The sequence below is a fragment of the Rhinoderma darwinii genome, chromosome 1 (assembly GCF_050947455.1).
Source record: "Rhinoderma darwinii isolate aRhiDar2 chromosome 1, aRhiDar2.hap1, whole genome shotgun sequence".
NCBI lineage: Eukaryota > Metazoa > Chordata > Amphibia > Anura > Rhinodermatidae > Rhinoderma > Rhinoderma darwinii.
In genome coordinates, this window is record NC_134687.1 from 30,266,641 (window position 1) to 30,401,565 (window position 134,925).

Here is a 134,925-nt window from a genome sequence, read left to right on the forward strand (position 1 = left end):
AATAAGAGAGTGGACCTGTCCCCATACTATGCTACTCTCATATAGGGCATCATAGTCTGAGGATAGAACCGCTTTCAGTTAAGACATTCACCAAACAGAAGTTGGGGACATTGGGTGGTATATATGACTGGAGAGCATCAAGTATGGAACTCATAAGTAAACTTGCCTAAAGCTGACCATAGACAGTACAGAAAAGTTCACCATATTTTCCAATTTGTATATGAGGGCAGGCCAACATTCACCCAACGCCTGCCATTGGGAATAAGAAGGATCAGCCAAGTTGGATTTTCATATACCTGATGCTTTGCTCTACTCAGAAATAAAGGTGCCCATACACTTTAGCCCTTTTTCGCTGCCAGCTATTCCTCCTGACTTCACCATTAACATTCACGCACGGCTCGGCTGAGCGTGCATTTTTATTTCAATAGGGAGAGGGGAATTCTTTAATTTAGAGGCTTATCTCCCACGAGAACAAAGGAACTGACGTTGAAGTTAAATTAAATCCGGATCCTTTTTTTTCTCCAACATCTACCATCTACCGGTCCCTCTGAGATCAACGGGTTATGCCAATTATCATCCAATGTGCATGGGCAGCTTAAATGCTGCCAGTGATGACTGGCAGCTGCTAATCCCCCGCTCCCTGTTGAAATAAATATGCCAACTTGAGCATGCAAGTTTCCGGGGGATTCAAAGGAAACAATTGTTGGCCAAGTGCTGTTTAATTTGTTTAGCTATAGTATTGTTAGATATAGCTATAGTGTTGGTAGATACAGCCAATTTTGGTGGGATCTTCAAACGATCTTATGTCCATTGGTCCAATGTAGACCACTGGAAATAAACACGAGATAAAAGTAAACTGAAATGGCTAATTTTGACCATTTTGGCAGTTCTTAGTTTAAAAAATGAAAGCGAATTATTGTCGCAATGGCGAACGACAGGCTTCTGTCTGCGGAAAATGTGATCAGCCAGGTTGTAAAGTTTGTGGTTGGTCGAAAATACATGTGTATGGCATAATCGGTTGAATCTGTCCCCGATAATTTGCCACTCCTTGCAGCTTAGTCTCTTTTGTTGCTGATGGGATCGATTGATCATTGTCTTATGTGTAAGGCCAGCTTTAGATCAACTATCTTATGACTATGGGTAACTTAAAGGTGTTCTCTCAGGATAGACATTGGTGGCACTTTTTAGGATATGCCACCAATGTCCTATTGGCAAGGACTTGACCTTTGTGACTCTCAGCGATCGCTAGAAAACTAGAAAAGTGCTTTGCTCCTTCCTCTCCTGTAGGCTCTTTCCGGCGTTCTTCGGAGGCCTATTATAGTCAATAGCTCACTATGCCGAGCGGAGCTGACAGGGGACTAAGTACTTTCCGAGCTTTTCTTGTTCTAGTGGTTGACAAAGATCGGACCCTGTCAATCGGACATTGTTGGTGGCACCATCTTAGCGATATGCCACCAATATCTTTAGAGTCACCACTTTAAGATGAAATTGATTACAAAAGTCATGCGATGTCTACAAGGGAAATAAATGCCCAAAATATGTTAGTGCCAACCTACCAGAAGTCTAGTCTTCACTGATTCTTACCCTGACGTCTTGATGATGGTTTTGCTGATGTTTCTGGTAGTGTGTACACTGGCGCTGTGTTGCAGCTGCTGCGCAGCGTGTGAGTCTGTCAGTATGCTCCGCGTACACATATTTTATTGTTAAGCACATTCATTGTCAGGATTCTGATTTCTGCCTCCTGTGGGACAGAAGAGGCTTCCGCAGTGTTTGGCACCTGTACACCAGATGTTCATGCAGATGGAACAGGAGAAATCATGAACTGTGCTCAACTTAGTCGTGTATCTACATTTACCTCTCCACAAATCAACACTATTCATGGACAATATGTATTTCTTACAGCTACGTCTGTCCTTGAGTACCGGAGAGGCTGAGCTTATAACTTGTGGACGCATTATGTGAACTCGTGATATACTGTATATGATAATGGCTGCAGAAAGGATCCCAGATTTAAGGGGGAGATTCTCTTTTCTTAATTAAAGTGCTCTGTAGTCCCATGTAGTTTTCAAAGGAATAATAAAAATGTAAGGGTTAATTCAAACGTAGCTTAAATACTGCGGAATTTCCGCAACAGATTTACTTGAGGAAAATACGCAGCATAATACAGTAGCAGCAGAGTGGATGAGATTTGAAGCAAATTTTATCCACACACTGCGTAAATGATAAATGAAAAAAAACGCTCAGAAATTGACCTGCGGTGCGTTTTTTAATCCGCAGCATTTGTATTTGCGTAATCGCTGCTTTTTTCTTCTGGTTTTACCCCGATGACTTCAATGGCAACAAAGCAGATCTTGCATTTATTTGCGCCGGAAAAGCTGTGATTCCGCCACCAAAAATGCAATTTTGTGCTTCTTCATCCAGGCCGGCCTCCTGAAATGATGTTTCATCCCATGTGACCGCTGCAGCCAATCACATGCAGCGGTGCAGCGGTGTCACATTGGATGAAACGTCATCCCAGGAGGCCAGGCTGACAGCTGGCAGAGGGATGCGTCGCCATGGCTACGTAAATATGAAACTTTTTTTTACATGCAGTTTTCCGCAACGGCCAAAAAACTGCACAATTTGGTGCGGTTTTTCAGCTGGAATTTCCTGCGGCGCCCTAGGCGGATACGCTGTGTGCTTTTATGCAGCATATCCGCCCTGTGTGAGCATTCCCTAACTAGTTATTCACATCTAAGAAATTGATGGCACAGCTACGGGATTCCCGGCAAGGCCTGCATCTAAAGGTCATTTACTTCTATGGGAGTTACAGAAACAGCCAAACGCAATGAACTTGGCTATTTACGTAACTCCCGGCCACCTCCCCATCTGGATGCAGCGGTCAAGCTCATCTGTTCAGCTGGAGCGGCGTATGATGTAGCAGACGAGCAGAGACGTCAGTAAAATCCAGAGGAGAGGGGACGGAGGGGCACTAAGGATGAAAGTGCAGGAAGCTTCCCGCTTCAGTGGGCACCTGGTCCTAATTGGCATATGAAATTAATCTCATTATTAACACTTTTGAAAGCTCCAACACCTGTAATAAAGGTATGTAGCCACTGCGTTACTCTACATGGGTCTAGTGGTGTAAGCGGCTTGGGAGGGGAGAAATCTGGTGACAGACGCCCTTTAATAGGAGTTTATATGTAATGTAAGGGTATGTTCATGGCAAACATTAAATTCAATGTGCCACATGCAATGCACGGATGCCAGCTGTCCTCCAGAATGACAGCTGCTCATAGACTCACACATGTCTGTTAACAGTCTGTAAAGTTGGGGAAATAAAGAGAAATGTTGCTTTACATGCTTTATTGTTATTTGGGCTCTTCATAAATAGTACGCAAGTATAATAGTGCACTGTACCTTTAAGATATGCTGTTGTCCGCTATTATCTGCTGGTTATGTGTCTTTTCTCCATTAGGTGGCACACAGTCAGTGGTCAGTCCGGCCACTGTGTATATTGCACTGTGTATAGTGTTGAGCTGATGTTATAACTATTTTTTTTGCAAGTCCGGCAAGGGATGGTTGATTTGATGGCTCTATCTAAATTGTAGGCACAATGGGTGTAAAAAAGGTTAAAATTTGTAGGTGGATTTTCTTCAGGTCAGGTGCTGTTAGGGGTATAAAAGATCACTCCCCTAAACGTTTGGTCTCTTTTTGCCTGGATCTGTGGAAAAAGAGTTGTGGGTACCGGTGTAATGGCTGATCCCTTTATGGAAATGTTCATGCAGAAGTTGAGGAGTGACGGAGTTGGCTGGCTTACCTCTGCCCTTGGGGCTGCTGGATCTGCCCATGTTGCGACTGGCATCCCGTCTGAGCCGCGTGGGCGGCCTGAATTGGCGGAAAAGGCTGTAGTCCAGATTGAGCCCCAGTCCCCATGGTTCCTGACGGTGCCTGGAGATTAGCACTATGACCATTTTCACCACTGCTGTAGCTAGAAGCGTAGCGGCGCCCCCCTCCAGGTCTGCTGCAGAGGCAACCAGCCTGGTTCTTCCTTCCCCTGCTGTAACTATCCAGCGAGCGCTAGTGTCCTTAGCCGGGCACCTACATGCCCAGCAGCACAGGGTTTCCCTTCCCCTGCTGTATGAGAGCCTCACATAGCATACAGCATGGAACAGCAAGCATCAAGTGGAAGTGAGTCCGGATCATCAGCTGGGCTTCTGCCTCCTAGGTCGGTAGACACGCCGCCCTCATCTCAGGTTTTGCCCTTCGAGATCTTTGGCTGTACCACAAGATGGTGAGTGCCATTTCACTGGGGCTTGGGGTGCGGGAAATTATGTTTTAGGAGTGTTAAAATCCTTCGTTGAAAAGCTCGCTCCTGTGGTTTCCTCTACCACCCACCCCCCACCGAGTGTCCCGGCAGGCGTTTATAAAGAGAGTTTTTTCTGCGGCGTTAGCCTACTAGGTGCTCACGTCAGCGAGGAAGTTAAACAAAAAATATGGCATAATGCTTACGTTGATATATGCTCATTAGTTTCCGTGGACAAGCCTTCAGTGGATAAGGAAAGGCGTATGGAACGGCCTTTAGACAAACGCCTAAAAGTAGTGAAAATCACGAGTAATTGGTTGCAAGCGTTTTCTGTGTTAGGTTGTATTATGGGGCAAAAACACTCCCAGAGGTGTTCTGAGTTGTTCATATATGTTTATGTAATTTATAATGCTTTCAAGACGCACAGAGGTTCTGCATGTTGGCGGTATGACGAAGAATTTAGTCGTCAGTTATCGCTCCAGCCATCTGTAGGTTGGGCGGTCAAAGCTACTGATGTCTGGATGAGGTTAATGATGTCGCAAAGGCTGCCCCCCTTTCAAGCATTTAAAAGACCAGGCACCTGATAGCTCTTCAATGAAGTTCACTGCAGGTTCTATGGTCTCTGCCGTTTCAAATATGAGTGTTCAACCTCAAGCCGCCCCCCCCCCCCTAAGCCCCAATGGCATACTGACTCCAAGGACTCCAGTGAGCGTTCCCTCCAGTTTTGTGTTCACTTTTGTTTTTTTCATCCCCTTTACGCTTAGTAGATCCCCCTTTATCTCCGCTAACCTCAAATCGGCTCGGGACAAGCCTCATGTAATGAGAGATAAGATTTGCAAGGAGGTTGGTTTGGGGAGGATGGCGGGGCGTTCCGTAAATGACGGTATTTCAAAGGAAGAATCAACTGTGTCTTATGTATCCTTCAACAGGGCGGTCGGGTTAGTCAGAGCCTGCAGCCCCGGGGCTTTGTTAGCTAAATCTGGCATAGAATCGGCCTTCCGCCTGTTGCCAGTTAACTCCGATTGTTTTCACTTATTGGGATGTAGGGTGGACAATTCTTATTATTTCGGTATGTGTCTGCCCATGGGCTGCTCTATATCTTGCCATTTCTTTGAGTTGTTCAGCTCTTTTTTGGAATGGGTGGTGCGATATGAGACTGGCTCCTCGGCTGCATTACATTACCTAGACAATTTCTTATTTGTTGGCCCGGCGAATGGCCCCAATGTGGTTTCTTTCTAAATACCTTCCGTTTCCTCATGAGTCGATTCGGGGTCCACTTATCGGAAGAGAAAACAGAGGCCCCGTCCACTTCGCTCTCCTTTTTGAGCATTGAACTGGACACGACGCTGATGGTTATTCGATTGCCCGCGGATAAGCTGTCAAAAATGTGCGACCTCGTGGATGGTTTTTGTACGGTTAAAAAGGTTACCCTCCGACAAATGCAATCACTGCTTGATTTGCTGGTCTTTTTGCCTGCCGCATCATGCCCATGGCGATGTTTTTTCTCGTCGCCTGTCTTTGGCCACCCGGGGGGTGAGATCCCCTTGGCACAGGATCTGTATAACCAATGCCTTAAGTTTGGATTTGCTGGTATGGAAACAATTTTTGTCCCAATATAATGGTCATATATGTGTAAAGGATCTGCCAGACACAGCTTCTGTGTCGACGCCTGTGGTTAATCAGTCTGCATCTGCTCCTAGGTCTGATAGAGTGACTCAATCTGCTACCACTCAGGCTGGTAGGCTGAGGAGTGAGAGAACCTATCACAGCCTGGCCAGACAGTTCTAGCTCCCGCCCTCGGTCTATGTATACCTTCATTTGCTTCTTGCCTTTGCCTGTGATTCTCTCTTGTTTCCTGGCTCTGCTGTTCCTGCTATTACTATTGACCTCTGCTTCATATTGACCCTGGCTTTACTTACTACACTCCTGCTCTGCGTTTGGTACCTCGTACAGTCCTGGTTTGACTCGGCTCGTTCACTACTCTTGTTGCTCACAGTGTTGCCTTAGGCAACTGCCCCATTTCCCTTAGCTTCTGTGTACCCTTGTCTGTTTGTCTGTCGTGCACATATTGAGCGTAGGGACCGTCGCCCAGTTGTACGACGTCGCCTAGGACGGGTCATGCAAGTAGGCAGGGACTGATTGGCGGGTAGATTAGGGCTCACCTGTCTGTCTCCCTACCCCGTCATTTCAATATGTTATCAGGATGTGGAAGTATCAAATGAGGACGTACGGATGCTGCCAGATCCACAGGTTTTGGTGCTATCCTGGGATGTCATTGGTGCGCCCACCCTTGGCCACCGGTTTGGGAGGCAAGTGGTCTGTGCAAGAACCTCACTTTGGTAGAGCTCTTCCCCATTGTAGTAGCGGTCGAGTTGTGGGGAACACAACTAGCTAATAAAAAGCCAAACCGAAAAAGCAACATGAATCTCTGTAACCCAATATAAAATAAATAAAGTACATATAAGGTTCAATGGGTTGATTCAAGGGTGTTAAACCCAAACAGCATCACAACTGAATATATGAGACCGAAAAAGGAATAAATGCTGTGAGACAAAAAGATAATGAAAAATATGTATTTTTCATTATCTTTTTGTCTCACAGCATTTATTCCTTTTTCGGTCTCATAGCTAATAAAAGGGTAGTCTTCTGGACAGATAATCTGAGTGTGGTTTTCAGTATTAATCATCTATCTTCTTCATCCTTTCCAGTTTTGAGCCTATTTTGTCATTTGGTCCTTCGTTGCTTGGACTTTAATATCTGGTTTAGAGCCCGTCATGTGCCTGGTGTTCGGAATACTGTCGCTGATGCCTTTTCTCGGTTTAAATTTCAGGTGTTTCGAGATCTCTTAGCGGGAGCAGACATGGAGGGCTATCCTGCCCAGATCGGCTATGGGAGCTGGTCATGGGCAACTAATGCCACTTGTAAGGAATTCAGTAGTCCCTTCTACTTGGACTTCGTATGGTAAGGCATGGGGAGAGTGGTTGGCCTGTGTGGGCTCTTGGAACATCTACGGTCCTCATGACAGTCACCTACAGGTGACGTTTGATTATTTGCAACTATTACACGACTTGGGTTGCGCGGTGTCGTTTGTATGGGCTTGCCTTTCATTTGCAACTGCGGGGATGGGAGGACATTAGTAAGCATTTCGTGATTAGACAAGAGTTAAAGGGTTGGAAGAAGGAGTATGTGCATTCAGAATGTAAAAGGCCCATTTCCATTTCTTTATTGACTAATTTGCTCGGCAGCCTGTCTTCTCTGTGTTCTTCCCTGTTTGAAGTGGCCTTGTTTGGGGCGGCGTTTGGTTTGGCATTTTTTAGAGCTCTTCGCGTTGGTGAATTGGTGTCTCCTTCCATGTCCAAACTGGCGGTTTGGGTCTGGGAGACGTAGTGGTAGGGGTTAGTTTTATCATCCTGCGTATTTCCCGTTCTAAGACGGACCAGTTGGGGAACTTGGTTATTGCTAAATTATTTGGTCAGTGGCCCTTGCACGGTAGGTTTGGTCACTTAGTTTTTTGCTACGTATTGGGGTGGATATCAATTTCTGTCTCATGCGGATGGCACCCACCTTACCAGATTTCAGTTCTCTGCAATGCTTTAGAAATGCCTAATGGCTGTTGGTGCCCCCCGGGTGATTACGGCACCCATTCTTTCTGTATATGTGTGGCCACGGAAGTGGCTAGGACTGGTCTTTCTGAAGGGAAGGTTATGCGGATTGGTCGGTGGCGCTCGCAATGTTATGCTGGTTACGTTCGCCCTGAATTCATGTTTTTCTTTCCTATTTTAGGTCGACCAACTGTGTGGCTAGTCGGTCACTCCTACGTCTTTTGAGCTGGCCAAAGAGCTGAATGTCGGCCTGGAGGGCGAAGTTTGGGCTTCTAGTCTGCTGACGTACTTTAGAGGGGCGTGTGGGGCCTGCGATGGTCCCAAGTGTTGTCTAAAATTGTTTCCATAAGTACGGATGTTCGGGTTCCTGTTGTGTTGGTGTATCATGTAGGAGGAAATGATTTGGGTTTCGTGAGAATGGCTAAATTGCTGACTTTGATGAAGACGGATGTGGAAAGAACGGGTGGTTCCTTCCCAGAAGTGATCATAATTTGGTCAGAAGTGATCCCGTGGGTGTTTTGGCGAGGGACACGGGTGCAGTAGAAAGAGCCTGGAGAGTAGTCAATACACAGATGGCTCGCTTTGTCAGGAATAGGGGTGGTGTAGTAATTCGCCATAGACAGTTGGAAGAGGACAATAGTCACTTTATGCGGCCGGATGGGGTTCATCTGAATGATACTGGCCTTGACATTTTTCAGGATTGCAGGATGGCATAGAACAGGCCTTGATCTTGGTTAATGGGGGTCGGAGTGGAGTGTAGGTTTACATGCCCTCCTTGTGGCGGTTCGTTATCACAATTAGTGGTAATTGGCTGACAGGCATCTTACGCTGCTGTGAAACCGGTTGAGCGTCACGACTCCGCGGTAAGTTGGTTCGTGGTTTTTACTACAAGAATATTTAAAAAAAGCTGTGGCCTAATTCCATCCACAAATAAGAATTCAGTTTTCATGTGTGTTATTTATTAGTATTAAGAGATGTAGCATAGTTAGAGTACTTATGGGTGAGAAAGGGCCTCTGCTCCCTGCAGTCTGAGAGAGAGGAAGCTGCGGACGAGTTACAGCTCTGACTGAGAAGGCTGTTGTCAGAGTTAGACATGTCAGCTATACTGGGTGGTACTCTGGCTGGGCCGCATCCGCAAGAAGGGAGCACTGCAAATTTCCCAGGGCAGAGAAACTGACAGAGGGTCTGAGACTGCAAGCTAGACAGTGATTGGAGTACAGAGAGAGAAGGACTGACAGGGTAGAGACTGTAACTGAGGAGCCTAGAAGAGACTGGTGAGAACAGGGCTATGCTGCATCCGTTGTTGGTCCTGAAGAGTGTGCAGTGAGTGCGGTGGCAGCCAACACTGTATGGAGAGCTAGCTAGGTGATTAGAGTGGGAACGTAAAGGAAATGTTCAGGTCAGTCAGACAGAGGTGTACCGGCAGTGGCCAACATAGTGCAAGACTGAGGGAAGTGACGACTCATATTAGGCTTATAGAGGCCTGTGAATCAGCAACCAGCAACCACATCCCAAGGGGCCCTCAGCCCAAAGTGAAGCAGCCAGCAGCCACCATTTGGTGGCCTATTAGGCCTGAAGTGCCAGACCAACCCAAATACTGGGGAGGAACCCATATATGCGACAAGTATACAGCAAGCCAGTGTCACGATGCGGGGTGTGGACCCACTGGGCCGTACCGCGTGGCGGGAAGGCATCTGGCCAAACAGGTAAGTACAGAGTTCAATTAGTTCAGTGAGGGTACCTGAGGCAATCGTAGGCAGTAGCGAGGCAGGCATGTCCAGGACCAGGCGGCGGGCAGTCGTCAGGTGAGGTGTAGCAGATCAAGTGTAGACTGTAGCACAGCACGGCAATAGCACAGCACGGCAATAGCACTAGGTAGCACGGAAACAGGATACGGGATACAGGAGCAAGGTACACTGGGAAACTGAAAGACACTGGGAGACCATAAGCACGACAAACAATGGGTAACGAACAACGCTCTGGCAAAGAGCAAGGAGACAGAGCCCTTTTTATAGCCCAGGACATCCTGGGCTAGATTGCAGAGTTCCTGCAAAAATGCTCGCACTGGCCCTTTAAGGCCGTGCACGCGCGGGCTTGTGCGCCCGCTGGAGACACTCAGAGTCCGGAAGTGAGTGCCGGCGCCTGACAGGAGGACGATGCTGCAACGAGGTAAGCTGTCCATGGCCACGGCCGTCGAGGTTAACGACCGAACGACGGACCGTGGCCATAGACGTTACAGTATCCCCCCTCTTACGACCCCTCTTCTTGGGACCAGAGCGGGAGAGAAACTTCCTCACGAGGACAGGAGCATCGATGTTCTCCTCTGGCTCCCAAGACCTCTCTTCTGGACCGTACCCCCTCCAATCCACTAAATAAAATGTCCTTCCTCCCACCTTTTTGGTAGCCAGAATCTCCTTTACTTCGAATGTCCCCGATGAGCCGCCCGGGCCCACTGTGGAGCTAGGAGTCCTGGAGTAACGGTTTAGGACCATGGGTTTCAGCAGGGAGACGTGAAAGGAGTTAGGAATCCTGAGGGTAGGGGGGAGCCACAGCTTGTAGGATACCGGGTTGATCTGTAGCAGGATTTCGAAGGGGCCAAGGAACCTAGGAGCAAATTTGCACGACGGCACCTTCAGCCGGATATTCCTGGAAGACAGCCAGACTTTAGTCCCTGGAAGGAACTGCGGAGGCGCCCGTCTTCTTGCATCTGCCTTTCTCTTCATGCGGTCCACCTCCAACAGGATAGAAGATCAAGTCTGTTGCCATATCTGTAGAAAGTCCCTGAAGGTTGAGTCGGCTGCAGGCACCTGGGACATTGTAGAAACAGGAAGAGGTATACGAGGATGTTGGCTGTAGATGATGAAGAATGGACTGGAAGTGGTCGACTCACTGGTGTGGTTGTTATAGGAGAACTCTGCCCACGGGAGCAACTGCACCCAATCATCATGGCGCCTGGAAACAAAGTGACGTAGATAGTTCTTCATAATCTGGTTAACTCTCTCGACTTGCCCATTGGACTGGGGATGATAGGCCGATGAGAAGTCCAATTTTACACCGAGGAGGCCGCAGAGTGCTCTCCAAAACTTTGAGGTGAACTGGACCCCTCGGTCCAAGACAATATGCAGTGGCAAGCCGTGCAGACGGAAGATGTGCTGTATGAAGAGGTCAGCCAATCGCGTACCAGACGGCAGGGCGGTCAAGGGAATGAAGTGAGCCATTTTGGAAAATCGATCTACTACCACCCAGATCACACTGCAACTCGCAGAAGAAGGAAGATCCGTGACAAAGTCCATAGCGACATGTTGCCACGGGGCAACGGGCACAGGCAGTGGTTGGAGCAGGCCAGCAGGTCTGGAGTGAGCAACTTTATTTGCTGCACATACTGTGCAAGAGGAGACAAAGTCCATAACATCTTTGGGTAGCGTGGGCCACCAGAACTGACGGGTGATTAGATCTTGGGTCTTACGAGCACCCGCGTGACCTGCCAGCTTAGAACTGTGACCCCAGCGAAGAATTCTTCCTCGGTCAGCCAGACGTACAAAAGTCCTACCCGGAGGAATTTCTCTAACTTGCAGGGGATTCACAGAGAAGATGCAGGATGGGTCAATAATATTCTGTGGAGATTCCATGGCGTCTTCGATTTCAAAAGATCTAGACAAGGCATCGGCCCTCACATTCTTGTCGGCGGGTCGGTAGTGGAGTTCGAACCGGAACCGAGCAAAGAACAACAACCACCTGGCTTGACGAGGATTCAACCGCTGGGCCGTCTGTAGGTAGGTCAAATTCTTGTGATCCGTGAAGATCAGGATAGGATGAACCGCGCCTTCCAGTAAATGTCTCCACTCCTGCAGAGCCAGCTTGATGGCTAGTAACTCCCGGTCCCCAATCGAGCAGTTGCGCTCTGCGGAAGAAAAAAGCTTGGAATAGTAGCCACATACCACAGCCTTGCCTTTCGATCTTTTCTGGAACAACAGTGCACCAGCACCCACCGAGGAAGCGTCCACCTCTAACGAAAACTGTAGGGATACATCCGGATGGTGCAGAATGGAAGCAGATGTGAAGGCTTTCTTTAAGGATTCAAATGCGACTTCAGCCTCCGGAGTCCACATCTTGGCATTCATACCCTTCTTAGTGAGGGTGGAGATAGGAGCTGTCAAAGATGAGAAGTTGGGGATGAAGAGTCGGTAGAAGTTGGCGAATCCTAGGAAGCGTTGTATGGCCCTTAAGCCTTGGGGGCGTGGCCACTCCAGGACAGCCTTTATCTTCTGGGGGTCCATCTTGAGGCCCTGATCTGAGATAATATAGCCCAGGAAGGATAGAGACTTCTTCTCAAAAACACACTTCTCTAACTTGGCGTAAAGGCGATTCTCTCTTAGACAGAGCAACACCTGGCGGACATGACTTTGATGAGTTACTGGATCTGGGGAAAAAATCAAAATGTCATCAAGATACACCACAACACAAACATAAATGTCATTGACAAATTTTTGAAATACTGCGGGGGCGTTACACAGGCCGAAGGGCATAACTAAGTATTCGTAGTGCCCATCACAAGTATTAAAGGCAGTCTTCCATTCGTCACCTCGACGAATCCGAATCAGATTAGAGGCCCCCCGCAGGTCCAGTTTATAAAAAAATTTCGCCCCCCGTATGCGATCAAACAGTTCAGAAATCAAAGGTTTAGGCCTCAGTAGTCAATGCAAGGTCGTAACAATCCTTCTTTCTTTTTAACAAAGAAGAACCCCGCTCCGGCCGGGGATGAGGATTTACGAATGAAACCCCTCTCCAGGTTTCCTTAATGTAGGCCGACATGGACTGGGTCTCTGGCAGGGAGAGAGGGTACACTCTACCATGAGGAGGAGACAATTCAGGAACCAGGTCGATCGGACAGTCATATGCCCAGTGTGGCGGCAAGGTCTCGGCCTCCTTTTTATTGAAGACATCGCCGAACATGGAGAAACAGGGAGGCAAACCTGTCAAAGACTGAAGAGGAGCAGGTTGTGGCGACTGGATATGACCCAGACAGCGATCAAGACACTTCGGACCCCACTGGAGAACCTCTCCAGAGTTTCAATCCAGGACTGGGGCGTGCAGACGAAGCCAAGGCAAACCCAGCAGCACAGGGTTGACGGCCTTGGACAGGACAAACAGGGAGATAAGTTCAGCATGAAGGGCTCCCACTTGGAGTCTCAATGGCTTGGTTACGGACACAACTGGGTCCGGCAATGGCAGTCCATCCACCGAGGCAACAATCAGCGGCCTTTCAAGCGAGATAGTAGGCAACTGTAGGAGAGCCACAAGATCCTGGCAGACGAAGTTGGCTGCAGAGCCAGAGTCCAGATATGCGGAGACCTGATGGGACCTCTCGCCAGCAATTATGGTTACGGGAATGAATAGTTTGGAAGAGAGTTCTTGATTCAATGTGTTGACGCCCAGGGTTGTCTCTCCAACCAAACCTAGGCGCTGGGGTTTTTTGGCTTGTGAAGGCACAGACGCACGACATGGCCAGCGAGGCCGCAAAATATAAGCAAAGTCCAGAGATGCGCCTGCGCTGTTTCTCCTGGACCGATAATTTTAGTTGGTCTACTTGCATCGGAAACCTCGGTCAAAGCAATAGAAGCAGGCAAGAGGGGTAGCTGAAAGTTGGGCACCAGTCTAGGGCGCCGATGCTTCTGATGAACCTCGTGAGATCTTTCCCTCAGAATCAATCGTCCAAGGTAGAAGGCAGGTCTCGAGCAGCCAGTTCATCCTTGATCTCGGACGACAGGCCATGCCAATAGGATGCCACGAAGGCCTCATTGTTCCAGGATAGCTCTCCTGCCAGAGTCCGGAACTGGATCGTATACTCGCCCACAGAGGTGTCCTCTTGGCGAAGGTTGAAGATGGCAGTGGCTGCCGATGAGACTCGCCCAGGCTCCTCAAAAACAGTTCGGAATATTCGCACAAACTCCTGGAAATCTCGGGTCGCGGATCCCTGACGTTCCCAGATAGGATTAGCCCATGCCAGGGCCTTGCCTGTCAGGAGGGAGATGATGAATGCGATCTTGGCTCCATCTGACGGAAATGCTCGAGAGTGCAGGGTAAAATGAATGTGGCATTGGTTCAGAAACCCCCGACAAGCACTGGCGTCTCCATCGAACCGAGAGGGCAATGGTAGCGAGAACCGAGGATCCGTACAGGAGCTGCCAGGAGGAGTAACAGGGGGATCGGCTTGAAGGACTTGCATAGAGGCAGGAAGAGAAGCAACTAGCATCCCTAGCTGCTGCGCCATAGAGTCCACTGCCATGAGGAGCTGATCCTGCCTAGCTCGGTGATCCAGCAGATTCGCCTGCATGGCTTGGGAGGGTGCCAAGCCCTTGAATTGACCAGCGGAGTCCATGGCCAGAGCGTACTGTCACGATGCGGGGTGTGGACCCACTGGGTCGTACCGCATAGCGGGAAGGCAGCTGGCCAAACAGGTAAGTACAGAGTTCAATTCGTTCAGCAAGGGTACCTGAGGCAATCGTAGTCAGTAGCGAGGCAGGCACGTCCAGGACCAGGCGGCGGGCAGTTGTCACGTGAGGCGTAGCAGATCAAGTGTAGACTGTAGCACATCACGGCAATAGCACAGCATGGCAATAGCACTAGGTAGCACGGAAACAGGATACGGGATACAGGAGCAAGGTACACTGGGAAACTGGAAGACACTGGGAGACCATAAGCACGACAAACAATGGGTAACGAACAACGCTCTGGCAAAGAGCAAGGAGACAGAGCCCTTTTTATAGCCCAGGGCATCCTGGGCTAGATTGCAGGGTTCCTGCAAAAATGCGCTCACTGGCCCCTTAAGGCCGTGCACGTGCAGGCGCGCACGCCGGAGACACTCAGAGTCCGGAAGTGAGTGCCGGCGCCTGACAGGAGGACGACGCTGCAATGAGGTAAGCTGTCCATGGCCACGGCCGTCGAGGTTAATGACCGAACGACGGACTGTGGCCATAGACATTACAGCCAGCCAACTTATGCCTGCCGGAACCATTGCATATAAAACTGTGGTGACTGAGAAGAATTGTGTGACGTTTAGCACGTTTTCACGTTTCTTGTCATCACTCCTGTCTTCAAATCATCTGTTCTGTGACACCACCTGCACTGGGCCCTACACAATTTGGGGCCCTGCAGACCTTAGAAACCTAATTTCGGAGTGAACACAGAAATCATACTGCCTCATAACATAGATCAGAGGGGTAACTTGAAGCTCTTGGGTCCCTATGCAAAATCTGTAAAAGTGCCCCCCACTACCATGTACTATTTAGAATACTGGTGTCTTTGTATTTGGCACCAGGGCCCCAGTCAACTGCTACGGCACATAGAATTCCTGCGAAACCCATAGTGTAGTCTGTGCACCCCCATCTTGGTCCGTGCACCTATCTCCATCATACTTCCCCTCCATATATACAGGTTACAGGACCTCTCAATTGCAAATGACAATAACGTTACGTTAGCCATAGTCTCTTTCCAGATGTAGGACCCCAGCACCTGCAGGGTTATTAAACCCCCAAAGCCAATAACTCATAAAACTAGTTCATTCAGGTTTAAATACACTCAGCCTTATATATTAATAGTGCAGCAGGAAGTTATTCATTATTACATTTCCTTCTTGTAATAAGTACTTGACTTCAGATACAAAAGTAACAAAGATAATATATAAATATATATATAAATGCTTTTGAATGAAAAGATCTACAACTTTCTACAAGCGTACAGTATTTATGGTGACGTTTTTTTGTTAGCAAAAATGCTGCAAAACTGACCGGACAAACGCTCACGGATGTTTGTGATTTTGGTTTAAGTGTTCGTTTTTGAGGCACGCTGATCGAAGCCTAGATCGAGTCTACCAAAAAAACGGCTGTCCAACAGGGTTTTAGCCTTGTCACACATGCTTAACAAATTCTGTGCCTACTCACTGAAGGGGAACCAGCACTTTTTGCACCCAATGTAAATTTGGGAATATGTGCCACCTACAGCTGGACGATTATGACCTAAATCAAAATCACGATTAACTGAACATGTAACCTCAATCACGATTAATAAGCAATTTTTAGACCACACCCCTTTTTGCATGACTCGCCCCCTATTTGCATGCCACGCCATTTAATTAGTATAGATCCCCTGAGCCTGCTGTATTCTACTGTATATAATATACTCCCTGACACTGCCCCTCACACAGTATAATGTCCTTATAACTGCCCTTACGCAGTATAATGCCCCCACGCAGTATAATGCCCCCATACAGCCCCAATAGAGCCTAATAAAATACATACTCACCTAACCCGTTCCAACCACGACCTGCAGGAGATCCCTTTGCTCCTCCAGTCTGTGTGGCTCGGCGCATATTTTCAGGTTCCGCTGCACTTCTGACATATACCGGCGTTTCAGGCATCATATTGGTCCACGTTGTCCTCAATGCCCACCCCATTTACTTCTTGTTTACATCTTGTTTAAGATGTAGATACCGTTGAAACCAGAAAGAAAATCGGAAAAAAACGAAATGCGCAAGATGACCTCGGTTATCTGTATTGAATTTCAGTTTTCTGTTCCAATTAATTGTTCCTTTTTCCAATTAATTGCCTAGCCCTAGTGCCACCCCAAACTGACGCCCCCCATAGTGTCAGCCACAGTGTCTCCAAAGAGTGTTAGTCAAAGTTTCTCAGTTAGAGTTGTAGCCATGGTGCCAAGTGGGTGAGTGCATGCAACCAAGTTGGTGAGTGCCCGCATAGGAGTGAAGTCCAATACATCGGAAAGAAAACCGCACACAGTCTCATTGTTCCAAATAACCTGGCTGATTTATTCACCACATGTGTAAACGCGATATTTCGGCTCAACCTAGAGCCTTTCTTTGAGTATTAGGCCTCATGCACATGGCACAGCCATGTGGTACCATACTACGAGCCATGAGCACTGTAATACGCCATACGATAGAACACAGCATAATTCTACAATTCTAGCAGAGCCTCATAGAAGTCTATTGGCGACATATAACGGAGATTTTATGGAGCCATTTTACGGTTGTATGCATGACCTCTTAAAGGGGAAAAATTACCTACTATAGATATATAAAAATATAACATGTCTAAGGCTCAGTTCACACTACTCTGTCCTCCGTCGGCAGTCCTTCCCTATTTAACGGGAAGAATAGCGCAGCATAGAGCACTATTGTTCCCGTCGCTACAAAATACATTATACCGAAACACAACAGACCCCATTATAAGTCAATGGCTGAAGACCAACATGCAAGGGGCCAAACATTCACATGTGGTACCCGATTCGCTGGTTGGGGAACACAAGTGTATGGGAACATTAATATTATTATTGCTATATTGATAATGACCCTCGAATCTAGTGAAGAATCTTTGTTGCGTAGACTCTGTTAGTAGATACTTCAATAATACAGGAAAGATACCACTGTCTCTTTAGACCTAATAAATTTTCTTCCAAGATCTTTGATCTCTCTTCCATCACTGAGCACATTAATGATTCTCAGTAAAGAAAAGGGTTCTTGAATGATCGCATCACTGTTCGTTGGTGGAGTTATCTCATATGGTACATTCCGTCAAGTGGTTTGACCCAGGAGAATAGACATGTTAATGAGAATGTATTATTAAACAGATGCCCTTCTTCAGATCTTCAGACTGACGTCTTTGTCAGGCTTCCAGTCATTCATTCTTCTTATTGTACACACAAGAAGCTGTTAAATACTTTTACGGTAGCTCGGTTCTTTCCGGGAACACCTATTGACTCCCTGTTTGGTGGCCCTCACTACAGACAATACATGAATTTAACAGTGCACGAAGATGTTAATAGAATATTTTCAGCATCACAAGTTCCGCAGAATGAATAATCCATATTGTTATAATGAACCTTGACAGGACAAAGCATCTGACAATTTTCTCATTTTCTTCACCGGGTTTGAAAGTTCAATAGAAGTTTAGTAAGTTGGATCTCAGCCAGAGCGGCCTTTGCCTGGTAAGGGGGGGGGGAGGGGAGCCTTTAATATTGAGGAGATAGATCAAACTTGGGTGTCTGCATTTATTTTTTTATCCGTTGCCTTCTTGGAAAGAGACAAAAGAAAACTTAAATGGTTTATTCTAAGACTTTTATCTACAATGTTGACATAGCAACATTTAAGAGGTACGGTATTATGAATGGGTAAAGGGCTGGACACTGGAATAATGGAGTTTTCATGAGATGTGGCCTGAGGCAGTCAGATTTTAAGCTGTTTTATGGGCAGACATATTGCCTGTGCAGCCTGTTTAGTTTCACAGGGACCCTAATGGGGAGAGGGGCCACCACAAATTTTAAAACAAGTGCACTGCTTCACCGATCCTTCCCTCTCACGCTCTCCATGGGTTTCTAATACATTACACAAGGCATAATCTCCATCAGCCAATGACAAAGCTTCTATGAAGAGAGAGAGTGCCTCTACCATAGACCACCAGGGATGTTAGCATGATCCCCTTAAATACAGTAGAGAAGCAAAAATTATTTCAGTTACTCCCTTCATCAATTTAGACCACCAGTAATGTTAGCACTGACCCCCTTCATTACCTTAGACCACCAGGGATGTTAGTAGTAATTAATTTACAACCCTAGCATCAAAGAGGTTATTATTAACACCCTTCCCTACCCTAGACCACCAGGGATGCTATCATTAACTCCCTTCACTACCTTAGACCACCAGGGATGCTAGCACTAACCCCTTCAATACCCTAGACCACTAACAATTTTAGCATTGAACCCTATAAGGTCACTTACCACCCAAAAAGAGCTTATCACAGGGACCAACCCCCCCCCCCTTAATTAGATTATATGGATAGGGGTGCCGACAAAGACAACCCTTCCAGACCTGCCAGTCCATCAGACAGAAACCAGTTGTAAGAGACCAGTACAGTCTCAAAACGCGTGGTCTACTTGAAAAAAAAACAGTATTGGCCTCCCATAGTGTTTCTCCTGACTGACAGACCAGTAGGTCTAGATCCAGTCTGAAGGTGTTGCCGCATAGGATATGATTGAGCCCTAGAGTCTCTCTCCTATTGACGTTAACTTCATGACACGTGTCAATGTCTTCTCCAGACAAGAAGTTAAAGTAACTTGTAACGGCCACGGTCGCAGACCGCCGCCTTCTCTTACCTCCTGACAGCCGCGACAGCGGACTTCTAACTTCTTGACGGCGTCTCCCTCCTCGGAGATGCCAGCACACGTGGTTGTACTGCTCTACAGTGTCCTCTAGGGTGCATGCGCGATCGTCCCAAGCCTTAAAGGACCAGCATGCGCACATGCAAAAAGTCACCTAATCAATCCCCAGATCACGCAGGACTATAAAAAGGGCCCTGTTGTTGTCTACTCATGTTTGTATTGTAAATGTTCCCTTAGTTGCATCCTGCTCCCAGTGTTCCCATATCCTGCTTCCTGTATCCTGTTGCTGTGTTTGTTCCTGAGCCTAAGCCTATTGTTTGAGTCGTGTGTGTCTCATCTACCACGTCTGGTATCATCTGTAACGTCTGGTATCCTCTGCCACGTCTGGTATCCTCTGCCACGTCTGGTGTCATCTGCCACATCTGGTGCCATCTGCCACGTCAAGCTTCATCTGTGCCATGAACCATCTGTGCCAAAGCGTCTACTACACCTTGTGTCTGTCTGGACTCTTACAGGTACTCTTGTGCTAAAGACTTTTACATAGACTGTTGTTTGGCCAGCTGTCACTCCGCAGAGTGGCCTAGTGGGTCCACATACCCCAGGACCATGACATAACTTATCTTTTAGCATTTATATAGGGGAATGTACGACCGCCTTCATTACCCATCTCAAGCAGAAATATGGTTGTTGTCACGATCTGTGTGTATGTGGACCCACTAGGTCGCACCGCCGTAGCGGAGTAGAAGCTGGCCAAAAAACAGTGTACCAAGTCTATACAAAGTCCAAGCGCAAGGGTACCTGCAATAGTCCAGACAGTAGCAGCGGCTTAGGCACGGATGGTACTTTCATGATAGGTGATGCAAAACGTAGCAGGAGGTACCAAGGATGACACCAGACGTAGTATAAGACAGCAGGCGTAGCAGACGGCACAACACGACTCCAACACTAGAGAGGGCACAGGAACAAATACAACACAGGATACAGGTAGGAGGGCACAGGAACACTAAGAACAGGACAAGACTAAGGGACCATTTGCAAGACTAACATAGGAATACAAACAACGCTCAGGCAAGGAGTGGAAGGGCAGGGCCCTTTTTATAGTCCAGGGTGATCTGGGAGTAATTAGTAAATTCTTTACATGTGTGCGTGCTGGCCCTTTAAGGCCGGAAATGAGCTTGCGCGTGCACCCTAGTGCAGGGCAGGACGGCCGGCATGTGCTGGCGTCTCCGGGGAGGGAGACGTCGGCAGGATGAGAGGGTTCTGCGGTCCGCGACAGTTACAGTCGTGAAGATCATTTAATAGGAATATCTGATTTTTTCAAAATAGCATGAGTTTGTTACCTTGATCTCATGATGGATTTGCTGGACAATGATAGACAACCATGGACTGGGCTCTCCATGGCGAATCTTAGGACATGAGTGGTGTTATTCTGAATGGGGAATTGGTCTTCACCTCTCACATACCAATCATTATCACCTTGAAGTTTACGGTGACTAGTTGTTATAACCTTGTGGTAACTGGCATTAGACCAAGAATTTAATACATGTGCTAGGTCAGTGTTTCCTAGACTGTTGGTCACGACACCCTGGGGGGTCATGAAAAGACATCCCAATCACAGGCGCAATTTAGTGATGGAAGAGCAGCTTTGGGGACAGCTATAGGGGGCAATATACTGTTTGGGGGCAGATATAGCAGATTATACTATGTGGGAGGAGCTATGGAGGCATTATACTGTGTGGGGGTAGCTAGGTGGTATTATACTATGTGGGGGGCACTACGGGGTCATTATGCTATGTGGGGTCATTATCCTGTGTGGGGAGGCAGCTTTAGAAATATCATACTGTGTGGGGAGGCGCCATAGGGGCATTATACTGTGTTTTTCACCTCCCTGTCCTAAACTCCTAGCTACACTTCTGTTGGCCGCTGATGGATGGGTCGGGTCGGACCTCAGTAACGCACAGCAGCAGGATACCTTGAGCAAAAAACTGAACAACTGCTATTTGATGCATGATTTACATCAAATTGAATTCAATGGGGAAATCCCGCAACATATAAGCAGCTTTTATGTAAAGACAATTGACTAGTGCGGAACGAATTTCCGCACCACAGGTCAATTTCTCAGCAGTATTTCCGCTCAGTATTTACGCAGCGTGTGGATGAAATTTGTTCAATCTCATCCACTTTGCTGCTACTGTATTTGCTGCGGATTTTCCGCAACTAATTCTGTTGCCGAAAATCCGCAGTATTTACGCAACGTGTGAACTGGCCCCTATAGTTGTTTTCGATGTTGCAGGGACTTATGGTTTGAATGGAGTTAAGTACCAGCATCTAGCCACGAATGATGTTGACACATGTCAGATGAAATTTCTTGTGTCATTGTTGCACAATATACTTCTATTTTGGTTGTTCTTTGGATGGTATTCTCTGGTTTTGAATACAATTATTGTTATTTTTGATGTTGCTGGGATTTATTTTTCTAATGGGGCTAAGTACGGTAGTGGGGGGTCCCAAACAAAAATCTTGGGCCAAAAGTGGGTCCCGGCCTCAGAAAGTTTGGGAACCACTGCTCTAGGTCATTCCTAGCATTATTCCCAATGGAAGAAATACAGTTAATGAGACGATGAATGAGAACTTCTAAATAATCTCTGAACAAGGCTGTACAACAATAAACACACACACAAACTGTTGCTGAACCACATCTCAAAATAATTACATGCGCAAACATCTTGTTATAATAGAGACATGAGTATAATGTAAATTAACAAAAATAAACATATAGATATGAAATAAATATTAGATAAGATAAATGATAGATAGATAGATAGATAGATAGATAGATAGATAGATAGATAGATAGATAGATAGATAGATAGATAGATAGATAGATAGATAGATAGATAGATAGATAGATAGATAGATATGAGAGAGAGAGATAGATATGAGATAGATAGATAGATAGATAGATAGATAGATAGATAGATAGATAGATAGATAGATAGATAGATAGATAGATAGATAGATAGGTAGGTAGATAGATAGATAGATAGATAGATAGATAGATAGATAGATAGATAGATAGATAGATAGATAGATAGATAGATAGATAGATAGATAGATAGATAGATAGATAGATAGATAGATAGATAGATATGAGAGAGAGAGATAGATATGAGATAGATAGATAGATAGATAGATAGATAGATAGATAGATAGATAGATAGATAGATAGATAGATAGATAGATAGATAGATAGATAGATAGATAGATAGATTTGAGATAGATAGATAGATAGATAGATAGATAGATAGATAGATAGATAGATAGATAGATAGATAGATAGATAGATAGATAGATAGATAGATAGATAGATAGGTAGGTAGGTAGGTAGATAGATAGATAGATAGATAGATAGATAGATAGATAGATAGATAGATAGATAGATAGATAGATAGATAGATAGATAGATAGATAGATAGATAGATAGATAGACTTTTTTGAAAAACTACTCTTTGATATATGGAAATGTCTAGAATTCATGTTTTCAATGACTTTTCTTCTACTTCTATTATGCTCCTTCAGTTTTCGTCTTCGGAGACCCTGATTACTCCTGTATAGCAGCAGGTAATGTACCCCGATGATTATTAAGCACGCATGATGTGAGTCCAGTTGATATTCATTGGCACACAGCATGAAAGCGTCCTAACAGATTGTATCTCCAGGACCTCGGATTGCATTAATAATTATTACGGGAATGTTATCACATCTCTTGTTTGTATATAGAATGGATTCAAGTTTTCATCTGACTTTGGCTGGTGCCATGAGACAAGGATATTGATAATGTCTTCATGCATCTGTCGTTATCGGAACTGCTCAGTTGTGGTTCCCAATGGTCAGTTATAATTATGTAAAGTCTGCAAATATTTCAGCTGGTCAAGGCAGTAAAGACAACACCAAATAATCATCACCCAGTAGTTAACACTATGGCCTCGTAATCCGGAGACCATGGGTTTGAATCTGACCAGGGCAACTGAGACGTTATCCCCTTGCTTGAATTGGTGGCCTCCAGACAGAGGTGTTACTTAAAGCTCCTGGGCTCCAATTCAAAATCTATTGGCCAGTATTGGCGCTTATTTATTTAAGTTGTGTCTTTAATACTGTTTTGCCCCAGGGGCGGTGTTCCAGAAGAAGACATGTTGTGTTGTGCTGCTGTTTATTTGCACTGTAAAGTTATGTTTATTTTGTGGCGGGTGCTGAGGAATGATGGTCGGCTCACTTTGATCTAAATTTACTTGGCGCCAGGATTAATGTCTCGAATGCAATCTTAGCTAGCTGTTGCTGCTACATAAGGGCACCAGAACGTAGCAACATATTTATGCCATGGCAAACCTTTTTGTTATAATGGGCGGTGTTCCCGCCAAGCTAGGTTAAGTGTTTGTGTTGAAGAGAAAGCTGGCTAGAGAGAGAGAGAGCTGCTGCGAGAAGTGCTGGAGATTGAGCTGTCGAGCTGCTGTCTAACACAAACGACACAAGCATTGGGCCCGAGTCGAAGTCGTGGAGAGTTTGCAGGTGACAAGCAGGAGCCTCCACGCGTGTCGGCGTGTCAGCGTGCAGCAAGTCAGCAAGCCAGTTGTGGCCTAGTAGGCCTGAATTCAGGACCACCCCTGTATTAGGGAGAAGCGCCCTTGGCTCTATCTGAAGAAGTGTAAGCCAGCCAACCATTATCTTCTTGTCTGAACTAAGGCTGCACCAGGACTCTGACTCTCATATCTGTGAGAAGTCTTGAGTTATCTACTGTGGCCGGGTGTGCCATCAATACTGACATAGTAAAGTTTCTGATGCCACAAGTGCCTAGTCTCCATTTCATCTCTCCCACAACAAACCTGCCAAGGGCCGTACACCACCAGGGCTCCTGCCTTACAGCTAGACTGAAAACACCTGGGGCACTGTTTAATCTGATGCTGCTAACGTAAGGGTAAGATCCTCAGTGGTGGCGCACAAGACGTTTCCCCATACACTTGTGTCACGCTTTAGCCAAATAATTTATCATCATAAATATGTATAGAATACTCCTGAATGTAAATAACACTGCCATATACCAGAGAGGAAACTACACAACAGAGAGAGAATAAACAACTGTTATATACAATTACTCAAAGGTGACGACGTATTCTCTCATTGTAGTCGTTCACTTTTCAAATTTTTTCCATTTGGCTCAGACAACCATGAAGGCTTCTGCCAGTTATGATGTGCCTTCTGCAGAATCTGCTGACCAAGCTCCACACTTTTACACCACATACCTCCCACAACAGCCATGGATTGCTCCCATGACAGCCACTATGTCCCTTATGCCAGGCACAATGCCCTAAAGACAACCATAATGTCACCATTACAGGCACAATGCCCCCATAACAGCCACAATGCTGTATATGCTCTCTATGCCAACAATGCCCCCATTACAGCTAAAATACCCTCAATGCCCACTATGCTAGCCACCATGACAGCAACAATACCCTCAATGCCCCCCTATGCCAGCCACAATGATCCCATGACAGCTACAATACCCTCAATCTCTTCTATGCTAGCTACAATACCCCCATGCCAATCACTAGGCCCTCCTTTCCAGCCACAATTCCCCCATGACAGCTTCAATGACTCCATTCCAGCTATAAGAGCCCCATGCAATCCACAATGCCAACAATGAGCCTCTATGCCCTCCTTGTTAGCCACACACACCCCTCTCTTGTATAAGCTAAACCCATGTTGTCCTGTTACCCGAGGGTTTCTCTCTATGTCTGGCTTGCAGTGCTCATGTCCACACATCAGACACAGTAACGGATGTCAGTTACTTAGAAACGGAGAAGCAGCTGTGACCTTATAGATGTGGATACAATTGAAAGTGTCGGTCGCCAGCTGGGACGCCCGGAGCACTGGGCAAAAGATTGGTCCTACTGACACCACTTGGGAGAATTATACAAAAAAAATTATTTTTATTTTACCAGTACTTCACATGCTACGGTCTCTAAAACATCCATATATGAGCAACTCTGTGTCCAGACACTAAATAAATCAGCTCTTTCTGCCTTTCACCCAGCAGGAAACCCCAGCACAACCACTTCTCCAGTGCTAGCTATTATCTCCTGCATTAAACACCTACTGAACTGACGGGCATATATGGAAAGCTAATTTGCACCCAAATAGTTGGCACATTGGGACAAGTTGTTTGGGTATGATAGCATCCACTAACTCAGTATAATTAGGGCATTTGAAACATAACTAATGTAAGGTACCCACCCGGTGGCAGATTCCCTACAAAAAAGTAATATATATTATATATTGTAAACTATATTTTTCTTCGCTACATCATAGAATGAGACACTTTAATGTTCTTCTTCCTGTAAGTTAAGAACTTAATGCTCAATAAAATCCATGTAAAAGGCAGATCAGGAAAACATCACAGGAAGCGGCCACAGACAGTTTGCTATAATGCGTTTCAAGTAGAAAAGATGTTGTAAAATCCACAGATTTCATCCAGAATTTTCTAGTGATTTATGGTCGGCCGTCCCTTCACCACACATCTGCAGGAGGCACATGGTGACAGACGTTGGGGGATAGAGTTCACTCCCGTAAAATGAAATTAGATATCTAGAGTAGAGAGTCCAAGCCAAATCCTTCCAGCGGCTTTAGAGAATCTTTTTCAGATTTTTTCTTTATTTATCCAATGGAAATTCCATAGATCCACAAGGTCATCCGGTATTTGTATAGTCATAGTATTAACCAGACAACTTCAGAGTAGATATGATAACCTCAACCATATGTTCTTGACTTTTTTTCTGTTTTCACTTCATTTAATTAAATGTTTTTTATTGTTTTTTTCCTTTTTTCATTTCCCAATGAATTTGACCTTTTTTTTTTCGGAAGGAAACTGATATTAATATGTTGACATAATTTACCCTATGAACTTGACATGTTTTTTTTTTACGAGGGATATTGATATTTTGAAATTTTTCATGACCAGGCATGATATACCTTGGCCCTAAGATGTGTCAATAATTAATCCGATGTGGACAAAAACCAGAGAGTTTATGGGATATTGACCAAATGGCCACTCAGCCGGACAAACCTAGTAGATGCTCTTATACTTTATTGAATCCTAAATCGTAGCGCACCTAAACTGGGTGCCGTTTTGGCCATGCAGGGCTTATTATGGACCCTTGGTAGCCAACATGTTGGCTATCATTTATGATTCAGTAAAATATAAGGCTGTGTGGCTACATAGTACAGAGCTGTTCTGCCTTTGTGTGCTCTACTGGATGCCGTACGTATGGAGCGATTCTTCCCTAGATGCCATGATTTTATGGCAGAATACCTCCATACATTTGGCATCTGATGGAACATGCCACAATTTCTTAAAAAAAATACAACTCTGTAAGCCTCTGTATGAAATTCGAGGCATATGGAGGTATAGTAGAGGCCTCATGCACCTCTAAGGCCCTGTTCACACAGAGTTTTTTGACACGTTTTTTGACGTGGAAACCGCGTTGGAAAATGCGCCAAAAAACATCCGAAAATGCCTCCCATTGATTTCAATTGGAGGCGGAGGTGTTTTTTTTCCCGCGAGCGGAAAAAAAACGCTCGCGGGAAAAAGAAGTGACATGCCCTATCTTCGGGCGTTTACGTCTCTGACCTCCCACTGACATCGAAAAACGCGGCAAACGGCGTACAGGCAGATCAAAATCTGCCTCAAAATTCTAAACTGAATTTTGAGGCAGAATTTTCTGCCTGCAAAAAACTCTGTGTGAACAGAACCTAATATGGCAGCCGTATTACGGCTCCGTACAAAACAGCCGTAGTATGGCCGTGTACATCAAGCACACAAGAGATATGTAATATTTTTACCACTGTGCACCTATGGCATTGCCTGGATGAGGGCTAGGTGGAATAAGCGGCAACCTAGGGCACCTATGAGGGGGTGTTGACGCATTGGGGGGTGGTGTTGGGCCATTGGTTGTTATTGCAGTGATAATTCGAGAATGTCCTTTGCGTGACACTATATGGAAACATTTTTGGGAAAGAAGAGTATAAGGAGGAAACCGACCAACACAGGAGGGAATATAGGCATCACTACGGACATAGCAGCCACTATGGGGTACGGAGTAAAGGTGTTACCTGAAGTTCCTGTGCCCCATTTTAACATTTTTAACAGGGTCCTCCACTTTGCTATGGGGCCCTATGAAATCTAGGTACAAACTCCATGTAGTTCCATTACAGAACAGCTATAAACTACTAATCACATACAGTACTCACTCCATAACCAAGAGATAACCGGATATGTTAATACTTCATAGCATTGCCAATGCCACCGGATATACCAGGTGGTCTAGAAGTTATTTATCAGTAAGACTTAGCTGCTCAGCCTCAGTTTACTTGAAGCTACTGACGGGAATAAGAATTTTAGGAAATCATTGAATTGTAGATTACGGGTTTATTAACTTTCGTCCAAACAGTGAATTCATTGATATTTTGCATTATTGGAAGCCGGAGAGGCCAGGTTTCACAAACATGGCAAACGCAAACAAGGTGGAAAGCTAAAAGCAAGTCAAACAAGCTTGCGATAAACACAGGATATCCTGAGTACAACCTGCGCCAAGCGGGAGGCACAACATTTCCTATCAGGTCATAATGAGAGGCCTTTGCGGATTCTGGTCTGATCTGATATTTTGTTTACGACAAGATTCCAGTCGTCCAGTATCCAGAATGTCATTGACCTAAGTCTTCCGAGGACAACAGAGGTCCTCCAGAACAAGAGCTTCTCTTGGCAGCTACTCAGGCTCATGGAGAAGGGCAGATACTTCAGAAATCTGTAGTACACATAGTTGTTTTGCTTTTTTATATAGATAATTGTACAATATTGAGGGTCACTTCTGTATGCATTACCCAGGCCTCTAACATGACCTCACAGAACATTGCAGTCGATACAACAGTAATCAAACTTTGCAATACATCTTATTACCGGAACAAGGCATCATCCTCACTATCAAGAAGCCGGTAGTTTCCCCTTCCCTGCCTCCAGGCTCTTTGCAGATGAAACTTCGTCAGTCACCCAAAAATTTATTTTGGGTGACAGATGAATTAATTTAAGGAATACAGTAAATAATAGTCATGGAGGAGGGGGATGCAGCTGCAATATCTCTTTCTGATTGTCTGTGTAAGACTCACGCTTTGAGAGGGGAGGAGGGGGATATTACTGGTATCTTCTTATGTGGCAGAGGGGCCTTTTGGCCCCCTTAGACATCGGAGCCCAGGTGCTACTGCTTCCTCTCTACACCCTGTATAGCAACACTCCTGCATCTTATTAGGGGAACAAGGCATCTTATTTATCTTGAAGAAGCTGGTAGTTTCCCTTTCGCTGCCTGCGGGCTCTTTGCAGATGAAACTTATTCAGTCACCCAAAAATTTTTTAGAGGAAAACAGTAAATAACGGTCATGGAGGAGGGGGATGCAGCTGCAATTTCTCTTACTCAGTGTCTGTGTGAGACTCATGCTCTGAGAGGAGGGGATATTACTGGTGTCTTCTTATGTGGCAGAGGGGCCTTTTGGCCCCCTTAGGCACAAGAGCCCAGGTGCTACTGCTTCCTCTCTACACCCCCTATAGCAACACTCCTGCCTGGAGGATCTGCCTGTTGTAATCCATCAGAACCCAGAAGATTAATAAAATATAAGGCAGATTTATTAATAGCTCTGCCAGCTTGTAATCTGTAGTTGAAACAGGATTGTTTTTGTATTATATAGATAATTGTACAATATTGGGGGCCACTTGTGTATGTATTACCCCAGCCCCCAACACGATGTCACAAAATATTGCATTTGATGCAAAAGTAATGAGCAACTAGCAAGGGGACTTTGAGTGATGAGTCTAAGGGGCACCAGGTGGCCCTAGCACTTTGAGGGTTAGTTAGGGGGATATCTTAAAGCCAAGGACCAGTTAATGGGCTAAGATACCGGTGCATGGTCCATATAACTATAATTTTATTTGGGTTCCCAAACAGAGGTGTAACTTAAAGCTCCTGTGTCCCGATGCAAAATCTATAAAATAGCCCCCCACCTACCATGTGGCCATTAAAATACTGGTGTCTTCTTATTTCGAAGAAGAGCCTTTGGGCTCCCTTAGGCACTAGATTTTGGGTGTAACTGCTATCTCTGCCCCCTCTAAAGCTGAAGGTATTTTCAGTGCAGACTCTCACATGGCTTTAGGGTGAAGACCCAGGATTGAGCCAACTAATAATGCAGCATTGCCCATGGCAGCCGCTATTTTTAATAATTTCCATAATAACAAAATGGTGCCAAAAACTCCAAGATATTAGATACTCATGTTACGAGAGTAAACTTTCTTTAAGTCGTCTGACTTTGACTTCCGTCCTAATGTCTTGGAGGGGAATCTCCTCTCCCTTGACTCGGCCTTTGATGTGAGGTACTAGGCCTTTGATGCACTGTGTAAGTTGTGTTATGTTTTCCTTTACTGTGGATGCCCTGGAATATGAGAAGAAAGTACAAGACAACTTATAAAGGAGTTTTATATTTTCACACAGGGTCAGAAAGTCACCGCCAGCCGAGACGCACATGTGAATATTAAATGCATTCAATATGCGACTGTCGCTCACCTCACTGTCACCGCTGCTTTATCATTGGCTAAGACGTCTTACCGTTTTGTCCCTTTCGCTGTGACACTGGTCGAAGACTTTAAATTTGGCATTTTCTAGCTCCAGGTTTTGCATCTCATTATTGATGCGTGAAAGATCTGCAGCGGGTCAGATATAACAGGAAACGATTGGTATGAATTTCATCATGCCATAGAAAATGGAAGCTGTATGTTATCAATGCCTGCATTATATTATACTACTTGTTGGAAGAGGGAGGAGGGGGTTAACATGATATTTCACTTTTTTTTTTATAAAGAAAATAATTATAATGAGGCAATGTGATTGGTTATTATTAATTTAAAGGGATGTTTAAGAATCACTTATCTAATCTAAAGCTCAACCAATCTAAACTGCAGTCCTGCAGTGTAAAGCATGAGGGATGAGTACACACAGAAAGAGATAGACTTTAGATAGGAGATAAATATGTGATCAAATAAAATGGAAAAACAAAACTAAGCACTGTCTTAAAGGGGACAATCCCTTTTTGTCCTCTAACAACAAGCTGATCACGAGGTGTCCCACTGTTGGGAGAATCCAACAGGAAGTGTTCAATTCTTCTGCAGCACTACCACAGGTGAAATGAAGAATTACACAGTTCCCACTTAAATCAATAAGCTATCCTCCAGAGCAAGACATGCTTTTTTAGCCACTCTGGGTAATAGATGTCGGTCCTGAACGGGCTCCCTCTATTAACTATTAATGGCTTTTCAAAACCAGACAACCCCTTAAAAAAAAAACAAAGAGCCAAAATGTAAAAACTTTCCTATTGAGGCCCCCACTTTAACAGAACAAGATGGAGGTTTGCTAAGTCTGATACCTCAGCACCCCTCCGGCATTCCCAAAGGGGTGCAGAAGGGAGAATGCGGACACCGCCGGCTTACTGACCTTCAATTCCCCCTTCCCAGAAATGAACGACCCCAGATAAGACTTGGTGGTAGTTGAGAGGAGTAGTCTCCAAGCGTTTTTGGCTGGAGGTAAAGATCAGAATTTCCACGCTCACTGTATAATGTTCCAAATGACTTAAATATCTTGGAGCAGAGATTCGGTGATTTCAGCACATACCATAAAGCACTCTGTACAGTCTCCACACAACCTGATGTGCTGTTCACAGCAAAAATGAAATTCTTCCCCCCACATCTGCGATGAACCAGCGCCGGTTACAGCACGTATATCTAATACATTGTTATCTTGTGCCATGTCCAACTCACAGGGCAGCCATCCCGGCCTTTCTGGCCGTCTCCATAAATAAGCAAACTATAATTGTGCTGGTGTTTTCATTGGTTGTAATATGGTGTTTGTTACAAGATGCCCACGTCCTGTGCCCGAGCAAGAACCTTGATGTTAGATTTTCTTTTCTTCATCACTTTCCTACTAATGGTCCAAAGTGCTCATAAGTAAAACTCTTTCTGCCATCTTCTATTCTTCACAGAAACCTCATTGAATAGGGTCTATTCATGGCCGATCAGGTTTGTCCAATATACTGTCTAAGGAATTAAGGTATCAGAGAGAGATACATTTTTATAACTTTAGATACGAGGTAACTATGTAGTCAGATGACATGGAAAAACAAAACTTAGCAATGTCTTAAAGGGGAAAATCCCTTTTGGTCCTCTAACAATAAGTTGATCAAATGTCCCACTGCTGTGAGAATCCAACAGGAATTCTCCTGCAGCACCACCACAGGCGAAATGAAGAATTACACAGTTCCCACTTTAAATCAATAGGCTTTGCATGTAACATGATGGGTCCCCCAGAGCATGAAAGGCTTTTTTAGCCAAGCTGGATTAAATATGCCACCTTAAAATAGCACTGTTTAAAATGAGGTGCGGAGGCTAACAAACATGGCTGTGTATTAGGGTACCCTGCTTGAAAATTTGTGGCCCTCAAAATGTCCTCTGAAGGTGGCAGCTGGTACATTGGACCCTTGTTCTTTAGTCAAGATCCTCAATAATTTTTTGAGCCAAATTCAGTACCAGAGTAAGAGGCAGAAGAATTATCAATAAAGTCTAGTCTGAACCGCAGATGGACAATAAACAGCATAACCAGGTTATCCCCCCCCCCCCCCCCCCCAGCCTCGATAGATGGATGGGGCAAATGTAGAGCGCACCCTTAGAAAATACAGTCACCTGCTAGCCTCGGAAAGACATAAAACAAGTCTGTGCAGCATGGAGAGTCAGTGTATTGTACGGCAGATACATCTTCCAGTGACCACCTATGTACATAGAGCTTCATGTAATGAAAGGTGGTCACCCAGACAGGAAGTCATGCGGTTGCTAGGCAACTTGAAGTATCACAGCCTACAGAATACACTATGGAAGGTAAAGGAATCTGTGAAGTTATGTAATACTAATTTACTGATGTGAATGAACTTACTGCAGTGGACTTGGGCTTTAAGATGAAAAGAAGATTTGTCAGAAAAGAGGTACGTGAGTGTATTCTGTGAAGAAATGAAAAAATATTCACAATTCTCGGCCCCACTTTGTTATTTCAGCTTCCATTCCTGGGCAAATATTAATACCCCCATTAGTGTGTCAGTAAAATACTATCCGTCAGCAAATACTTCACCAGTTATCATCGTACGCGGTTATTTGTGAAGCTGGCAGCCGTGGCCATTGCTGCCTAGAACTAAATCTAAACGTTTGTTTTTTAATATTTTTTACACATTCTGTTCTTTCAAACAAACGTCTGATAATATTGATGAAAACCTTGGTCAGTGTCAGGTTATACACCCCAACATGTCATTTTCCCTCCATCACCTCCAAGCATTTCACATCTGACAGTCCTCCCTTTACTTAGTAAGATAACACCAGACCCACTCACAGCCCAAATATAAAGGAACATAAAACACTGTCTCTTATTTCCTGTAATGCTGATTTATTCCTGGATTAGGCGGCTCCTAATGGTGGTTAAATATGAAGAACTAAACACTCGTCCAACTATTGTCGCTGACACTTTCCATTTCCAAATGATAGATAGATAGATAGATAGACAGACAGACAGACAGACAGACAGACAGACAGACAGACAGACAGACAGACAGACAGACAGACAGATAGATAGATAGATAGATAGATAGATAGATAGATAGATAGATAGATAGATAGATAGATAGATAGATAGATAGATAGATAGATAATGATAGATAGATTAATAGATAGATAGATAGATAGATAGATAGATAGATAGATAGATAGATAGATAGATAGATAGATAGATAGATAGATAGATAGATAGATAGATAGATAGATAGATAGATAGATAGATAGATAGATTCTATCTATCATATCTATCTATCTCATATCTATCTATCCCATATCTATCTATCTATCTATCTATCTCATATCTATCTATCTATCTATCTATCTATCTATCTATCTATCTCATATCTATCTATCTATCTATCTATCTATCTATCCATCACTATCTCATATCTATCTATCTATCTATCTATCTATCTATCTATCTATCTATCTATCTATCTATCTATCTATCTCATATCTATCTATCTATCTATCTATCTATCTATCTATCTATCTATCTATCTATCTATCTATCTATCTATCTATCTATCTATCTATCTATCTATCCATCACTATCTCATATCTATCTATCTATCTATCTATCATCTATCTATCTATCTATCTATCTATCTATCTATCCATCCATCCATCCATCATTCTTTCCCATGTCTCATAGATCTCTCCATAATACAATCACTTCTGAGTCTAGTAAAAAGATCCAAATTACACAGAACACATATACTGTACATTAATTCTCTAACATTTTATGTAAAATAACCAAAGTGACACATACCAGATGTTTCATAGTTTGTCAGTTTCTTGTAAAATGGAGAGAGCTGAAATGTTAGTCTTTCATTTCATGTATTTTTTTTTATTTTGGCAGAAACCATTGTTACCTCCACCAAAAACACACAGATTCTGAGTGGCTGGAGCCGTGCAATGTCTGGATGTATTATCCTCACATTCTTCTTTCCATGTAGCACATGTTATACCCAAGAATTCACTATGGCATTTACTGGACCATACTCAGCGGTGTGGCAATAGGGGTGCAGCAGGGGTAACAGTCGCACCTGAGTCCTGGTACCTGAGAGGGCCCACCGCCTCCCCTGCTGCATGTAAAGACGCCAGTATTATAAATGGCACATTTTAGGTGGGGCCCTGTTATAGATTTTGCATTGGGGCCCAGGAGCCTAAAGTTACGTGTCTGATTTTACCGCACAGGTGGACATAATAAACTATAATATCATTGTGGATTATTAATAATAATAATCTTTATTTATATAGCGGCAACATATTCCGCAGCACTTTACAGTTCAGGGGGTACATTGTACAGACAATATCAGACATTACATAGTGACAAAACTAATATACAATTCAAACCAGAGGAGTGAGGACCCTGCTCGCAAGAGCTTACAATCTATGAGGAAATAAGGGAGACATAAAATGTGAAAAATGCTTAAAGGGAAGGTGTCACGGAAAAAAATGTTTTTATATAATATTGCTTTTAGTATGATATGGCAGCGGCGGCACGAGCAGGTAAGTTATGTCTGTGTATGTTCGTGTTATACTGTGTGATTACACTGTATCTAATCCTCCTACACTGTGCATTCGCTCAGAAAATGGCAGCACACAGTGTAGGAGGTTTGAAGATTCAACCCCCTCCTTCTCCTGGCACTAGCCAGAATAAGGGAGGGGGGATTGTGTGAGGACACTGGAGCGAGTGTGTCTGCCCCAAATTTGCAGCATAAAGCAATGAGGTTGCTTTACCACATTGCCAATGCTGCAATTTTGGGAATTGCTCCCTCTAGTGACCAGCACATGGAAATGTTATACATTAGAATCTAATTTATAATATTTCCTGACTTGTGAAAAAATTAAAAAAATTAAAACAATGTGTAATCACTTATACTGTTTAACTGAAGAAAAAAAAGAAAAAATTCTAGCGACACATTCCCTTTAAGTACAATGGTCCAGCCATCTTTTATACACATGGGGTAGTAACATAAAGCTGCATGAGCCGGTCACCAGCCAGTGTCAGTGTATGACAGACATGAAGTGCATTAGGGTGCAGGGAGTGCGGGGGATACTGCTGAATGAGGGGGCCTTGTAACTAATGTAAAAGGGGGGGGCAGGGAAAGGAGTCAGATTAGGGGATGTTATAGGCCTGTCTAAAAAGATGTGTTTTCAGGGCGCGTTTAAAACTGTGGATATAGGGAATTAATCTGATTGTCTGGGGTAGCACATTCCAGAGGACTGGTGCAGCACGAGAGAAATCCTGGAGACGGGAGTGGGAGGTTCGGATTATGGTGGATGTTAATATCAGGTCGTTGGCAGAACGTAGTCTGCGAGTAGGCTGGTGGACAGAGAGGAGGGTGGAGATGTAAGGAGGTGCAGCACTGGGGAGAGCTTTGTGGGTGAGAATAACAAGTTTGAATTTAATTCTGAAGGGGATGGGCAACCAGTGCAGTGACTGGCAGAGTGTAGAGGCGTTGGTGTAGCGGTTGGTCATAAAGATGAGCCTGGCTGCTGCATTGAGGATGGATTGGAGAGGGGAGAGATTAGTGAGGGGAAGACCGACCAGTAATGAGTTACAGTAATCAAGACAAGAGTGAATCAGAGCGACAATGAGAGTTTTGGCGGTTTCCTCAGTAAGAAAAGGGCGGATTCTGGAGATGTTTTTGAGGTGAAAATGACAGGAGCGTGAAAGTGATTGAATGTGAGGAGTAAAGGAAAGATCTGAGTCAAAAATAACCGAAAAACAAAAAAGCGGGCGTGCTGCCCAGGAGTTATGGCAGTGCCACACACTGATAACCACTGCACTGAATGTTTACATTACCTTTCAATAGTTCATAAAGTGATCAGTGCCAGTAGTGGACTCGGCCCATGAATGTTCCTAGGGAAAATAGTATAGGGGGGCAGCTGCTGCAGTTGCACCTGGGCCCTGATGCCTGAGGGGCCCAACACTTATTTTGCTGTAAATAGCATGTGACCATTGCGGGGACCCTTTTACAGATTTTGCTTTGGTGCCTAGGACATATAAGCACAGGCATAATTTAAAGAGAACCTGTCACTAGGTCATATAAGTTAAACTGGTTAACTGACCTGAATAGCGGTGTCTCCCTGATTCCAGCAACGTTTTTTTTTTCTGGACCCCGCCCCGTTCCAGAAATATGGCCCCCTGTTGTGTTGGCTCCCTCTATTGCTAATTTGCTGTAGTTAGCCAATGGGGTGGAGCTAGCTTCCCTGCCTCTGATACTGACCAATCAGCTCGTGGCAGCTTGATGGTAGTTCACGCCCTGTTGGCTAACTACAGCAGATAGGCAATGAGGGAGCCAACACAACAGTGGGCCATATCTCTGGAACGGGGGGTCCAGAAAAAAAGGAAAACAGCGCGGTAATCAGGGAGACACCGATATTCAGGTCGGTTAACCAGTTCAACTTATATGACCTAGAGACAGGTTCTCTTTAAGGGTATGTGCACACACACTATTTACGTCCGTAATTGACGGACGTATTTCGGCCGCAAGTACCGGACCGAACACAGTGCAGGGAGCCGGGCTCCTAGCATCATAGTTATGTACGATGCTAGGAGTCCCTGCCTCTCCGTGGAACTACTGTCCCGTACTGAAAACATGATTACAGTACGGGACAGTTGTCCTGCAGAGAGGCAGGGACTCCTAGCATCGTATATAACTATGATGCTAGGAGCCCGGCTCCCTGCACTGTGTTCGGTCCGGGACTTGCGGCCGAAATACGTCCGTCAATTACGGACGTAATTAGTGTGTGTGCACATACCCTAAGGCTCTTGGGCCCCAATGCAACATTTATAACAGGGCGCCCAACTACCACGTGCCATTCATAATACTGGTAATCTTTTATGTGTCAGGGGAACCAGGTGTGACTGCTACCTCTACACCCCTTATAGCTACACCGCTGGTTTCGGGATGTCCCTATACCCTAAAGCACTGTTCACACGGCGTGTAATTGCCACATTTTACGCAAATGCTTGATTAAACTTCCCATTCAAATCAATGGGAAAGCTTCTCAGGAAACGCCAGCATATTTGAAACGTTTGCACGTCGTTTTTTTGCGAACATGCTCTGATTTTCTCCGTATTAGGCCTCATGCACGTGACTGTAATATAAATACATGTTGGACGGATCTTTAGTACGCAGGACATAGAAATCTACAGGCCCATGTTGTACCTCAGATTTTTATACTGGGGCACACAGAGATTTCTTCATCTGGATTCGTAGGGAACACGTGACAGTGATGAGGCATGTTTCATTGTTTGCTGTATTAAGGAGGTGTTCCGCAAAGCCTTTTACTTGTTGGAGCAGCAGTTTGTACTTCAGAGCAGCACTTCCTATGCTCGTTTCTGCAAGGAGATACTGGAGATACTGAAAAGTACTGAATACTAGATAAAGTCCCATTGAGCTGATGGATCCCAAAAGAGTGTCCTTTATTTTTTTGGTAGGTATACGTCGGCAATACCTTTTTTTTACTGTATGAGATATTGTTATAGAGATACATGATGGGAGCAGAGACAGTGGCGCACCTGGTCACCCACCTGCATACAAGCACTGCCTACCCTTCCCTCTTTTCTCCTCATATCTGTAAATCTTGGTCATGTTACTCCAACCCTGTGGCTAATATGGCTAATTGGTTTAAAATATTAAAGGAAGACCCTCCTACACTGTCTACATGACAGCCCATACTCACCTGGGGAGGTAGCAATACAAACTCCTCTACTCGGGGTACAAAAATATTGAAGGCCACATCTGCATTCTGACAGCTGCCACTAGGGGGAGTTTGCGGCATTTCTTTTCATATTGTTTCTATTTACGTCAATGTACAAATCTGTATGCAGTGAGCTCCCCCTTGTGGTGACTGCAGGCAACATGAATTTTATCATATAGTGTCAAGCAAGCACTATACTGTCATTGGTAATTGGAGGTACTTTGTCTATATTATTTATAGAGGGCACTCTGCAGTGGTGCAAATTGAGGAATATTAGCTGTTCAACGTGATAATAATATAAGTAGCTCTAGGAACATTTCCTACAACTTTTTTACAAAATTTTACTAAGTTCCCACTTGGCTGGGGTGAGAGGTCTTTGAGGAGGATCTGTCACCTCTCCTCACACGTCTATTCTAGTAAATACTTGTATTCTCCATGAAATAACAATTCTGGAACATATTTTCTTACAACTCTACATTGTGCCGTTCCTCTGTTATTACTCCAAGAAATGTATGAGTAAATTGACAATTGGGTGTAACCATTCATCTTCTTAAAAGGGGCGTGTCCCTACACAGTCTCACTCTTTCAGTACTGATTGGACAGTGTCAGGCTGTGTAGAGACACCCCCACCCCAACTTGTAAGACCCAGTTTTAAATTTATTCATACAATTCCAGGAGGAATAACGGAGGAACGGAACAACGTAGCGTTATAAGAAAATATGTTCCAGAATTGTTATTTCATAGGGAATACAATTACTTACTAAAACAGACATGTCAAGAGAGGGGACAGGAACTCTTTCAGCTTCTTTCTCATTATTTAAATATCATGTACAATTACAGATGTAGCAGAGCTGAGTTTGTCATTCGGCTGTAGTTATATCTCAATGTGTTTCCTGGGGTTTTATCAATTGATTATCTAAACTGCTACAACAGTGTATGGAATCCAACCATTTACTCAGCCCGCACAACTGAACAGAATGAGAGAATGATAACCTGAAATAGGGAATGGAATAGTGTAGACAAGAGCGAAATATATTTTATTAAGCCTATAGAGCATCTGTTTCCTCCATCCTATGGAGGCTCTTTTAAATGAAGACATATGGACTGCCAGCTACGCGGGCGAACGACAAACCCTTTCGCTGGAGATTGCTACGCCATATGGGTTTGTTTGGTTTGGGTATGAAAATATATGCAGCCACGCTGGGTTATTGGCTTAATTAATGTAAGTATGATTTAAGAGGCGGCCGTTCTCCTGGTGAGTGATATGAGGGGGGGATAGAAACATTCAGACTATTAGCTGGTCAGGAGCCTCCATAGAACACAGGCTGGATTCATTCATACTGCAATAATCGGCTCCTCTCATTTGCTGCTCAATGTGCACGTCTATTGCAGTAATAACTTATAAATCACGTCTCTGTGTTACATTTGACCCCAAGTGCTGAAATCCCTCTCGCTAGTTACATACAGGAGTCATAATTCAATCGCAGTCACATGGTTTCGACAGGAGATTTCACGAATAAGCATGGAAATGTACATTTCACATCTCCGATGAGACGACGTCGCCCATGTAAAATATAAGTCGGTTACGTTTTCGCTCTAGAAATTGCAGCTAATGAATGTTTCCTTAATCAAGTGGAATAATATTGAAACAGAAAAATTAATGTTTTTAAGAGGAAATTATAACCAGATTTGTTCTCAGGCAGGTTGTGGCACAGTTATTTAATATAAAAGAATAAAATAATAATAAAAATTTTTTTATATATATATATATATATACATACACATACATAGGTGATATCGACTCCAGAGGCAACTTTAAACAAGAACACATATTTAACAAATATTGGTATTAAAACAATTTTTTTTCTTCAATTAATTTTTTATTATCATTTTTTTTTTACCATTTTATTAGTTTAGTAAATATTTGCATTTATTTTTAGTAAATGTTTTTAGTAGTTTCAATTACTTTGACCTATTTTTAGTTGTTGAATTTTAATTTAAATATTTTTTATTTTCAATTTATTTTTTATTATTTTATGAGTTTAAATAACTTTTATCTATTTTTAGTTGTATTTTCTGTTTATTCGTTTTCTAATTTAAAATTGTTATCATTTATTTTTTAAGCATTTTATTCGTTTTAGAATTTTATTTATTTGTAGTTATTTATTAGTATTTATTTTTATTTCTAATTTTATAGCTTTTGTATTTATTATTTTTTTTTTTTTGGTAATTCTTTTTTTCTGTGTAGACAATTGAAAGCCATATCTAGGTGTGACTGGAAGATGAAAACTAGGTATTCACACGGTGCAGTTTTGGGACGTGGCCGAAAACCGCATAAAAAAACACATGCATTTTTCAGTGCAGTTTTTGGCCGCGTCGTAAAAAACGTTGCAAAACCGCAGCGTGTGAATACACCCTAAAGGCCCTTTTACACCCACCGACACGACACTCGGCCGGTGCAGTGAGTGCCGATCAACGAGACATCGCTTGCTCCTGTCACGCAGAGCTAAGTATGGGGACGAGAAGTCGTTACTCCGATCGTTCGTCCCCATAAATTATTATCATGTCGGCAGCGCATCTCCCTGTTTACACAGGAAGATGTGCTGCCGAGGACGATAAACTTTTACTTTTTTTAAATAATACGACCAACAGATGATGAAGCGTTTGCTCGTTCATCTGCTGATCGCTGCACTTTTCACACAGGGCAATTATCAGCAACAAGCGTTATATTAACACTTGTCTGCCCGATAATTGCCCAGTGTAAAACCCCCTTAAGGGCTTATTTACACGAACGTGCTATACGTCGGTGCAACCCGCGTGGTTTTCACGCGTGTCGCACGGACCTATGCAAGTCTATCGAGCAGTGCAGACTGTCCGTGATTTTTGCGCAGCGTGAGTCCGCTGCGTCAAACTCACGACATGTTCTATATTTCGGCGGTTTTCGCGCATCACGCACCCATTGAAGTCAATGGGTGCGTGAAAATCACGCGCACCACACGGAGGCACTTCCATGGGACAAGCGTTATTCGCGCAACAGCAGTAAAAGAATGAATGTAAACAGAAAAGCACCATGTGCTTTTCAGTTTACAAACATCCAAACGGAGTGTCATAAAGATGGCGGCTGCGCGAAAAGCACGCAACCGCGCATCCATATGAACATGACACACGGAGCTGTCAAGTGCCTTTTGCGCACGCAAAACGCAGCGGTTTTTGCGTGCGCAAAACGCACACGCTCATGTAAATAAGCCCTTACAATGAGTCTAGAGCCATGATCAATTGTTTCTAATGTGTTAGGACCTCGGAAGGAATGAATCCCATAAGCTGGGGTGGTGATATGTCACAGGAAAAGAGATTTCCAATAGTGGTCATGCCCTTTAAAAAAAATTTGCCCCTTCTTTTTAGAAATTTGCCCTTGTGATCAGCTGATCGCTGCTGGGCCAGCTCCTGAAAACCCCAGTGATCGACTGATATCTCTGGCAGAAGTTGCAGCTGGCCGCACATTTTCCCTGCAGTGGCCACTACAGGGCAAATGTAGTATTACACAACACTCATTCAAATGAATAGTTGACCATGTAGTACACGATTAACCCGAGTCTTTCAGAGCTGGCGCCACTCTTTCTTAGTGGCTCTCTAATAGACGAGAGTCTGGAGTGGGGGTCCCTCATCTATGAGGTCCACATACTCTAATAGGGTATAAAGACAGGTGCTGTCGCCAGTCTTTACCAATTTCTTACATGCGGAACACTGGCCCTTTATATTGGCATATATACTGAAGACGAATGTGTAATGTATACTGAACAGGATGTATCAACTACCCAAGATGAGAACGATCGGCTGACTGGAGGAGCAGATCATAACGGATATGACTATGGACTATGGCAATCCTATTAGTTGCCATATATTCTGCACATATATGTTCTACCCAGAAAACATCAATGGCAATACCTGATGCACTGACAAGAATATTATCACCTGTGCAACACGAAGGGAATACTGAATACGTGACCCGTTCTTATAATCATGAACCAGATCGAGAGGGAAAATATTAGACACAAAGCTGTAAATTTCAATAGTTATGCAGCATTATCTCCCCCTCTACATTCTTTTCTCCTACTGCTCTGCCTGTGTCAGTCTTCACTGTAGTTTTTGCTTTCTATTCGTGCATCAAGAAGATCAGGATGGTACTCTAGATCTTACTAAAAAAAAAGATTAGAAAAACCCTGCATTGTTAATCAGCATTACCTGCCCATTCAGTTTCCTATTCTCTCTCCTACTACTCATGTGTCAGTCTTCACTGTAGTTCTAGCTTTCTATTCACGCACCAAGATCGGAATGGTACAGTAGATCTCACTATAACATAGGATAGATTAGAAAGAACCCTGCATTGTTAATCAGAATTACCCTCCCTCATACCTAGCTTTCTCTTTCCTGCTGCTCCGACCACTTCACTTTAGTTCTTGCTTTCTATTCATGCACCAATATCAAGATGGTACTGTACATCTCACTAAAATAGGATAGATTGGAAAGAACCCAGCATTGTTACCCATTACCCTCCCCCACATCTAACTTCCTCACTCTCTCCTGCTTTTTTGCCTGTGTGTCAGTCTTTACTGTAGTTTTTGCTTTCCATTCATGCACCAGGACGATCAGGACGGACACCGATATAGATCACACCCAGATAGGAAACCATGCTGAGGAGCATGGAATTATGGGGGATGAGATAGATAACAGAATCGCCCGAAAAACGGCCTAACAATCGGAAGCAGAACACCTCCAAACATCTGCCCATTGATTTCAAAACTGCGTTTTGTTCCGACGGGCCATTTTTTATTCGCGGCTGTTTTTAAAAACGGGCACGTAAAAAAACGGCCATGAAAAAGTAGTGCATGTCACTTCTTCAGCTGTTTTTGGATCCGTTTTTCATTGACTCTATAGAAAAACTGCTCCAAAAACGGCCGTAAAAAACGCTGCAAAAATCGCGAGTGGCTTAAAAAACGTCTGAAAATCAGGAGCGGTTTTCCCTTGAGAACAGCTCTGTATTTTCAGACGTTTTTGAGTTCGCGTGTGAACATACTCTTACAATATTTTTTACTGGAACTGTTTCAGAGGATATTTGCAGGCGGAAAACTCCGAGACCAGGCTGTAACTGAGCGTGATTGTCGTCTCGAGCCGCACAGGACCTGACTGTATTCTCTGCTTACTCAGTGATATGTGATCAAATGTTTCCTTCTATGCGTTTCTACTCCAATAAGTTTATTAGTCGCACCGACAGAGGAAACGGCTCATGAATCCACAAGGAAGACGACAGTGAAATTATTAAAATGTAAATGTAATTATGTAAAATGGCGCACAATGGAAAGAAAGCGCATTTCTTATTTCACATGTCTACCCGGAGTGAGATGTTTATTTGGATGTATGTAAAAGGCGAAATCTAAGCAATATTTGCTGATTACTTTGCAAAAATATGACTCCCAGCATGCCGCAGGCTGTCAGGGCATGCTGGGAGTCGTAGTTTTGCAGCAGATTGAGAGCTACAGGTCTACAGACACATCGGCATATACGTCCCAACATACTAACCACATGAGGTCACCGCCGTCGCTGATATAGCACCAACATGAACTGCAGCTCTGTACAGAGATTGCCATCATTAACGTTAGTTCATGTCCCCAAAGGAGCTCACAATCTAATTTTCTTTGGGAAGAACCTGGAGGAAACCTGTACAAGAGGAGCACATACAAACTCCATGCAGATGATGCCCGTGGTTGGATTAGAACCCGGGACCCCAGTGATAGATGACATCACCCGCTGCCACAATACAGGTTTGCATCAGGCTGGGGGCCCTAAGTGTCTTGCACCCAATAAACGACACCCCAATTTTCCAAACAGAGGAAATCAAAAAGATCTGACCTACGTGATCCTAATGCTAAAGCTGGTCATCAATAAAAGATAGCTGTCAGCCAAATCATCAGTCCAGACCCCTGTGCAAGATATTGCAATAGAAGGGGATAAGCGGCCACCAAACCCATCTGGTGCTGCTTATCTCTGGGAAAACAAGAGCATTGGTAGAAATGTAACCTGTCCGACTCTTGTTCCCCTTATGGTAGGCAGCAATACGATATGGCAGCTTTCATAGACATTAGATTATATTTATATATTGGAGTCAATGAAAAACGGCTCCAATTACGTCCCAAGAAGTGTCCTGCATTTCTTTGCCGCGGGCGTAATTTTACGTGCCTTCTTTTGACAGCGACGCGTAAAATGACAGCTCGTCTGCACAGTACATCGTAAGACCCATTGCAAGCAATGGGCATATGTTTGCTGACGTATTGGAGCCGTCTTTTCAGGCGTAATTCGAGGCGTAAAACGCCTCCATTACGTCTGAAAATAGGTCGTGTGCACATACCCTTACTGTACATACCATAGTCAGGAGACACTTACCATATATAAATGATATGTATGTCCTCAGCTACTGTATACAGAGGCTCTGATCCAGCTCAGTAATATATATATATATATTTATGTGATACAACTATATCATCGCAGACAGTCTTGGAGCGCCATCTAGTGTTTGCCATATGCAGTACAAGGGTAAAAAAACAAAACAAATCCACACTCACTAATAATAATAATATAATAATAATAATCTTTATTTATATAGCACCAACATATTACCCAGCACTTTACAATTTAGAGGGGACAAGAAACAAACAATATCAGACATTACATAGTGACAAAGTTCATTTACAATTCAAACCTGGGGAGTGAGGACCCTGCTCGCAAGAGCTTACAATCTATGAGGACATAAGGGAGACACAAAGTGTAATAGTGTTTGTTCTGTACAATGGTCCGGCCATTTTTATACACATGCGGAGGTAACATAAAGCTGCATGAGCCGGTCACCAGCCAGTATACGTGTATGACGGACATGAAGAGAAGGAGTGTGAGGGAATCTTATTCTGATGACTAATCTAAATGGAGGGCCATGGAAAGGAGTCAGATTAGGGAATGTTATAGGCCTGTCTAAATAGATGTGTTTTCAGGGCACGTTTAAAACTGTGGATATTGGGAATTAATCTGATTGTCTGGGGTAGCACATTCCAGAGGACGGGTGCAGCACGAGAGAAATCCTGGAGACGGGAGTGGGAGGTTCGGATTATGGAGGATTTTAATCTAAGGTCGTTGGCAGAACGTAGAGCCCGAGTAGGCTGGTGGACAGAGATGAGGGAGGAGATGTAAGGAGGTGCAGCGCTGTGGAGAGCTTTGTGGGTGAGAGTAATAAGTTTGAATTTTATTCGGAAGGGGATGGGCAACCAGTGCAGTGACTCTCACAGGGTAGAGGCGTTGGTGTAGCGGTTGGTCATAAAAATGAGCCTGGCTGCTGCATTGAGGATGGATTGGAGAGGGGAGAGTTTAGTGAAGGGAAGACCGACTAGTAATGAGTTACAGTAGTCAAGACGAGAGTGAATAAGAGCAACAATGAGAGTTTTGGCTGTTTCCTCCGTAAGAAAAGAGCGGATTCTGGAGATGTTTTTGAGGTGAAAATGACAGGAGCGTGAAAGTGATTGAATGTGAGGAGTAAAGGAAAGATCTGAGTCACAAATAACCCCGAGACAGCGGGCGTTCTGCTTAGGAGTGATGATAATGCCACACACAACAAGGTCCATCAAGTCAACAGTGAGCGCTCTGACCCAGTCGTCTCATCATCACAATTTGGCCCTTGTCAGAGTCCGTCAGATCCTTACACCTCTTGCACACAATCGGGCTGTGAAAAACGGTACGTGTGACGGCCCAACTACAGCACAGGTGAATGGGACTCCTGGCATCATAGGCAATCCCTGCCCCCCCCCCCCCCCCACCACAGGACTGCGGTCTCATACTGAACAAAATGATACAGTATAGAACAGAAGTTCTGCGGGAAGGCAGGGACTCCTAGCATCATAAAATGTCCATAATTCCAGGAGTCCCATTCACCTGTACCATAGTCGTGTCGGGAGATCCATCCGCACACGGACCGTACTGTTAGGGTACACGAGCTGTTAGGGTATGTTCACACTCTGTGTTTCCAGCCGTTTTCTGGGGCGTAAACGCCTCAAAAAATGCCTGAAAAAAACAGAAGCTGAATGCCTCCAAACATCTGCCCATTGATTTCAATGGAAAAACTGCGTTTTTTTCAGACGGGGTGTTTTATTTACGTGGCCGTTTGAAAAACGGCGCGTAAAAAAAACCCCCCCGTAAAAAGAAGTGCATGACAGTTTTTCATTGACTCAATAATAAAACGGCTCCATAAACAGCTCTAAAAAACGTTTGATGCTTTAAAAATGGCTGAAAATCAGAGGCTATTTTCCCTTGAAAACAGCTCAGTATTTTACAGCCGTTTTTACTTTAGTGTGTGAACATCCCCTAACACTTGTCAAGTCTTTCTGCTTCAAGAACTGACTGTTCACCTGCTGCCTAATATATCCCACCCCTTGTCAGGCGCCATTGTAACGAGATCATCAAATGTATTCACTTCACCTGTCAGGGGTTTTAATGTTAATGATTGATCGGTGTATACACTAGTCCTTCTCAATGAATTAGAATATCATCAAAAAGTTAATTTATTTCTGTAATTCAATGCAAAAAGTGGAACTCTTATATTCTATAGATTCATCACACACAGAGGGATCTATTTCCAGCATTTTTTTCTTTTAATGTTGATGATTATGGCTAACAGTTAATGAAAACCCCAAATGTAGTCTCTCAGAAAATTAGAATATTGGGTAAAAGTTGAAGATTGTAGCCTCATGGTGTCATACTCTAATCAGCGAATCATCACAAAACACCTGCAAATGTTTCCTAAGCCTTTAAAGTGTAGCTAAACGTTTGAAAAACTTCTGACATGTCATAGTGATATGTCAGAAGTTTGGATTGGTGGGGGTCCGAGCACTGAGACCTCCACCAATCGCTAGAACGAAGCAGCTGAAGTGCTCGTGTGAGTGATCAGCTGCTTCGTGTCTGTTCGGCTTTTTCCGGAAATAAATGTATCGTGTACGGACTCAATAGAAAGTCTATGAGCCCGTACTCCGGTTCATCGGCTTTCAGGAAAAAGCCGAACAGACATGAAGCAGCTGATCACTCACACGAGCACTTCAGCTGCTTCGTTCTAGAGATTGGTGGGGGTCTTCGTGCTCGGACCCCCACCAATCCAAACTTCTGACATGTCACTTTGACATGTCAGAAGTTTGTCAAACGTTTAGCTATACTTTAAATGGTCCACCAGTCTGGTTCAGTAGCTACACAATCATGGGGAAGATGCTGACTTGACAGTTGTCCAGAAAACAGTCATTGACTCCCTCCACAAGGAGGGGAAGCCACAAAAGGACAATGTGAACAGCAGCTTCTTTAGCAGAGTGCCGTATCCAAGCATACTAATGGAAGGTTGAGAGGAAGGAAAAAGTGTGGTAGAAAAAGGTGCACAAGCAACAGGAATAGCCGCAGCCTTAAAAGGATTGTCAAGAAAAGACTATTCAAGAATCTGGGAGAGATTCACAAGGAGTGGACTGCGGCTGGAGTCAGTGCTTCAAGAGCCACCACACACAGATCTATCCAGGACATGGGCTACAACTGTCGCATTCCTTGTGTCAAGCCACTTATGACCCAGAGACAACGTCAGAAGCGTCTTAAAGAGGCTCTGTCACCACATTATAAGTGCCCTGTCTCCTACATAAGGAGATGGGCGCTGTAATGTAGGTGACAGTAATACTTTTTAATTTAAAAAACGATCTTTTTTCACAACGTTAGCAGCGATTTTGGTTTATGCTAATGAGCTTTCTTAATGCCCAAGTGGGCGTATTTTTCCTTTCGACCAAGTGGGCGTTGTACAGAGGAGTGCATGACGCTGACCAATCGGCATCATGCACTCCTCTCCATTCATTTACACTGCACTAGCGATATAGTAATATCACTATGTGCAGCCTCATACACAAACCCTAACATTACTACAGTGTCCTGATAATGAATACACATGAAATCCAGCCTGGACGTCATGTGTACTCAGAATCCTGACACTTCTGACTCTTTTTTGTGAGATTCCGGCAAGTGAAACGAAATCTCGCGAGATTACGGAGCTAAACGAGATTTCGTTTTAAGGGTATGTGCACACGCTAGCTGGCTTTTACGTCTGAAAAGACAGACTGTTTTCAGGAGAAAACAGCTGCCTCGTTTCAGACGTAAATGCTCCTCCTCGCATTATGCGAGGCGTCTGTGACGCTCATAAATCATGAGCTGCTCTTCATTGACTTCAATGAAGAACGGCTCAACTTACGTTGCAAAGAAGTGTCCTGCATATAATGTATATAAGTGTCCTGCATATAATGTATATAAGTGTCCTGCATATAATGTATATAAGTGTCCTACATATAATGTATATAAGTGTCCCGCATATAATGTATATAAGTGTCCCGCATATAATGTATATAAGTGTCCCGCATATAATGTATATAAGTGTCCCGCATATAATGTATATAAGTGTCCTGCATGTAATGTATATAAGTGTCCTGCATGTAATGTATATAAGTGTCCCGCATATAATGTATATAAGTGTCCTGCATGTAATGTATATAAGTGTCCTGCATGTAATGTATATAAGTGCCCTGCATATAATGTATAGAAGTGTCCTGCATATAATGTATATAAGTGTCCCGCATATAATGTATATAAGTGTCCTGCATATAATGTATATAAGTGTCCTGCATATAATGTATAGAAGTGTCCTGCATATAATGTATATAAGTGTCCTGCACATAATGTATATAAGTGTCCCGCATATAATGTATATAAGTGTCCCGCATATAATGTATATAAGTGTCCCGCATATAATGTATATGTGTCCTGCATATAATGTATAGAAGTGTCCTGCATATAATGTATAGAAGTGTCCCGCATATAATGTATAGAAGTGTCCCGCATATAATGTATATAAGTGTCCCGCATGTAATGTATATAAGTGTCCTGCATATAATGTATAGAAGTGTCCCGCATATAATGTATATAAGTGCCCCGCATATAATGTATATAAGTGTCCCGCATATAATGTATATAAGTGTCCTGCATATAATGTATATAAGTGCCCTGCATATAATGTATATAAGTGTCCTGCATATAATGTATATAAGTGTCCCGCATATAATGTATAGAAGTGTCCCGCATATAATGTATAGAAGTGCCCTGCATATAATGTATAGAAGTGCCCTGCATATAATGTATATAAGTGTCCTGCATATAATGTATATAAGTGCCCTGCATATAATGTATATAAGTGTCCTGCATATAATGTATATAAGTGTCCTGCATATAATGTATAGAAGTGTCCCGCATATAATGTATAGAAGTGTCCTGCATATAATGTATATAAGTGTCCCGCATATAATGTATATAAGTGTCCCGCATATAATGTATATAAGTGCCCCGCATATAATGTATATAAGTGTCCCGCATATAATGTATATAAGTGTCCCGCATATAATGTATATAAGTGTCCTGCATATAATGTATATAAGTGTCCCGCATATAATGTATATAAGTGTCCCGCATATAATGTATATAAGTGTCCCGCATATAATGTATATAAGTGTCCTGCATATAATGTATATAAGTGTCCCGCATATAATGTATATAAGTGCCCCGCATATAATGTATATAAGTGTCCCGCATATAATGTATATAAGTGCCCTGCATATAATGTATATAAGTGTCCCGCATATAATGTATATAAGTGTCCTGCATATAATGTATATAAGTGTCCTGCATATAATGTATATAAGTGTCCCGCATATAATGTATATAAGTGTCCCGCATATAATGTATATAAGTGTCCCGCATATAATGTATATAAGTGTCCTGCATATAATGTATATAAGTGCCCTGCATATAATGTATAGAAGTGTCCTGCATATAATGTATATAAGTGTCCTGCATATAATGTATATAAGTGTCCCGCATATAATGTATATAAGTGTCCTGCATATAATGTATATAAGTGTCCTGCATATAATGTATATAAGTGTCCCGCATATAATGTATATAAGTGTCCCGCATATAATGTATATAAGTGTCCTGCATATAATGTATATAAGTGTCCTGCATATAATGTATATAAGTGTCCCGCATATAATGTATAGAAGTGTCCTGCACATAATGTATATAAGTGTCCCGCATATAATGTATATAAGTGTCCCGCATATAATGTATATAAGTGTCCCGCATATAATGTATATGTGTCCCGCATATAATGTATAGAAGTGTCCCGCATATAATGTATAGAAGTGTCCCGCATATAATGTATAGAAGTGTCCCGCATATAATGTATATAAGTGTCCCGCATATAATGTATATAAGTGCCCCGCATATAATGTATATAAGTGTCCCGCATATAATGTATAGAAGTGCCCTGCATATAATGTATAGAAGTGCCCTGCATATAATGTATATAAGTGTCCTGCATATAATGTATATAAGTGCCCTGCATATAATGTATATAAGTGTCCTGCATATAATGTATATAAGTGTCCTGCATATAATGTATATAAGTGTCCTGCATATAATGTATATAAGTGCCCTGCATATAATGTATAGAAGTGTCCTGCATATAATGTATATAAGTGTCCCGCATATAATGTATATAAGTGTCCTGCATATAATGTATATAAGTGTCCTGCATATAATGTATAGAAGTGTCCTGCATATAATGTATATAAGTGTCCTGCATATAATGTATATAAGTGTCCTGCACATAATGTATATAAGTGTCCCGCATATAATGTATATAAGTGTCCCGCATATAATGTATATAAGTGTCCCGCATATAATGTATATGTGTCCTGCATATAATGTATAGAAGTGTCCTGCATATAATGTATAGAAGTGTCCCGCATATAATGTATATAAGTGTCCCGCATATAATGTATATAAGTGCCCCGCATATAATGTATATAAGTGTCCCACATATAATGTATAGAAGTGTCCCGCATATAATGTATAGAAGTGCCCTGCATATAATGTATAGAAGTGCCCTGCATATAATGTATATAAGTGTCCCGCATATAATGTATATAAGTGTCCCGCATATAATGTATATAAGTGTCCCGCATATAATGTATATAAGTGTCCCGCATATAATGTATATAAGTGTCCTGCATGTAATGTATATAAGTGCCCTGCATATAATGTATAGAAGTGTCCTGCATATAATGTATAGAAGTGTCCTGCATATAATGTATATAAGTGTCCTGCATATAATGTATATAAGTGCCCTGCATATAATGTATATAAGTGTCCTGCATATAATGTATATAAGTGTCCTGCATATAATGTATATAAGTGTCCCGCATATAATGTATATAATTGTCCCGCATATAATGTATATAAGTGTCCCGCATATAATGTATATAAGTGTCCCGCATATAATGTATATAAGTGTCCTGCATATAATGTATATAAGTGTCCTGCATATAATGTATATAAGTGTCCTGCATATAATGTATATAAGTGCCCTGCATATAATGTATATAAGTGTCCTGCATATAATGTATATAAGTGTCCCGCATATAATGTATAGAAGTGTCCCGCATATAATGTATAGAAGTGCCCTGCATATAATGTATAGAAGTGCCCTGCATATAATGTATATAAGTGTCCTGCATATAATGTATATAAGTGCCCTGCATATAATGTATATAAGTGTCCTGCATATAATGTATATAAGTGTCCTGCATATAATGTATATAAGTGTCCTGCATATAATGTATATAAGTGCCCTGCATATAATGTATATAAGTGTCCCGCATATAATGTATATAAGTGTCCCGCATATAATGTATATAAGTGTCCCGCATATAATGTATATAAGTGTCCTGCACATAATGTATATAAGTGTCCTGCATATAATGTATATAAGTGTCCTGCATATAATGTATATAAGTGTCCTGCATATAATGTATATAAGTGTCCTGCATATAATGTATAGAAGTGTCCTGCATATAATGTATAGAAGTGTCCCGCATATAATGTATATAAGTGTCCCGCATATAATGTATATAAGTGTCCTGCATATAATGTATATAAGTGTCCTGCACGTCTTTTGACGAGGCTGTATTTTTACGCGTCGTCGTTTGACAGCTGTCAAACGACGACGCGTAAATGACAGGTCGTCGGCACAGTACGTCGGCAAACCCATTCAAATGAATGGGCAGATGTTTGCCGACGTATTGTAGCCGTATTTTCAGACGTAAAACGAGGCATAATACGCCTCGTTTACGTCTGAAAATAGGTCGTGTGAACCCAGCCTAAGTATTTCTACCATGTGTCTTCGGTAAACTCCTGGCTTTACGTTTACATGAATCCATCACCGGGGTTTCCTGGGACGACAGTTGGCGGTTGGGGTGTGTACATAGTGATTGTCCCTCGACACCTGCACTAAGCTCAGAATAAAATAGCTACACAAGTGAACAAATATTAGCACACACCATGACACAGAATATGATGTTTATCCTCAAGTAACAGTTTCACTATTTAGGTCTGGAAAAGTCTTAATGGTTTTTTTTAACCATAGATGTTACTGGATTTATAAGTCACTGCAGTCAGACCCCACTGATGCCAAAATTGGGGGTCCATGGCAGAGACATGGCCGTATATGCGCGGTCAGAGATTTAAGAGGTTCCGTATTGTCATAAAATTCCTTTGAAACAACTTTTGATCCAGCATGAGGATGAACTATCAAGATTTTAAAAGAACTGCAGATATAAAACTTTTGGGGATCAGATCGGAGTATAAGGGAGATGTGAATAGCACTTTCAAAATTAACGGAAATATAATGCACATTGAGACATGTCAGAAGATCTCATCGTGGGGATCTATAGGAGTTGGGACACCCATTAATTGCTGGAATATTATTGAGCATTGTGCCCCTTCAGCTTTTAGTTTGGATATCTTCAGACCTCTAAGATGTGTTGACAGGTCTATAGTTTTACTATCCTGCCTTATCTAGGCCTCCAGCAGCAGAATAAAGATCATTGTCATCAGGGCCGGCCTTAGGATAGATGGCACCCTGTGCGAAATTATCTTTTGGCGCCCCACCCCATCATTAAAAAAAATGGCACATAAAAAAAGTATAATGCCCCCCACAGTATAATGCCCTATATAGTGCCCCATACAAGATAATGCCCCTTTAGTGCCCCCCATACAGTATAATAATATTTAATAATATATAATAACCCCTTCAAGTACACAGTATTTTGTCCTCTAATTGTGCCCACACAATATTATGCCCCCTAAGTACCACACACAGTATATTGCCCCCCCCTGTAGTACCCCTACACAGTATAATTTCCACTTAGTGGCCCCCACACAGTATAATGCCCCCCTCCCCTGGCTGCCACACACAGCCCCCCCCCCTTGTAGATAGTGCCCCCCTGTAGATTGTGCCATACAGCCTTCCTGTAGACAGTGTCATACATCCCCCACCTCCCCCTTGTAGATCGTGCCATAGAGCCCCCCAAACCAAAAAATTTTACTCCCCTAGGCCCCTTTCCCATGACGAACTGAGCTGCTCCACAACGGGATCCTTGCGTAGGCCGGCATGATCCTGTAGCCTAGTACAGAGTTTCCCAACCTTTTCGAACTCGAGGCGCCACTGTAAAAAAAAATTTTCCTAAGGGCACCCCTACCAAAAATAGTTTCCAGAAAGACAGGAAACAGCTAAAAACAAACACTACACCCGTAGAGTATGTTCACACACCGTTTTTTGAAAGGCAAAAAGAATCTGCCTAAAAATTCATTCAGGAATTTTGAAGCAGATTTTGAAATCACAGCGTTGTTTGACCTTTTTTTTGCGCTTTTTTAAAGCCGTTAAAGCTAATGCAAAAGACGCAGGCAAAAAAGCTCCAAACGAGCGCCGCAGGTATTATCAATTTCAATTGGAGGTCAGAGGTGGAAACCACTTGAACAAAAGCTCCCACTCGCAGTAAAATGACCATCAGCCCAGCACTCACAGAAAAATGACCATATGACCCCAACTCACAGATTCTCCTTGTAGGTAGGGCCACAAAGCCCCTTGTAGATAGTGCCACACAGCTCCCTTGTAGGTAGCGCCACACAGCCCACTTGGAGGTAGTGCCACACAGCCCCCTTGGAGGTAGTGCCACACAGCCCACAGCCCCCTTGTAGATAGCACCCCCCTTCCTGTAGAAAGAATCACTGTAGCTCCCCGAAGGAGCGGAATCCCCCTGTAGGCGTAGGTCGGCGTGATCCTGTAGCCTAGTAGAGTTTCCCCACCTGTACTAGGCTCCGCTTGATGTCTCTGTCCATATATGGACAGTGACATCAGGGGCAACTCATGAAGCGGTTGCCGATGCGGTGACCGGGGATTCCATTTATGGACAGTGACGTCACTGGCTTCTCCTGGAGTGTAATCCCCAGTCACAGAGTTGGCAACGCTGTAGACGGGGATTCCGCTTCAGAAGTTGCCCCAGATGTGACTGTCCATATATGGACAGAAACATCAAGCGCTCCGTCCAGGAGCGGAATCCCCGGCCAGACAGGGATTCCGCTTCTTCAGGGAGCTACAGCGGTGCTAGTAGAAAGCAGAGCAGGGAGATACCTCCCTACTCCACTATAGTGGTGTCTCTACCACTGTAGCACCCTCAATCCCGGTGTCGCCACTATGGCTGCTACATCGGTAGCGACGCCACTGAGTGAAGAATCGCCCGGGCGGAAAGGAGGCTGCTGAGTCGCCGGGCCTGGGCGCTTCTGAAACAAGCAGGGGAAGGGAGCCAGCGCAGAACACCCTTCCACCTGCTGGAGTGATGCGCTCTGTGCAATGGCACAGGTCGCACACCCCAATGGCTGGCCCTAATTGTCATTAAATGCCTCTAATGATAATGAAATGACTGATTATTCTTTCCCAGTCTACACAGCAAAGCTGAAAAATGAGCTGCAGAAAACAGGAAATGTCAGTCAATTTCTATTAATATAATGTTAAAGAAAAAACACAGAATCATACATATTGCCCGAGGCATCTATTCAGAGCCAGTTTGAGAGATGTATTAATAAAAAGATGCATTAATAAAGTCAGACACAGGCTGGCTTACTAATTACAATACATTCATTTATTAAGCTTTATTCTTCATACAGAAAACAGACACCAATGAAAAAGACACATTAAAGAGATCGATAAGATAAAAAATAAAAAAATGGGTCTGCTTCTTTTTCAGAAACAGCACCACTATTGTCTAAAGGCTGTGTCTGGTATATAGCAACTCAGTCCTATCACTTGAATGGGGCTGAGCTACAATACCAGGCACAGCCTAGAAATGAGAGTGGCGCTGTTTCTGTAAAAACAGCAGAGCGTTGTCCTCCACTCTCCTAAAGTCCCTTTATAACTAGATCATAATTATAAGTCCTAACCTGCTGAAAGAACAGATTGATAACAAAACAGCTAAAAATGGCAGAAAAGTGATAAAGGCAAAGCGTCTGGTCACGACAGAGAAGACGTAAGTTGTCATTTATACATTAGAATGTAGTTCACTATATAGACCCTTACAGAAAAGGAAACCTATATATCTAATTAATTTACAGAAAAGACACCGCCAGTCAGTACGAAATATTGTGCATCACACGGCTTTTATATATGCTCCCATATTCACGGTTACAGTATGGTCTCTACACAGTAGCAGTTTATTATCTCCAGGTCACATATTTTGTGTCAGGCTCCACCCCCTGGGCTATTTTTCTCCTTTCCATCCCAGGCATCATTTTGCAGGGGGACACAGCCATGTGACAACAAATCTACTCCCAGGATAGGAAACAATTAGAAAATAACAGCAAGAAATGATGCATCATGGGATATAAATGGAGATAAGCAGTTGATACATTTCCTTTGTTTTTACAATTTTCCAGTCTGATCATCATTAATGCAAATGATTATAGCAATCAGTCCCCGTGAGGCAGGAGGTAAATGCTATGTGTTTATTCAAAAATAAGCTACGCAGTACGAGATCGGACCGACCTCTTCATCAGGCTAAAAAAACATATGAGATGCTGGAGAGACCCAGCAGGGTTTAAAGAACTTTAAAAAAAAAAAAAATAAATACGCCAAAAGGCAGCAATGAGGTCAAAGGTTAAAACACGATATAACGATGATTATATGATTCTTGATGATTATGAGAAGTCCGTTCTTTCCCTCCCCCCCCCCCCCCCCCCGTTATCTCAGTACTATCAGGATTTGAAATGTGGACATTACAATTCTTCTACTGTTTTCTAGATGCAGATATTGGTCTCATTATCGTTATACCATGTTTTAACCTTTGACCTCAATGTTGCCTTTTGGCGTTTTTTTTTTTTTTAACCCTGCTCGGTCTCTCCAGCAACTTGTATGTTTTTTAGCCTGATGAAGAGGTCGGTCCGATCTCGTAACGCGTAGCTTATTTTTGAACAAACACATAGCATTTACCTCCTGCCTTACGGGGACTGATTGCAAAGAGACAGCGCTGGGGTATTCCAAAAAGTATTTTTATTCTACCTCCTCCTACACCAAATATAACACGGTGCCCGTGTGGCTGGAATCCTAGCTGCAGTCTCCTACTCTGACAAGCGCAAGCGGGTGTTGTGCCCCCAGCATATCTCTTACCCCTAAGCCCCTATTTGCTTTTCTTTCTTTTGTGGTGATGCGTTCTCCCTCTTTTTTCGTTCCCTCATCCTCTAGATAATGGTCCTCATTAATGTTGTACAGAAGGTCAACAATGTAACATTATGCAATGACTGGAGTTTTCCTTTAAGGGTATGTTCACACGTGCTATTTTCAGAAGTTTTTCGGGCTGTAAACACCCTGCAAAACTGATAAAAACACAGGGTCTGAACGCCAACAAACATCTGCCTATTGATTTCAACAGGAAAAATGTTGTTCCGTACCCACAGGGCGTTTTTTACGCAGCCATTTTTAAAAACGTGCGCGTAAAAAAAAAAACGCCTCGTAAAAAGAAGTGCATGTCACTTCTTGAGCCGTTTTTCACTGACTCTATAGAAAAACAGCTCAAAAAACGGCCGTAAAAAGACGCAAGTAGCTTAAAAAACGTCTGGGGAGAGATGCTAGGGAGTATGACTGCAAAATCAGACTACACAGGGTTTATTTGTAGTCTGTAACCATGAAAACACATAGGTCTGCATAGGAGCTGTAAAAACAAAACGGTAGATATGTTTAAATAAGACTATTTACATACATTTTTGAATAGTAATTTGATAATGTAATTATAATATGGGTCTGGATTCCCTTAGGTTGGGCAATCTGATACTATACGGCAGGGCGGCTAGTGAAATTCTAAGACTCTGGGTCTTCCAGTCATCATTCAGCAGGATATAGATTGTATTTTATGACCGTCGACCATTGGGATCCACACAAGGTCAGAAGCCTTCTGAAAAGTGCAAGGGGTTTTCTCAAGAGCCCGGCTTTATATTCAGATCACTGCGGCTAATCTAATGTAAGCATAATATTATATTAAAAGATATATATTCAAACAAGATCTTAAAAGAGTTGTCTGGTTTACAAAACCCTTTTTCAAACACCTTATTAGGGAATTTAGACTTGATAGGGGGGGTCCTAAGTTCAGGACCCTCATCTATTATCCAAAGCAGAGAGCGGCTACAAAAAGTCTCTCATCTGGAGGACCCAGCATGTCCCTGTATTGCACAGACAGCCCATTGATTTCAATGAGAACTGTGTAATGCTTTATTTCACCTGTGAGGGCGCTGCAGGAGGTTTGAATACATGCTGCTGGTTCCCCCACATATTACAGCTAAATGATGGGGGTCCCTGCCGCAGGACATCTTGTAATAAGCTTATCATTTGGAAACCCTAACAAAAAGCAGAGGCGTAGCTAGGTTCTCCAGCACCCGGGGCAAAGATTCAGTCCCCCCCCCCCCCAACATCTCCTTCCCCCTCGCCATGTTTGTTTTCTCTACCAATCGACGTGTCATTTATTTTTATGTAACGCGAGCATAAAATTATTTGTACATTTCACAAGCAATATGGTCCTATACACAACACCAGAACCAAGCTCGGTACATATATGCAGCCCCAGAACAAATACAGCTCAATTTAGTGCAACCCCTGCCGTATAGGTATGTACGGCGTAATACCTCAGCTCCCAGCATAGCCCGAACAATGATAAGGATATGCGGGGAGATGCCGTTTCACAAAAAATAAATCCTATCATAATCCTACCACCCATCATCTCGCTGCAGATCATACAGTGACTACAGTGCTGATTAGCGGCAGAATAAACATTTACATTGAGTGACTCACCGGTGACGTCTCAGATTCTAGTTCTTTCTCTCCATCCGGTCCAGACCTCTATGGTGACTTCTCCCGGTCACAGCCCATTTCTGCAGTTTGCCGCTCGCATGTCTTCAGCTTCTCACTTTTCCAACATTTCTGCACCTATAAATAAATATAAAGTTATCATTATACCACATACTACGACCCTAAATATAATAGCGCCATACACTGCACCTCTAATTATAATAGCACCATACACCGTGTCCCACACACACCGTGACCCCTGTAGATAGTGCCCCCGTATAGCCCACCCCTGTATATAGCGTCCCACAAATAACTCCCCCTATAGTGCTCTACATATAGCCCCCCTGTAGATATAGCCCACCCGTTTATAGCCCCCTGTAGATATAGCCCACTCCTGTATATAGAGCTCTACAGATAGCCCAATCATGTATATAGCCCCCCTGTAGATATAGTCCACCCCTGTATATAGTGCTCCACATATAGTCCACCCCTGTATATAGCGTTTCACAGATAGCCCACCCCTGTATATAGCCCCCATTGTACATATAGTCCACCCCTGTATATAGTGCTCCACTAGATAGTCCACCCCTGTATATAGTGCTCCACAGATAGCCCACCCCTGTATATACTATATACAAGGGTGGGCTATCTGTGGAGCACTACATACAGGGGTGGGCTATATCTACAGGGGGACTATCTACAGGGGGACTATATACAGGGGGACTATATACAGGGGTGGGCTATATCTACAGGGGGACTATATATACAGGGGTGGCCTATCTACAGGGGGACCATATCTACAGGGGTGGGCTATATATACAGAGGGGGGCTATACACATGGGTGCGCTATACACGGGGAATATATCTACAGGGGGGCTATATCTACAGGGGGCTATATACTGGGGTGGGCTATCTATGGAGCACCATATACAGGGGTGGGCTATATCTACAGAGGGCTATATACTATGTAGCCCACCCCTGTATATGGTGCTCTATAGACAGCCCACTCCAGTATATAGCCCCCTGTAGATATAGTCCCCCTGTATATAGCCCCCCTGTAGATATAGTCCCCCTGTATATATATAGCCCAGCCCTGTAGATATATTCCCCCTGTATATAGCCCCCCTGTAGATATAGTCCCCCTGTATATAGCCCAGCCCTGTAGATATAGTCCCCATGTATATAGCCCCCCTGTAGATATAGTCCCCCGGTATATAGCCCAGCCCTGTAGATATAGTCCCCCTGTATATAGCCCAGCCCTGTAGATATAGTCCCCCTGTAGAGAGACACCCCCCCCACCCCCACGTAGATATAGTCCCCCTGTATATAGCCCCCCTGTAGATATAGTCCCCCTGTATATAGCCCAGCCCTGTAGATATAGTCCCCCTGTATATAGCCCAGACCTGTAGCTATAGTCCCCCTGTAGAGAGACACCCCCCCCACCCCCACGTAGATATAGTCCCCCTGTATATAGCCCCCCTGTAGATATAGTCCCCCTGTATATAGCCCAGCCCTGTAGATATAGTCCCCCTGTAGATAGACACCCCCCCCCCCCCCCGATACAGCCACACACTTCTATTACAATTTAAAGAAAAAAAAAAAACAACTCACCTTATTCCCGCTCCCACGCCGTCTGGCAGCCATGGAGACCTGCTCTCTTCTGCGCAGGTCTCCAGGGGGTTGAACGCGGTGTCTATGAAAGGCGCTGAGTGGCTGGGCAGGATGACTTTCCCTGCCAGTCAGTCAGCGCCTTTCATCAACGGAAGAGTCAATGGTACAAAAGGTACCAGTTGCTTCATTCGTGGAGAGGCGCTGAATGGCCGGGCACGGAACGTGCCCGGTCATTCATTGCTTCTAATTGTACCTGTGTCCCTGCGACACAGGTACAATTATAGTGCAGGAGGAGGGCGCGCTGGCGCCCCCCTCTGAACTGCGCCCGGGGCAAGTGCCCCGCCTGCCCCCCCCCCCCCCTAGTTACGCCCCTGCAAAAAGGAATCGTCCAACGCGTTCAACTTCTTTAAAGAGAAGATAAAACATTAAATGCTTCGGAGATTTAAAATGTAGCTAAACGTTCGATAAACTTCTGACATGTCATAGTGACATGTCAGAAGTTTGTATTGGTGGGGGTCCGAGCACGGAGACCCCCACCAAATCGCTAGAACGAAGCCGCTGAAGTGCTCGTGTGAGTGCTCGGCCACTTCGTGTCTGTTCGGCTTTTTCCGGAAATAAATGTATCGTGTACGGGCTCAATACAAAGTCTATTGAGTCCGTACACCGATACATGGGCTTTCCGGAAAAAGCCGAACAGACACGAAGTGGCCGAGCACTCACACGAGCACTTCAGCGGCTTCGTTCTAGCGATTGGTGGGGGTCTCCGTGCTCGGACACCATCAATACAAACTTCTGATGTCACTATGACATGTCAGAAGTTTGTCGAACGTTTAGCTACACTTTAAGGCCCTGTTCACACAGAGGGTTTTTTTACGCGGAAACCGGGCTGGAAAATGCACTAAAAAAAATGGTTGATTTCAATGGGAGGCAGACACATTTTTTTTTTTTTTTACAGCGGGCGGTAAAAAACGCTTGCAGTAAAAAGAAGCGATATGCCCTATCTTTGGGCGTTTACGCCTCTAACCTCCCATCGCGGCAAACGGCATACATGCAGATGAAAATTTTCTGCCTGCAAAAAAACTCAGGGTATGTTCACACGGCGGGGGTCCGTAACGGCTGAAATTACGGGGATGTTTCAGCCTGAAAACATCCCCGTAATTTCAGCCGTACCGGCATGTGCAGGCGCTTGAACGCCGCGTCAATTACGGCCGTAATTAGCGCTGCTATTCATTGGAGTCAATGACTAACGGCTCCAATTACGGCCAAAGAAGTGACAGGTCACTTCTTCTACGCGGGCGTCTATTTACGCGCCGTCATTTGACAGCGGCGCGTAAATATACGCCTCGTGTGAACAGACAAACGTCTGCCCATTGCTTTCAATGGGCAGATGTTTGTCAGCGCTATTGAGGCGCTATTTTCGGGCGTAATTCGGGGCAAAAACGCCCGATATATGTCCGTAAATAGGCCGTGTGAACATACCCTCAGTGTGAACTCAGCCTAAAGGGGTTGTCCAGGAGTTTTCAAATTTTGTTGGGAGCAGAAAAATAATAAAGTAACAGGCACACATGCTTTGAAACGTCCACCCGTTCCAGCACTGACACCCCGTTTCGGGTGGCCTTTATCGATCACATGCTTTTGCAGCCAGTAGGGATGGGGGTCTGGTTATTGCAGGGACCCCAAAACGTTGCTGTATTACAATGGTGTAAAATCTCAACGTCTTTGTTTTTGTAATTTTTAGTAGGAAGACTTGTTCCTGTGATGTGCAGTTGTTACTGGTGCAAGGAAAACTATGTAGGTGGGTTGGGGGCAGTATCTGGGACCACTACGGACCCCAAGAACATGTCAGTCCCGCTACCGATATGTATTTTAAATGGCCCAACTGACAGACATAAATGAGAATAGATGCTCCGGTGTCACCATCTCTGAAACTAGTAACCAATTTGAGCCCAAGACCTGCTCATACTCCTGACAGGTTACATAAAAGTTAATTTTGGGAGTTTTTTTTTTTCATGTGATCCGTGTAAGCCATTAACTACAAGCTGGACCCCTTCAAGACCCTTTATATCATACACTACACTTTACATCATACACGGCTGCATTTTCAGCAAATATACAATCTACAGCGTTTGAAGCTTTTTCATTTCTACAACGGAAACCGTCAACAAGCAGGCTATCTGCTCTTAATCTTATTATGGATATATTTTTATTTTAATTATGACTTGTGCAAAAATTCAGGACAGCTTATTTTATTAAAGGGGTCGTCTCCTCAGATACGGCAGCAGTACCAGTACCAGACACCCCCGGCAAACAGCCGACTTTGCCAAGGAAAGTCTTGACCAGTCAGACATTTCCCCTGTAGCAGCCACTGCAGAAGAAACGTGGCTTTACGAGGCAGCCATTCAGAAAAATAGCCATCCATGTTCTACATGGGTGCCTTGTGTCCGCCATAGTGGCTCTCCGATCCGGCTCATAGAACTCTGATAATGCAGTCATTGGGTATTCATGTGTTAATGAGGGCTGCAGGGTCATTAAAAGGATAATAAACCATCCAGACCAACGATCCACTTATAGCTGCATACCGAAGTCTATAAACAGGAGACATAGGAGAATGACAGGTCCATCAACAGCAGCTTGTTGACGGTTTCCTGTTGGAAATAGGACGATTTGTTATACTCTGCAGAACAGTTAAAACTACTTAAAAAAAATTAAATATACTGACGGCATTGGCAATATGAGATGTGCAATGTCACTTTTAAATTATGAATGAAAAAAAAAAAACAAAAAAAACAAAAACAAAATCAATGGGTGAAAGGCAAACAGATTTATTTAAAATTCTACACCACAAGGTTTCTGGAATTAAATCTCATTATACAAAAAGTTGAATGACAACAGTGCACGTAAAGTTATCTGGTCGGTGGATGTTTTTGGAGTGCAGAAGATTCCAATCCGCTTCTATATCAATGGTAAATCACGCCTGTCCCGAGGGACACACATAGTTGTTGGAAATTTTAAAAAAATCTGTGGGATATTGAGCGGCCCCGATCATCTCGGGGGCCCTCATCACCCTTAATCCTGGACCTATTCATACATGATCGGCACAGATTGCAGACCACTGATTTATTTACCTGAATGGAACTAGATTAGGTACCGGAGGACAAGCGTGAGTTATCCAACACATGTAGGACTGTAATATTATATATTCCTACATACATATACAAATTAGTTCAATTAATCCACAAAAAAAAAAAAAACATTCAGCTCCAAATCTAGGCTATAACTGGCCTCATTGTCAGTAAAAATCATTACATTAACTGCAAAAGAACATAGATTATTGAATTTCATGTATTTTTAAAGATTAGCACGACATGTTAAAACATTTATTTTACAGAACTTCCATTGCGGGAGATTACACTAGGGTTAAAGGGAAAGTTCCACTTTATTATTGTTCTAATGGATCTAAAATATAAAAAAAAATGAAGCAACTTTGCAAATCGTCTTTATTAAACAATTTACGTTTTGGGTCTACAGCTTCTATGCAGACCTAAGTGTCTCCATGGTTACAGACTGCAATGACACTCTTCGTAGTCTGAACCTGCAGTCATATTGCCATTTACTTTCTTACTAAACCAACTAAATTTAATGGAGTAAGAATTAGGGGACAGGTGGAAGTATGACTGCAGAATCAGACTACACAGGGTTTGTTTGCAGTCTGTTACCACGGAAACATAGATCTGCGTAAGAGCAGTAGACACAATAATGCATTGGAACCATTAAAAAAAAAAAAAAATGGTTGCAAAGTTGGACTTTCCTTTTATTCAGAAAATAACATTGGTGGGGGCCCCTGAGCTGGTACATTTAAATTCTAATAACAAAGGGGGCCACAATGCTTAGTTAAATGTCTGAAACCCTCTTAAACTTGTCAAGAGAATTCCTTAAAGAAGCACTCTTAGAATTGTTTTTTTATCTTTTGGTTTGTAGCTATTGCTTTCTTCTTGAATTAGTCGTTCACTCATTCAGTTGTACTACGTGACCGCAACCCCGACTGTCAAAATGGTACAACGACTATGCGAGCCTATGAGATTCTCAATGTGCATCTTATAGGCTTGCATAGAGATACTGACCTTCGGTCCACACCAAAGACTATGTACGTTTTAGAGTCAGAGTTGCGGTCGAGTGGTACAACCGAAGGAACGACCGGAGCAAGCGATACTGGATGTCCATTACAAAGGAACCAAAAGATACATAATTCCGGTGTATGGTGTCCATAATAGGTCATCCTTTGATATCATAGAGTAATTTTAGTTGTAGGACTAATAACCAACCCTATACCTGACCCCGATACTTGACCTTCATACCAGACTCTGATATTGGACTAATCATACATCTGACGGATAGAAATCAATGAAAACCCCAAAGTAGTAATGTATGGGAGACTAAAGGCCTCTTACACCGGCCAAGCTTCTAGACCACTGCCTTAGAGGGTCTCTCACCAACCATCACATAAATGTGGAGGTTCTCAGTGCTGGAGATCAGCCCCAATAATGGTGCACAAATGCAACTGTACCCACTAAATTGGCTCCTCAAGAGGCTTGAAAATAGATTTATGTATGTGCCTCCCCCTATAATACGCCTGCTCAATTAAAGGGGTTGATCAGTAATAGAAAACAATAATTTAATTATTTTACAGAAACAGCACCACAATTGGCCCTGGCTGTGTTTGGTATTGCAGCTTAGAATTATTCACATGACTGAGCTGCAATACCAAACACCACCCATGTACAAGCATGGCGCTGTTTCTGGAAAAAATATGAAATCCTTTCTTTCTAATCCTGGACAACCCATTTAAGCAGAGCTGAGAGGCGGTCATATGACACTTCCCTGCAGCACTGACTCCTAATAAACAAGATGATGCCCTGTTTCTTAGGAATCCGAGGGTTGTGGTCAATTCAAAGGCCATTTAGTGGGTGCCAACGTGTCATCTAGATCAGCTATAATTCAGGGCTTGGTACTGATGTCTTAATTTAAATGGGTGCTGTAATGAGGCAATGTCCCTTTAAATGAGTTTAATAGGAATTTATATAACCCCTTCCCCAATGAAGGACCTGCTAGTGATGAGGCAGCCATACATTTCACTGCAGCAGCCACTACAGGAGAAATGTGGTATTACAGGATGCCCATTCAAATGAAAGGGCAAACGTAGTGGAGAGGAGTCTATGGTTTAATAGGGCATATTAACAGGGGTTGTATTAATAGGGCAACCCTTTAAAAAAAAAATGGCCGCTTAGGTAGTCAATATATATATATATATATATATAGGTCCGGTCATGGGAAGTTCTATAAAATAACAATATACACAGTGAACATTGGTATGGAGATTTTTACAGACATTGTTTTATTAGCAAAGCAGCAGTAAGAGAATTCGGAAAACCTGGAGCGCCGTCATCTACGTCTTACACTCCATGTCTGTCCTATACGTCGCCATTTTTTATTTAATTTACAATCAAAAAACAGAAACTTTAAAGTCATAGCAGATCCATATTCTTAATATAAAAGTATCGGATACAATATCCACCATTGACTGCATGAAGATTCGAGTGCTGTGATATTAAAATGCATAAAAATAAAAAAATACATTCCTGGCGTTTAACTCACAAAGCACCGCAGGCTGTGCCTGAAATAAATAGGAGGAATCTTCATTGACTCTGAATAAAGGCAAAAAAAAAAACACACACGATAATACATTCTCTGCCCCGTCAGGCAGCCGCGCCGATTTAAATTAAGGTTTAAAAAAAAAAAAAAAAAAAAAAAAAAAAAGGCCAATATACAACAAAACAGTCAAATCAGCCAACGCTGTTCAGAATACTCGGACGTCTTCACTATGGCCGCTCGGTCACGCTACTCCATCGTACGTATACAGGTCGGTCTGTCACTACATAGGGAATAGATGGCGCATAACCAATAGCGGCAATAGTGAAAAACCTGTTTCGAGGTTTAGGATTTGGGGAAACTCGCAGAAAAGCAGCTTTATTTACTTCAAGGTTCTGCAAAACCCCCAGAAGCGAAACCAAGATGGAGGGACTAGAGAAAAGGAAATGTATCTTCCAGCCGATCCTGTCCTTACGGCCATGGTAAAGAGCCCGGCACCCCATGGATGCGTTCCTTACGGAGTGCTGTACTGAGGCATTGGTTCTTATGGATTCCCTATAGATTCTATATAAATACCTCTGTACCTACATAAAACTACCAGTGCAGCGATTGTCCCATACTCCCCTATGAATCCTGCACCGGTACCAAGAACCTATATAGTATAGCACGGGTGCAGAGGTTCTAGGATTTTTTTTCATATACAGGTACCTCCCTATGTATATAGGACTATACTGAAGCGGTGGTCCTTTTATATTCCCTATGGGACTGAATAGGTATCTCCCCAGTTTACATAGGACTATACGGATGTGAGAGTTCCTCTATATTCCCTATGGACACTACATGGGCATCTAACCAGCCCATATAGGATTTTACTGATGTATTATTTTTTTTCTATATTCCCTATACATTACGCCCGGATACAACCATAACCCACCGGTATATAGGCACACTACCAAAACAAAGCTTATTACCCTATTCTCCATGGCCCGAGTACTTCTCTACCTACATAGGGGACATTCAGTTTTGTAATATCCCCTTAAAAGGTCCTAGTTGATCGCTCATCTTCCAACATTTAAGTTCCACCCGGAAATGCCCCCAACCGGGTATATTTTTATGACAATGTGGCCTGGTTGGCGGGGCAGTGTTGGTAGGCATGTGATAGGGCTGTGCCAGTGCAGGGCACATCCTGGGCACTAGGTGGTTTACTATGGCTCTACGGTCAGAATGAGGCTGAAAGTCGACAACCCCTGTAATAAAAATAAAAAAATGACACTTGTGCGAGAAGATTTTTTTCAGAAATAATTGCACTGGATGTTGAAGGTTAAATATAAAATAAAAAGTGGTAAAAAGCCGGATGCCGGTGGAATGGTGGTAAATGACGACACGAAGCCTTTATTTCACCCCACGTAAAAGCGCGCGTAATAGGTCACTTGGCAATGAAATCCCTCAAAAGCAACAGAAAGACGGTAGCAGCGGCGTGAACAATCTACGGGATGCGCAGTATATAGGATATGTATCGGGGGCAGGGACTTCCTCTAGTTCTGCACTTCGGCCACCTGCTCCTTCTCCGCTTTTTCTTTTGCTTTCTCTTTCACCACCAGTTTTTCTTCCTTCTGCAGAAGTTCCATGATCTCGGCAACCTGGCTGGTGGAGATGTCGATGTCCTCCTTGTCGATCAGCTCCACTACCTGAGGACAGAAAGAGGAAAAGTCCTTTGTACAAGTGTGTGAATACAACAATTACTCATAAAAGCCTATTGTATCTACCATTTCTGGGCAGATTAACAATCTATTGTTCTCTGGTATCAGCCATTTATGACTAAGCAGTCACTGACCGTAGTTTGAACTGAACAACAGACATTTAAATCGGTAGTGTGATGTAGAACACACTACATCACCTACAATGCAATGCAACAGAGAGAGCATGAGCTACATTGAGGATCTGTCACCTCTCCCAACAGGTCGATTTTTAGTAAATACTTGTATGCCCCATAATATATTTTTTTAGAGCTCTGCATTGTGTTGTTCCTCTGTTATTCCTCCTGGAAATTGACATAACTTGACAACTCTGTTACCAATCACCTTGTCAGTAGGACATAATCTGCCGCTGTCAGTACCGATTGGTCAGTGGTATGAAGTATGGCCACGTTTCATTGACAAAGGGAATGCCAACACCCAGTTATTCATTTATTCCTAGATTTCCAGGAGGAGCAATGAAGGTACATCACAATGCACAATTCTAATAAAAGATGCTCCAGCAGTGATATTTTACGGATGCTTTTATTAAACAGATGTGTCAGGAGAGTTAACAGATCCTCTTAAAAAGGTTCAAAATACAGTACAACTTCTCTTATAGGGGTTCTCCGCTTTAGACAATCCAATCCCTACTTGTTAGGAGGTTACCTTGACAATAAGCTGATCACTGCGATCAGTTTTAATCTTTGGAGAAACCTGGCAGCAAATGTTCAATTTCCCTGCAGTGCCACCCCAGGGGAAATGGAGTATAACACATTACCCATACATGTCAATAGGTTGTCTGTATAATGCCGGACAGGACAAGTCCCCCAGAGCAAAAGACACCAAAATACGAGGATCCTGAACAGACGACCCCACATAATGAACTAAGAGTTCCATAATAAGGTATATAAAATTGGGTTTTCTAACCAGGACAACTCCTTTATTATACAGATACAGGCCGCTTCACATACCTTCGCCACGTCATCTAGGTCGATCTTTCCGTCCCGGTTCTCATCCAGGGCCTCAGCTATTCTCAGCAGTTTTTGCTCGGGGATTTTCTGTATGTGCCTCATGATGTTGATGAGTTCATTAATGCTGACGAGATTCTCCCTAAAGGCGAAATACAATCTGTGTACAGCAAACATAGCCATTAAAAGAAGAGAAAAGTGCGAGCGAGATAAAAGGGGCAAAGGGAAGCAGGGATTGGCAATTAAGCCGGGGACCTCGGATGATTGCCGCTCACATAAGATCTGGAAGTGGTTGCATGGTCGCAACAAATCAAAAAACACACACAAATTATGGACCTGGATACAAAACTAAAAAGGTGAAAACAGGTGGATAAAATAAAAACACACAAAGACAGATGGCAAAAAACAGAAAAGCCACCAACTGGCATCTCCAAAGAAGCAATCTCCTGCCATGGTCAGACTTTTCTGTGGAGCAAGCGACATTAACACATCGTGATTCAGCAGGGGAGACAATATTCACAGCACAAGCCCACTTTAGGACATCAAGATACAGTTTTATATATAGAAAACATAATTCGTTTCTATGCAAGTACTTTGCTTTACTTCTATGTGCTCACTACACTCACTGCACCACCAGGGGTCAGCAGTGAGGCCTGAGATCACGCAAACAGAATAAGGTTTAGGCTGTGTTCCCCAAGTCGGACATGCTGCGTAAAAACTATGCAGAGTATCCGACCCGGAACCCGCAGCACATTCAGTCCGTAAAACACATTGTGGTGCGACACTTAGGCCGGAATTTCTGCTGCGGAAAGCGCTAAAAAACAAATCCCCAAAACGTTTATACTTACCCCCTCCCTCACTTCTGTGCATAGTCCGGTCTCCTAAGACATTGAAAGGTCATCCAAGGAGGCCGGACTGCAGGAAGAAGCAGTGAGTTCTGGGTAAGTATGACTTTTCTCCCGAGTTGTGTTTTTTGCGGCGGAATAACTCCATGAATAATGGAAAACGCATAGCTCGCATGCTATACGGTTTCCGTATCTCCTATAGTTGTGAATGGCAGTTACGGAAGCAGCGTAACATGCGAGCTACGCAGTTTCTGTAACCACCATTCAGTTCTAACTACCACATATGTAGAATTTTTTTTTGTTTGCAAAATAAAACAAATTTTTAGGGAAAAATAGAAAAGTAAAATAACGTATTTTTTCTTTTTTTATTTTACGGTGAACCGTTTTTTATTTTTTCTTATTGACTACCATCAATGTCGGATTACTGGGACCCTCACCGATGCCTAGAACTAAAAGGAAGTATCTTAAAGGGAACCTGTCACCAGCATGTCACCTATTAAACCGGCAATACCTGGTGGTACTGGGTGAAAAAACATTTTTATGTAACCTATAATTATCTCCTTAGCCGGCTCTGTATCTTCAGTATTCAGTTTTTTAGTGTTCCTGTGTGTATGCTAATGAGCATAAGGCTATGTTCACACACAGTGAGCAAAACCGTCTGAAAATATGGAGCTGTATTCAGGCGAAAACAGCTCCTGGTTTTCAGACGGTTTTTTTAACAACTCGCATTTTTCGCTGCGTTTTTCGAGCTGTTTTTCAATGGAGTCAATGAAAAATTGCATCCAAAAACGTCCCCCGAAGTGTCCTGCGCTTCTTTTGACGAGGCCGTATTTTGACAGCGACACGTAAAATAAAGGCTCGTGGGAACAGAACATTGTAATTCCCATTGAAAGCAATGGGCAGATGTTTGTAGGCGTATTAGAAGCGTTTTTTCAGGCGTAATTCGAGGCGTAAAACGCCCGTGCGTGTGAACATACCCTTAGAGTCATATCTTCATTCCTCAAGCCTTTCCGAGTTAACCCCGCCTCGTTACTTTTGATTGACAGCTCCCCCCACCACACATGAAATCCCGTGCTTGCACATTGATGTTCTGTTCTGGTGCGTGCGCACATTGGGACACAATAGGCGCATGCACAGTAACTGGATTTGAGGCCCGGATGAAGCAGGGAATGGTGTCGGACCATACATGACGTGCGCACGCGCGCCATCTCACACAAGATTTCAGCATTCAGGGCGGGACAGTTTCCGGCGGTGGGCGGGCCTAAGAAGAGGAACGAACGAGACTGCCGGATTATTACCATAAAAAGGCGCAAAATGTTTGCAGGCAGTTATTTACGGTCAGAGGAGTTTAGTAGCGGGGATAACGGCAATGAACTTCTGACAGCAGCGGCCAGCGAGGGGTGAGGAGAGTTCAATAGGTGAAATGCTGGTGACAGGTTCCCTTTAATAACTGGATTTTAGTTTTATTCATTAGATGAGTCTGTAGAAGAGAAATGTTTTTATCATTTTATAAAGCTATATTATATAGCTCTTTATTTTTAAAAATTTCCATGGGTCGGCCATATTGAAGAGTCGGCAGATTGTGTGTGCTTTATGGCAGCTGCAATAATTGGGAGTTAATTGAAAGAGAAATGTCAATCCATTAGGTTATGTTCACACCCTTAACAAAAAACGGCTGTAAAATACGGAGCTTTTCAAGGGAAAACAGACGCTGATTTTCAGCCGTTTTTTATGCATCAGGCGTTTTTTCATGCGTTTTTGGGGCGGACATGTCTGGTTCTGTAGTCTGCAGCGGAGCTGTGTACAGCCCTCCTTCCGCCAGAGATTATGAAGTGACAGGGGAGCTGCATATAGAGCCTTATATTTGTGTATAGTGTTACTATTCTGCCTTATCTAGACCTCAAGAAGTACAATAGACCGGTCATTAACTAGCCCACCCACTGTTGACCCTGTCCCAGTCTACACAGAACAGCAAAGAGTCAGCCTATTGTGGGTGCTCTAGTGAAAGATAATTTTTTTAGTCATAGTCCCATAAAAAAATGTTCATAATAAAAACCTGATTTAAATAATATGTAATTTTCCGCTAATACATCCCCTTTAAAGGGTCAGCTTTTTTCCTGACACAGCACTACTCTAAGAGCTGCCATTTTATTCTTGGCATCGGTGACTGTCACCGCAGTCGGTCGCCCACCGATCAGGCATTGTAGGCATATCCCACCTCTATACTATTAGTGGTGAGAAAATCCCTTAATAATAAATCAATAATTACAAAAAAACTGTCTTATTCGTGTAGTGATCATGCATAGTCTGGCAGAATTTACCCAAAAAGAAGCGAACTAGGCACAGGTCTAGAGAAGAAATAAAAATATCAATTGGCTCCTACATTTTTTGATTTAGGAGCCAAGAATGCCCAAGAGTTTTTTGTGTTCGGGTCTATTCACACTGGTGGCCGTCGGAGCTATAATTCAGGAGGACTTCCCTGTATACCTCCAATATGAGCCACAAACATATGTCACTGTATAGATCTACAATGGCATATGCTGCAAATAGGCCATCATTGGACTACGGTTTTTATTGGATGTCGCTGTATGGAATAGTATTACACCATTTCAAACAGTTAAAAGAAAAACAAACAACTACATAACGTATAACAGCCTGACAAATGCCTAAAGGACACCCATGGCACCCGACGGATGAAAGGGGCCCGAACGAACCTTGCAAACATGCATAAGGCTCCCATCTCTCTTTACACAGCGCACCCAACGTGTGAGTTCTGCCGGTTTCGCATACAAGGTGCTAAAAAAATCCAGAAATGCCATCTAAAGAAGAACCCTTCACGCAGGAATTAATCTGAACTGTATTTTAAAAACGAAGGCCCCATGCAGACGACCATAGATTGCGTCTGTAATTAGGGTCCCATTAATTTCTATGGCCGACAGACACATTCCCGTATATTTATGGGAAGGTGTCCGGGCCATGTCCTATTTTTTTTATTTTATGGACCGTGCTCCCATACTTTAAGGTGGCTCTCAGTAGCCGGCCGGGCCCGTAATTACGGACCGTGATTACGGGCACGGTCGTGTGAACGGGGTCTAAGACCCACAAAAATCTCCTAAGAGACCAGAAAACATCTGCCCTTACCCAACAGGTGGAGAAGTAGCACTTTCCGCATCCAACACCTTGTCCTCGTTCTCCAGCTCAGTTATGATTTTGTCAATCTTCCCAATCATACTGTTCACCCTCTTCGTCAGCCTCTTGCTCGCCTTCGACTCCTCCACAACCATCTCTTGTCCAGACTTTGACAGTTCCTTCTTCATTTCCTCCAGATCCTGCAAAATGGACAACTCAATATCTGGTCCGATTCCAAACATCGCTCAATGACACGACAAGGCACTTCTGACATACATCATGGGGGTCCGGGTGCCATAGGAACAAGGGGGCTGGGAAGGTTAAGAGCGCACTGCCCCATCAGCTTTATTCAGGAGTGGCGGAGACGAGCATTTAAAAGAATGGTAGTTTATTGCCAGTCTTCACCACTCACCACTGAAGCTGAAGAGGATTGTGCCCTGCGGGAACACTCAGGCAGCCCAATTTACACCCCCAACCCCATCCTTAGCCTTATAAGTATTTCCTCTCCTTCCTCCCAACCATTTGAATTTACAAGTCCAGTTTCTACCCACCATATTGCTTGCAGAAAGCAGCGCGGCAGCATCATTACTCGCCCTCTAGCCAGCCGCAGCTCCGAGGGTGGTGATCAATGACTGTATGGCAATTGTTTAAAGGGGCAGCACAGATGATATTTAAGTGACAACCGCAGATCACGCAGGATGATGGAGATCTGCCCTGGTCACTCAACACATGCATAAACTGTTGCTAACAATCCAGAAGAAAATCTGGTAAATATATTCTGCAGAGATCCAGAGTTTCTCGCTCCATGCTCAGGTCTATCTGAAAATCCCATAGACTTCAAATCACGACAAATTTAAAGCAGCAGTTGACGGGCCCCCGGTTCTCCTGATGAGTGAGGGTCCCACCTATCAGGCATTTATGGAATAGGCTGTAGATCTGCCATAAATAAGATGCAATTAGCCATTTCCTTCCACCTCTTACCTCGCTGTACTCCTGGACGTCATCCTTCAGTTCAGACAATTCCTCCTTCTCCTTCGTCAATAACTTCTTCTGCTCTTTGAGCTTCGTGCAAGCGTCACTTAGAATGTCGATTTCCTCCTTGGTTATTTCCTCACCCTAAAAAGTCAAGACTGTTTTAAAATCATCACATTCAGCTCCGAAGTCACCATTATATTTAGATCTGTGAAGACACAAAGTGGCCAAAGAGAAGCAGAATTCTCCTCGACACCCAGCGTCAGAGACATCTGCTCGTGTTCACTGCCAGCAAGGCCTGCGAGGATGCCGGGGCGATGAACCCCAACATTAAAAGTCGCCACAAAATCTCCTTGTGCAATACTGAACTCTTCTAGGCCTCCGAACACAGGGGGCATGTACAGAATTCCATTTGCAAAACCAATAATCTTATCAAATATATATATTCTTCCAAAATAAACCCTATGGCCCTATATCAACCCCAAAGTACCCTATGAAAAGCCCTTGTTTATACTTGGTTTCCACTGGAAACGTCCTCCAGTAGTTTTCGGTTTTAGACGCGAATGCGCAGTTGTACGCCGCGATCACTGTATAGCGTCGTGGTTTCTTACCAGGCATGCGTCTTTTGCCCGGCCTCGCAGCACAGGGCGAGCACCTGCAGAGCGTCACACTTGGTTTCAATACAGCCACGCGTTCCTCGGCACTGTAGCGGCGCTGCTCATCTGTGTGACCGGTGCAGCCGAGCGTGCGCAAAAGACACAACGAAGCCGCGGTACAATTCTTGACACCATGTAGTGAGCACGTACACCGTACCCACAATATCAGCCAAATATTTACAATTCAACTAGTGCCAGTGAATGGGAACAATGTTTGTCCTCTGAACACTGAAAAAGCGGCACAGACCCATTTCTACACAGCTGAGAGTTTGCTACAATTGCATCCCTTCCAGAGGATCTTCTGCAAAGTAAATAAAGCAGCAGTACAAGTCTCTCTCCTCTCCTGGTAGCTCGCTACAATGTATCAGGGAAGGTGCAATTTATCAGCCTAGAGCCCAAGCTGTTGTCTAGACCGGTCACAATTGTAGCAAGTTGTCGGTGAAGAATGTTACGTCTCTGAGAAGTTGAAAAACACAAAAATATAAGTACCATATTTTTCGGACTATAAGACGCAATTTTTATCAATAATAAATCCTGCTACTTACACTATGTTAGACATCTGCACTATGAAATTATATGTAGATAATATATTTTCTTACAATCGTTTATATGGTCTCTGCATTGCCTGATGAAGGTCATAAGTCCAAAACGTCGCACTAGGTTTTTGGGCAAATTTTGAATAAAAACAAAATTTTCTTCTAAACTATAAACACTGTGTGCCGAATACTTTTGTTCATTACGATTGGGTTTGGACCCTATTCGTGCACCTACCAAGTCTAGTGCGATCTGAACCACTACATATCCACAGGATATGTCATAAATGTCAGATAGATGCGGGTCCCACCTCTGAGACCCGCACCTATCTCTAGGACGGGGCCCCCTAAACCCGGTTTTAGCTTACTCGGCTCCGCTTTCGCCCGGCCACTTCCTGGTTACATGGTCGGGAGTTACGGAAACAGCCTAGTGCTCGCTGAACTACGCTGCTTCTGTAACTGCCATTCACTACTACGGGAGTTACGGAAACAGCGTAGCTCAGCGAGTTACGCTGTTTCCGTAACTCCTTCGTGTATTGCCGTGTATTGTACCGGCGATCTAATGATCGCAGGTTCAAGTCCCCTAGGGGAACTAATAAAATGTGTAAAAAAAATAAAATAAATTTGGATCGCTGCGTCCGTAAAAGTCCGAACTATTACAATATATCATTATATGACTTGCACGGCGGACGGCGTAAATAAAAAAAAGTAAAACCCCAGAATCGTTGTTTTTTGGTCACCTTAGCACTAAAAAGAATGAAATAAAAAGTGATAAAAAATAAATAAATCATATGTACCAAAAAATGGTGCCAATAAAAACTACAGCTCGTCTCGCAAAAAATAAGCCCTCACACGGCTCAAACTATGAAAAAATATAAAAGTTATGGCTCTCAGAATGTGGCGAAACGGAACAAATTTTTTTTTTTTAACAAATAGTTGTTTTTTTTTTGTAAAAGTAGTTGTCTAAAACCTGGGTGCGTCTTATAGTCCGAAAAATACGGTCCATAGAATTACAGAGCAGGATACAGACCTTAATACCCTCCAAGACTGGTGCCGTGTCTATCAGGACCTCTGCTTGATCAGCTGCCGCCCCTTCTGGTCTAGCCGCCATACTCGTCTTCACTTCAGCAGAAACAGATTCCAGTTCATGAGCGGCCTCCACCTAATGAAATAGAAGAAGTGTCTCCGTGAGCAATAACTGCGTCTCACTGTCCCTCTAGAAGGTCATGTTCACATTTGCGCTGTTTCGATTCAGAACAGAAGCCACAACGCTCTGCCGGATCTACCGTACCACCAGTGCTGGATGGCCCACATTGACGTACAATGGGGTCCGCTGCGTTTCAGCGCGGAGGAATAGCGCCGCACGCAGCGCTATACTACCAGAAAGAAGGAGACGGGTCTCTTTAAATGCACAGTAAACCAGAGAGAAGAAAAAAATAAAAAAAATAAAAAAAAACCGTTTCCCTCCTGGAGAAGCCTAAATCTCAAACCTACCGTAAAAGGGACAGCTGTTGCTATGCTTTGGGGAGCCCCTGTAGCCTGGTTGGAAAGACTGGCCTATATATTCAAATGTACTAGTTCTATAGGTATAACATGAATAAAACATTACAATCGGACCTGACCAGGAGAGAAATCCCTATAGCTCTTTTGAAAATCCCTATTTGTTAAAATGTTCTCTGGAAAAAAAAAAAAAAAAAAAAAAAAAGGTGTCCCATTGCTGGGACCCAGAGCGATCAACCATTATCTGTCGGGAGTTCAATTCCCCTGCAGCGCCACCTAAGGGAAAAATTAAGCATTACACATTAGATGTTGAAAATGAACGGGCTGTGTAATGAATAGACGTGGCAAGTCCTCAAGACTGAGATACATTGCCTCACTGTACAGTGAAACGGAGCCGGAGAAGTCACACCAGGCAGATCTACCATTCAGAAGTATGAGAGCACTGGCCGACTATTCTTAAGGGAACTGTAACGGAGGGCATAATGGCCTTGCATGGAGTGAACAGCTCCCATACTCAAACACAGGCCACATTTCAACTAGAGGGTCACGTGCAGTGGTAACGCGTTGGCACATAATCCCTCTGTAGTTCCGGTACTTTTGTGGACGTCACTCAGATTTGGTCAATCCAATCAGAAAGCACAGCTTTACCTTAGCTGCCGTCTGTAAGCTTTCCTTTGCAACCTCAGCCATTCTTTCCATCTCCTTCTCCTTCCTAATGGCCTCCTCCTCCTGAAGCGTGGCCTCCAGCTTGGTCTTGTTGTCCACCTTGTCACACTCGACTGCAGCCACTTTCACCTGGGCCTCTTTAGCCTGGGAAACACACGCTCTCAAGTTACTTACAAAACATCTACGGACAAGTATCAAAAATTCAACAGCATGATCATATGGAAGGATCTATAGATGACAGGAGTATAAAAGGGGGAGGGGGGGATGCACCTGAATGTACTTAGATCTTTGTTCACAAAGTGCCCAGAGATTTTACCTGCGGGAAATCGAAGCAAAGACCATTGATTGGCTGGATCCTTTGTTTGGTATCTCGTCAAAGGGTAACTAAACTTTCCAAAAACTTTTGACATTTCATAGTGACATGTCAGAGGTTTTGATGGGTGGGGGTCCGAGCACTGAGACCCTCACCGACCGCTAAAATGAAGCGGCAGAAGTGCTCGGGTAAGCCGCTTAGTTTCTGATCGGCTTACGGACTCAGACTTTCCTTGGAACAGTGTATGGGTTCAATAGAAAGCCGCCAAATCAGCATTGAAGCGGCACCGTGCTCACACGAGAGCTTCTGCAGCTTCGTTTTAGCAATCAGTGGGGGTCTCAGTGCACAGATCCTCACTGATCACTATGTCATGTCAAAAGTTTAGTTGGACTCTAAAGGGGCTGACCAGTGCAAGCCCGGCATCTGAAAGTGTATAGTTGGCCTCAACAAACTTTGACGATTACAGCTGATCGCTGGAGGGGGAGCTGCAGCAAAGTATACAGCTCCCATGCGGAGGAAATGTAGCATTACACAGCGGCCAGTAAAATGAACGGCTGTCTATGTAATACAAGGACGAGCTGGGTCCGTCAGTAAAGGAGCCAATGATACAATGTTAAGTGGAGACCCCTCTGTATGACGTCCATATGTTCTTATATACATAAGAGTTCCCCATAAACATATCTGCTTGGATTGAGAGAGAATGCGTGTATAATGCTGTAGGTAGAGGGGGATAAGCGTCTGCTAAACACATCTGACGGCAGCTTATCTCTTAAGAGTACAAATAGGGCATGTTGCAATCTAACATTAGCAATCTTATTCCCATGACGGCCGACATTCAAGCTGTGGCATTTGGATTGTTGGGGGAGGTAGCGGAGCTGTAGGCATATTATAATGGAGGGGGACACAGTAAGTGGGGTGTATCTGGAGACAATGTAGGCACCCTTATAATAAAAGGCAAAAAATATGCGATGCTATTTTAAATTTGAGGAATCGCCTAGTTGGTTTTCCATTTCTGGTGTTGCAAAATAGCACATTATACCGCAGTCCTGTGCTGGAATCCAGCGCCAGATTATCAGACTCTCCTTTAATTCAGCATCCAATCATCCAGAATGCTTTGCTTCCACAACAAGTAGATGTATTCTTTAAATGACAATGCTGAATGTGTGTGCTGCCCCCTCCTGCATGTACACTGATCATACAACTGCTGACCCGGGGGGGGGGGCGTACATACCATGCTTTCGGGTAAAGTCTGGAGGGTTGTTTTGAGCTGATCAGCTGGTGACAGTGTGTCAGGGAGATACAAAGCTCGGGACAATAGAAGCAACGATGTAGGAATTTCCTGATTCAAGTGCAGCTCCAGCCACTGTAATGGGAAAAGCAAAACGGCACATCCATTATGTAAAACGTCACATTCCCTCCATACGTATAAAACGTTAGCGTGCGCCATTTCCAAGCAACAACTGACTCCGGGAAAACAGTTGTCCTATACAGCTAATGGTAGTTCTGAAACTAGAACATATTTCACTGTATGAATAGACACATTTGCCGTTCAGGATTCTGGGAAAGCTGGATGATAACCCTTGTGAAAGCTGTAATGTGTATATTAGTGGTCACTGTTTCCAAATCAGATATAACAAACCAAAAAAAAAAAAAAAAAGGGGACTCACAGAAAAGTTCTGCTAGGGTTGTAGCTACAGAGCAGATCAAGGCAAGCCCAGATCCATTATTTAAAGCGAACGTCCACTTTTGAACACCATTTTGCCATCTTAATCTATTGTTTGTGCCGCTTAATTTCTTAATATATCTTTACAGTGGTTGGGGCTCTGTTTCCTTGGCACCTGAGCTCTAAATCCTTGGTACAGACAGGTTAAAATAGTAAAATTCTGTTTGCCGGCAGCCACCACTAGGGGGAGCTCAGGCACTTGCGGCGTCCTGTTAAATATTGAATAATCAGACGGACGTATAAAACTCATTTGTAAGGGTAGATAAACGTCTGCCTCTTCAAGCAATACTCGGCAATAGCCTTAACCCCTTAATGACCGGCAATGCGCCTTGTCACTGTGGTAATTAAGGGTACTTATAACACCGTGCTTTTTGACAGAGCGGTGTTAAAAGCCTGGCACGTTTGCCAGCAATAGCGGCGGTCGGACTATCTAAAGACACGTCCGGGTATACGCACAGCCCGTCTTTATTATTAATACCGGTACCAGGAAGTAATGGGTGACTGTCGGGATACTGAAGATAAACAAGAGCAGGGATTTTTGCATAAAAGTGCGTCAATTTGTGTTAGAGAGTGTATAGTATGTGCGGTCACAGCACCGGCTGAGTGAATTATGTTAGTTCGAAAACCCCTTCAACGCGGTTTTCCAGTTGTATGTAAGCCGTGCGCACTCACTGTGTAAGTTATGTAACTTTCTAATACACTGGCTGTCAATTTCTAAAAATGTATAAGACATCCGCTTGCTGTTAAAGGGATATTCCCAACTCACATTTATGGCATTGCCATTTCCATAACTCGCATTACACTGAATAGAGAGCCATGCGGCCATCTCTTCATTCATTCGCTGCCAGGATGGTATGGGGGTCCGTTCTCCACATAGGTGCAGATATGCCATAAATGTATTCGTTTGGAAAACCTTTAATGGAAACATTCTTCTTTACATTCAAAGACTGAAAACCCATCCTGAAATGTGCTGCTCACACAGGTGTACGGTTTGTTACAGTGTATCAGAGATTTACAGCTTTCTAAGCAGGAAAAGTTGTCAGCTTCTAAATGGAAAACTCAATGAAGGAGATTCACTAAATACATGCGCCAAAATTCTGTCTCAATTTGCGGCCAAAAAACGTACATGCCTCGCAGCAGATTTATTAAGTGTTTTAGACACCCATTGCCCTTTTTTTAATGGGGCCTAGAAAAAAAAAATCACTGTGTGATCATGATGTTGACTGACAGAGACCGCGGCATTTAAGAGGTTTGACAGAGGGAGGGGGCCCAGTCTATCACCCATCGGCGTTCCATGATCGCATTGCAGTGGCAGCCAGAAGTCCAGCATAGACCTCCGGGCCCGCAAAGACCTCCGGGCCCCGCAAAGACCTCCGGGCCCCGCAAAGACCTCCGGGCCCCGCAAAGACCTCCGGGCCCACTATGGTTGTTTGTCTATTAGGCAGGAACAGCTTTGGTATAAAAGCATTATAGAAGCGATCAGCAAACCACCTTGGGAAGTCCCCCAGTGGAACTAAAAATAATATTTGAAGAAAGAAATAGTTTATGTAAAAAAATATACATGCACACATAAAAATATAAATAAGCTGCACAAATTTAAATTTATACAGAGATTAATAAATACACCTAGAAAGCCCCGAGCAATGCTGGAAGCCACGTGGGGGGGGGGGGGGGGGGAGATCCGGGCAAAACTCGTTCTTGGCGCAATTTTGGTTCACATTTGTGGTTGTCACTTCTCAAGCACTGCATGAAAAATCAAGTAGAATACATTTGCTACACCGGCAGTAACGGTTGTAATACTGCCCCCTACAGGCTGCAATTTTGAATGGAACATCCTGGAGAATCTTCGGATCTGACTGGAGAAGCTGGAATCATTTATAATCTAAACCGTCTCCGGCAGGTAAGGCATCAGTAGGCGGTTTACCCGCCGTCTCTCACCTGTTTGAGCTGCTCTCGTAACCGTTCCTCAGTGACGCCAAGCGCTCGCATTCCCCTGGCGCGGCACGCTGCCTGCAGTTCTTTAACATTAAGTGTGTCCACACCTTCTTCTGCAATAAGCTGTCATAGAAAAGAACACGAAGCAATGTAAAAAGAAACATATTCAGGCGCACCGACAGACTCGGGTCATACAACCAATTATATATAAAAAGCAGTGTCTGTTATTCTAATACAACAAACAAAAGATAATAAAGACTTATTTCCATCTAAGATATTTATGGCTTATCCACATGATTGGTGGAATAGGGTGTCCCCTCACCAGCTGCCACAATGGAGAGGCGGGCGCACGAAAACGTGCTCGTATCTTTTTCTGAGATGGGACCCTGTGGATATGCCCTAAATGTCTGAGGCCCCATGCACAAAACCGTGCCCGTAATCGCTGCCAGTGATTGCAGGCACGGCCATCCGGCGACAGCAGCTGACCGCCGCCCGCATTTTCGGGCTGTGCTCCTATGCAAAGTATGGGTGCATGGATCATAAAAAGCAAAAGATAAAATATGCCCCATCTTTTGCGGATGCTTTCTACGGCCCGGACACCTTCCCACAAAAATACGGGAAAGTGTCCTTGGTCAATAGAAGTGAATTGGTTCGTAATGGCGGACAAATTCTACGGTCATGTACATGGTGCCCGTAAAAATCGCCCGTAATTACAGACCCATTCACATCTATGGTCTACGGACACCTTCCCGTTAATTTACGGGAAGGCGTCCGGGCTGTAGAAAGCTGCCGCAAAACATAGGACATGTCCTAGCTTTTGCTTTTCTTGGACCGTGCTCCTGTACTTTATACGGGTGGCTGTCCGCGACCAACAGCGGCCGGACGTTCCCGCAATCGCGGGCCGTGATTACGGTCGTGTGCATGGGGCCTCAGATGGGACATTTCTAAATAATCTCAGTACATCTAGATTGTTCTTGACATGGTGAAAACCTGTATTCAACATCTTACTTCTATGCTGAGGAATGATTGCTGGAAGTTACAGGCCTAAAGCCAGAGGCTGCCCTACTGAGAGTCTCTGATGACATCACTTCTCCTACTGAGAGTCTCTGATGACATCACTTCTCCTACTGAGAGTCTCTGATGACATCACTTCTCCTACTGAGAGTCTCTGATGACATCACTTCTCCTACTGAGAGTCTCTGATGACATCACTTCTCCTACTGAGAGTCTCTGATGACATCACTTCTCCTTCTGAGGTGCAGCCATGGAGAACTTGTGTGGATTCGGATATACCAGGCGTGAATAGTGGTAGTCATGTGTACATCTGTGGAAACATGGACGTGGGGGGTGATCTGAATCCACTATTTACTAAAACCCACCACTACACGTATAAACTATGAGCGCACTTTTTACATGCACTTATGCGATTTTGTTTTCCATAAGAGCCGCTCGTGCGACATTTCCTACAAACCATTAAAAAAACCAGATGCTGGGGTTTAAGTGTTCTGAATATTTCTAAGTATTACCAAGCGGCTATGACAACACCTTGACTAGATTACACGTGATCGTGAACAATCCTCTATGGGTGTACCTGGATATTCCGGAGGTATCGCCTACCCCCATACAATCTTTGCCATGGATGCCCCCCCCCCCCCCTACGCTCTACTCTTCTTACCCCCTCCCTCACATATTTTATCGGTGTGGGACAATATCAAATATTCTAGCAGATTAATCTCTCCCCACCTACCCCTCATCTCCTTATGGCATAACCCCCTGTTCTCCCCAGGAGCAGAAAATTATCAGGCCTTTAAATGGTGGTGGTCTCATGGTATACTTGGGGTTCACCACCTTCTCTCACCCACACACACTCTAGGATTCTCTCGTTCTGTGATCTCCAAACCTCTAAGGTCCCTAGTGGTGAACGGTTTCGATATCTACAGCTCGAGAGCTGGATTAATTCTCACCTCAGCAACAAAGCTGAATCCGACTCTTAGGCCTCATTTACACGAGCGTAATATACGCGCGTGCGACACGCGTGCTTTTCACGCGTGTCGTACGCACCTATATTACTCTATGGGGCAGTGCAGACAATGCGTGAATTTTGCGCAGCGCGAGTGCGTTGCGTAAAACTTACGACATGTTCTATAATAGTGCGTTTTTCGCGCATCATGCACCCATTGAAGTCAATGGGTGCGTGAAAACCACGCATGCCGCACGGAAGCACTTCTGTGCGAACTGCGTGATTCGCGCAAGAGCTGTCAAACTGAATGTAAACAGAAAAGCACCACGTGCTTTTCTGTTTACAAACATCCAAACGGAGTGTCAGAATTTAGAGATGAGCGAACCGAACTTCACCGGGTTCGGCCGAACTCGTTTTGACCGAACCTGGCAAAAAAAATTCCGGTACGCGACGTCAGGAGACAGTCACTGTCCAGGGTGCTGAAAGAGTTAAACTGGTTCAGCACCCTGGACAGTGACTTCCGATCACAATATACATGAACGTGTAAAAAAAAAAAAAAAAAAAAGCTCTGACTTACCGGTAACTCCCGGCTTCTTCCTCCAGTCTGACCTCCCGGGATGACAATTCAGTCCGAGTGACAGCAGCAGCCAATCACAGGCCAAGCACAGGCTGCAGCGGTCACATGGACTGCCGCGTCATTCAGGGAGGTGGGACCGGATGTCAAGAGAGGGACGCGTCACCAAGGCAACGGCCGGGAGACCGGACTGGGGGAAGCAGGAAGTTCTTGGTAAGTATGAAAGTCTTTCTTTATTCACAGGTTGGTGTATATTGTGATCGGAATTCACTGTCGAGGGTGCTGAAAGAGTTACTGCCGATCAGTTAACTCTTTCAGCACCCAGGACAGTGACGGACGTCGACTAGCCTCATCTCTATGATGGCGGCTGCGCGAAAATCACGCAGCCGCGCATCATACACTGATGACACACGGAGCTGTCAAGTGCCTTTTGCGCACGCAAAACGCTGCGTTTTTTTGCATGCGCAAAACGCACACGCTCGTGTAAATGAGACCTAACTCTCAGTTCGAGAAAATCTGCGAAACCTGCCCAAACTCTAGAGGTGTAATATACACACTATATAAACGGCTCCTCAGTAATCCAACCCTGCTCCTCATACATAGGTTGATAGATGGCAACGGGATTTGGGGACTACGATTGAGCCAGCAGATTGGCGTAATATTTGATGCAGTGTTTCACATTGCTCCACTAACAAGACTATCATGGAGTCCGCTTATAAAGTCCTGATGCGGTGGTACTTCGTCCCAAGCCGAATTGCGCACGTCTTTCCTACTTCTTCTGCCTCCTGCTCCCGTGGTTGCCCCTCACCTGGCGACATGCTCCACATATGGTGGTCCTGTCCATTAACTCACTACATTCTGGAGCAGAGTTTTCGGCCTCATCCGGAGCCTATTTGGTATAATTCTTTGCAAAAACCCCAAGTTAGCGCTCCTTCATCTCAAACCCCCCGCTCTTACATACACACAATTTCAGCTACTTTCCTACATTCTTCTTGCCGCCAAAATGACTATTGCCCACTCCTGGAAAAAACACTTACTTTTGCGGATGTCAGATCCAGAATGGATAAAATATTTATTAATGAAAAGCTCAGCAGCATTTTATTCGATAAGATTCCTACATTTGAGAAACTTTGGCAGCCCTGGATTAGTTATGCCTGCCCTCCTGTACCCGCCACCAGGATTACCAAATTGTAATCTTTTTCTAAACCTCTGACCGACCCGTCCCTATACCCCTTCAGGCTGCCCCCCCCCCCCCTTGTTACTTATTAATCTTTTGCGTAAAAGGTTTGCATTTATCTATTTTTATTGTAAAATCTCAATAAAACAAAAAAATGATGCATTTAAAAGGTGTCATATAGTAATAAAAAAAACATGGCCGCTTGCTTTCAAAAACAGCGCCAAGCCTGTCCATGGGTTGTGTCTGGTATTGCAGCTCAGCTACATTGAAGTGCATGTGTCCGAGCCCATCCCGGGCCGTGTAAACGAGTGCCGATCAACGAGACAGCTCGTTGATCAGAGATCGTTTGCTCCTTTCACAAGCGCTCGTTACGATCGCTCGTCCCCCTACATTTCTATCATGTCTGCAGCGCGACTCCGTAAACACAGGAGATGCGCTGCCGACAATGATATTTTACCTTTTTAAAACGATATGATGAGCAGATGAACGAGTGTTTGCTCGCTCATGTGCTGATCGCGTTAAAAGGGCCTTAAGTCTCTTGCGTCAGGCTGAATTGAGACCGCTTTGTCAGAGGCTGTATTGCCTACACATGACAGGCCGGATCAGATCCCGTTTTCGTCTATAAATATATGACTCACATATTACCACCATCTGAATGAAGCTTTATGATTAAGTTCTTGAAAACTCTCCCCCAAAAATCTGCAAAGGCTATTATTTAAGATGGCTAGTATACAGTTGCAGTGGTCATAAATACACAGAACATAAATAGACTTCAGTAAATATGCAACCTGGGGGGACTCCAGCTGTAAACCTAGAGTTCCCATTATGCCCTGGTAGGCGGAGTGGCACAGCTTATAGACCACCAAGGTTCATTCTCCTCAGTAGCCTTAAAGCTGGCCATAGCCCCGAGTCTACCATAAACATGACCATTCAGCATCGCCAATCATTCATATTAATATAATGGGGGGGGGGGGGGGTAATCAGCAGCCAGACATCTCTGGTATCGACTGTCTCCAGGGAAAGCAAATAATTGGACAGTTATATATGCAACCTCCCTAATCCTTGTCTGCCCCATGGTACATGCGGGGGACATGTGGCTGGCACCCATGGACATCAGACGGTCTTTGGATCCTGTCATTCGGCAGGAGCCTTGGAGAAAGCTCTCCCTTCAGCTTTAGTTGAATGCTTTGAACGTTGGAGTAACTATCTAGTCAGTACAATTTACCTTGTCATCGGCCTTAATAGACCTCAGCTTCATGGTCAGCTGAAAGCGAAGGAAGTTATTGGTCCCAATAGACTGCTGCTCCAGGAGTTTACACAGAGCCACGAGCTGAGGTCTGGTCAGGTTATCGAGGGTCAGCTCATCTTCAAACAGCTTAGAGAAGCGAACAATCTCTTCATTACTGGGCCGCTCGCCGGTGCTCCGGATCTGAAAGTAAAGCAAGACTTTATTACCATGCTGTAATCGAAGGTTAGAAGGTCTGGCAGTCAGGACAAGGAGCACTGATACGGTTCACACTGTCGCCAAGTCTTCCGTTTTCCTGCTCCGTCATAAGAGCACAAAAAAACGAATATGACGGAGTGGCGGATGAGGACTGATGCGGATGTCTCATCAACCACCACGGGTACTGACGCATCAGCTCATCCCTGATCCCAGCTGCATATAGAGCAGTGGTGGTCAACCCAAAATATTGTGGGGCCTCAAAATGCGAAGGGGTACAGATACATGATTGGCTTTTTCACACAGCTACAATTGTGGACTGCGATTTATCTATATTTTTTATTTAGCTAAAAACAGGTTTTCAAACTGGGAGGTCAAAGACCCCAGGAATATTTTTTTTTAAAAAAGCCCAACCGTAGAAGAATATATGAACACACACCATTTGGAGATGGGAAAGATACCCCAGTGCAGCACTCTCTGCAGAGCTAATCATTATCCTGGGGGGCAGCAGCACCATGTGCCGTCTCCTGGGCTGCATGCGCTCCCAAGGCCACCAGTTTGGCACTGCTAATATAGAGGGTCCCAACCGTCCATTTTCTATGACAACAATTAGGTTATTGAATTTATTAACAGATCTCTGCGCATTATTAGCAGCAGTCACAGGTGTTGCCCAGTTTAAAAAAAATAAATAAATAATTCCATACACCCCATCAGGGAGTTCTGAGTTAATAGAGGGGGGGGGGGCGCTGTTCAGGATCCTCATCTCTTGGCCAGAGTGGAGAGGTAAAGGGCGTCTCTAGCTCTGTAGGACGAGTCCTGTATTACATTATATAGACATCACTTTGATATGAATTAGCATTGTGTAACACTTAAAGAGGCTCTGTCACCAGATTTTGCAACCCCTATCTCCTATTGCAGCAGATCGGCGCTGCAATGTAGATTACAGTAACGTTTTTATTTTTAAAAAACGAGCATTTTTGGCCAAGTTATGACCATTTTTTTATTTATGCAAATGAGGCTTGCAAAAGTCCAAGTGGGCGTGTTTAAAAGTAAAAGTCCAACTGGGCGTGTATTATGTGCGTACATCGGGGCGTGTTTACTACTTTTACTAGCTGGGCGTTCTGACGAGAAGTATCATCCACTTCTCTTCAGAACGCCCAGCTTCTGGCAGATCACGCTGTGACGTCACTCACAGGTCCTGCATCGTGTCAGACGAGAGAGGACACATCGGCACCAGAGGCTACAGATGATTCTGCAGCAGCATCGGCGTTTGCAGGTAAATCGATGTAGCTACTTACCTGCAAACGCTGATGCTGCTGCAGAATCATCTGTAGCCTCTGGTGCCGACACGATGCAGGACCTGTGAGTGACGTCACAGATCTGCACTGTCAGAAGCTGGGCGTTCTGAAGAGAAGTGGATGATACTTCTCATCAGAGCGCCAAGCTAGTAAAAGTAGTAAACACGCCCCGATGTACGCACATAATACACGCCCAGTTGGACTTTTACTTTTAAACACACCCACTTGGACTTTTGCAAGCCTCATTTGCATAACTACAAAAATGGTCATAACTTGGCCAAAAATGCTCGTTTTCTAAAAATAAAAACGTTACTGTAATCTACATTGCAGCGCCGATCTGCTGCAATAGGAGATAGGGGTTGCAAAATCTGGTGACAGAGCCTCTTTAATTTTACCTGTGTTGGCGCTGCAGGGAAATGAAACACTTTTTTGCCAAGTTTCCCCATAGTGAACAACTGATCGCTGTAATATCCAAACAGCGAATGCTTGATGGGATCTGGTAAACTAATGTGTTGTCTGAGGAGGCTAAACTTTTTTTTATAGTACCATATAAATCATTTATAATCTTAAGGCCAAAGGGACGTTGTGGAGAGTGAAGGAGCCAGTAGTAAATGACTTCTCTCCCGCCGTTCTCTGTGACCTCTGGTATATTGGCCATGCAACTGACAAGAAAAACACCTACTGGCTCTGCTTAGCTAGTCGTGCACTGGAACGTGTTTTTTATATGTTTGCCTTTCTTACATACTGCACCATTCAGCTTCGTTCACATCTGCGGCAGAGTTCCCATCGGAGCTTTCCGCCAGGGGAACCCATGAACGGAACCCTGATTTCAATAGTGACTGATCTGGTGCAAATGGTTTCCGTTTGTCACCGTTGTGTAAGGGTTCCGTCATTTTGACTAAATGAATAGCGCAGTCAACTACGGTATTGATTCCGTCAAAACAACTGAACCCTTACACAACGGAGACAAACGGAAACCATTTGCACCAGATCCGTCACCACTGAAATCAATGGTGATGCAAACGGAATCCTACGGTTTGTTTGTCTCAGTTTGGATTCCGTTTATGGGTTCCCCTGACGGAAAGCTCAGACAGAACCCATCAGCGGAGTCCTGACGCTGATGTGAACGAAGCCTTAGAAGGGCATGGGCTTTGTAAACTAGTGTCCTGTATAATCTCATATACAGAAATCACTACTGACCATCCAAAGCCCAACCCCCTCCTATTAACTCAGACATATTAAAGGGATTTTCCCAAAATCATACATTATTACCTATCCACAGTACAGGTAGTAACTTTCTGACCGCTGGGAGCCCCACTACTGAAATCATCATCGCTCGTGAGAACTGGGGTACTGAACTGTTCGATTGCAGTAATGAGGTCATTGAATAGAGAAGCGGTCGAGTATACATACTGCCGTAATATTCAATGACATTGGGAAGAACGAAAACAGCAGCAGACAGCACTTACTCGGCTGTTTCTATCAATCACACAGACAGTGAATGGAGAGGTGGGCAATGTCCTCATTACTGCAGGGGGTAGGATCTGGGGGGGGGGGGTCACTCCCTTCCTAACACACGCAGAAGCAGGGAGTAAAACATGAAATCCTTCTTCACCACTTCAAAACGACTGCCGAGCCCTGGATATGGCACCTAGAGCGTTTAAAACAAAGATTCTGCTCTTTAATGTGATCCGAAGATCGAAGCTCTAGTAATGACCTATTACAAAAGGTGTCTGGCAGTAAAAGCGTTAAAAAGAAGCATCCCGATACAAAAATGCCCCAAATTTGGTGAACAGCTTTAGGCTGGATTCACACAGGTCGGATACGCAGCGTATCACACATAGGACCCGCAGGGAATTCTGGCCGAAAAACCGCATCAAATTGTGGTGCAGATTTTCGGGCAGAATATCCACTGCGGATAACAGATCCTTAAAAAGAAGTCAAATTTAAAAACATAAAAATAAAGCCACAATACTTACCCCCGGGTGTTGCTATAGCGACGCATCCCTCTGTTCTCCGTGCAGCCCGGCCTCCTATAACGACACTGCAGTCCATGTGACCGCTGCAGCAGTCATTGTCGTCCCAGGAGGCCGGGCTGCACGGAGAACAGACGGGGGAACAAGGAGCTGTCGCTACGACAACACAAGTATAGACTTTGTTATTAATTTTAAACAAAAGATTTTTTGGGATTTGCGATTTTTGCGGTGGAAGCAATCAGTTTCCACTGCAAAACCCGCCACAATTGCTATTTGTTGCGGGTTTCACCTCCTCATAGAAAACCTGCAACAAAAGTGCAACGATTCCGCAGTATAAATTGACATGCTACAGATTGGAAAGAAAACCCCCCAAAAAAACGCACTGCAAGTCAAGTTATGAAACGTTTTCGCAGCAGATTATTTTTCCGCAACGAGTGGATGAGATTTGTACAAATCTCATACATTCTGCGGATTTTACGCACCGAATTCCACAGCGTTTACGCTACAGGGGAAGAAGCCAGCAGAATTCTCAGTTTACCACTGCCTGGTGTAAAGATTGGTACAAGATAAGAAAAAAGCAAAAGTCCCTCATCTCACACCTTTTGGAAAAAGGTGGAAAATTCAGCGGTGACGTTTCCTTTGGCTGCTTTGTTCCTCAGCGCCATCTCCTCAATGGTGTCCTGCAAGAACTTCGCCAACTCCAGCTTCACTCTCAGCTCCTTCTTCAACCTCTCCTCCTGGAGCGCAAAGAAAACAGCGCAAATATTAGAAAACACGATTTAGTCTTTAATGTCTCATATCCATACCCTACATCTACCTGAACGTCTTTAGTCTTACATTTCCAGGAGTAATAACAAGAGGAACAGCACAAAGCAAAGTTCTAAGAAAAGTTGTTCTAGAATTGTTCTTTCATAGGGAAGAGAAGTATCTAATAATAAAGACATGTCAGAAGAGATGACAGACCCTCGAAAGATTTGGGAAAAAAAAAAAAAAATGGCTTCTATCTTCCAGAAGCAGCGCCACTCTTGTGCATAGGCCGTGTGTGGTATTGCAACTCAGCGACATTTAAATGTATACAATGCCAGACTGTCCGTGGACCGGCATCCATGTTTTTCAAATCTCACACAAGCCCATTATCAATCAACTTTACACTGAGTTACCCGTCTAGTCTTATTGATAAGCGGGTGTATACTATAAAAGGAAATGATGCACAACTGGAGCTTCTCCTGAAGTCCTGCCATGTAAAAGATAATAAAAAAAAAAACAACCTATGGGAAGAAGTGGGTAAAAAAAATGCCCTATAGCTTCCTGTAGCTTATAGTTTCAGAGGGAGAACCATTGTGCCAACCTTACCGGCACCTCCTATAGTTACACTACAGCGGGTACACTTAATATAGGCAGATGGCACAGTCCTCCAGATCACATATTCACCTTCTTTGAAGTGGTCTCGAATGTGGAGGGCAGCATATTTGGAAACAGCTTCAATACAATCGGAAGAAGGAACTCCATGAAGGGGACGATGATGAAGACGAGGAAGGGGACCAGTCGGAAGAGGTCAGCGCATATCCTCAGGAACTGCAAGAGACGAGAACAGAGAAAATGTCAGGATTACCAACACAGAGCTGCAAACCGCACACTCCTATCCTATCCACACCGGTCAGATTTGGTGTAAAAATTTGACTAATCTGCACTGAATCGTATGGATTTGCCGCTACGGATTTCCTAAGAAGCCAAGAAATAAAAAAATCACTACATTTAAAATCCGCACTCGTGGATTTTGCTGCGGATCCGCAGGTAATCTGCAACACTAAAATCTGCAATCAAATCCTAAACTAAACCATTGAAGTCAATAGGGAACAGAATTTAACAATCCGCAACGTAGGTCAATTTCCACGCTGAACATCTTCAGAGCATATGGAGGAGATTGGTCATCCACTTGCCAGCTGCCGTATTCCTCTGCCGATTTTCCATCCCCCAAATCCCCTAAGTTTTCGTTCATGCATAAAAAGCGTATAGCATAGAATACAGATCATCATGCACAAATGTAAAAGCCAGATGACCCTGGTATAGGTAATACTCCCCATGTGGGCCTTCAGGACACCGGACCATGCTGTTCATAATAGTTTATGCTCAGTCATTATATACATTGTGTGTGTGTCGTGTATGATCATGCATTATAGTAGACCAGGTGTCAGCAACGCCAGCTGTTGGGAAACTACAACTCCCAGCATGCACCGACAGCCAAAGGCTTTCGTATTAAAGTCAAAGGCTGTCAGGGCATGCTGGGAATTGTAGTTTTACAACAGCTGGTGTACCGAAGGTTGCGGAGCCCTGTTCTAGACATATATATATTCAGGTGAGGATGCCTGCTGACGTTATTACAATACAGAAACATCACGTGTAACCTGACGACACACTATAACTGAGGGTCATTGTACCCAGGAGCTCTGGAGGCCTCGCTATAGAGAGCACGGATCAGTCACCGACGTGTGTGATAATCTATAGACACCGGGGGAGGGGGACAGAGAACGCTAGGAGGTGGCCGTACACATCGTCTGCTATAGTCATCGCTGTCACACAGAAAAGTCGCACATAAGGGCAAAATAAAAGGTGTAGCAGTCGTAAAAATAAAAAATACGGCTGCCACACACTGTCCCAAGGCTGGCAACGACCCCCGACCCCAAAACATTCATAGACCATCTCCAAGCTGAAGATACTGCGATTACTGAACAGGGTCTAACAAGTAAATCTATAGGGGATTATGGATTCCTACACGCGTGATATATGGGGGAGGGATTTATTAAAAAGGTTTACACCACATTTCTGGATTAAACAACAAAAAAAATAAATAAAAGCACATTTTGGAAAACGCCATATTTGCGCTAAAACTTGCTACTTCTCTCCCCTCTTGAAAAGTGGCGTCGATAGTGGGCGGAGTTAAAAAGGAGGGTCAGGGCCAGCAACTTAATGATTTCTGCAGTCAGAAAATGGCGCAAATTGTAGAGCAAATCTACGCCTGCTCGCAGCAGGCGTATATTTCATTTCCTGTTTTTAGGACTGCCCAAGATGCACCAAATTTATTAAGAGGCATGCACTTCTTAGTGAATTTGGCGCATTTCGCTAATACTTCAATTTCATACGTCTTAATAAAATCCCCCCCCCCCCCAATGTTTGGTAGCTAATTTTGGGCAGTCTCACCCCCCCCCCCCAACATGCTCCATTCCTGATGTTTTTGAAGGCAGCAAGAAAAATCAATACAACCACAAGGTCGTCTCTTACAGCTTGACATTTTGAGAGTGTAACAGTTCTGTGGACAGATTTGCAGAGTTTGGGGAGATCTTAATTTCTCTGACCATTCGTGTGTGAACCCAGTCTTATAAGGCAACCTCTATTCCAATGGAAGCCGGAGCCACGAGACATTTCCCTGGCTAATGCAGAAGTACATGGTGGCCATTCAGATGAAGAGTCGTCCATGTAATGCGTAGGTGGTCAGGGGCTCTCCCTTCTAGAGCCAGGTCCTGAATGATATCCACGTACACTAATAGGGTATATGGACAGGGGCTGTCTTCATGACGCAACCCTAGTAATGTCAAAACTACACCAAGAATAATTTCTTGGCCCCCGCAGCCTGGCAGATCTGCTGCTGATTGATCTGTTACCAGTATCACCGCACAGCCTGGCATCAGTTAATCGAGCGTGGTACAAGATAAGCAGTCACATCATTGGAAAGGGAAAAGAACAAATACTAAGTGTTAATCTTCACACACAGCAAGAGAGCGGCCAGCGCTACAGATGAGCAGCTATTAGTGACCTCGGCGACAGCTTAGCCTGTCCTGACCATCATTGATCCCCACTGCTAGAAACCACATACAGTGAAGGAAATAAGTATTTGATCCCTTGCTGATTTTGTAAGTTTGCCCACTGTCAAAGACATGAACAGTCTAGAATTTTTAGGCTAGGTTAATTTTACCAGTGAGAGATAGATTATATTAAAAAAAACCAGAAAGTCACATAGTCAAAATTATATCTATTTATTTGCATTGTGCACAGAGAAATAAGTATTTGATCCCTTTGGCAAACAAGACTTAATACTTGGTGGCAAAACCCTTGTTGGCAAGCACAGCAGTCAGACGTTTTTTGTAGTTGATGATGAGGTTTGCACACATGTTAGATGGAATTTTGGCCCACTCCTCTTTGCAGATCATTTGTAAATCATTAAGATTTCGAGGCTGTCGCTTGGCAACTCGGATCTTCAGCTCCCTCCATAAGTTTTCGATGGGATTAAGGTCTGGAGACTGACTAGGCCACTCCATGACCTTAATGTGCTTCTTTTTGAGCCACTCCTTTGTTGCCTTGGCTGTATGTTTCAGGTCATTGTCGTGCTGGAAGACCCAGCCACGAGCCATTTTTAATGTCCTGGTGGAGGGAAGGAGGTTGTCACTCAGGATTTGACAGTACATGGCTCCATCCATTCTCCCATTGATGCGGTGAAGTAGTCCTGTGCCCTTAGCAGAGAAACACCCCCAAAACATGTTTCCACCTCCATGCTTGACAGTGGGGACGGTGTTCTTTGGGTTATAGGCAGCATTTCTCTTCCTCCAAACACAGCGAGTTGAGTTAATGCCAAAGAGCTCAATTTTAGTCTCATCTGACCACAGCACCTTCTCCCAATCACTCTCAGAATCATCCAGATGTTCATTTGCAAACTTCAGACGGGCCTGTACATGTGCCTTCTTGAGCAGGGGGACCTTGCGGGCACTGCAGGATTTTAATCCATTACGGCGTAATGTGTTACCAATGGTTTTCTTGGTGACTGTGGTCCCAGCTGCCTTGAGATCATTAACAAGTTCCCCCCGTGTAGTTTTCGGCTGAGCTCTCACCTTCCTCAGGATAAAGGATACCCCACGAGGTGAGATTTTGCATGGAGCCCCAGATCGATGTCGATTGACAGTCATTTTGTATGTCTTCCATTTTCTTACTATTGCACCAACAGTTGTCTCCTTCTCACCCAGCGTCTTACTTATGGTTTTGTAGCCCATTCCAGCCTTGTGCAGGTCTATGATCTTGTCCCTGACATCCTTAGAAAGCTCTTTGGTCTTGCCCATGTTGTAGAGGTTAGAGTCAGACTGATTAATGGAGTCTGTGGACAGGAGTCTTTTATACAGGTGACCATGTAAGAGCTGTCTATAATGCAGGCACCAAGTTGATTTGGAGTGTGTAACTGGTCTGGGGGAGGCTGAACTCTTAATGGTTGGTAGGGGATCAAATACTTATTTCTCTGTGCACAATGCAAATAAATAGATATAATTTTGACAATGTGATCTTCTGTTTTTTTTTTATATAATCTATCTCTCACTGGTAAAATTAACCTAGCCTAAAAATTCTAGACTGTTCATGTCTTTGACAGTGGGCAAACATACAAAATCAGCAAGGGATCAAATACTTATTTCCTTCACTGTATATAGCCAGGATATGCCCGGGAAGAAGCGACACAAATCCATGCAAACTCATTTGGACCAAATTATTCCAGCAAGGAGAAGCATTTATACTGCAAAATCTGAAGTACTCGCTAATGAATACAGTACAATTCCTTTAATCTGGCATCAATGAGGCCTGATAGGTGCCAGATTAAGAAAAATAGTGGATTACTGGATTTGCATTAAAAAAAAAAAAAAAACCTGTATATAAAACCACACTTTTAAAAAGAGTAGATAACATTAAAAAGTAACTAAACTTTTAACAAACTTCTGACATGTCATAGTGACATGACAGAAGTTTGTATTGGTGGGGTTCCGAGCACTGAGACCCCCATCAAATCGCTAGAATGAAGCAGCTGAAGCGTTCATGTGAGCGCTCAGCTGCTTCGTGTCTGTTCGGCTTTTTCCATAAAGCGGATGTATCGAAGTACTGGCTCGTAGACTTTGTATTGAGCCCTTACTCCGCTACATTGATTTTCGGAAAAAGCCAAGCAGACACGAAGCAGCTGAGCGCGCACACGAGCGCTTCTGCCGCTTGTTTTAAGCGATCGGTGGGGGTCTCAGTGCTCGGACCCCCACCAATCAAAACTTATGACATGTCAGAAGTTTGTTGAACGTTTAGTTACCCTTTAAAGGCTATGTACACCTTTGCAAGGCAATTAGTTGTTTTTTTTTTACTAAAAAGGTCCATCAGTGTGATTGGTGCAACTTTACAAATAAAATGATTTACTTTTTTTTAGATACAGCAGTTCTGCATTCTCTATACACAGCAGTTGTATCTAGCGCTATTCACTGAATCGGAGGACCTGCCTGGTTGAGTGACAGCGGATCCTGCGTGTCTGACATGCAGGATCCACCTGTAAACTAGCACATCTGAGTTCATAACTTTGTCATAAGTTTTTAGGTGGATCACTGGAGGTAAAACTGGATCCTATAACTGTTAGTCTTCTGAAATTCAAAATTTTATTGCAAATTACTGCTAGGAGAAAGTTCTGGATTATCAGACTTCATTACCAGGTGCCGAATTAAAGCAATTTGACTGTACAATAGGTAACTCAGGTTCCCTTTTAACCATCTATGTAAATATCAAGAAATCGAAATCCTTCATCAACATCGGGAAAATATTTGGTCTGCCTTTACAGTCCCAAGTGTCTAAAAAAAAAAAAACGTATGTGTGTGTATATATATATATATATATACACACACACACACACACACACACACACACACACTGTCTCCCAGTGTTGGATTTGACAAGGGATAAACGTTGCCTGATTGGTCAGGGAGCAGCTGATCCACTGCTTCTTAGCCAATCAAAGCATACACGATAATGGGGAAATCAGGGGCGATCGCTGACAAAAAGAACGACGAGCTAATGAACCAAAGCAAACTGACTACCCGAGTTCTTCATTACCAACTTTGCTTGAAAATGTTCAACACGGAGGGCTACACAGACTTTTTGTAGCGCCACTGATCAATTCTAACTCTTGAGTGACAGCTGCAGTCCACACGCTTGCACGCAACTCATCGTATTGATTAGGACTGCAGCTGTAGCTCAATTGTTAAAATCAATCAGTATCATTACAAAAAGTCTAAGTGTAGCCCTGGCCATAGAGACTGCTAAAGTTTGTCAATGCAGACAATATAGGAGCAAATACAGACAGATAATACAAGCAGTCTGTTTACCACATCCAATATGGCTGCCATTACCGCTCCCAATAGGGTTGTCACCCATTCCCAAACTTCTGAGTGGCATTACTGCCTGGTTATGTCACGGCAGATCCCTGCTCCACTACTAGGCATACCTGTCATTCCAAAATCTGGGTGAACAGTCCAATGTTTCCCACCTCTCCTTTCTTACCTGTCTCCTTTCCCTTCGAGATAATGAACTCCCATTGAGTATGGTCCACATGATTCTAGCTGCAATTTTGGTATCAATCCAGAGAAGCCGGAAGCCATGGTAATAATGCTTTATCTCGTCCAAAACCCGCTGTCCTATAGACTTCTTTACGGTGTCCACATCTGACAACGGACTATACACAGGGCCTCCTTCTTCCAGCTTTTTATTTTTGTCCTTTAAAGACTTCAGCGATTTTTCTACCACCGAGTCATCGAATAGGGGGCTCGTAGAGTGCAAACCTCGAACCGACGTGTACTGGGGTCCTAGACTGCCGGCCACGCCGCTCCAGGTCGGTGATGAATTGTGGACTCTAAAATAGGTTCTTTCAGGTCGGTTAGTCCATGAAAACCCATTATTCCCGTCTCTTAGTGAAATGTAAACAGGATGGGCGGCAGTGCAGCTTCGAAAGTGAGAAGTCCTAGGTGGGAAACAAAAGACGGAAATATAATGCAAGTCAGATAAACAGTGAATATGAATGTTCCTTTATTTCATAAAAGCCTTCCACTCTGTAATAGAATTAAAGGGATTGATCCATCCAGTCGACCCTAGAACATATACCATGTTAGTTATATGGCATCATAGGGGGGAGGGGGGGGGGGACTTCGGATCACCCCCTCTAGGAGTCAAAGCTCAGCTCTTGATGGGACAACTTTAAAGTTGACAGTATATTGGAGTAGGGGGTCAGCGCTCCGAATCCCCTGCCGACTGTATATAGCTAAAGGGGTATTCCCATCTCAGATATGTATGGCAAAACTACAGATATACCATAAATGCTTAATAGTTGGGTGTCCTTCCTTTGACCCGTTACGCAAGACTAGGTGGCCGCAGACTGAATCGACTCTTTTCGGAACTTCCATAGGTTTGAATGGAGGGAGATGTGCGCCTACCAGACATTTTTGACAAAGCCTGTGCCATTCATTTCTGAGATAAAAATACCCCTGATGTAAGAATTTCACCCCTTAGTAGGATCGCACGGGATACGGATCTCGTTGAACCGTCTGCAATGTCCGGCATCACTTGAAGTAGTGTCGGGTTCTCGGCAGTAATGCAACATTTTGGTGAATGAACGTTCCGGTTTCATTAGGACAATTCCCAATACATGACATGAGGTCCCATGCGGTGTATGACATTTATAGTCTTAGGTTACGGCGATATATTTACCCTTTGGACAATTTTTCACAAAAATGATTTTCAGGTTTTATTTTGGCAAAACAATAAAAAAAAATAAAAAAAATAAAAAAAATGTAGCTTGAGGAAGACTTTCACCCATTTACCGTAGACTCCCGTGTGAAGGGAAGCAGAAGGGGCCCCAGGCTGGCACCCGTGGGGTTGCCACATTTTTAGCCATCATGTTTTTAGACTGCACGGTCTGAGTATTCAAAGCCAGACAACCATTGGAAAAAGATTCGTCTTAAAGGGGTTGTACAGGTTGGGGGCGCACGCGCGTGTGTGTGTGTGTGTGTGTGTGTGTGTGTGTGTGTGTGTGTGTGTGTGTGTGTGTGTGTGTGTGGTCTGGCAGCTGGGCCTCCCACCGATCTCAAGAACGACAGAGCCGCAGAACTGCTTTAGAGCTGTAGCCCCTTCACAGCTGCACCCCCGGCCCCCCACTCTGAGGGAAAAACTAAAAGCCCATTTACACGTGACAATAATTGTGAACGATCGCTCCTAGGAACGCTCGTTAGGCGGATTATTGGCCTGTGTAAACAGAGCAGCGATCACTTGACAAACACTTGTTTGTCAGCTGATCACATAGTTTATGCGGGTACAAAATCATTGTTGTCGGCAGCACATCTTGTGTAAACCGAGGTTGTGCTGCCGACCGTGATGCAAACTGATGAATACTGAACGAGCGTATTAATGATTGTCCATCCCCATACAGTAAAGCATCGGCCTGTGTCAACGGAGCGCCGATAAACTGGTTATACAGTTGATCGGCGCTAGTTATGCCCAGAAACCCATCTTTAGAAGGGGACGCATCGAGGCCGGGTCAGAGAGATCAGACCATCACGGATCATTATAGACCAGTAAGCTTAACATCCATCGTGGGGAAAATGTTTGAGGGGCTATTGAGGGACTATATACAGGATTATGTGACAATAAATAGCATTATAAGTGACAGCCAGCACGGTTTTACTAAGCACAGAAGTTGTCAAACTAACCTAATCTGTTTTTATGAAGAGGTAAGCAGAAGCCTAGACAGAGGGGCCGCTGTGGATATAGTTTTTATATGAGGGGTGAGCAGAAGCCTAGACAGAGGGGCCGCTGTGGATTTCGTGTTTTTGGACTTTGCAAAGGCATTTGACACTGTCCCTCATAGACGTCTAATGAGTAAATTAAGGACTATAGGTTTAGAAAATATAGTTTGTAATTGGTTTGAGAATTGGCTCAAGGAACGTATCCAGAGAGTTGTGGTCAGTGATTCCTACTCTGAATGGTCCCCGGTTATAAGTGGTGACCCCAGGGTTCAGTGCTGGGACCACTATTATTCAACTTATTTATTAATGATATAGAGGATGGGATTAATAGCACTATTTCTATTTTTGCAGATGACACCAAGCTATGTAATATAGTTCAGTCTATGGAAGATGTTCGTGAATTGCAAGCGGATTTAAACAAACTGAGTGTTTGGGCGTCCACTTGGCAGATGAAGTTTAATGTAGATAAATGTAAAGTTATGCATCTGGGTACCAACAACCTGCATGCATCATATGTCCTAGGGGGAGCTACACTGGGGGAGTCGCTTGTTGAGAAGGATCTGGGTGTACTTGTAAATCATAAACTAAATAACAGCATGCAGTGTCAATCAGCTGCTCCAAAGGCCAGCAGGATACTGTCGTGTATTAAAAGAGGCATGGACTCGCAGGACAGGGATGTAATATTGCCACTTTACAAAGCATTAGTGAGGCCCCATCTAGAATATGCAGTTCAGTTCTGGGCTCCAGTTCATAGAAAGGATGCCCTGGAGTTGGAACAAATACAAAGAAGAGCAACGAAGCTAATAAGGGGCATGGAGAATCTAAGTTATGAGGAAAGATTGAAAGAATTAAACCTATTTAGTCTTGAAAAAAGACGACTAAGGGGGGACATGATTAACTTATATAAATATATTAATGGCACATACAAAAAATATGGTGAAATCCTGTTCCATGTAAAACTCCCTCAAAAAACAAGGGGGCACTCCCTCCGTCTGGAGAAAAAAAGGTTCAAGCTGCAGAGGCGACAATCCTTCTTTACTGTGAGAACTGTGAATTTATGGAATAGTCACCGCAGGAGCCGTCACAGCAGGGACAGTAGATGGCTTTAAAAAAGGGTTAGATAATTTCCTAGAACAAAAAAGTATTAGCTCCTATGTGTAGAATTTTCCCTTCCCTTTTCCCTTCCCTTGGTTGAACTTGATGGACATGTGTCTTTTTTCAGCCGTACTAACTATGTAACTATCATAAAGCGATGATATATCTTTTTGTCGGTTTTCCGTTCACATTTATATCTGTTCAGCGCTTTTTATTGATGAATTGGTGCTTTTTCTTTTGGCTCTTCCCACCAGAATGGCTTTTAGTATCATCTGCCCTACTCGTTTATACTAGTTGTACTTTTTGTAACAGTTCTTGATCAGAGAAGTAAAGCTTGTCCTAAAATGTTCAAGACGGCAGGCAAGGAACTGCAAAGGGCCTCTTACACGGCCCAACATGTCAACGAGTGCCGATCAACGAGAGCAGTGTGTGGGGACGAGGGCTCGTTACTCCGATAGCCCGTCCCCGTGCATTTCTATCATGTCGGCACCGCGTCTTCCGGCGTACACAGGGCGATGTGCTGCCGACAACAATAATATTTTCTGCTGTAAAGCGATACAAATCAGCATTTGCTCCTTCATCGGCTCATTGTTGCCCTGGTTACTCAGGGCAATGATCGGGAAAGAGCGTGAACATGAACGCTCGTTTGTCCGATGACTGGCCCATGTAAGAGGGCCTTAAGACCGGTATAAATCTGTGAAAGAGATAGAACGTGGGAAGGCGATATGCCCGTACCTGTGATTTACCAACCGTAAAGAAGTGCAACCAAGACAAACACGATCTGGAAGACCTGTGGGAAAAAAAAAACGAAAAACAAACAATGAGCAGCTCTTAATGGCAACACTACAGATAATACATAGTCACATCATGTTCATGGTTTCCGTTTGGTGTAGTTGTGGAACTTAAATCCCTGATGTATGCCAGGGTGTACCATACAGTGGCATATATCACTTATAGGCACCCAGCACGCGTTATATGTTTTTTGGCCAAATGTATTGGAAAGCTCAACCGCAGCTCACTCCATTCTGTACTATCAGAGTTACAGAAAAGAACATCAATCCATTCATTCTCTGCCTAGAAGTGGTGGCAATGTCTTCAGCAGAGTGGGGTGGTTCCGGTGACACTCGTTTTTGAGGTAGGTGCGGTCCATGAATTCGGACCAGCATCTATCATACATGAATGGCGTATATTGTGGATATGCTATAAATGTCTAAGGTGGGAATACCCCTATAACAGGACGTATATCTTCCCGGTGGATGCCAAAAGGACAGTGTTTAGGCCTCCGTCTGATCTACGGACCCGATCACTGTGTCTCGTGCTGAATATGATGAACGGAAACGTGTGACTAGACCCTAAGGGAGTGTAAAGAGCACACAATACAGGCCCTCATATCTCGGCTACCTGGGGCCCTAGTACTATCACATATGGGTTGGGGGATTGGGTTAACCCTTTCAGGACCAGGGTCTTCTGATGCCTGAATGGCCACAGATAAACTTCACTTTGCTAATGCAAATTTCCTTCTTGTTTTCCTTTAAAATATTTAATATAATTACTTTTAACTAAAAAAAAAACAACTTTATTGCACAATATATTCCTCTTACTCTCCGGGGTATAGCGATACTAAGAACCGAGATACAGCCGAGAACAAAAGGTCCCCATATTAATTCTAGCTTTTCCCCACCGTTAGCTGGAATTTGGGATCAGTAAATGAATGCTAAGTACTTGCGTACAAACACTTTTATATTAGATAGATAAAGAGGTTCTGTCACCAGATCATCAAATCCCTATCTCCTATTGCATGTGATCGGCGGTGCAATGTAGAGAACAGTAACGTTTTTTTTTGTTTTTTTTAAAACGATAATTTTTGCCCAAGTTATGAGCAATTTTATATTTATGCAAATTAGCTTTTCAATGGACAACTGGGCGTGTTTTCTCTTATTTCCAACTGGGCGTTGTGAATAGAAGTGTATGACGCTGACAAATCAGCATCATACACTTCTCATCGTTCCCACCCAGCTTCTTTCACTAAAGACACACACAGCGTGACGTCACACACAGGTCCTTCAACCTTGTCGTCGGACAAAGAAGATACATCGGCTCCCTGTCCAAAAGGTTAATATGCCCGTCTCTAGGGAGTTTACTATGCTTACCTGCACATGGTGATGCTGCTGAAAATTCAACTGGAGCTGATGTGTCTTCTCTCTTCCGACGCCAAGGTTGAAGGAACTGTGGGTGACGTCATCATTCCCAGCCAGCTTCGTTCACTGCAGACACTGGGAATGATGACGTCACCCACAGGTCCTTCAACCTTGGCGTTGGAAGAGAGAAGACAGATCAGCTCCAGGCATACATTTGAATTTGCAGCAGCATCACCATGTGCAGGTAAGCATAGTAAAGTCCCTAGAGACGAGCATATTAACCTTTTGGACGACTTTCAGCCGATGTATCCTCTTTGTCCGACGACAAGGTTGAAGGACCTGTGTGTGTGACGTCACGCTGTGTGTCTTTAGTGAAAGAAGCTGGGTGGGAACGATGAGAAGTGTATGGTGCTGATTTGTCAGCGTCATACACTTCTTTCTATTCACAACGCCCAGTTGGTAAAAACACAATACACGCCCAGTTGGTAAAAACACAATACACGCCCAGTTGGAAATACGAGTAAACACGCCCAGTTGTCCATTAGAAAGGCTCATTTGCATAAATATAAAATTGCTCATAACTTGGGCAAAAATGATCGTTTTAAAAAAAACAAAAAACGTTACTGTTCTCTACATTGCAGCGCCGATCACATGCAATAGGAGATAGGGATTTGATAATCTGGTGACAGAGCCTCTTTAACACCTTCCCGACCGCCCACTGTCTTTTGACGTCAGGCGGTGCGGGTGCTTAGTCTACAGAGACGTCTTTTGGCGTCGCTGTAGATTAGGCTGATGAGCGCTCATCCTCTAAGCAGGAGCTGTTACTAACAGCTCCTGATCTTAGAGCAGCCTCCTGAACACAGCTGGGGTCGGCACACATTCGGACCCCAGCTGTTTAACCCTTTGATTACCGCGGTCCGTGACCGCGGCAAGATCAAAGGGAATTCCCCTCTTTGATCCATCACCAGGATTCCAGTGATGCGATCAAACACCGGGGAATCCCTCTGCAGTCAGCCCTGGGGACCTACAAAGGACCCCAGGGCTGTCTGTTCCATGTGCCTGCTGTTCGGGCACACTATGTGCTGCCCGATCAGCAGCCTGTGTCATAGTGACACAGTGTAATGTATTAGCGTACAGAAGTATGCTAAAAAATAAAGTTACAAATAAAGTTATCCCCTGATGGGATTAAAAAAAAAAAAAAAAAAAGTCACAAAAAGAGTCTTTATTTTGAATTAAATACATTTTATTGCCCCTACACTAGATAAAAACAAAAAACCTATGCATATTAGGTATCTACACGACCGTAATAACCTGAAGAATTAATCTATTATTTAGCGTGAAACGTGAACGGGATAAAAAACAAAAAAAACTATTCCGAGAATCGCTTTTTCCTATATTCACGCCGTAAAAAAAAATTTTTTTACCCCCAAACTGTGGCAAAAAAAAAAATACTATTTCTCTCGCATAAAACAAGGCCTCATACAGCCACGTCAATGAAAAAATAAAAGCGTTATGGCTGCTGAAACGCAGAGAGGCAAAAACAGAAAAATTTAGCTGGTCATTAAGGTCTTTTGTTAAGAGCAGATACAGCGGGGATGGGGAGACACCAAACATTGACGGTTAATGAGGTGTAGATTTGGGATAACATTTTCAGCATAATATGGACACATAATTACGTGGGTGCGGGACGTCCATGTAAGGGGTCTCCATGTCAGAGGGAGCTCCTGACAATACATTAGGGTTGGGGGGAAAGGGATTTTAAAACTTTTACTTTTGAAACTGTTTTTATTATTTTCATTTCCTTCCCTTTCTCCCATCCCATGCTTGAACTTGATGGACATATGTATTCATTTATTTTATACATATTTTATTGATTTTACTTTTATGAAACACTTATTGCGCTGGGGCTGGAGGATGCTGGGGTGACATGATCTGTGTCCTCGCAGCATTATTCTGTGTACAGATCACATATCATAGTGATCTAATCACCAGCAACTATTAGATCACTATGACAAATATCACGTCATCACAGATTCCACCAGCCCCATGTAACAATTGGAAGCCTGTGATGTTATAGTGACATCACGGGTTTCCATAGCGATGGCCGAACGCAGGAATAAAGCGTCCTGCATTCAGGCTGCAGTGCCAAAGATAGTCCTTACTTTGAGCGCGGTCTTTAGCGCCTTTTGGGACAGAGACATGATAACTTCAGCTCCCTGTCATCACAGGAGAGTCGGGCTGACTAAGTGCCAATCTGCCATTATAATAAGGACTGTAGGTCCACGCCCTGGATGCCGGGACTTCAGCAGATACATCCACAGATTATGTGCGGACCAGGTACAAAGGGGTTGTAGGAGATTACAAAAATGGCTGCTTTTTTTTTTTCTTTACATGAACTCTTGTCCGTGGGTTGTCTGATATCTCACCCCATTTATCTTCCACCTTCTGAGATGATGATAGGAGTGTAGAGGACCAAGAAAGGGCAAATCTCTCCTCCTTGTAGAAGAATTGCTACATTATTTAGGGCAGATGGAGCGGAGGTAACCCGTCTCCTTTGAGAATTCCTTTAAAGACGGTGAGCTCGGTCCGTTTTAGTAAATACCTGTATTCCCCATAAAAAAACAAAACAAAAAAACCCCACAAATTTGAAAGCTCTTTTCATAGAACTCTGCATTGTGCAGTTCCTCGGTTATTCCTCCTAGAAATTTATTAATAAATTGAAGGCTGGGTGTTACCAGTTGGAGGGGCGTGTCCCTACACAGACTGACACTGTCCAATCAGATCTGATAGACTGAGACTGTGTAGGGACACGCCCCCAATTGGTTACACCCAGACGTCAATTTATTTATATACGGTATATTTTTAGGAGGTGTAACAGTGGAGCTGCACAACGCAGAGTTATAAGACAGGATGATCCAAAATTTGTCACTTTATTTAGTACTAAAACAGAGGAGAGGGGACCTTTAAGGTCTTTCTTCACTTAACGCCACTCATTCCTACATAAGCAGGTTCCGGAATAGTATCTGTCCGTAGCTACATATAGTGATGCTGGTCACTTCACTAGTAGGTAAAATCACCCCCTTAGGGCTCTTGCACAGAGGACCGTGTGTGCCGCCCGAGTCCCACACGTGACCTGTCGAAAGATAAGATATGTTCTATCTTTCCATGGATCGGAGAGTCACCCACTGAAGTGAATGGGTGCATGAAAACTATCGAGGGCCACGAAAAAACAGCCCGAGTGGCACTTGGTTGTGTGCAAGAGCCCTTTGACTACAACCACGCAATTCACTGTTGCCCTTTTGGGCAAAATCAGTAAAAGCTGAAGAAACTAAACAAATTGGTAATGGCCAAACTGGATCAAGTTCAGAACAAAATGGGTGATGCCAGTCATCTCCACTGCCCCGATTGTGCCAGAATCAATAAAAGTTGGGGGATGGGGGCTAAACACGACACAGCAGCGCTCAAAGACAGAAGAAATGAAAACAGAGCACTGATTGGTTGCTAGGGGCAATAAGGACAGATTTTATATTAGACCAGAGGTATCTAAATGATATCCAAACAAATAAGGCTGGGTTCACACGAGCATGTTACGTCCATAATGGACGGAACGAATTTCGGCCGCAAGTCCCGGACCGAACACACTGCAGGAAGCCGGGCTCCTAGCATCATAGTTATGTACGACGCTAGGAGTCCCTGCCTCGCTGCGGGACAACTGTCCCGTACTGTAATCATGTTTTCAGTACGGGACAGTAGTTCCACGGAGAGGCAGGGACTCCTAGCGTCGTACAAAACTATGATGCGAGGAGCCCGGCTCCCTGCAGTGTGTTCGGTCCGGGACTTGCAGCCAAAATACGTCCGTCCGTTACAGACCGAACATGCTCGTGTGAATCCAGCCTAAGGCTTCATAGTCATGAGAATCTCTCAGTAGTGAAGCCTCAGGCTTCGGGCCTATAACTTCCAGTAATTATTCCTCAGCATAGAACGGAGGCTATGCCCACATCTGCGTCGAAGCCTCCGTTGCAGGTTGCATCACATTTCACATAAAAAAACAGTGCTGCATGCAGCACTGTTTTTCCGTCGAAGTTCCTGACACGTCACCCACTGGACCTCATTGTCAGTCAATGGGATCCATCGGGCATAGTTGGTATTGGTCATATGAAAAATCCGGCACTGCATCGTGGTTTGCGCTGTAAACTGAAACCATAACGGAGATGTGAACAGAGCCCAAGATGTTTAAAAAAAACAATGGGATGTAAATCCCACCATAGACACTAGTCATCCCTCCAGATCTACCCAGTTACTGGTGACGGTACACAGTTCATGCTTCAACAGACCAGAACCAAATCAACCACCAGTTCCCACCAGCAAATAAACGTCATTTACACAGTGAGACGGAGAACAGGTATTACCTACATGTAACGCTGCAAGTCCAGGCCTCGCAACAAATCCTATGTAAACCCGGTTAGGGCCTGTTCACATCACCGTTCATTTCCATTCCGGGGTTCCGTCCGGTGAACACCGCAACGGAAAGTGAAACTGACAGCACAGCTTCTGTTTCAGTCACCATTGATCTCAATGGTGACGGAAACATCGCTAAGGCCCCATGCCCACTTCAGTTTTTTCCTTCAGGGTGCTATCCGTTTTTGTCACTGATGGCACCCTGAACCCATTCATTTCAATGGGGCCATACACACTTCAGTTTTTTTGACGGTCCGTTGCTCCTTTCCGATCCAAAGTAGAGCATGTCCTACTTTGGGCCGAGAATCCGTGAGCGTGTGGCCCATGCAAGTCAATGGGGCCGTCAAAAAAACTGAAGGCACACGGAAGGCATCCGTGTGCCGTCCGTGTGTGATGGAGCCGTTGCCTAGCAACCGCCGGGCGGGCAGAAAAACATTACAAAAATATGACACTAATCGGCAGCCACTTGTCTCTATCAATCACTGAGAAAAGAGGCGGCGGATTAAAAATAAAATAAAAAGCATTTCATACATACCCAGTCGTTGTCTTGGTGACGAGTCCCTCTTCTTCCTCCAGTCCGACCTTCTTTTGTGACGCGGCAGCCTGTGATTGGCTGCAGAGGTGGTTACGTGGGATGAAGCGTCATCCCTGGAGGCCGGCCTTCTGACGTGCGTGACCGCCACTACAGCCTGTGATTGGCTGCAGCGGCGACATGGATTGAACGTCATCGCTGGAGGCCGGACAGGAGGAATGTAAGTATGAACTTATTTTTTTATTACATTAAAATTGTATTTTCCGTGCGCCGAGCATAGTACTGTCCAGGTTGCTGAAGTAGTTACCGCCGATCAGTGCAGCCCATTAACTCTTTCAGCACCCTGGACAGTACCATGCTCGGGGCTCGGAAACGGAATGCACACGGAAACCACACGGCCGCTAAAACTGGTTCACGGACCCGTCAAAAACGGCCGTGAAAACGGTCATGGAAGTGTGCACGAGGCCTAATGCTTTCCGTTAGTCACAATTCCGGCAGGTTTCCGGTTTTCTGACGGAATCAAAAGCGGAGTCGACTACGCTATTGATTCTGTCAGAAAACCGGAAACCAGCCGGAATGGTGACTAATGGAAAGCATTAGCGATGTTCCCGTCACCATTGAGATTAATGGTGACTGAAATGGTAGCTGTGCTGTCACTTTCACTTTCCGTTGAGGGTTTCACCCGATGGAAACCTCGGATGGAACCCCGGAAAGGAAATGAACGGTGATGTGAACAGGCCCTAAGTCACACTGCTGCTACGTGTCAATCAGAAGTGTCACAACGTAAACACGGCAGAATTACCGTCCCACATAAAACACGCGGATAGTGACCTACGGTGCGGATTCTCCATCTGCAGCATGTCGATTTCTCTTGCGAAAACGCTGCAGAATTTACGCTGTGTGCGGACGTAGCTTACAAACTAGCGAATACACAAACTGGAGGAACGGCCATAGAAACTAAGTGCAGGTTACATTCCTGCTAGACGCTGCGCTGACTCCGGACTTGATATAACACAGTGGACCAACACTGCTGCTCAGGGTGCAAAGTCCTGTTATCAGATGAAAGTAAACTTTGTATTTCATTTGGAAATCTCGGTCCCAGAGGAGTCAATCCAAGTGTCTTGTGGTCCAGTGTGAAGTTTCCACAGTCAGTGATGGTTTGGGGGCCGTGTCATCTGCTGGTGTTGGTCCACTGTGTTATATCAAGTCCGGAGTCAGCGCAGCGTCTATCAGGACATTTTCCAGCACTTCATGCTTCCCTCTGCTGACAAGCTTTATGGAGATGCAGATTTCATTTTCCAGCAGGACTTGGCACCTGCCCTCACTGCCAAAAGTACCAATACCTGGTGTAATAACCACAGTATCACTGCGCTTGATTGGCCAGCAAACCCGCCTGACCTAAACCCCATAGAGAATCTACTGGGTATTGCCAAGAGGAAGATGAGACACCAGACCCAACAATGCAGATGAGCTGAAGGCCGCTATCAAAGCAACCTGGGCTTCCATAACACCTCAGCAGTGCCACAGACTGATCGCCTACATGCCAAGCCGCATTGATATCTCCTCAGCAGTGCCACAGGCTGATCGCCTCCATGCCACGCCGCATTGATATCTCCTCAGCAGTGCCACAGGCTGATCGCCTCCATGCCACGCCGCATTGATGCAGTAATTCATGCAGAGTCGGAGCCCCGGACAAGTATTGAGGGCAGATACTGGACAGACTTTTCAGTAGGCCAACATTTCGGAATTAAAAATAATTTTTGAAATTGGGCTTATTTAATATTCTAACTTTCTGAGAGACTAAATTTTGGGTTTTCATTACCTGTTCCCATAATCATCAACATGAAAAGAAAAAAATGCTGGAAATCACTCTGTGTGTAATGAATCTACAGAATATACGAGAGACACTTTTTGAATTGAATTACTGAAATAAATTAACTTTTTGATGATATTCTAATTCATTGAGAAGGACCAATATATATATATATATATATATATATATATATACATACATACATATACACACACACACAGTAAGGGCGGATTTACACGAACATGCTATACGTCCGTGCAACCCGCGTGATTTTCACGCGGGTCGCACGGACCTATACAAGTCTATGGGGCCATGCAAACTGTCCGTGAGTTTTGCGCAGCGTTAATCCACTGCGTAAAACTCACAACATGTCCTATATTTCGGCGTTTTTCAGGCAACACGCACCCATTGAAGTCAATGGGTGCGTGAAAATCACGCGCAGCACACGGAAGCACTTCCGTGGGACGCGCGTTATTCGCGCAACTGCAGTAAAAGAATAAATGTAAACAGAAAAGCACCACATGCTTTTCTGTTTACAAACATCCAAACGGAGTGTCATAATTATGGCGGCTGCGCGAAAAGCACGCAACCGCGCATCCATATGAACATGACACACAGAGCTGTCAAGTGCCTTTTGCGAACGCAAAACGCAGAGTTTTTTGCATGCGCAAAACGCACACACTCGTGTAAATCCGCCCTAAATAGGATATTATTTTTAAAAACATCCTATACACACACAATGGGCCTCATTTATCAGTGCTGAGAGAATTTAGTCTAGTTGGTCATAGCAACAAATCACAGCGCAGCTTTCATTTTTCCACAGCAGTTTTAGAAATAAAAGCAGCGGTGCTGGGCTGTGTATATATAATGTATGACAGTGTATATCCCATACATATAGGTGCTGGGCTGTGTATATATAATGTATGACAGTGTATATCCCATACATATAGGTGCTGGGCTGTGTATATATAATGTATGACAGTGTATATCCCATACATATAGGTGCTGGGCTGTGTATATATAATGTATGACAGTGTATATCCCATACATATAGGTGCTGGGCTGTGTATATATAATGTATGACAGTGTATATCCCATACATATAGGTGCTGGGCTGTGTATATATAATGTATGACAGTGTATATCCCACACATATAGGTGCTGGGCTGTGTATATATAATGTATGACAGTGTATATCCCATACATATAGGTGCTGGGCTGTGTATATATAATGTATGACAGTGTATATCCCATACATATAGGTGCTGTGTGTATATATAATGTATGACAGTGTATATCACATACATATAGGTGCTGGGCTGTATATATATAATGTATGACAGTGTATATCCCATACATATAGGTGCTGGGCTGTGTATATATAATGTATGACAGTGTATATCCCATACATATAGGTGCTGGGCTGTGTATATATAATGTATGACAGTGTATATCAGATACATATAGGTGCTGTGTGTATATAATGTATGACAGTGTATATCAGATACATATAGGTGCTGGGCTGTGTATATATAATGTATGACAGTGTATATCACATACATATAGGTGCTGTGTGTATATATAATGTATGACAGTGTATATCAGATACATATAGGTGCTGGGCTGTGTGTATATATAATGTATGACAGTGTATATCACATACATATAGGTGCTGGGCTGTGTATATATAATGTATGACAGTGTATATCAGATACATATAGGTGCTGGGCTGTGTATATATAATGTATGACAGTGTATATCCCATACATATAGGTGCTGGGCTGTGTATATATAATGTATGACAGTGTATATCAGATACATATAGGTGCTGTGTGTATATAATGTATGACAGTGTATATCAGATACATATAGGTGCTGGGCTGTGTATATATAATGTATGACAGTGTATATCACATACATATAGGTGCTGGGCTGTGTATATATAATGTATGACAGTGTATATCAGATACATATAGGTGCTGTGTGTATATAATGTATGACAGTGTATATCAGATACATATAGGTGCTGTGTGTATATAATGTATGACAGTGTATATCAGATACATATAGGTGCTGGGCTGTGTATATATAATGTATGACAGTGTATATCCCATACATATAGGTGCTGGGCTGTGTATATATAATGTATGACAGTGTATATCCCATACATATAGGTGCTGGGCTGTGTATATATAATGTATGACAGTGTATATCCCATACATATAGGTGCTGTGTATATATAATGTATGACAGTGTATATCAGATACATATAGGTGCTGGGCTGTGTATATATAATGTATGACAGTGTATATCCCATACATATAGGTGCTGTGTGTATATAATGTATGACAGTGTATATCACATACATATAGGTGCTGGGCTGTGTATATATAATGTATGACAGTGTATATCCCATACATATAGGTGCTGGGCTGTGTATATATAATGTATGACAGTGTATATCCCATACATATAGGTGCTGGGCTGTGTATATATAATGTATGACAGTGTATATCCCATACATATAGGTGCTGTGTGTATATATAATGTATGACAGTGTATATCACATACATATAGGTGCTGGGCTGTGTATATATAATGTATGACAGTGTATATCAGATACATATAGGTGCTGTGTGTATATAATGTATGACAGTGTATATCAGATACATATAGGTGCTGGGCTGTGTATATATAATGTATGACAGTGTATATCCCATACATATAGGTGCTGGGCTGTGTATATATAATGTATGACAGTGTATATCCCATACATATAGGTGCTGGGCTGTGTATATATAATGTATGACAGTGTATATCCCATACATATAGGTGCTGTGTATATATAATGTATGACAGTGTATATCAGATACATATAGGTGCTGGGCTGTGTATATATAATGTATGACAGTGTATATCCCATACATATAGGTGCTGGGCTGTGTATATATAATGTATGACAGTGTATATCCCATACATATAGGTGCTGGGCTGTGTATATATAATGTATGACAGTGTATATCAGATACATATAGGTGCTGTGTGTATATAATGTATGACAGTGTATATCAGATACATATAGGTGCTGGGCTGTGTATATATAATGTATGACAGTGTATATCCCATACATATAGGTGCTGGGCTGTGTATATATAATGTATGACAGTGTATATCCCATACATATAGGTGCTGGGCTGTGTATATATAATGTATGACAGTGTATATCCCATACATATAGGTGCTGTGTATATATAATGTATGACAGTGTATATCAGATACATATAGGTGCTGGGCTGTGTATATATAATGTATGACAGTGTATATCCCATACATATAGGTGCTGTGTGTATATAATGTATGACAGTGTATATCACATACATATAGGTGCTGTGTGTATATAATGTATGACAGTGTATATCAGATACATATAGGTGCTGGGCTGTGTATATATAATGTATGACAGTGTATATCCCATACATATAGGTGCTGGGCTGTGTATATATAATGTATGACAGTGTATATCCCATACATATAGGTGCTGGGCTGTGTATATATAATGTATGACAGTGTATATCCCATACATATAGGTGCTGGGCTGTGTATATATAATGTATGACAGTGTATATCCCATACATATAGGTGCTGGGCTGTGTATATATAATGTATGACAGTGTATATCCCATACATATAGGTGCTGGGCTGTGTATATATAATGTATGACAGTGTATATCCCATACATATAGGTGCTGGGCTGTGTATATATAATGTATGACAGTGTATATCCCATACATATAGGTGCTGGGCTGTGTATATATAATGTATGACAGTGTATATCCCATACATATAGGTGCTGGGCTGTGTATATATAATGTATGACAGTGTATATCCCATACATATAGGTGCTGGGCTGTGTATATATAATGTATGACAGTGTATATCCCATACATATAGGTGCTGGGCTGTGTATATATAATGTATGACAGTGTATATCCCATACATATAGGTGCTGGGCTGTGTATATATAATGTATGACAGTGTATATCCCATACATATAGGTGCTGGGCTGTGTATATATAATGTATGACAGTGTATATCCCATACATATAGGTGCTGGGCTGTGTATATATAATGTATGACAGTGTATATCCCATACATATAGGTGCTGGGCTGTGTATATATAATGTATGACAGTGTATATCACATACATATAGGTGCTGTGTGTATATATAATGTATGACAGTGTATATCACATACATATAGGTGCTGGGCTGTGTATATATAATGTATGACAGTGTATATCCCATACATATAGGTGCTGGGCTGTGTATATATAATGTATGACAGTGTATATCCCATACATATAGGTGCTGGGCTGTGTATATATAATGTATGACAGTGTATATCACATACATATAGGTGCTGGGCTGTGTATATATAATGTATGACAGTGTATATCCCATACATATAGGTGCTGTGTGTATATATAATGTATGACAGTGTATATCCCATACATATAGGTGCTGGGCTGTGTATATATAATGTATGACAGTGTATATCACATACATATAGGTGCTGGGCTGTGTATATATAATGTATGACAGTGTATATCACATACATATAGGTGCTGGGCTGTGTATATATAATGTATGACAGTGTATATCACATACATATAGGTGCTGGGCTGTGTATATATAATGTATGACAGTGTATATCCCATACATATAGGTGCTGGGCTGTGTATATATAATGTATGACAGTGTATATCCCATACATATAGGTGCTGGGCTGTGTATATATAATGTATGACAGTGTATATCCCATACATATAGGTGCTGTGTGTGTATATATAATGTATGACAGTGTATATCCCATACATATAGGTGCTGTGTGTGTATATATAATGTATGACAGTGTATATCACGTACATATAGGTGCTGTGTGTATATATAATGTATGACAGTGTATATCCCATACATATAGGTGCTTGGCTGTGTATATATAATGTATGACAGTGTATTACACATACTGTAGGTGTCTCCAGGCCTGTGTGCGCTGTCTGTGACACTGAGGGAATCCCCGGCCTCTTTCTCACCTCTGTTAGTCTCTCCCCGGTTCCACACCAGCGGGGTTCGGGCTCCCCAGGAGGATCTCGGTAGGCAGCCTCTCACCAGCAGGGCAGCCATGATGTCAGGACGGGCGGAGAATATGAATTATTACAGATCAGTCCCGGTGATGATTCCTGGCTGAATGCTGCCCCATGTCCTGCTGCCAGAACAATCTCCACCTCTATCTGTCCACTGCGCCTGCGCAGAACCAACTGCCGGCGAAAAGGCGGAGCTGCGTCTTGACGTAAAAACACGTGATCGCTTCTGCATATACTGGAGCGGCCATTTTGCATTACAGATCAAGAATACTGAATGCAAGAACACGTGATCTTTCTCTTTACAGGCAAAGGATTGAATGACGCAAATGATCGAAAGAAGTGTTAGCGGCCATCTTGGTTATGGGCAGAGCCTATCGCCGTGACATTGCAGGTGATTTCTACATGAGGGAAGGGTCATATACAGCGGTGTTCTTCACTTGTATTTCTTATTACCCATAAGACACTGGTCTGCGCTGATTTTTACACGAGTTTGTTTTTAAGAATTACAGTTGTGTAATACATTGCAGAACATAATTTTTTACAGTTTAATAAAATGCATTTGGGAGGTTTTGTAATGCCACAAAGCCACATTCACTTGTATCTGCGTCCTCTAGACGTAGATACAAATGAATATTATAGTCTGCTGCTGCCCCTCTGAGGGGGCGGCGGCACCACTGAAACCAGCTGCCGCCACCCCCTCTTGCACTAATTGTACCTGCGTCTATAGCACGCTGATACAAATAGATGCGTTAGCGCTGAATGGCCGGGCATATTCTGTGCCCGACCATTCAGCGCCTTACAATGACGCTGATTGGCAGGGCAAAATTACTTGCCCCGCCAATCAGCGCCTTTCAACAGCGCTAGCGGCGCGATGACGCTTCCGTTGTTGAAAGGCATTGATTGACGGGGCAAGTCATTCTGCCCTGCCAATCAGCGCCTTTCAATGACGCTAGCGGCGCGATGACGTCATTGCGTCGTTCAGCTCCAGTTGACCTGCTCAGAAGTGAGCAGGCCTGCATTGCCACCGGACTGCGCGGGAACGGGATCATGTGAGTATGTAAAAAAATTTTTTTTTTTCTAATAAAACTCTGAGTGGCATTATCTACAGTGGGGTCTATATGTGGGGATGTGGAGTACTATATACAGGGGGAGCTATATGTAGGGCACTATCTACAGGGTTGGGCTATATGTGGAGCACTATCTATAGGGGGAGCTATTTGTAGGGCACTATCTACAGGGGTGCGCTATATGTGGGACACTATACAGGGGTGGGTTACCTGTGGGGCACTATCTACAGGGGGTTATATGTAGGACACTGTCTACAGGGGTGGGTTATATGTGGGACACTATATACAGGGGGAGCTGTATGTGAGGCACTATCTACAGAGGTGGGCTATATGTGGAGCACTATATAGGGGGAGCTATATGTAGGGCAGCACGGTGGCTCAGTGGTTAGCACTATTGCCTTGCAGCTCTGGAGTCCTTATGTGGTCACTATCTACAGGAGCTGTATGTGGGGCACTATCTACAGAGGCTCTATGGGGGTCACTATCTACAGGGGGCTATGGGGGCACTAGATACAGAGGGCACGGTGTGTGTGGGACACAGTGTTTGGCACTATTATAATCAGTGACACAGTATATGGCGCTATTATAATTAGAGGTGCAGTGTATGGTGCTATTATATTTAGGGGTGTTGAGAATTTTATCTTCGTTTATAGGTGCAGAAATGTTTTAAAAGTGAGAAGACATCTGAGCGAAAAACTGCGGAAATAGGTTATGGCCGGGAGAAGTCGCCATAGAGATCTGGACCGGATGGAGAAGAAAAGAGAAAAAGAACTAGAATCTGAGATGTCACCGGTGAGTCACTTAATGTAAATGTTTATTCTGCCTCTAATCAGTAATGTAGTCACTGTATGATCTGCAGCGAGATGATGGGTGGTATGAATATAATATGATTATTTTTTTTTGTGAAACAGCATCTCCCAGCATATCCTCACCATTCTTCGGGCCATGCTGGGAGCTGTAGTTTTACGTCGTACAAACCTACATGGCAGGGGTTGCAGTAAATTGAGCTGTATTTGTTCTAGTGCTGTATATATGTACTGAGCTTGGTTCTGGTGCTGTATATATGTACTGAGCTTGGTTTTGGGGCTGTATATATGTACTGTGCTTTGTTCTGGGGCTGTATATATGTACTGAGCGTGGTTCTGGTGTTGTATTTATGTATTGAGCTTTGTTCTGGTGCTGTATATATGTACTGAGCTTTGTTCTGGTATTGTATATATGTATTGAGCTGTGTTCTGGTACTGTATATAGGACAGAGCTTGGTTCTATTGCTTTATATATGTATTGAGCTTGTGTAATGACAGGGTAGGGAGACAGACAGGTGAGCCCTAATCTACCCGCCACTCAGTCCCTGCCTACTTGCAACGACCCGTCCTAAGCGACGGGGTACAACTGGGCGACGGTCCCTACGCTCAGTAAGTGCAAGACAGACAAAACAGACAGGGGTACACAGAAGCTAGGGAAACGGGGCAGCTGCCCACGGAGACACCGTGAGCAACAAGCGAGGTGAACGAGCCGAGTCAAACCAGGAGAGAGCGAGGTACAAAATACTGAGCAGGAGAGTGGTCAGAAAGCCAAGGTCAATAACAAGCAGAGTATCAGTAGTACAAGCAGCAGCAGCAAGCCAGGAAACAAGCATAGAAGAATCACAGGCAAAGGAGGAACAGGAAAGGCAGGTATAAATAGACAGTGGGCGGGAACTAGCTCCGTCTGGCCAGGCTGTGATAGGCTCTCCCACTCCTAAGCATGCCATGCTGAGTGGTGGAAGATGGAGTCAGTCTCACAGACATAGGAGCAGGTGCAGACTGATTGCCCATGGGCGTCGACACAGAACCTGTGTCTGGCAAATCCTTTACAGCTTGGTTCTGGTACTGTATATATGACAGAGCTTGGTTCTATTGCTGTATTTATGTACTGAGCTTTGTTCTGGTGCTGTATATATGTATTGAGCTTGACTCTCATGCCGTATATATGTATGAGCTTGGCTCTCATGCCATATATATGTATGAGCTTGGTTCTGGAGCTGTAATTATAAAGGATATATTTATGATAACAAAACTGCAGGGCAGATGGAATTGTTTTCAATTCATTGTATATTTAACCCCTTCCCGCGATTGGGCGTGACTGTAGGTCCGGAATGAAAGTGATTTCCCGCATTTGGGCGTACAGTTACGCCCAAGCTTCAAACTGTTACCATGTCAACAGACATGGTGACAGCGTCCCGATCGCAACTGTCATAGACAGTTGCCGAGCAGGACTCGCGGCACAGGTCCAATCAGAGTGGTCCTGTGCCAGCACAAGCTATGATTGGCCAGTCAGTACTGACAGGCCAATCACAGCGCAGGAGCAGTGGTTTGCCGGCATCTCTGTCTCTGACAAGCTCATTCCTGTCAGAGAGCTTCTCAGAGTCGGAGACAAGAACAAATACAGTGAAGATTGTCAAAAAAAGAACCCAAAAACCCAGCGATCTGCCCCTTTTGTGCCCACTAACCAGTGATCACCCCCTTTGGTGCCCACTGGTTAGGAAAAAAAAATATATATATATATATTATATCATTTCAGTCCCCCACAGTGTCCTTCTGCCGTGCTGTGATCTGTCACCTGTCGCAGTACCCGGTCGCCATCACCCTGCTGTGTCCCTAGATTGCCCACTGCCCGAGTTCCCCGTCAGGTAGCAATGCCACGTCTCATTTAGTTTTCCCCTGGTAGGTAGGGTACCCTTACTAATTGAATACAGCAGGGTCGCTGGTCTGTTCACAGTTGAGGGTAGCAGTTTATTTTTTGATAAAAAAAGTTTTTAAAAAAAATTACAAAAAAATGTGTTAGTTAGGTAGCAAGAGTTAGCTAGTATGGCCAAAAGAGTCTTCTCAGCCGAGGAAGCATATGAAATGCTGTGTTCCGATACGGACAGTGCGAGTGAAGGTGAAGCACAGTTCGTGCTTCCATCTTCCTCTGCATCCAATGACTCTGAGTCTGCACCCCCCAGTCGGCGCAGAAGAGCCGTAGGTCCTACTCTGCCTGAGCTGACCTGGAAGCTGCGGACAATTATACCCCCCAGGTGCCTGAATTTACAGCCCCCTCAGGCATTCAAATTGAAATTACGTGTTTCAGCCCCATTGATTATTTTAAACTTTTTTTTTCAGACGCCCTTTTAGAAGTAATTGTCCAGCAGACCAACCTTTATGCTGAACAATTTATCGCCCAGAACCCCGACTCATTTTATGGGAGAGGCCAAAATTGGACCCCCACAAATCCAGTGGAATTGCGGAAGTTTTGGGGCTTATTTTTAAGTTTAGCCCAGTATTAGAGACTATTGGTCCCCTGATATTTTATATAACACCCCCCTGTACCGCACAGTAATGACAAGGAAGCGATTCGAAGCCATCCTAAAGTTCCTTCATTACAATGATAATAGTCATTGCCCACCCCCACAGGACCCACATTTTGATAGGCTGTATAAAATAAGACCACTGATTGCCCACTACTCCCAAATTTTTTCCCAAGTTCATACCCCCCAACAAAATATTTTGGTGGATGAATCACTAGTCAGCTTCAAGAGTAGACTGCACTTCAGGCAGTATCTACCCAATAAAAGAGCCCTTTACAGCATAAAACTCTACAAGCTACGTGAAAGTGCCACCGGTTACACCTACTCTTTTAGGGTCTATGAGGGAAAAGACTCCCATATAGATTCCCCAGAATGCCCCCCCTTCCTAGGAATTAGTGGAAAGATCGTATGGGATCTTATCCATCAATTGCTCGGCAAACTTTTATAACAGTGTCCCATTGTTAAAAGTTCTCTCGTCCAGATCCACCTTGGCGTGCGGAACAATCCGCAAAAATCAGAAAGGCCTCCCCAAAACTTTGCTGGGTCAGATCCTAAAATTAGGAGAGAGCAGAGCTGTCTGCAGCGACGATCTGCTCCTCCTAAAGTATAGGGATAAAAGGGACGTCCTTATACTGACCAGCATACACGACAGCAGAGGCAGCCTTGTCCCTGTACGTGGATCCACCACCCAAGTTCCCAAACCCTTCTGCGTACAGGAGTACAACAAATATATGGGTGGTGTTGATCTGTCTGACCAGGTTATACAACCGTACAGCGCCATGCGCAAGACCAGGGTATGGTATAAAAAGCTGTCTGTGCATCTTACACAGATGGCTTTATACAACGACTTTGTCCTCTGCAGATATGCCGGCAGTGGGGATATGTTCCTGCAATTTCAGGAAAAGGTCATTAAGTCCCTGATATTTGGTGACCAGATAGGAGAGGGCAGTTCATCCGGTTCTTCCGTCAGCAGGATAATTCCCGGCCAGCATTTCCCCACAGAAATCCCCCCCCCACTGAAAAAAAACAGAAGCCCCCAAAAAAATGCTGTGTGTGTGCCAAGCGAGGCATTCGTAAGGACACCACATACTATTGTGAGACATGTCCCACAAATCCCGGCCTGTGCATGAAACAATGTTTCAAAATATACCATGCCTCCTTAGATTTTTAATTTCATTATTCTTCATTCACCTTTTCTGTCTCCCATACTGGCCATGACCAATTATTCATTTTTTTACTGACCAGCCCCATTTAAAATTTGATCATTTAAAATTTGTAAAAAACCACCTAAAACAAAACTAAAAATTCTCACTATACCAAGGACCCGAGGGAGTGTCTTTCTCACCTAGGTTGCAAATCTTGGTGAGAGGAATAAATCCAGATGAGATTGGTTGTCTCAGCAAATCTTTTTTTGCTGAGGCCTTTGATTTATTTTTTGGGCTGGATTTTATGGAATGGTGGGTAGGTTGGTAGTGAGACCTGCCATTCCCTCTCCCTCCATTGCCGGTTTTCCAGGTTGTCCTCCTTATTTACTAAAATTAAAAATTCTCACTATACCCCTAGATGAATACCTAGAGGGTTGTCACTTCACAAATTAAAAATTCTCACTATACCCCTAGATAAATACCTTGAAAGGTGTTACATTACAATCTAAATATTCTCACTATACTGCTAGATGAATTCTTTGAGGGGTTTAGTTTCCTAAATGGGTTCACTTTTCTGGGTTTCTAATGTTTTGACACCCCAGATCCTCTGTTTTCATGACACAGGGCAGTAAATGCCATCGTACTAGGCCTCAGATGTTGCATGGTGCTCTTTACCTTCTGAGCCCCGCCACGTGCTCAAACAGCAGTTTATCTCCACAAATGGGGTATTGCCGTATTCAGGAGAAATTGCGTGACAAACTGTGGGTGCTTTTTCTCCATTAACCCTTTGTGAAAATTATGAATTTGGGGCTAAAGCAACATTTTCTTTGAAAAAAAAAAAAAAAATCGAAATTTTATTATTTTACTGCCCAGTGTATGAAACACCTGTGGGGTCAAAATGCTCACTATACACTTGAAAAATTCCTTGAGGGGTGTAGTTTCCCAAATGGAGTCACTTTTGGGGGGTTTCCACTGCACTGGTACCTTTACAAATGCGACATGGTGCAGAGAAATCAATCCAGAACTCCAAAAGCTAAATGGTGTGCCTTCCTTTCCGAGTCCTGCCGCTTGCCCAAACAGCAGTTTATGACCACATGTTGGTTATTTCCGTATTCTGGACATATGGGAAATGTTAGCTAGTAACTATTTTGTGTGGTATAACTATCTGTCTTAGGCCGGATTCAGACTAACGTGTTTTGCGACCGTGCCGGCCGTATGGTTTTCACGCGGCTCGCGCGGACCTATACAAGTCTATGGGGCAGTGCAGACAGTCCGTGAGTTTTGCGCAGCGTGAGTCCGCTGCGTAAAACTCACGACATGTTCTATGTTTCTGCGTTTTTCGCGCATCAAGCACCCATTGAAGTCAATGGGTGCGTGAAAATCACGCATGCCCCACGGAAGCACTTCCGTGGGACAAGCGTTATTCGCGCAATAACAGTAAAAGAATGAATGTACACAGAAAAGCACCATGTGCTTTTCTGTTTGCAAACATCCAAATGGAGTGTCATAAAGATGGCGGCTGCGCGAAAAGCATGCAACCGCGCATCCATTTGAATAGGACACATGGAGCTGTCAAGTGCCTTTTGCGCACGCAAAACGCCACGGTTTTTGCGTGCGCAAAACGCTCACGTTCATCTGAATCTGGAAGATGCATTTGAATTAAGAAAATTCAAATTTTTTACAAATTTTCTCTAAATTTTGGTGTTTTTCACACAAAAATATTGAATATATCGACCAAATTTTTTTCACTAACTTAAAGTACAATATGTCATATAGTTACATATAGTTAGTAGGGCTGAAAAAAGACACATGTCCATCAAACCAAGGGACGGGAAAAGGGAAGGAAAAATTTCTACACATAGGAGCTAATACTTTTTTGTTCTAGGAAATTATCTAACCCTTTTTTAAAGCCATCTACTGTCCCTGCTGTGACCAGCTCCTGCGGTAGGCTATTCCATAGATTCCCAGTTCTCACAGTAAAGAAGGCTTGTCGCCTCTGCAGCTTGAACCTTTTTTTCTCCAGACGGAGGGAGTGCCCCCTTGTTTTTTGAGGGGGTTTTACATGGAACAGGATTTCACCATATTTTTTGTATGTGCCATTAATATATTTATATAAATTAATCATGTCCCCCCTTAGTCGTCTTTTTTCAAGACTAAATAGGTTTAATTCTTTTAATCTTTCCTCATAACTTAAATTCTCCATGCCCCTAATGAGCTTCGTTGCTCTTCTTTGTATTTTTTCCAACTCCAGGGCATCCTTTCTATGAATTGGAGCCCAGAACTGAACTGCATATTCCAGATGAGGCCTCACTAATGCTTTGTAAAGTAGCAATATTACATCCCTGCCTCGCGAGTCCATGCCTCTTTTAATACACGACAATATCCTGCTGGCCTTTGAAGCAGCTGATTGACATTGCATGCTGTTATTTAGTTTATGATTTACAAGTACACCCAGATCCTTCTCAACAAGTGAATCCGCCAGTGTAGCTCCCCCTAGGACATATGATGCATGCAGGTTGTTGGTACCCAGATGCATAACTTTACATTTATCTACATTAAACTTCATCTGCCAAGTGGACGCTCAAACACTTAGTTTGTTTAAATCCGCTTGCAATTCATGAACATCTTCCATAGACTGAACTATATTACATAGCTTGGTGTCATCTGCAAAAATAGAAATAGTGCTATTAATCCCATCCTCTATATCATTAATAAATAAGTTGAATAATAGTGGTCCCAGCACTGAACCCTGGGGTACACCACTTATTACCGGGGACCATTCAGAGTAGGACTCATTGACCACAACTCTCTGGATACGGTCCTTGAGCCAATTCTCAATCCAATTACAAACTATATTTTCTAAACCTATAGTCCTTAATTTACCCATTAGGCGTCTATGGGGGACAGTGTCAAATGCCTTTGCAAAGTCCAAAAACACTAAATCCACAGCGGCCCCTCTGTCTAGACTTCTGCTCACCTCTTCATAAAAACAGATTAGGTTAGTTTGACAACTTCTGTCCTTAGTAAAACCGTGCTGGCTGTCACTTATAATACTATTTTTTGTCACATAATCCTGTATATCAGGGGTCTCAAGCACGCGGGCCGCGGGCCGCATGCGGCCCCTGGGGCTGTCATCTGCGGCCCGCGGGACACAGAGCCGCTAGTATCGGCTCTGCTCCGAGACTCTGGAATTCCCTGACATCGCTGTCCACATATGAACAGCGATGTCTGGGGCTTCCCCCAGAGCCGGAGTCCCGAGCAGAGCGCTGGTGTCGGCTCTGCTCCGGGACTCTGTGGAATTCCCTGACATCGCTGCCCATATATGGACAGTGTGTCAGGGTCTTGCCCAGAGCGGAGCAGAGCGCTGGTGTCGGCTCTGCTCCTGGACTCTGTGGAATTCCCTGACATCGCTGTCCACATATGAACAGCGATGTCTGGGGCTTCCCCAGAGCCGGAGTCCCGAGCAGAGCGCTGGGGTCGGCTCTGCTCCGGGACTCTGGAATTCCCTGACATCGCTGCCCATATATGGACAGTGTGTCAGGGTCTTGCCCAGGGCGGAGCAGAGCGCTGGTGTCGGCTCTGCTCCTGGACTCTGTGGAATTCCCTGACATTGCTGTCCACATATGAACAGCGATGTCTGGGGCTTCCCCAGAGCCGGAGTCCCGAGCAGAGCGCTGGTGTCGGCTCTGCTCTGGGACTCTGGAATTCCCTGACATCGCTGCCCATATATGGACAGTGTGTCAGGGTCTTGCCCAGGGCGGAGCAGAGCGCTGGTGTCGGCTCTGCTCCTGGACTCTGTGGAATTCCCTGACATCGCTGCCCATATATGGACAGTGTGTCAGGGTCTTCCCCAGAGCCGGAGTCCCGAGCAGAGCGGTGGTGTCGTCTCTGCTCCGGGACTCTGGGGAAGCCTCTGACATCGCTGTCCATACATCGACAATGATGTCAGGGGCTTCCCCAGAGCAGGAGTCCCAGTGATGTCAGGAGCACAGCTGGAGTCCCAGGAAGAGCCTACTAGCGCTCTGCCTGGGACTCCAGCTCTGGGCAAGCCCCTGACATCACTGGGGCAGCCTCTACAGAGGGCACTGGGGCAGCCTCTACAGAGGGCACTGGGGCAGCCTCTACAGAGGGGACTGGGGCAGCCTCTACAGAGGGCACTGGGGCAGCCTCTACAGAGGGCACTGGGGCAGCCTCTACAGAGGGCACTGGGGCAGCCTCTACAGAGGGCACTGGGGCAGCCTCTACAGAGGGGACTGGGGCAGCCTCTACAGAGGGCACTGGGGCATCCTCTGCAGAGGGCACTGGGGCATCCTCTGCAGAGGGCACTGGGGCATCCTCTGCAGAGGGGACTGGGGCAGCCTCTGCAGAGGGGACTGGGGCAGCCTCTGCAGAGGGGACTGGGGCAGCCTCTACAGAGGGCACTGGGGCAGCCTCTGCAGAGGGGACTGGGGCAGCCTCTACAGAGGGCACTGGGGCAGCCTCTACAGAGGGCACTTTGGCAGCCTCTACAGAGGGCACTTTGGCAGCCTCTACAGAGGGCACTGTGGCCTTATCTACAGAGGGCACTGTGGCCTTATCTAGGGGTGTGTTGCATTATCCACAGAGGGCACTGCGGCAGCATCCACAGAGGGCACTGCGGCAGCATCCACAGAGGGCACTGCGGCACTATCTAAAAAGGGGCTGCCCAATCTTGACATGTGTGCTAACTGAGCCGCCGGACTGCATTTAGCGACACTTAAACTGGAAAGCTGGATTGTTGAAATAAACACGTGGAGAAATATCTAAAATTTTAAACCTAGCGCTATTATTATAGTAATGTAGTATTATTATTCTAGTAATATAGTGTTATAGTAGTTCAAATAACTAATTGATTAACAATAATTTTGTATTGTATCAAATTTGAAAGTAATGCGGCCCGTCAACTTCCCATTTTTTCTATATGCGGCCCACTTACCCGGCCGAGTTTGAGACCCCTGCTGTATATAGTCCCTCAATAGCCCCTCAAACATTTTCCCCACGATGGATGTTAAGCTTACTGGTCTATAATTACCCGGGGAAGACCTAGAGCCCTTTTTGAAAATAGGCACCACATTTGCCCTGCGCCAGTCCCTTGGCACTATACCAGTCACTAGAGATTCTCTGAATATTATGAAAAGGGGGACAGAAATAACTGAACTAAGCTCTTTAAGAATTCTAGGGTGTAACCCATCTGGTCCCAGGGCCTTGTGCACATTTATTTTATTTAATTTAGCTTGGACCATCTCTACATTCATCCAATTCAGTATATCAACTGATATATTAACAGCACTGGCACCGGCTACATCAGCTGCTCTTTCTTCTGTTGTATATACAGAGCTAAAGAACCCATTTAGTAACTCTGCCTTCTCTTGATCCCCTGTGACCAACTCCCCATTACCACTATCTAGGGGTCCTACATGTTCAGACCTTGGCTTTTTAGCATTTATATACTTGAAGAATTTTTTGGGATTTGTTTTACTATCCTTGGCCACCTGCCTTTCATTTTGTATTTTTGCTGATTTTATTACCTTTTTACAGATTTTATTAAAGGGGTATTCCGGAACTAAAAAATTACATTTATTTAAATAAAACAATGAAAAAGATATAACTTTCCAATGTACTTACGTTTCATCAGATGGCTGTAGCGTCGTATATCCTCCTCCGTCGCCGTCCCCTTAGCAATGCAAAATCTGCACTTCCTGTGCAGACCCGTCCATTTGGTCTTCTGCCTTGCTTCCTGTTTCCGGCTTTCACACTGTACGGTTACGTCAAAAATGACGTAACCGTACCACGTGCTTCTTTATTGAATTAGAGCATGCGTGGTGAACACACTCCACCGCGCATGCTCTGTGAAATTATGTGGCTGCGTCTTCAGCGGCCGTGTATATTACACTGCGCATGCGCAAGGTTGAAGGTGTGTAGCGGTGTGTATACGAAGTTGCAGGAATAACGGCCGTTTCGGCCGTCTTCCCGACAGGTGCAGGAGCTGTGACAGCTGCTGTCTCGTACAGCAGCTGCCGCAGCTCCTACAGCGGGGACCGATCGCTGTGTCCCCGCTGTCTAACCCCTTAAAAGCCGCGTTCTATAGAGATCGCGGGTTTTTAGGGGTTAAGTTACCATCGCCGGCCTGCTACACGATAGCGGCCGGCGATGGTTACTATGGCAACCGGACACCAAACAAAGGCGTCCGGCTATGCCATCGACGGAAGCCTAGTGGGTCCTGACAAAGTCAGGACCCACTATGCTTGCTGTCAGTGAATAGCTGACAGTTCTAATACACTGCACTACGGATGTAGTGCAGTGTATTAGAATAGCGATCAGGGCCTCCTGCCCTCAAGTCCCCTAGTGGGACAAAGTAATAAAGTAAAAAAAAAAGTTAAAAAAGATGTGTAAAAATAAGAAATTAAAAGTTAAAAAAAATCCCCCTTTTTTTCCCTTATCAGTCCTTTTTTATTAATAAAAATATATAAATAAACGATACATAATTGGTATCGCCGCGTCCGTAACGGCCTGAACTACAAAATTATTTTGTTATTTATCCCGCGCGGTGAACGCCGTAAAAGAAAATAATAATATACCGTACCAAAATCACAATTGTTTGGTCACTTCACCTCCCAAAAAATGTATTAAAAATAGATCAAAAAGTTGCATTTACCGAAAAATGGTCCTGATCGAAACTACAGTTCGTTACGCAAAAAATAAGTCCTCGCACGGCTTTATTGATGGAAAAATTATAAAGTTCTGGCTCTTAGAATAAGGTAACAAAAAGTGAATGATTTTTTACAAAACGTATTTTATTGTGCAAACGCCATAAGACATAAAAAAACTATAAACATCTGGTGTCACCGTAAGGCCGAGTTTACACGAGCGTGTGCGTTTTGTGCAAGCAAAAAGCGCGGCGTTTTGCGTGCGCAAAAAGCACTTAACAGCTCCGTGTGTCAGCCCTTTATGATGCGCGGCTGCCTGGTTTTCGCGCAGACGCCATCATTATGACACTCCGTTTGGATGTTTGTAAACAGAAAAGAACGTGGTGCTTTTCTGTTTTCATTCATCCTTTACAGTGCTGTTGCGTGAATCACGCGCGTCCCACGGAATTGCTTCCGTGCGACATGCGTGGTTTTCACACACCCATTGACTTCAATGGGTGCGTGATGCACGAACAACGCACAAATATAGGACGTCGTGCGTTTCACGCAGCGGACATACGCTGCGTGAAAATCACGTACCTGTCTGCACGGCCCCATAGAGTAACATAGGTCCCTGCGACGCGCGTTGCAAAAACGTATAATACGCTCGTGTAAATGAGCCCTAATCGTATCGCCCCATAGAATAAAGTGAATATGTCATTTATAGCGCACGGTGAACGCTGTAACAAAAATAGAATTAAAAAACAATAGAATTGCTGTTTTTTAGTCACCGCGCCTCTTAAAAATAGAATAAAAACTGATCAAAAAGCTGCATGCACCCCAAGAAAACTACAATGTATTCCTCAAGTGGTCTAGTTTCCAAAATGGGATCACCTTTTGGGGGTTTCCACTATTTTGGTACCACAAGACCTATTCAAACCGGACATGGTGCCTAATAAAAAGGCGGCCTCAAAATCCACTAGGTGTCCATTACCGCCCGAGGGCCACATGTGGGATATTTCTACTGCAGAATCTGGACAATAAGTATTGAGTTGCGTTTCTCTGGTAAAACATTTTGTGCATAAACTTTCTAAATGCTGTTGTGAATACTTTGAGGGGTCTAGTTTCTAAAATGTCGTGTTTCATAGGGGTGTCTAATATATAGGCCCCTCAAAGCCACTTCAGAACTGAACTGGAAGCCCAAAAAAAATAATTAGGCAATACTTCGCTTCTATACGAACTAGTTAGCGATTCACAGTGTGATGAAGTAAGGGGAAGCAGCGCTTATACGAGCGGTGCACCCCCTTCAAACAGCCGATGACTTTTCAGTTCACAGGTAGCAGAGTTACATGATGGGGAATTTGTTTTCCTGTTGTGTAACTCTGCTACCTGTCAATGGAAAAATCAGCTGCCAGAGTGAAAAATGTTTCCACACAGAGGAGTACCGCAAAGAAACACCTGGGAATCAGACATGATGGACTAACATTTTTCCCTGTGGTGGATGACTTTTCAGTTGACAGGTAGCAGAGTTACATGAAGGGGAATTATTTTTCATCGATGGCTAGTTAGGAGCGCTGCTTCCCTTTAGTTTTTTCTTGCTCACTGTGAATCTCCGACACAGGATGCAGCGGCGATCCACAGGTATTGCTCCTTTTATCCCAATTCACATGTTAGAATTCAATTTTTTTTATTTTATATATATATATATATATATATATATATATATATATATATATATATATATATATATATATAAAATACAGTATTTAAAACTAAGACTGTATAAACAGTTAATATACATTTAGAAAACTTATAATTATAAAGACCAAACTTTACGTATCATCATATAGGGTCAGTGTTGTTTAAAAACGCAGATATCCAGTGATTTCAGCTTGTGCTATCAGTAATAGAATGAGAGCACCAAAATGAAGACTGAGATTGCAGAAGTTAGTAGAGCTGGGTGTAGTAGGCGGAGCAAGTGCACTGCTGCATGCACATTGCATGCTGGGACTAGAGCAGTGCATGCAGGGAGGAGAAACACAGGAAGAGAAGAGGAATGAACTTACTGAGCAAAACAAACCTCTCCAGGTAAACAATAGGGAGTAATGTTACTAAAACCATTTATTATCAAGAAAAAGCTAGTCAGAGTGCACTAATATATTAATAGAGGAACATTGCATTGATTTAAAAAAAAAAATAAAGTATTGGAAAACCCCTTTAAGCTCTTTATATTTTACAAAGGCTGCAGATGTACCCTCAGATTTGTATTTTTTAAATGCCCTTTTTTTGTCATGTATTGCCCCTTCCACAGAAGGTGTAAGCCATGTGGGGTTTAATTTGAGTCGTTTATACTTGTTACCTATAGGAATACATTTTGCACTATAATTACCCAAAGTTGATTTGAAAATCTCCCATTTATCATTTGTCCCATTATTTGACATTAGTTCTTCCCAGTCTATATCCTGAATTGCAGCCCTCATCCTGGGGAAATTGGCCTTCTTAAAATTAAGTGTTTTTGCCCTCCCAGCCTGCGTTTGTTTTTTACAGTATAGGTAAAATGTAACTATATTGTGATCACTGTTACCGAGGTTTTCACGAACATTGACATTCCCAACAAGATCTGCATTATTAGAAATGACCAGATCCAACAGAGCTTCACCTCTAGTCGGGTCTTCCACAAACTGGCCCATAAAATTTTCCTGCAACAGGTTGAGGAAATGTCTCCCCTTTGCAGTTGAAGCCAAACCATGACACCAATTAATATCCCGGAAATTAAAATCTCCCATTATCACTACAGTACCCGCCTGTGCAGCCCGCTCCATCTGTTTATATATCTGACCTTCCATCTCCTTAGTTATATTGGGGGGTCTATAGATTACACCAAAAGTAATATTTTCAGTGTTTACCTCTCTTTCTAGTTCCACCCACAAGGTTTCAACCTCCTCACAGTCTTCACCCACTATTGTCTCTTTCACACTCGTCATGAGAAAACAATCTCAGAATCGCTTGGATAGGTAAAAGTATTCCCAAGTTATTACCACATATAGTAACACACGTCAGATTTAAAAAATGAGGCTGTGACATAAGGTCCAAAAGTGGCTGCGTCCTTAAGGGGTTAAAGGGAATGTGTTGCCAGAAAAACATGTTGTTTTTTTTTTAATTAAACATTTAGTGTGTAGGTGATTAAACAGTGTTCAAATTTTTTTTATTTTTTTCACGAGTCAGGAAATATTATAAATTAGATTCTAATTTATAATATTTCCCATTGCTGGTCACTAGATGGAGCTATTCCCAAAATTGCAGCATTGCAAAATTGGGTAAAAAGCCCTCGCTCTAGTGAGCTCTCAGCATCCCCCCCTCCTTTATCCTGGCTAGTGCCGGGATAAACGAGGGGTTTGAACGGTGTATCCTCCTACACTGTGTTTCGCCATTTTTTGAGCTAACACACAGTGTAGTAGGTTTACATACAGTAGTAAACGTACACAAACACGAACATACATTGAAATCTCTTACCTGCTCCTGCCGCCGCGGCTCCCTCCGGCCCGTCCGCTCCGTCTGCTGCCGCTGGTCCAAGTGCACAAGTCCGGAAGCCGTGACCGGAAGTAGTAATCTTACTGTCCGGCCGCGACTTCCGGTCCACAGGAAAATGGCGCCGAAGGCGCCAATTTCAAATTGGACTGTGTGGGAGCGGCGCATGCGCAGTTCCCACACAGACGGCGTACACAGAAGTGGATGGGACGGGAGCCGTTCGCAGTACCTATGGGACTGTGGCTGCCGTATTCCATGTCTGTATGTGTCGTTAATCGACACATACAGAAATGGAACAAAAAATGGCAGCCCCCATAGGGAAGAAAAAGTGTAAAAATAAGAAAAAGTAAAACACAAACACACAAATAAATATAAACGTTTTTAATAAAGCACTAACATCTTTAACATATGAAAAAAATAATTGTGATGACACTGTTCCTTTAATGGGAACCTGTCTGTTAGTTTTAACCCCTTGAACCACCACCGTGCGGTAATACATGACCTGATATTTCCAAATGTATGTTTTTTTCAGATGCAGCAAAAAACTATAAAATCAACTTTTAAAACGGCGCACACTATATGCTAATTACTCATTAAAGGGTCAAGGGTGGTGCCGCTATCCCGAAGAGTCACATTGTCCTGCCTCCAAAACCACCTTTCCATCTTTGATTGACAACCCCCCGGGCTGATACAACTTTCTTGGATGCGCCATTGCCTTGTACTACTTGGGTACGCACCGTGCAGTGGGGTGTACTCTGCCCGGCTTCATCGTTGCACCGCACATGCCAGGGGAGTACAAGGCAATGGCGCATCTGCAAGAGTTTGAGGAGTCTGGTAGTGATGTAGAACAGTCAGGGGGAAGTCAATCAAAATCTGAGGGGCACCACTTCAATTTTCACCTGAGGCAGCAGAAAAGCTAGAATTGGCGTTCCGTCCGTCGCAAGAACGGGGCAAGGTAAGTACAATATTTTTTTTGGGGGTGGGGCTGTGTGGCACTATATACAAGGGGGGACAGGGTGGCAATATATTCAAGGGGGAAGCATGGTGGCACTCTATACAAGGGGGGAGCATGGTGGCACTATATACAAGGGGGGAGCAAGATGGCACTATATACAAGGGCGGAGCAGGGTGGCACTATATACTAGGGGGGCTGTGTGGCACTATATACAAGGGGAGGTGCGTGGCACTATATACAAGGGGCTGTGTAGCACTACTAAGGGAGGGCTGTGTGGCACTACTAAGGGAGGGCTGTGTGGCACTACTAAGGGGACTGTGTGGCACTATCTACAAGGGGGAGGTGGGGGGCGCTATCTACAAGTGGGGTGTGACACTGTCTACAGGAGGCTGTATGGCACAATCTACAGGGGGCACTATCTATAAGGAGGAATGTGTGTGGTACCTAGAGGGGGGCCCCAGTCAAAAGTTTGCTATGGGGCCCAGTCTTTCCTAGTTACGCCCCTGCTGCCGCACATTGTGTATTTCCCCCCTTGTTATGTCCATGGCCACGCTCGTACCCGCTCTTAAAGGGGCAGCGCGCGCACCGGACTTTAATGTGAAATCAGCCCATGAGTGCCCTGGACTATAAGAAGGGCCCAGCCCCTTGCTTCTATGCCTGAGCGTTGTTTGTCGTATCCTAGTTTGCGTAAGCAAATGGTCTCCTAGTGTTTTCCAGTTCCCAGTGTTCCCTGTTCCTGTATCCTGTGCTATCCTGGTCAAGTGCCGTGCTGTGCTGTAGTTGTGCTGTGCCGTATTCTACGCCTGTCCTACTACTCTACGCCTGACGTTTGCCTGCTGCCTAATCCCAGCCGAGCCTGTCTTACTACTGTTCCAGCTGCCACGTACCCTATACGAACTATAGACTGTGACCTGCGCCCTGTTGGCCAGCTGCTATACCGCCAAGGCGGTACAGCCCAGTGGGTCCACGAACCCTACGTGACATCCCTGACGAGTTACTCAGCTTAGTCCAGCTAGACCAAAGCTACCGGCTCCATGTGTGTGACGTGTCGCATTCCCACCTTACAACAAAAAACAAGCCACTGACCTGCTGAAATCCCCTATGTTAACCCACCGTTCTTCCCCCTCACAAACACCTGTCTTGCCTTCCTGCTGTAACGCCCCCTATTGTTCACCTACAAGCCCCCCTGACCAACTGGCGCCGAACATGCGGCCTACCTATCCTCACTACAAACTATCTCCTTCACGCTCTACTTGCGGGTCATATGATCCCCCCCCCCCTATAGCTCCTTGTCCTTGTAAGATACCATTTAGTGCAAACTGAGAATATGACCTCTGTATTTGTACACACCAGTCTTGGATGGCTACTATGGCGGTAATTCCACCATTGTATGCATCTGTGCTAACAAGGTGTAAATGTGCTGTGAGCTGGAGTCCACCCTTGGGTTGCTGTATTGGGCAGTCACGCACACGGAAACAGGGTAAAACAGACGGGTACTTTTTATTTGCACCAAACACACAGATCCTTTTTTACAGAGTTTGCGTCCACTGGGTAAAGCAACAAACAAAACAATATAACTTTGTTGAAAAACAATCTTTAAAGTTCTCACCCTGTAGCAGCCACCACCTGAGTGTGCAAATCCACTTTGTTAGGTGCTTCGGTCATAGCAGTCTCCCTGGAGGAATAACAACCTCCTTTCGCCTCACTCTCCCTCTCTTCACACTGTCAGCTTTCCTTTTAATCAGGGCCAGCTGAGACTCAGAACCTCTAGAAATCAAAACCTGGAATGGAGTTATGGGAATGGCCATCCCACCCAGAATCTCTACAGCCATTCCTAAATCCCGAACCCTGAAATCCAGCCTAAAAACTCCTGCTCACCAACTAACCTTGCTGAGCAACGAACTTCCCAGAGATTTACACCACTGAGATAAGAAATCTCAGTGGCACATACCTACCCTCTACCAGTCTTCCTACTGACTGTTTACAGTGCCTACAAAGACGGAAAACCTCATTGAGATAAGACTCTGTTCACACTAACGTTTAGGGCCCCTGTCGGGATTGTGTCACTTTTGACAGCAAGAATAGTGCAGCATGTAGTGCTATTTATACCATCAAAATAACATAAGCACGACGAAACCCTGACTGACCCTATTAAAGTCAATATGGCCCGTTGGTGACCGTTCTGATTAGTTGTATGACGGACCCATCACGGTATCAAGCCTTCAGACATAAACACAAGCCATGACCCTATTGTGAACATAGCCATAGCCATATATTTATAGCGGATACCAGAGATAAGGGAAATGGAGGTAAAATTATATTTTATATAAGAATCCTTTAATGCGCAGCTACAGTGATGGTGTACTAAACCGCATTCCAAATTATTATACAAATGTTATTTTTCGCTGATTTTCCTAAATAGTCGATGCAAATGACAGTCAGTATAATCTTCAAGCCATCAACCGTTGGGGTATGTTCACACGGCAGCGTCCGTAACGGCTGAAATTACGGGGCTGTTTTCAGGAGAAAACAGCTCCGTAATTTCAGCCGTCTGGCATGTTGAGGCGCTTTTTCGCTGCGTCAATTACGGACGTAAATGGAGCTGTTTTTCCATGGAGTCAATGGAAAACGGCTCCATTTACGTCTGAAGAAGTGACAGGCACTTCTTTGACGCGGGCGTCTATTTACGCGCCGTCTTTTGACAGCGACGCGTAAATATACGCCTCGTGGGAACAGACCAACGTAAAACCCATTGCTTTCAATGGGCAGATGTTTGCCGACGCTATCGAGCCGCATTTTCGGACGTAAATCGAGGCAGAAAACGCCCGAATTACGTCCGTAAATAAGCCGTGTGAACATATCCTTGGAGTATAATCCAAATTTTATTGAACAAATCTCCTAATGATAACAGATTTTTTTTTAGAAGTAAAAAACTCAAAATGCACGGTTTCAAATGCACAACAGAGATCAAAACATTTTAATTGTTGTAAAGAGAACTAAAATGGTAATTTGTTGAATTTGCAGCATCAGGAGGTCATATTTACAGAAATCAAAAGCTCTTTCAATCAAAAAAAACTTAGCAGGCCAAGTTACATGTTAACATAGGACCCCTTCTCTGATATCACCTTCACAATTCTTGCATCCATTGAATTTCTGAGTATTTGGACAGTTTCTGCTTGAATATCTTTGCAGGATGTCAGAATAACCTCCCAGAGCTTCTGTTTTGATGTGAACTGCCTCCCACCCTCATAGATATTTTGCTTGAGGATGCTCCAAAGGTTCTCAATAGGGTTGAGGTCAGGGGAACATGGGGGCCACACCATGAGTTTCGATCCTTTTATGCCCATAGCAGCCAATGACACAGAGGTATTCTTTGCAGCATGAGATGGGGCATTGTCATGCATGAAGATAATTTTGCTATGGAAGGCACGGTTCTTCTTTTTGTACCACGGAAGAAAGTGGTCAGTCATAAACTCTACGTACTTTGCAGAGGTAATTTTCACACCGTCAGGGACCCTAAAGGGGCCTACCAGCTCTCTCCCCATGATTCCAGCCCAAAACATCACTCCGCCACCTCCTTGCTGACGTCGCAGCCTTGTTGGGACATGGTGGCTATTCACCAACCATCCACTACTCCATCCATCTGGACCATCCAGGGTTGCACGGCACTCATCAGTAAACAACACGGTTTGAAAATTAGTCTTCATGTATTTCTGAGCCCACTGCAACCGTTTCTGCTTGTGAGCATTGTTTAGGGGTGGCTGAATAATAGCTTTATGCACACTTGCAAACCTCTGGAGGATCCTACACCTTGAGGTTCGCGGGACTCCAGAGGCACCAGCGGCTTAAAATACCTGTTTGCTGCTTTGCAATGGCATTTTAGCAGCTGCTCTCCTAATCCTATTAATTTGTCTGGCAGAAACCTTCCTCACTATGCCTTTATCTGAACGAACCCGTCTGTGCTCTGAATCAGCCACAAATCTTTTCACAGTACGATGATCAGGCTTAAGTTTTCTTGAAATATCCAATGTTTTCATACCTTATCCAAGGTATTGCACTATTTCACGCTTTTCGGCAGCAGAGAGATCCTTTTTCTTTCCCATATTGCTTGAAACCTGTGGCCTGCTTAATAATGTGGAACGTCCTTCTTAAGTAGTTTTCCTTTGATTGGGCACACCTGGCAAACTAATTATCACAGGTGTCTGAGATTGATTACAATGATCCAAAGAGCCCTAAGACACAATAGCATCCATGAGTTTAATTGAAAAATGAATAATTAAATGTTTATGACACTTAAATCCAATGTGCATAATAATTTGGAACACGGTGTAGAGGAATGTTCATCCCCATTACAGGTGCGTATCAAGTCAGCAATGAAAAGGTTATTAGTGGACACCCGCTGCGTGAAAATCACTGACAGTCTGCACGGCCCCATTGACTAACATAGGTCCGTGCGTGGCGCGTGAAAATCACGCGCGTTGCACGGACCTATTATACCTTTGTGTAAATAAGCCCTAAGGGTGAATCCAACTTCCCGGCCCAGTCACGGCTCTATTGCAATTTAAATCACCATATGCATAGTCCAATTACATGAAGATAGTCTCATGGAACGTAAAAGATCTTAGGCTTCGTTCACATCTGCGCCAGGGTCCCGTTCCGTCTGAGCTTTGATTTCAATGGTGACTGATCGGTGCCAATGGTTTCTGTTTGTCTCCGTTGTGCAAGGGTTTAGTCGTTTTGACGGAATCAATAGCGTAGTCGGCCACGCCATTGATTCTGTCAAAACAACGGAACCCTTGCACAATGGATGTAAACGGAAACCATTGGCACCGGATCCGTCACCATTGAAATCAACCTATGGTTTCCGTTTGTGTCTGTCAGGGCTCCGTTCTGACGGAAAGCTCAGACTGAACGTTGGAACGACGGAATAGAATGTTGCGGGAGGAACGGCCATTTCATCCGTCCTCCCGACACATACAGTAGCCGTGACAACTGCTGTCTCGTAC

At 44.0% G+C, this 134,925-nt stretch overlaps 1 protein-coding gene across 2 annotated transcripts; it reads right to left on the minus strand.

Annotated features, from left to right (window-relative positions):
• Window positions 1-62,259: 62,259 nt before the first annotated feature.
• LETM1 (leucine zipper and EF-hand containing transmembrane protein 1) lies at window positions 62,260-113,431 on the minus strand. 2 transcript variants are annotated; one of them, XM_075856990.1, is made up of 14 exons: window positions 113,202-113,431; window positions 99,904-99,958; window positions 95,840-96,296; window positions 89,933-90,076; window positions 89,101-89,238; window positions 85,012-85,215; window positions 80,079-80,198; window positions 77,649-77,780; window positions 76,087-76,248; window positions 74,969-75,100; window positions 72,759-72,893; window positions 71,790-71,977; window positions 67,807-67,945; window positions 62,260-66,787 (listed from the first exon to the last, which is right to left on the minus strand). In XM_075856990.1, exons 1-14 carry the CDS (start codon window positions 113,290-113,292, stop codon window positions 66,635-66,637), a joined length of 2,250 nt encoding a protein of 749 aa, XP_075713105.1. In that variant the 5' UTR covers window positions 113,293-113,431; the 3' UTR covers window positions 62,260-66,634. The 2 variants fall into 2 exon arrangements, with proteins under 2 accessions (XP_075713105.1, XP_075713096.1); XM_075856981.1 differs by having other exon boundaries at window positions 67,807-67,963.
• Window positions 113,432-134,925: the final 21,494 nt, after the last annotated feature.

What these genes read in the sequence shown, in the direction of transcription:
- LETM1 (XM_075856981.1), bottom strand. Translation starts at nt 113,292, where the DNA reads ATGGCTGCCCTGCTGGTGAGAGGCTGCCTACCGAGATCCTCCTGGGGA. An exon ending in TACGAGAGCAGCTCAAACAG is followed by an intron (nt 77,781 to 80,078) that starts GTGAGAGACGGC and finishes TTCCCATTACAG; the next exon opens with TGGCTGGAGCTGCACTTGAA. An exon ending in ACCTAGATGACGTGGCGAAG is followed by an intron (nt 66,788 to 67,806) that starts GTATGTGAAGCG and finishes TTCTGTCCTCAG; the next exon opens with GTAGTGGAGCTGATCGACAA.